General features: G+C 45.6%; 9 protein-coding genes and 1 pseudogene across 12 annotated transcripts in view; 6 read left to right on the top strand and 4 right to left on the bottom strand.

Moving 5' to 3' along the window:
- LOC146661347 (hydroperoxide isomerase ALOXE3) overlaps positions 1–4055 on the top strand; it is an 11152-nt gene extending 7097 nt beyond the window's left edge. Inside the window, exons 6-14 of the mRNA XM_085419729.1 lie at positions 158–330; positions 409–552; positions 657–860; positions 990–1076; positions 1165–1334; positions 1426–1535; positions 2236–2336; positions 2435–2605; positions 2930–4055. Coding sequence (XP_085275855.1) covers positions 158–330; positions 409–552; positions 657–860; positions 990–1076; positions 1165–1334; positions 1426–1535; positions 2236–2336; positions 2435–2605; positions 2930–3109 — 1340 coding nt within the window. The 3' untranslated portion in view covers positions 3110–4055. The remainder of the gene's footprint in view (positions 1–157; positions 331–408; positions 553–656; positions 861–989; positions 1077–1164; positions 1335–1425; positions 1536–2235; positions 2337–2434; positions 2606–2929) is intronic.
- Positions 4056–8393: 4338 nt separating this feature from the next.
- Positions 8394–17734, bottom strand: LOC146661346 (trafficking protein particle complex subunit 14-like). 2 transcript variants are annotated; one of them, XM_085421440.1, is made up of 13 exons: positions 17452–17734; positions 16037–16380; positions 15821–15916; positions 15598–15727; positions 13942–14028; positions 13387–13507; positions 12917–13064; positions 12575–12657; positions 10851–11002; positions 10424–10560; positions 10268–10346; positions 10071–10185; positions 8394–10003 (listed from the first exon to the last, which is right to left on the bottom strand). In XM_085421440.1, exons 1-13 carry the CDS (start codon positions 17642–17644, stop codon positions 9847–9849), a joined length of 1842 nt encoding a protein of 613 aa, XP_085277566.1. In that variant the 5' UTR covers positions 17645–17734; the 3' UTR covers positions 8394–9846. The 2 variants fall into 2 exon arrangements, with proteins under 2 accessions (XP_085277566.1, XP_085277567.1); XM_085421441.1 differs by having other exon boundaries at positions 8395–10003; positions 16037–16377.
- Positions 17735–20097: 2363 nt separating this feature from the next.
- On the bottom strand, positions 20098–21048 carry LOC146661345 (odorant receptor 131-2-like). The gene has a single exon (XM_085419759.1). It carries the CDS (start codon positions 21046–21048, stop codon positions 20098–20100), a length of 951 nt encoding a protein of 316 aa, XP_085275885.1.
- Positions 21049–34437: 13389 nt separating this feature from the next.
- On the bottom strand, positions 34438–43331 carry LOC146661344 (odorant receptor 131-2-like). Its single transcript, XM_085419757.1, has 3 exons — positions 42546–43331; positions 41843–41862; positions 34438–34582 (listed from the first exon to the last, which is right to left on the bottom strand). The coding sequence occupies exons 1-3, from the start codon at positions 43329–43331 to the stop codon at positions 34438–34440; spliced, it is 951 nt and encodes a 316-aa protein (XP_085275883.1).
- Positions 43332–73575: 30244 nt separating this feature from the next.
- Positions 73576–74559, bottom strand: LOC146661343 (odorant receptor 131-2-like). Its single transcript, XM_085419756.1, has one exon. The coding sequence runs from the start codon at positions 74557–74559 to the stop codon at positions 73576–73578; it is 984 nt and encodes a 327-aa protein (XP_085275882.1).
- A 16459-nt stretch (positions 74560–91018) lies between these two features.
- On the top strand, positions 91019–91969 carry LOC146661342 (odorant receptor 131-2-like). Its single transcript, XM_085419755.1, has one exon. It carries the CDS (start codon positions 91019–91021, stop codon positions 91967–91969), a length of 951 nt encoding a protein of 316 aa, XP_085275881.1.
- An 8228-nt stretch (positions 91970–100197) lies between these two features.
- LOC146661341 (odorant receptor 131-2-like) lies at positions 100198–101136 on the top strand. The gene has a single exon (XM_085419754.1). It carries the CDS (start codon positions 100198–100200, stop codon positions 101134–101136), a length of 939 nt encoding a protein of 312 aa, XP_085275880.1.
- A 2346-nt stretch (positions 101137–103482) lies between these two features.
- LOC146661340 (uncharacterized) lies at positions 103483–107640 on the top strand (annotated as a pseudogene).
- A 607-nt stretch (positions 107641–108247) lies between these two features.
- Positions 108248–109207, top strand: LOC146661339 (odorant receptor 131-2-like). Its single transcript, XM_085419728.1, has one exon. The coding sequence runs from the start codon at positions 108248–108250 to the stop codon at positions 109205–109207; it is 960 nt and encodes a 319-aa protein (XP_085275854.1).
- Positions 109208–118899: 9692 nt separating this feature from the next.
- nup98 (nucleoporin 98 and 96 precursor) lies at positions 118900–141915 on the top strand. Of its 3 annotated transcripts, none has more exons than XM_085421439.1 (35): positions 118900–119059; positions 122311–122419; positions 122812–122907; positions 123213–123398; positions 123610–123752; positions 123854–123961; positions 124049–124229; positions 124316–124482; positions 126165–126302; positions 127243–127375; positions 127461–127553; positions 127673–127810; positions 127966–128099; positions 130905–131092; positions 131177–131293; positions 131436–131628; positions 131978–132077; positions 132166–132279; positions 132394–132532; positions 133375–133552; positions 133759–133914; positions 135442–135681; positions 135993–136125; positions 136226–136473; positions 136684–136868; positions 137125–137387; positions 137461–137730; positions 137854–138011; positions 138352–138492; positions 138656–138792; positions 138867–139088; positions 139367–139608; positions 139889–140043; positions 140497–140608; positions 140813–141915. In XM_085421439.1, exons 2-35 carry the CDS (start codon positions 122341–122343, stop codon positions 141007–141009), a joined length of 5484 nt encoding a protein of 1827 aa, XP_085277565.1. In that variant the 5' UTR covers positions 118900–119059; positions 122311–122340; the 3' UTR covers positions 141010–141915. The 3 variants fall into 3 exon arrangements, with proteins under 3 accessions (XP_085277565.1, XP_085277563.1, XP_085277562.1); XM_085421437.1 differs by having other exon boundaries at positions 127240–127375; positions 127676–127810; XM_085421436.1 differs by having other exon boundaries at positions 127240–127375.
- Positions 141916–142526: the final 611 nt, after the last annotated feature.

Raw genomic sequence — 142526 nt, 5'->3', positions numbered from 1 at the left:
TACCGGTGTCCGACCTGTCTCCCCATGTGATGTCTGTGTTGTGTATATAATGTCGGGGGGGGCAACTTGCATGTGACAAATAAAGTCTTCTTGCTTCCTGACTCGGCGATCGGGCTCCGTGACAAAGAATAATGAGATGGTTGATTCTGTCTCTCAGGGTTCGTTAAGGCTCATTGGATGGAGGATTGGTATTTTGGCTACCAGTGTCTGAACGGCAGCAACCCTCTCATGCTGCGTGAGACCCGCCACCTCCCTCCAAACCTGTCTGTCACCTCTGACATGCTCCGCCCCTTCCTGCCTGAAGGCTCCTCCCTCGAAAAAGAGCTACAGGTGTGTGCTGTTGTGACTTTCAGCTGTGCGTTATTTGCAGCTGCCCTTTTTAATCAGTGTGTTTGTTCGCTGTGACAGAAAGGCAACATTTACCTGTTGGACTACGAGGTTCTAGACGGTGTTCCAGCCAACGTGATCAATGAAAAGCAGACGTATCTGTCCGCCCCGCTGTGCCTTCTCCACCTGAACCAGCAGGGGCAGCTGCTCCCCATCGCCATCCAGGTTTGCTTGTTATGTAGAAACCTGACTGTGACGATTGTCTTCAGTTGGAATCCTGTTGTCTAAGTTCAGCCCATTCACCCTGGGAATGTGGTCCCGTCCTTCAGCTGCAGCAGAAACCTGGCCCTCAGAACCCGGTCTTCCTGCCCTCTGACTCTGGCTACGATTGGCTGTTGGCTAAGATGTGGGTTCACAGTGCAGACTTCCAGTGCCACCAGCTGATCTCACATTACCTGCGGACTCACATGATGGCAGAGCTGTGCTGCGTGGCCACGCTGCGGCAGCTCCCAGATGCACACCCACTGCACCAGGTAAACCCCGCTCCCCTGCAGCTCGCTCGACTTCACCCACAGGAGATCAGAGAACAGAATTGTTGTATCCAATCATTTCTGCTTTTAAATGGCTTGAGCTGTCTTTTCTCTCATTTCTTTTATGGACAGCTGCTACTGCCACACGTCAAGACATCTTTAAAGATAAACTTCGGGGCCAGAGCGTCGCTGCTGGCCTCCAAAGGACTGTTTGATCAGGTAAAATGCAGGAAGTAACAGGAACCACAAAGAGGAGAACAAACAAGCAAAGTAAAATCTGTTGTGTTCCCTGGTCTCGTCCTTCCAGGCTGTCGGTTCTGGTCTGGCAACATTACCCCTTCTCCTCTCCAGGGGATCGGCCAGGATTTCCTATCGAACCCTGTGCGTCCCCGAAGACTTGAGCGACCGCGGTTTGGACAAACTGCCGCAGAGCTTCTACGCCCAGGACGCTCTGAGGATCTGGGACACAGTGCACAGGTAAACGAGCACACCTGAGAAACACGAACACTCGTGCAAATGTTTGATCCGATGGCAACAGGAGATCCTCTGTGATCTGTGTGTGTTGCAGGTTTGTAACCAGCTGGGTGGAACTGTATTACCATGGAGACGACGCGGTGCAGCGTGACCCCGAGCTCCATGGTTGGCTCACAGACATCAACGCTCACGGCTTCAGTAATGGTGCGTTTTAGCAGTTTCTCCAAATCACTTTGCACCGTTTCAAACGATTCTGTCAGCAAACTGTGTTTACACGTTAAGTTAGTTCACGATAATATAATAATGATAATGACTGCTAGTTGTTCTTAGAGAGAGCTGAGTCTCCTTTCATGCTGCAGTGGAACTGCAAGCGTAAAGTGGAGATGGCTGTAGGTATAGAGGTGTAGGTGGGGGGTGGAGCTCCTGATGGAGAGCTGCACGCACTGGCAGCGCTTCAGTCGGTGGATGTAAGAGTAACAGGTCAGCTCACAGCATCACGGGGCTCTGCAGGGACGAGCAGAGGGACCCGACATCAAACTGTGTCGACCTTTGGATCTGTGCGGAGGAGGATCTGAAAAGTTGCACCAATATAAAATGATACTGAGCAGATGTGTGTTTGACACTGTATGGTATTAAATATTGATAGTTTGATGTAATGATATAATATTAAAAGCAAAACTTTTGGATTTTAGTGGTTAAATAATTAGAGATAAATATGTATGTTATTATATAAAGCTGACCACAGGATAGTTTTCCATGTTCGTGTGTTTTTATGTTCATTAACATTTGTTATTTATGTGCTTGGAACACTGAGCAGCTCTTTTTGACTCCGCCCTCGCCCACAGCACACACATGTGCACGCATGCATTCACCTGAACATTGTGACTATGATGCCTCTGCACAGGTTTCCCTCAGCGCTTTCACACCAGAGCAGAAGTGGCCAAGTTTGTCACCGCGCTCATCTACTCCTGCTCTGCTCTGCACGCTGCCGTCAACTTCTCCCAGGTGAGTGGGCCACTGCGAGAGATGGGAAAAGCTCGCGGCTTCCTGCTGAGGATGTCCCGCCGCCTCACGTTTGTCTCCTCTCTCTTGCTGTCCTCCAGCTGGACTTTGCCTTCTGGGTGCCAAACTGTCCGGTCGCCATGTTGCGCCCTCCTCCGCAGGTCAAAGGCGCCGTCACAGAAGATGACATCATGTCCTTCCTGCCAGATGTGAACACGACGTGCCGCGTCCTGATGGCGCTGAATGGGCTGTCGCAGCCAGCCATCGACTTTGTGAGGCTCCGCCCACTCCTCATAAAACATTTACACTCACTTCTTCCTCAACTCCTCCTCTTCAAAATCTTTGTCATCTTCTTCTTTTTCATCATTTACATTTTTTCTTCTTCATAAGCTTTTTCTTTTGTCTTCCTCCTCCTCCTCGGACACCACAGCCAATCACTGCCTCCATCTCCTCCTATCCCACCATCCTCCTGTCACTCCGACCCTCTGCACCTCCTCTGAAGTTCTCTTTCTGATCATTTTCATTTCAAATCATTGTAATGCGTCTCGTTATTTGTCACGTTTTTGAAGATTAAATCTGTGTGTGTCCCCCTGCAGGTTCCTCTCTGTCACTACAAGGAGGCTATTTTCAGGGAGGACGCTCACCGCAGGCTGTTGGAGGAGGTGCAGGCACAGCTCCGGGACATCTCTGACGCCATCGCAGAGCGTAACAGCCAGCTGGAGCTGCCGTATCCGTACCTGAGCCCCGAGCGCATCGAGAACAGCGTGGCCATTTAGTAACTGTCATCGTCCTCACCTGCGATCATCATTTCCAACAGGAAAAAAACCTCTCCATGCACCTAATTATCGATAATCGTTCCTGTTTTTTAAATCTGATCATGTGACGGACTAATCGTTTCTGCTGGGATACTTCTCTTCAAACCGCAACATTTTTCACGTACTAACTTTTTTCTTTTCTTCGAGGTGACTGTAACGCGCCTTAAACTCAGATGTTCTCCGACTCTGGTGAAGGACTCACGATGAAATTAATGTCTTGCTTTGTGAGCTCACCAAATTACTTTGTTTGGCGTCAATGAAGTGACTTGGTGTGAGCTCACACTGTGTTACATGAGTACACGAGTTTAAATATTAGAGTAAGTCTCTATTCTAATGTCTAAGGAGCTTGGAAAGAAATCATCTTGACCTTAAGAAGACGTTTCACCTCTCATCCGAGAAGCTTCTTCAGTTCTAAGGTCAAATGGTGGAGAGTCCCAGATTTAAGCCCAGTGGGAGTTTCCCCCCACAGAGGGACAAAAGGACCCCCTGATGATCCTCTAATCGCCTAAGACAAGGTGTGAAACTGGGTGTGGGTCCCAATCAGCCAGAGTTTCAGGTGAGCTCATTGTGAAACCTGGCCCCACCTTATCATGTGATTTCCTGAGGTCAGATGGCCCAGGATGTGAGTGGGCGTTAAGGCGTCTGGGAAGGATCTCAAAACTGGATTATAGATGGCAGAGAGTTGATGTCGTAAACCCCGCCTCTGTTCAAAGATGGTCGCTCACAGTGGACATAAATGGCCTCTTTTACTCCTCTTTCAAACCATCTGTCTTCTCTGTCCACAATGTTAACATTGGTGTCCTCAAAGAGTGACCTTTGACCTTTAGATGCAGATGGACAACCAATCACTGCAGATTGCCCCGCCCCTCCCTGAGCCTGGTTCTGCTGGAGGTTTCTTCCTGTTAAAAGGGAGTTTTTCCTTCCCACTGTCGCCAAAGTGCTTGTTCATAGGGGGTCATATGATTGTTGGGTTTTTATCTCTATGCATTACTGTACGATCTACTGTACAATATAAAGCTCCTTGAGGCGACTGTTGTTGTGATTTGGCGCTGTGTAAATAAAATTGAATTGAATGGGCCCCTGAGTCTTGTCTCGTGGAGGTGGCTCTTCCATGTTGTGCCATTTGTTTATGAAGTCTCTCCAATGTAAAGGTCGGAGCATTCCTTGGTGCTCTCTGCTGCATGCACTACGTTGTTAAGTTTGTGTTTAGGACAATCTTGTCGGAGGAAACATCCAGACGCTTTTCTTTCCAAGCTCCTGAGACTACGATGACCTTCACAGGCATCTTTGTCAGCTGGAAATGAAGCTAGTCAGAAACAGAGGAGGCGCTGTCAGCTGTACTCCTTCTCATGCGCGTGGCTGAATATTCGACCAATAACGTCAGGCTTTGTGCATTGACTGCCTCGGTGCCTGTTTTTGTCACAGTTAGATTTGTGGATACTCTGAGTTTATTTCTCCTTCAAGTACCAACAGAAACTCAAAGAAAGCTTTGAGTAAAAGTCCTGCTCTCAGAATTATGTCCAGAACTACGAGCATAAGAAAGAACTGAAGGTAACAATCTTTATGTAAAATGAGCCCTTTAAGGATTTTACATGCAGCCTGTTTTATTCTCAGGGGGTTTATATGATGAAAGCCAATCCAAAATAGAAGCTAATAACACATCATATACATTAGGGCTGCCACAAACGATTATTTTGATAGTCGACTAGTCAGCGATTATTTTTGCGATTAGTCACTAATCAGATCATCATCCATACAGCTTATTGCACCAGCAGCATCTGCTCTTATATAACTATCATTAGCTTACAGCTTTAAGTGTTTCAGGTGCTAACTAAAAATAAAGACAAGATGATAGTTTATTAAATGTTAATGACATTTGCAGATTGTTTCGGTGAAGTTTAATAAACTCCTTCTATCTAAAATATAACAGGACACCGGAGTAAATTCTGGAGCATCTCACACTTCTGATAATCAGCTGTCTGCTTGACGTTTATTCAGCTGTGTAAAAACTATAACTTTAATCTCAGCCAAACCGATTTACTCAGGAACAAATAAAACACTAAAAAAAGCCAAACAATAACATTTTTAAGTTATCTAAGTGACTCATATATCATGTTTAACCTGAGTAGCGAAAGACGGCGGTGGGTTTGAAAACGATTTGCCGGGAGTCCGGTGTTCTCACGGCTCTAGTTAGCCTAGCCCCCGGCTAGCTATCAAGCTAGTGGGTAACAGACGTCTCCGAAAACGTCGGAGCGCTTTTGAAAATATGCGGTGTCTTGATAAACTGAGCAGATATTTGAGGTTTACACAGCTACATTCTCGCCTGAAAATATGTTAAACGTTTATTTTGTGACCCAGAAAGAATAATAAGAGTAATATTAACACTAACTAGCTGCCGCCATTGTTGGAAACTGAGCTGGGCTGCGCTATGAATTCTGGGACACAGCTGCTTCTTCTTCGGGGTTTAACGGCAGCTGGCATCCTTGTACATGCAGTGCTGCCATCTTCTGTTTCAGTCCGTTATTACACTCTGAAATCCTGCTACTTATTCCTGCGTCTTTTGTGATCTTACAAAGCTTCAAACGACGTGTCGACTATTAAATCAGTCGTCGACGATTTTGATAGTCGACGTAATCGTGACTAGTCGACTAATCGTGGCAGCCCTAGTATACATGCTGTTACAGGTCATGACGTCGGGCTTCACACTGCTCTAAAACTCAGGTTTCACTTTTTTCACTGTCAGCTCTGTATGATGTCACAAAGAGCGGCGCTCCACTGAGGCTCTGTACAAATAAGGATTACTTTGAACTATGAGTCATGAAACTCTACTCTCGTCCAATCAGAGAATAAAGGCGTGGACTTTAAGGATCCACGTCCTGTTTTTGTAATCGATCTTCTGAAAACCAAAACCATCCACAGACCTGATGTTTCACTCATGTATTAAACACACTGTTCAAACTTTGCTGATGCTTTTCCACTTTTGTCTATCTTTACCCTGTGTATCTTTGTGTGTGGTGGCGGTCAGTACTGAGTGTCCCTGCAGGACGTCCACTGGTCTAAAGTCTTACTGCACGTAAAGGGAAGGCTTTTGTTTTAGTTAGTCTGTCGTCCATCACTGGAAGTCACAAGCTTTGCAGATTCTGGTGAATTCGATGGAAACTATCACACAGAACATGAAGCAGCAACAAGTACTAAGAAACAGCTTTTATCTCTTTTTGTTTGCATTATTTTCCTGTTTCAAACAGGCAAACGTGTGGTGTGAAGTGACATTAGTGTAACAGCCAATCATCACAATGATGTCCTAACTGAATACAAATAGATAAAATTGTCAAACTTGGAACCAGAAGGGAAACAGAAGGAACACATGTAAAGAAACATGTGGTTATCCCAACGGGGCTTTCATCAAATCAGCAAAGACGCACAGAAAACAAGATCAAACACCAACGAAGGAGGATCAGAAACAAACTGAACAATACTGTCAACCCCTAAACCAGGGGTGTCAAACTCAAACACACAGTGGGCCAAAATTCAAAACTGGAACAAAGTCGCGGGCTAACATTAATATTTATTGAAACAAAAACTTCCTCCAGATATAAGAATGAATCTTTTCTTATGGACTCAAACACGTTTTGCTGGAAAACTGAATATGGAACAAGCAAAGCTTAATACTAAACAATATATATATTAGCTGTATAATAGCAGTAGGCCAGCTCTGATAGTAATTTGGTGTGGCTTCGCGGGCCAAATGTAATTAGGCTGCGGGCCAAATTTGGCCCGCGGGCCAGAGTTTGACACCTATGCCCTAAACCATCTGCATCTAAAGGTCAAAGGTCACTCTTTGAGGATGCCAATGTCCACATGTTGGACAGAGAAGACAGAGGAGTGAAAGAAGCATCAAAGGCTGTATCCCAATTCAGGGTCTGCAGCCTTAACGTCCACAAGCACCACGTACTCAAAGACCGCTAAGGCCGGAAGTGCGAGGCTTGTGAAATGGGCGGTCTAGCCTCTGTTGCACTGCCCAGGTTGCCTAGCAACCATGATACTAACAGCTGGAAACGTGTCATACAGCTGTGTTTGACAGAAATGAAGGAGACAATCTTTTGTTCATTTGTTTGTTTCTACATGAGCTTTGATCATTCTCTGATTAAGCTCAGCTATTGAACGGCGTGTATTTTGAAGTAAAGGCTTTAAAACCAAGTTAGTACAAACGTCACTAATGTCACATGACTTTGCCGACATGTGGCCAACAGGAATGTTTAATGTTCTTCGTTATTAAACATTTGCACACAAATAAGTGACAAAATATTCAGTACTTACTTAAAGTTTACTCTTCGGGCGCCCCTCATCCACCGTTTTTTTTCAGCAAAATTATCCACACCCACGCTATGCATTCTGGGATATGTTGGGCCACGAAGTCTACACCGCCATGTCCTTAAAATTCAGGGAAATGAAGGACGCATTTGAGGGCCGCATTTCGAGCAGCCTTTGAATTGGGACAGCCTTCGTCTGTCGCAGTTACGTAATTAAAATGCGGCCTTTCAGGCTGCAGACCCTGGGCTGTATCCTTCAGAGGACCCGGCCTTCTTAGTCTACGTGGGCCGGGTCCTGCAAAGACCAAGGAGGCCGGAAGTGCGAGGCTGTGAAATGGGACGGTCTAGCCTTCAGATTTGCGTCACCGCTGTCTCGGTGGAGTTTAATAAACTCTGCCTCTGCTCCTTGCTGTCTAACAGGACACTGGTGTAAACTCTCGACCGTCTCACACTTCTGTTTAATCAGTTTTCTGTTTCACGTTTATTCAGCTGTGAGAAAAGCCCAGAGGAACCAACCCGATGGATTAATAGAGTTGTATTTAATCTAATAACTTTGATCTCAGCAGAACCGATTTACTCCGGAACAAATAAAACAGAAAAAAAGGCTAATAATTACATTTTTAAGTTATCCGAGTGACTTATATCATATATAACCTGAGTAGCAAAAGAGCGGGGGTCTGAAAACGATGAAGCCGGGAGTCCGCTGCTCTCGCCAGCTGGAGTGACCATTGAACCCCCCGGCTCGCTATCGAGCGGGTGGGTAACAGACGTCTCCGAAAACGTCGAAGCACTTTGGCAAATATGTGGTGTCTTGATAAACCGAGCAGATATTTGAAGTTTACACAGATACACTCTCACCTTAATATATGTTAAAAGTTTATTTTGTGACCCAGAAAGATTAATAAGAGTAATTTTAAAACTTAGTAGCGGCCGCCATTGTTGGCAGCTGAAATTTGGCTGGGCCGCGCTATGAATTCTGGGATATGGTGGGCCACGAAGGACACACCCGACCCATCCTTTGAATTCGGGGAAATGAAGGACGCATTTGAAGGAGTCTACGAATTTGGACAGCCTTTGTCGTCTGGCTGTGACGTAATCGGCCTTCAAATGCGGCCTCCGGGGGATGCAGCCGACGTTTTGGGACACAGCTACAGCCTATGTCCACTGTGAACGGCCATCTTTGAACGGAGGCGGGGCTAGTGACGCCAACTGTCTGCAGTCCAGTTTTGAGATCCTTCCTGATCTGCAAAAGCTTCTTGGATGAAATGTCTTCAAGAACGTAGAAGTACACAGAGAACAGAGCAGAGCCAATCAAATGCCTGGGTGCATCATGTGACCTCTGACGTTAAAGAAACGCTCATTTCTTCTCATGTGTTGATTTTTATCAGTGACAGCAGATACACTCTGGCTACATCTGTGTCCTCGCTGGTAGCTTATTGTTTCACTAATGATAAACCAAGAACTGCGATAAATTAACGCAATGATGGTCCCTGTTATTACCTGGAGTGGGAGGAGCTACCGCTGACACAGTAGCCCCTCCCCTAAAAACATCAAGTATAGCCAAAACCAGAAAAAAACTGTTTTCCCAGGTTGAGTGCTGGAGATTCCTGCCTGCATCCCAGCTGAATTCCCGAGTTTTCATGAGTTTGTCTTGCTAATGTGCGCCAGTTAATAACCAGGATGAACCAGAACACCGTGAGCAAGGCGGCAGACTCGTGCTGCTCTTTAATAAAAGGCTGAGTGTCCTCAGAGGGACGCTGTGAGGGAGCTCCGGGTGTCTGCAGACTCACAACAACAGCCTGGACCATTACATTCATTTTATTAGCAACATTCTGCTGAAGTTACCGTTTGTGACGCGATGGAGGAAATAACACTGAAAGAAAACGTTAACTGTGACTGTCCTCAGGTTAATACGTTTTTAACCTGTAATGTCTTTTACTCTGAAAATAACACAGAAGTAAAAAGCTAACACTTTATTTTGCAGGTTTGGCACTTTCCAGCTCATTTCCTGGAAACTTTACTAAACAATGTAAAATAAATTCTCAGTTCTTCAGCTCTTTGTGGAGCTGAGCTGCGTGTTTGCAGCTTTCATCCTGTAAAACACACCTGGAGCATAAAACGATTCAGTGGCTCCATCTGGACGATGCTTTAAAGATAAATATAAGATAAAATTTTCGCTTCCAGGAAACGAGCTGGAAAACCCAACGTGTCTTTAAATACAATAAAACATGAAATATTTCAGCTGAAGGATGAACTTCTTCCTCGTTGTTCTGATTGGTCAGCTGATCAAACACAGGGGTGTTTCCTGCAGTAACATGAAGTCAGCTTCTTTGTCATCTCTTCTCGTGAGCGTTTCTCTATCAAAATAAAAGCCTCTCCTCTCGCTGCCTAGCTGACAGGATCCACCACCAGGACTTTGCACTCCCTCTTGGCGATCTTGTCCAGCGACAGCAGCGACTTGTCCTGCGGCGGCAGGTAGAGCGGCCGACCGACCGGAGAGCCAACGGGAGGCGTGATGGCCCGTCGCTCCATGGCGCTGCCCGTCCTGTCGCACACAGATAAGATTAAACGACATACTCGATGTGATATGAAGCTGAAGTTACTAAAGTTACCTCATGATGTGGGACCGAGACGGCTGCTGGTGGGAGAAGGACTGAGAGCGCCCCAGACTGGCCTGGTGTCGGTCCAGGAGGTCTCGAACCGCCGGGCTGGACGGGCTGTTTTTACCTGGATGGTTTTCGACACGACACAGAAATCAGAACAGACGCAGGTCAAAGCCTTTTGTGTTTGTTTCCTGCTCAGAGCTTACGTGACAGGGGCCGGGCGTCGGGTGGAGGGTTGGACACCGACGCTGTGAACTGGAGCTTTAACTTCATGTGCTGACTCAGCTGCAGAGACAGGAGAAAACATGACGTCCCGTGTGAGCGGGCGAGATAAGGAAGCAGGCGCTCAAAGCTCGGCGTACCTCGTACAGTCCTGGTTTGAGGATCTGGAAGGCCACGCTGAACGACAGAGTGCTTCCTTTGCGGCAGTGACCCAGGTTACTGAGAGGGGTGTGACAGACCACGGCAGACAGCGCTGCGTCTTCCCCCTGACCTCGACCTGAGCGAGCAAGCAAACAACACATTACTCGGTCTGAACCACGACTGACAGAGAGCGGCGCGATTCTCCTGAAACTGGTCCAGAGAACCGTCTCCATCCACGAGGAGAACACAACCAGAACCAGCTGGACAAAGCACCATCAGCCTGCACTCCCCCTAACGTCCACTAGAGGCTGAGTCCCCACAGACTGCCATGCGTCCCAGAAACAAACCCGCTCACAGGTTTCCTTTCAAACAGCTGCAGGGTGGATTTTTTCAAAAAATCAAACATGAATCAAAATACTCGCTGACCCTCTGGAGTCCAGACGAGCCGCACAGCCAGGAAGTCCTGCAGGTTGTTGAGAAGAACGTATTTGACCTTGAAGTGCTCCTTCACCCTGACGGTGCTCGGACAGCTGGCCATCATGACGAAGCGCGGCCGGTCCAGACGGATACTGGGCAACCTGAGTGGAGGGGAGGGAGGACGGCGGGTCATTTAGAGAAGCAGCAGGAAAAACACTAAACGCTGTGTCGTCCTGCTGCTGGACAGGAAATACACTGAACAAAAATATAAACGCAACACCTTTGTTACTGCTCCCATTCCCCATGGGATGGACGTAGAGACCTAAAATTCATTCCAGATACACAATATAACCATCCCTCCCAAACAGTGGTCACAAATCAGTCCAAATGTGTGGTAGTGGGCACATCTGCTATATTGAGATAATCCATCCCACCTCACAGGTGTGCCACATCAGGATGCTGATCTGACATCATGAGTAGTGCACAGGTGTACCTCAGACTGCCCACAACAAAAGGCCACCCTGGAATGTGCAGTTTTTTGCGCTATTGGGGGTCTGGGGACCCAGAACCGGTCAGTATCTGGTGTGACCACCATTTGCCTCATGCAGTGCAACACATCGTCGCATGGAGTCTATCAGATTGTCAAGTGTGGCCTGTGGAATGTTGGTCCACTCCACTTCAATGGCTGTGCGAGGTTGTTGGATATTCGTGGGAACTGGTACACGCTGTCGTATACGCCGGTCAAGCACATCCCGAACATGCTCAATGGGTGACATGTCCGGTGAGTATGCTGGCCATGCAAGAACTGGGACATTCTCAGCTGCCATCTGCCCTGAACAATGTGAACCATGATTCATCCGTGAAGCGCACACCTCTCCAACGTGCCAGACGCCATCGAATGTGAGCATTTGCCCACACAAGTCTGTTACGGCGACGAGCTGGAGTCAGGTCAAGACCCTGATGAGGACGACGGGCATGCAGTTGAGCGTCCCTGAGACGGTTTCTGACAGTTTGTGCAGAAATTGTTTGGTTGTGCAAACCAATTGTTCCAGCAGCTGTCTGGGTGGCTGGTCTCAGACGATCTTGGAGGTGAACCTGCTGGATGTGGAGGTCCTGGGCTGGTGTGGTTACACGAGGTCTGCGGTTGTGAGGCCAGTTGGATGTGCTGCCATATTCTCTGAAACGCCTGTGGAGACGGCTTATGGTTGAGAAATGAACATTCAATGCACGGGCGACAGATCTGGTTGACATTCCTGCTGTCAGCATGCCAATTGCACGCTCCCTCATTGCTTGTGGCATCTGTGGCATTTTGCTGTGAGACAAAACTGCACATTCCAGGGTGGCCTTTTGTTGTGGGCAGTCTGAGGTACACCTGTGCACTACTCATGATGTCAGATCAGCATCCTGATGTGGCACACCTGTGAGGTGGGATGGATTATCTCAATATAGCAGATGTGCCCACTACCACACATTTGGACTGATTTGTGACCACTGTTTGGGAGGGATGGTTATATTGTGTATCTGGAATGAATTTTAGGTCTCTACGTCCATCCCATGGGGAATGGGAGCAGTAACAAAGGTGTTGCGTTTATATTTTTGTTCAGTGTATGTCCGGATGCACGGAGATGTTTCCCGTCGCTCCTGGTGGCCACAGCAGAGGTCTGCAGCCCCGAGCCTGGATATCTCTTACCAAGACTAACACAGCACGTGTGGAGCGTTTCATCCAGCCTTACCTGTAGTGGGTGTAGATGCAGTTGGTGAAAGGCATCTTGGAAGTTGACCACTGCAGCACAGCGACCAGAGGAACCTCCAGCCCCTGAACACAAGCACACACATGCTGACAGCAGCGAAATAAGTAAAGGACGCATTAATGCAGGAACGACCGTCGCGTCACAGCTGCTCTACAGTGTGTCCGCCCTCAAAGTCCTAATAAATCCTGCGCTGACACAGCCGTTCACAGAAACACGTCGTTTACTTTTCCTTCTTCAGGAAATCGCGAGGAGAACACAAACTGTCACGTCACCAGAGCGCACTGTGCACCAAACTATAAAACACACAACGCAACACGAACGCACCTCACTGGAGTCGTCCTGCGGCATGTCGTTGAGGTGCAGCTGGAACAGGAAGTCGTGCTCCTCCAAAGCGCTGAGCATGCTGGGAAGACGGCAGGCCAGGCTGTCCACCCGGCAGAAGGACGCCATGCCGACCTCACCGGACTGATGACTGCAGAGCGAAGAACAACAAATACAGACATTCAGGAGCATCGCACAAACACACAATCTGACTGCACAACAACTCGTTTTACGAACAAAGTCCCAGAAACTCAAAGTAATCGAGTATAACACAAAGTAGCATCATTACTAAAAACTATCTGCAATGATACAAATGATAAAAATCCAACACAGTGTAACAAGGTATACACAACACTGTCATTAAATACAATGTAACAAACACAAAGTCATAACTAACACGCAGAGACAGCAGCAGCCACGGCGGCGCCTTCTGAACTCTGGGCACAAACCATTTGAACGGGTCGTATACGCACCACACGTTGTCCACCAGCAGCACGGAGCCGTCGGGCATCACGGGAAGGTAGGAGGCGTTGAGGTTCGGTAAAATGCGAACATCCCGAACACTCACCTCCTCCTGAGAAGACTCGTTCAGCACTGACAGCGGGACAGGAAACAGAATCACAGTTGGAATCAAACCACTGCAACTAAGCAACTGAATCGATTTTATTTTATTTACGGATTCGTTTCGGCCTTTAATTAACGAGGATTTAAAAAACAGCGCCCTCTGCTGGTGCTTTTAGATTAAATACCAAAATATTCCTACATCGTCCTGCTGATCAGAGTCACAACCACGGAGCAGAGACTCGACCGTTTCACGGGGCTCAGCGACGCCTCGGCGTGCCGGCGGTGCGCTGGCATGCTGGACGTCAGGTTAAAGGAGGTGATGCATCTATTGCTGATCGCCGCCCTGTTCAGCTTCATGTCGCAGCACACAGCTGGGTTTATGTCGCTTAGCTTGGAGGCTTCCCTGACATGCAAGCATCGGTCACCACAGTGACATCACAGTGATGATGAAGAGCGTTCTGTACCTTTTAAGACCGCAAGGTGTTTTCCAGAAACAGTCATCTGCTTGCAGCGGACGGTTGGAGGCGGCAGGACGGTCAGGGTGGTGCTCACTGTGGATCAGAAGCTGTGTTAAACCTCCCAGAGGACAACGTGACATCTTATAAAATCATTAAAATTCTGTTTATCAGGATAAAACAGTCCCGCCCTCAGTGTGGGAACCTCAGCGAGGCTCTCAGAGGCGAGGACGGAGCAGGAAATGGGTACCACCCCATCTCAGGCGACTCAGGAGCCGAGGAGGCCGGAAGTGAAGGAGCTGATTTAACTCCTGACTGATCAATGAAACTGATCATATGTCCATAACTGACCTCCGTCATTGATTGTTTTTTACTGTTACAGCATTTATCTTGATTTACTGAAATCTAGACGGATGCTCTGCTAACGACTCAGGTGGTGTCACCTCGAGCAGCTGTCAGGCAGAGCCTACAATAACACCCCCCCACACTCACGTGACCCCCTGCTGTGGAAGAGAGCCAGACATCAAAAATAAATAATGATTAAATGTCTCGTCATCCCGTTACTTTGATTCATAATTGTTCAGTACTTCCTGTTTTATTTTGAAGGTTACTTTCCTGTTGCATCTTGTTTGTTCTCATCGTCACCTGTGTGAGTCACTGTCAGGTGCGCGCTGTTCCCACCTGCTTCCTCTCAGCCCCGGCTGTGGCTCATGTTTAACCCTTTAAGACCTACCATAGAACCAAGTCCACCAAAGCTTATATTATATGTTTACATGCTGTGGAGCCATTTTTGGGAGTATTTCAAGTTGCTATACATCAATACAACCATTATAGCCCAGATTTTAATAATATGTCTGCATTAAGTGCATAGTAATTACATAAATTGCAAAAAAGTGCAATAACATATATTTTAACATATATTTCTAGTTAGAGAAATTTAAGAGTCTTATCCCTCAAAACTATAAATACAAAAAAGTTGCACAAAATAGTTTCCCACCACAGGAAATTTATTTTGAGTGTCTTCATAGTTTTATTTTTGAAATACACCAATTTTTATACACTGCAGGAAAAAAAAATATTATAAAGAAAATTTGCAAAAAAGCAGCATGTGCATCAAAATAAACTATTTCCAGCAGTGCAATATGAGTCCTCAGCATCCCAGAAACCACACAGAAAGTTATAAAGTCAAAGATAACTTTTAAAAAGAGCAGTATAGGCCCTGAGGCCCTGATGGTAAAAAAAAAACAACTACATTTCCGCAAAAATGACGTCACTTCCGGTTTCGGGCAGGTAATGGCGGACATGCAAAAGTTCGCGCTGACGTCTATTCCAACGTAGGAAGTGTTACGAACAGCTGATCGGATCGGCAAAGCGTGTTTCTGGAATATTATGTTTTTGTTGCTGCAAGTGCTTTTTATGCAGTTTTTGCAAAGCTTTATGTGGAAGGAAACCGTGACCGAGGACAAGCTGATGGCATCAGATGTAAGTACAACTCCTCCGGTTTCATATGCAAAAAAAATTATTGCGCTAGCTTACGTGGTTGCAGAGCTACCGGGATTTAAAAATAGTTACGCAAAACAGAGCGTGCCCGCTCCGACCGGCTCTAAAGGGTTAATGGAGCGGTCTGTCTACCCGCGGCGTTCCCATGAAGCATTCAGTGCCTACCCTGAGCCTTGAAGGTGTTCAGGTCGTGTCTGAAGGTGTGCGTCGGCTCTCTCTGCTGCAGCACGCTCAGGTAGCCGAGTTCCTGCACCTCCACTTTCTCCGCCTCCTTCTTCCACACCGTGACCATCACCTGAATGCACATGGAGCAAAATTACTGCGCGAAGCAGCTACGACTCAAAGTCTTCACACAACACCAGATATCTGCGTCCAGAAGAAGGCGGACCTTGACTTTAAGGGTGCTGACGGGCAGTTTGTCCAGAGAGACGGTGAGCGGGAAGATGACCTCATCCGTCAGGACCACCGGCTCATCTAGAGGAGACTGACAGGGAGGAGCAAACACATCATGGCGCCTGAGAGGAAAGCATCGCCTCTGAGGATCTTAATCTAACAGCTGGAGAGAGGAGCGCCGTATCAAAGACAGGTAAAGGTGCGCGTCTACCTGGACGGGCGCCCTGCGGAACTCCCTCGACGCCGTCCCAGAGGAGTTGTGGATGAGCAGAGGTTTGCAGTCCCTGAAGCTCCGGCACCGGGAGTCCACCCTGCTGCCCAGCGCAGCGATGGCGGCCTCGGCCGCTGCGATGTAGTCCTCTTCGCCGTCCTCGTTGGCCTCGTCCCCGCTGCTCTGGTAGTCGTGGTGATGCTGATGGTGGTTGCCTCGGTGACGACTGCTCTCACCCGGACTCACGCTCGCCACGGCGCACAGAGATCCGGCCAGCTCCCTCCACGCCCGGCTGCTGGCCGATTCCGTCCCAAAACCTGCCGCGGTGCCATCAGCGCCCCCTGCTGGAAGAGACAGCTCTGCTCCAGACTTAAGGAAGCTTTTTTACACCCAAAGAAACATTTTTAAGTACAAAAGTCTGAAGAGTTTGACTCTGTAACTCAGACTTCTGAGAAAATGACTAACAAAGTTAAGCGAAAACAAATTCCCCAAACGGTTCTTTGTTTCAGTGGCAGCGCTCACTCTTTGAACCTTCACATCTTTTCCTGTTTCAGTGCTGCAGCCGTGTTGGAGCTGTGGGATTTCATCCCTGCAGGTGGAGCTGCGGTCCTACAGTAGCTCGTGTTTGCGGCCCCATCTGTGCAGGTGTTTAAGGCAGGTATGGTCCTGTTTCATACAATATTTTATTCTATTTAAATGTGTTTTACTGCATCTTTTTGCTGCTTCGTTTCCCAGTAACTGAACTTGCTTTTTGCACAGTAGCATTTCAGCCCTGCGTTGATCCATCATGGCTGCTGGGATTTTACCGTCTCAGCTCCAGTTTGCTGGGTACTGAGCGATGTTCTGGTCCTGGATCAGTACGGGTCCCCCGGCCGGATCATCTCAGGAGTTTAACTCTGGTTCATTGTATGTGAGTCCCGCTCTGCACCTACATGGTTTCGTTTGAAGCTCGTATCTACTGCTGGCCAAGCGCAGGTTTAATGAATGCATTTGTCTGGATGTGTTAGTTTCTCGTGCTCTGTTACCGCAGACGTTGAGCCTGCTTTGACCTAAACTGCGCGGCCATAACAGTCAGGTGGAGGTTTCTGGGTGGTGCAGGTATGACCTCCATAAATGCAGACAAAGGGTTAACCGTGAGTGTGCGGCCGTTACTGCTGAGGCTTTGTTGTTTGTTCCTGACTAACGTGACTCATGCATATAAATACACGTGACGTATGTAAGACGGCATAACGAGGATATCCTGTGCACACCTGCGGGACACGTCACGAAAACATCCTAACGTTACAGGAGGAGCCTCAGCAGGTTTCTGTGACAGCTGCTCCCACACCAGACTCTGTCTCCGTGTTTTCATGTTCACGTCTGTCTGACTATCACAGGCTCGTACACTCATCTCTCCTCGGCCCTCCCTCACGTACCCGGGCCGTGCTCGGTCGGCGTCGCTCCGGCTTCCCTGCAGCGCAGCACCAGCAGGAAGCGGACGGTCTCGCCCAGGTACAGGTGGCTCCTGCGGGGCAGCGTGCGGTACCGGGCCGGGTCGGACAGGTCCGTGATCGGCACCGCCGGGAAATACATGAAATACTCGCACTGCGACTCCATCATCTGCACCATGGCGACGACGGGAGGAGGCTGAGCGGCAGCAGGACCACAGTCAACACGCTCTAACAATGAAACGCGCACTTCCTGTTGCGACTTTCAAAGTAAAAGGAAAATGAGACCGTTAGCGCCCCATAGTGGACGTCCATGGTACTACGACACCAAGTTTCTCGCCGTTGCCAAACTCACATGAAATTGAAAATAATAAGCACCGAGAGGAGCGTCTGGGTTTTATTTAGCTGTTATTTAAGTGCAGCTATCTGGACCTTTTACATGATTTATTGCACTTAAGTGTGGCTCTGATTAGAAACGAGATAAATTCACATCCATGTACCGATGCAGACATGTTTGCTTTGCTTTTTGACGTTTTGAGTTCACACACACGTGTTTACTTATGTGTGTGGGTGTGTGTGTGTGTCTCTGTGTGCATGTGTGTGTCTCTCTGTGTGTGTGTGAGGGTGTGTGTGCATTGAATAGTCCATTTTCTCGGTCCTCCATGTGAGTGAAGCTGCAGTCGCACCTTCCTTAAATCAAACAAAATTGATGTCAAACATTTTTGTTTGTGCTGATTTTGTTTTAGAGATTTCAATAAAAGTTTTCTATAGCAGTGATAACAAGTAGTCCCCTGCAACAATTTTGATGTATTAATATCTGATTCAAACTTTGTGCACATACCACTGATCGACATCTCCGACCGTTATTGTTCATAAAGCCTGGAGAGAAGAAGAGGGACTCGCCTTGGAGACAAAGGAATGATTAGTATTTAAGTACAGTGGTGTGAACTGGTGATTGTAGAATTGTCAGTCACTTAACGCTTACTGCAGATTTTTCTCTTTTCCCCAGCTGTGGCAGTTGTTTAGGGAAGTGAGCGCTAGCTCAGTAGGTAAAGTGGTCGCCCCATGATCGGAAGGTCGGCGGTTCGAATCCACTTAACGGCTACCCTGAGGTACCCCTGAGCAAGGTACCGTCCCTACACACTGCTCCCCGGGCGCCTGCTTAGTGGGCTGCCCACTGCTTCACTGAGTGAATGGGTCAAATGCAGAGAAAAACAAGTAATTTCCCCATGGGGATCAATAAAGTATCCATTATTATTATTATTATTATTCCCCCTGGAGGCTCGTCCACGCGGCTCTCGACTCACCCGTGCTTGATTGCTCTGCCAGCTGCTTCTAATCAGCCTTCATCCTACGCCAAACTGGTAGCGTTAGCAAACTGAGAGTGTGGGAGATTGTTGGTTAAGAAGTCAGCTAACCGTGTATTTGGTCTCAGGTTCCCCTAGGTTATTTGGACGGAAAGGAGAATCGGGACACACTAGTCGCTCACGGGATTGCACGGATGAAGCAGCACTTGGGAGTTTGAAAGGGAGCACCTTTGGACACTGTAAATAAACACACTGTTCACCAGAGCTCTGCATTTAGCTTCTTTTTTTCCCTGCATCCCAGACACTTGGATTATGCATCTTTTTAGAAATGATGAAAAATTCCTGACTTCTATTTAAAATCACTTTCTCAGATGTGTGCTGAGTTTCACTGTTACTGTTATGGAAATAAAAAACAAAAGCAAGCTGCAAACCCTTGGTGAGAGTCTTTGAAGTGGTTTAATCAAACGTTGCAACATTGAGAAATTGGTCCCTGACCATGTCTGCCGCCCTCTCATCTTAGACAAAGATATTCCACAACTCTTACATGTTGGCCCATGTCACAGGGTGTAAAGCATAAATATACATTTGTGATGCTATTCTACATGCATATAACTATTACTGAAGTGATATTGTTAAAATATGCCATCAATATGTAATAGAGTAATATCCCATCACAGAACTCACTGGCCTGATGAAAGCAGCTAACGTAAGGGGGGGAGACAGTATTGGTCAGTAACATTTTTGACCATTATTGTGTCATTTGGAATCTTTGTTTCAGAAACCCCACAACAAATATAGTTTTAAATGTTTTAAAGTAAAAAAATGCTCTGAGGACACACCAAAGAAAAAAAGAGATGCCAGACTTAAATAACCTTGAGCTGTAAGCATGCTAACTTTAAATATCTCTGAAATATTTGTTTCAGTTTTTAAGATATCACCTTAGCCATTAAATCTCCACGTTCTGTTAATAAACATAGCCAGCTGCATAAAGTATCGTGTTTTATTAATCTATGATTTTGCATGTTTTGGACAAAGCAGTCAGAGACACATCAGAGTGGTTCCTGCTACAATTCTTTGAAGTTTGCTTAACGTCCGGCTGGAGGCTACATCGTTCCCACCGTCTGACAAATTTTATGTCATGTAAACCCAAGCATGCCCCACTAAATTCATAGACACAAACCAACACGCCTAGTATGAACTCATACATCACATTTAATGTTTGTTTTTTTCTAAATTACCCGTCCCCTTGATTCTCAAGTTGAATAAATGGGTGTTTGTCAAGAAATCACACTGATTAAGTGATGAGAATGACTTCAATTGAGACTCTTCAGAGGAAAGGTTGACATTTCCACTGACATCTGAGATTGAGCATGAGGACAGGTCTGATGGTGTGGTCTCTGAGACCATAGATGAAAGAACTCAGGCATCTGGGAAGGATGATAATACAAAGATAAATAACAACCCGGATGCGCACAACTATGACACTGTCCACAGTTTTGTAAATAAAGACAAATATTGGGTTATGTATAGTTGAGGAGACACTAAGACCAAGCTGCACCAAATGCAACACCAGTGTCTTACGAGCCTTTTCAGCTGAAGCTTTGTCTGTAGAGGCCGACTGGGCTACTACAGTCACACCAATATAAGAAAAAATGAATGCCCCTGCAGCTAAAACAAACAGAAAATAACTGAAGGCTTTGGCATAGAGATCAGATATCGGATCAAGAGTCAGTTTCTCCTTGTTACAGGAATATTCCATCTGAAGGTGCAGCAGATCCTGGAATCGGACACGTAACATCAGAACAACTTCTATTAAAACATTTAGCAAACTTAGTGTCCAAACCACACAAACAGCCAGCGCTGTGTTTCTGACGGTGATGATCGTAGCATGTCTCAGTGGGTAGCACACAGCTACATATCTCTCCAGAGACATCGCCACCAGTGTGAGAGGAGAGATTAAAGTCAATAGAGTGGCAAGTGACACTAGCACACCACATATCGGATACAGCAACGTTATTCTACAAGCAGACAGTAAAAACATGAGCTGACTCTGTGCCATCTGTAGAGTATCTGCAAACAGAAGGTTGTAGAGAAGAATGTAACGAGAGGTTTGACCAAACACGGGTTTACTTCTTAGAGTAAACAACATGGTTGCATTAATAAAAAGAAATACACAGCATGTTAGTGTTGTGACAATGCAAGAAAACACTATCTCGAGAAATAGCTGATTCTGCTGCCCGACAGTGATATTTGTCAGAGTTTCGTTTGTGGAGGACATGTTAAACAAACATTAAAAACATGTTAAATTAGCACACAGCAAAATTAATGTTTTAGCTTTGAGGGATTTTGATCTTTGGAGCAGAGAAAGAAGCCAAAATACTTCCTTGCAGAACTTTAACAGATAATCTTTCCACATGACCACAGTTGATCTGCAGTTTTTGCCATCTGGTCACGTACTGTTTATGACACCTCATTGACGTCATCTCATGTGATGTCACATCATGTGATACTCATACTGACAGATTTCTACCCCTTTCTTTTTTTGTTCTCTTTTCTTCCACAAGTCACCTGTGGGATTGTTACACTACACATATATAAAAATATTGGCTAACAAGAGCAGCCGATGTTCAGTTTCTAGGGCCCCTTTTGGCAAAGCAAATGTGTTTTTTGCAACACCAGAGCTGCCAGATGGGACCGATTTGAAGCAATCAAACAAGTGAACAATCTTACTGTTAGAACACCCAGAGATTGTGCTGTGAGACTGTTGTAGAAGTTTTGGTTAGTCTGAATCCTTTCGTACTATATCCACTCTGTTCTACTTGGTCTACTACAAGTCATTGTTTTGGTAATAGAGCCCAGATGACTCCTGTATATGAGATTCTGGACTGTCTCTTCTCTGGACTTTGTCTTCATTTGAAGGACTCACCAGACACTAGTGCAAGGCTCTGGTAGGAGGATACCTGTGTCATGGTCCGGGTGAGTGCTGGGTTTTCCTGCATGCCAGTAAATCCATCACTGGGCAGAGTCACCACACCCCTCGTTTGTGGCACCTGTGTGTAATTTGCTGGGAGGCTCTTAAGACCAGCGTTCTCAAACATTGCTCGCTGTGATACAAATTGTAAACTCAATGTCTGTCCCATACTCTGGAACAGTAGGAGGCAGTAATGCTCCTTTACGTTGGTTGCTAACCGCCGTTAAACGAAGAAGAAGACATTCCTCGCTGGAATGTCAGCTAACCCACGTTAGTGAGAGTCCTAGCTCAGTAAACCCTGTCTACTTGCCTCTGCAGCTTCACAGTGGATTGGATCTTGCTGCCTGTAACCACTCAACTCCCCGTCGCTGGCCTGCTACTATTCTCGACCCTATTCACCTGCCTGCCTCCCTGCCCTGCACTTCACAGTGAGTGTACACGAACTGGTTTAGCCTCACTCGGACCACTAATCCCCTCCTAGCCTCGCCGTCAACCCAGACAAGTAAGACTATGTATTTTGTTGCCACCACTTCTTGGAGTGCTGTGTGGGGCACGCATTGACTCTACACTCCTTTCATTACAGTGACTCAAAGAAACCCTGTGACCCTGCACCTTGTATGCCTGCTCCGGAAAATCCCAAATAACGTGCCCAGCCCGATAAAGAGACTATTTCCTTCTGGCTTCGCTGCTGCACACGCGGTGCGAATCTTGTTTATTGGTTTAAAAATTATTTTGGAGATGGTCTAGCCAAGACTTGTTTACTTTCTCAGCATTCCTGGTAACAGCTTATCTGCTAGCCCTTGCTAATCAGTGTGTTTGTAGCTACAGATTCTTAGTACCATAATCAGAAACTTTATGTTAGTAGGTAGCCAATGTTCAGAGGTCTATGTTTTCCCTCTCGTCATTAGTTCCCGTATAGCATTTTTGTTTCTTTTACCTCTGTTACGTTTCGGTGTTGTCAGTGTTTTGTTTTTGCGTGACTGTCATGTGTTTCCTGTTTTACTTTGAAGGTCTGTTGTTATCTTAGTGTGTTCAGTTTACGTTTCCTTGTCTCGTCAGGTCTAATTTGCCCCAGCTGTGTTTCCCTCCTGTGGTCCATTCCCTGATTGCTCCTTCTATGTATTTAAGCCCTGTGTGTCAGTTGGTCATGGTTGCGATCTCCCCCGTGTTGTAAATAGATTTGTCGATACTTTAGTTTTGGGATTTTGGTGGAGAGCTGTAGTTTTTTTCTCGTGTGTTTTTTCCTTTATTTTAATTTTTTTCGTGTTGCACTCCGGTTGCCTAGGCCGGGGTGTAACATATGGGGGCTCGTCCGGGATTGCCTTCTGCGGGAGGGTCCGAGGGACCGCTCCAGCCTTCGTTTGTCTTTGCTGGAGGGTCCGTGGGACCGCTCCAGACTTCATCCGTCTTCGCTGGAGGGTCCGTGGGACCGCTCCACACTTCATCCGCCTTCGCTGGAGGGTCCGTGGGACCGTTCCAGCCTTCATCTGCCTTCGCTGGAGAGTCCGAGGGACCGCTCCGGCCTTCGTCTGCTGGAGGGTCAGTGGGACCGCTCCAGCCTTCGTCAGCCTTCGTTTGTCTTCGCTGGAGGGTCCGAGGGACCGCTCCAGCCTTCATCCGCCTTCGCTGGAGGGTCCGAGGCACCGCTCCAGCCTTCATCTGCCTTCGCTGGAGAGTCTGAGGGACCGCTCCGGCCTTCGTCTGCTGGAGGGTCAGTGGGACCGCTCCAGCCTTCGTCAGCCTTCGTTTGTCTTCGCTGGAGGGTCCGAGGGACCGCTCCAGCCTTCATCCGCCTTCGCTGGAGGGTCCGAGGGACCGCTCCAGCCTTCGTCGTCTGCTGGAGGGTCAGTGGGACCGCTCCAGCCTTCATCAGCCTTCGTCCGTCTTCGCTGGAGGGTCCGTTGGAGGGACCGCTTCAGCCTTCGTCCGCCTTCGCTGGAGGGTCCGAGGCACCGCTCCAGCCTTCGTCTGCCTTCGCTGGAGGGTCCGAGGCACCGCTTCAGTCTTCGTTTGTCTTCGCTGGAGGGTCCGAGGCACCGCTCCAGCCTTCGTCTGCCTTCGCTGGAGGGTCCGTGGGACCGCTCCAGACTTCATCCGTCTTCGCTGGAGGGTCCGGGGGACCGCTCCAGCCTTCGTCGTCTGCTGGAGGGTCCGTGGGACCGCTCCAGCCTCCACCAGCCTTCATCCGCTTTTGATCAAACATTTCACTTGGGGTTACATGTTTGATTTTTGGGTGGGGGGAAATGTTACGTTTCGGTGTTGTCAGTGTTTTGTTTTTGCGTGACTGTCATGTGTTTCCTGTTTTACTTTGAAGGTCTGTTGTTATCTTAGTGTGTTCAGTTTACGTTTCCTTGTCTCGTCAGGTCTAATTTGCCCCAGCTGTGTTTCCCTCCTGTGGTCCATTCCCTGATTGCTCCTTCTATGTATTTAAGCCCTGTGTGTCAGTTGGTCATGGTTGCGATCTCCCCCGTGTTGTAAATAGATTTGTCGATACTTTAGTTTTGGGATTTTGGTGGAGAGCTGTAGTTTTTTTCTTGTGTGTTTTTTCCTTTATTTTAATTTTTTTCGTGTTGCACTCCGGTTGCCTAGGCCGGGGTGTAACAACCTCCATGGTGTGCCATTTTTTGAGTGCCAAATAAATTGTTCGTTTGCACTACACCTCCGAGCCTCCATGTGGTGTCTGCATTTGAGTCCACTTACCTGTGTCTGGCCACCTGGTCGTGACAGCCTGTTGTTGCGGCTCCCTATGTTTGTCAGGTTCTTTAGATATTTTAGTGTCTCTGTCTTTCTTTTTAAACTCCATCCATCTGTTCGCTTCCGCTTCTCCTTTTCAGGGTCGCGGGGGGCGCTGGAGCCTATCCCAGCTGTCATAGGGCGAGAGGCGGGGTACACCCTGGACAGGTCGCCAGTCTGTCGCAGGGCTAACACACAGGGACAGACAACCATTCGCACTCACATTCACACCTAGTGACAATTTGGATTGTCCAATTAACCTATCCCCACAAGCTGCATGTCTTTGGACGGTGGGAGGAAGCCGGAGTACCCGGAGAGAACCCACGCAAACACGGGGAGAACATGCAAACTCCACACAGAGAGACCTGATGGTGGAATTGAACTCAGGACCTTCTTGCTGTGCGGCAACAGTGCTAACCACCGTGCTGCCCCCCTTTTTAAACTCTTAATATTTTAATCTTATTGTTTAGTTTTAATTATCAAACACGACTGACTGAGCTGGCTGGGCTGGACACATGCACGGTGTAGACAACATCAATGACACGACGGTGAACGAGTGGAAACTGAAGACTTAAATACACAGACTGATGAGGATGATAATGAGAGACCGGTGAGTACACAGCTGAGCATAATCTGGCTAATGACACATGAAACTAGCAGGCACAGGAAAAACAGGAAATGAGAGCAAGTGATAAATACACTGAACATGAATGAACTGAAAATACTGGGTAAACAACCCAGGAACCCTGTCAGAAGAGGTTTAAACAAATCCTGACCCTCCCCTGTCTGCATTGGTGGGACTGATGTTGAAATAGTCACATCCTATAAGAATGTGGGAGTCGAACTGGATCACAAGCTGGAGTGGTCTGCCAACATGAACGCTAATTGCACTACTGACCTCCTTCTAGAAGTACCTCCTCCAAGTTCCTGTTTGTGACTAAGTGTCAGTGTGGAATGCAAGTTGGGATGTGTGAGTGACTGGCTTTGTAAAGAGAGGAGCGTGGATGTGTTTTTCTTCCCCAGATTCCCTGGAGCCCCTTTCCCTTCAACGTTGTAGATAGCACCTGGTGCCTCACTGTAAATAATTGCACTATTCTGAGTCTTGCGTTTGAGTCCTGCTGTTCACCTTGACACAAGGGTCTCTTCCAGGTCTCCTGCTTCAATATCAATAACACTACTCCCTCAGTTACCACACGAAAGCCTGCGGCTCAATATATTGGCAGGAACACCAGAGGGGGAAATTTCTATATACAAATATGTCTATTTAAAAAACAACCCACAATTCTTCTCATTTTGTCCTAGACCCCATTTGCCTGTGTTAATGTAAAACCTGTGGTAAACATGCAGTTGTAAAAAGTAAACATGACACTGTGTTATTGTAAACATTGTGCATTAAGGTTATATTGGATCTGATCGTCTGTTAAGTTGCAGCATGGTGTAAAGGTGTTCTTTAATCTGTTAGGTTTTGTTTTCATGGCTCTGAAACATCTGCCTGAAGGTGGACATTCAAACACTACATGACCAGGCTAAGATGGCTCTTGAAGGATTTTATTCACGTTCTCAGCCGACTATCCCATGGGCAACCTATATAACCCTGTGGTGCTCGTTATTCTGTGCTGCTGTACAGCAGGAGAGCCATGCACAGAGACAATAGGCCAGGATACACTGTATTGTGCAGCGATAGGACACCAACAATTTCTCAGGGGTGTTTTTCTTTCTGAGAACCCTCAGAAAGTAATTGGTAAGTGGCCTGTATTTATATAGCGCTTTACTAGTCCCTAAGGACCCCAAAGCGCTTTACATATCCAGTCATCCACCCATTCACACACTGGTGATGGCAGCTACATTGTAGCCACAGCCGCCCTGGGGCGCACTGACAGAGGCGAGGCTGCCGGACACTGGCCCCACCGGGCCCTCTGACCACCACCAGTAGGCAACGGGTGAAGTGTCTTGCCCAAGGACACAACGACCGAGACTGTCGGAGCCGTGGCTCGAACCGGCAACCGTCCGATTACAAGGCGAACTCCCAACTCTTGAGCCACGATCGCCCCCAAGGTGATGCAGGGCCAGCAAGTGCGGAGACCTCTGGCTGAGGTGAAGTTAGCTGGAGCTGCATAGGACACACAGCTAGCACTGGATGCCTCTTGGGCTGCAGCAAAACAAAATCCTTTACAGGATGAGCTCACCTGATCTCTCAGTGGAAGCTGCCAGATGGCAGCGTGGAAACCGCGGATGGCTGATCAGATGTCTGAGCTAGTGACTGTGCTAGTGACAGTAGAGGTTTAATTGGTGGTTGAGCAGGTGGCTGGTACTACAAGGTCATTAAGATAAGATGGGGCCTGATTATTTAAGACCTTGTATGTGAGGAGCAGAATTTTGAATTCTGGATTTAACAGGAAGCCAAAGCAGGAGAAATCTGCTCTCTCTTTCTAGTCCCTGTCAGGACTCTTGCTGCAGCATTTTGGATCAGCTGAAGGTTTTTCAGGGAGTTTTTAGGACTTCCTGATAGTAATAACAATACATTTAGTGTCCTTATTTTCCCCTGACTTATGGGTCCTTTCACTAGTGAGCCAATGTTCTGTGCTGGCAGAAGGTGGGACTAAACATGTTCTAAATAATACTTCTAAATATTAAATCCAGCTTCACAGAGAGTGTTTCAACTGAGACAGTTTTTGAGAGTTACAAAATTGACCAATTTATAATTCTTTCCTTTAGTCCAAAATATTATCCTTTTAAGAATAAATTAAAATGCATGATGGTCATGCTTTAATTTATCTATGTAGTACATACAATGACACAAGCTGTCATTATTATCATAAATTTTGGATACCACAGGTTCCAAAGGGTATTTTATGCAGTGTTGTTAAATTATGTCAGGTTAGTGGTTTAGGTTTCATTCTAAAGTTTTGTAAACAGCAGCATTAACAAAGGAAACGAACAATTATTTGAAGTAAGAGCTGTGAGTAAACTTTCCAAATAATTATGTTTTTTCTCTTGTAAACTTTGTTTTTAGTTTGATGAAATACTCAGAGGTTTAACAGTCCCTTGATTATTTATTTCAGCACATTAATTATTCAAATGATAAATACTGAATTATCCTGTTGGCATCATTAATCTTAATGGAGTGTTATGTGTATCCCTGTAGGGACAAAATTTAACAAGCACAAACAAGTTCAATATGATTGGAGAAAACTTTAATCTCCACTGCCTTTCCTAAAAACTTCCTTAACTTGCATCTTAAAGGTTGAAACTTGTTAACAATAATAAATAAATTAGCAATGAAGCAGTGTAAATATATGCTATGCCTTCTAATAATACTGCCTAAGGGAGTAATAATAATAAAAATAATAATAATAATAAACTTTATTTACAAAGCACACTTAAAAACCAAGGTGCTTAAGAGGTAACATAGAGAATAAAAGGAAGATAACAGAAATAGGACCAAAGCAAGTACTAGGTATGCAAGCAGGTAGCTGTCACTGACACATAGGAAAGCAACAGATGCAGAACAAACAAGGAATTAAATGAGCATAAAAGTGCATCATATAAAATCATAAAAGAAATATTAACTAGAGGGAAACGCAAGATTGAATAAGTGGGTTTTTAGTCGTGATTTAAACAGTGCTACAGAATGAGATGCGCGGAGGTCGAGAGGAAGGGTGTTCCACAGTCCCGGGCAGCCGGAGCAAATGCATGGTGACCTCAGGACTTCAGCCGAGATCTGGGTCGGGTCAGAAGTAGTTGAGTGGCAGATCTGAGTGTTCTAGCAGGAGTATGTGGCTTGAGAAGTTCACTAAGATAACTTGGCGCTAATTTATTAATAGTTTTGAATGTAAGGAGTAATATTTTAAATTGAATACGGTACTTCATGGGCAGCCAATGCAGGCTAGCTAGAACAGGAGTAATAGGGCAAAATTTCCTGGTACCAGTCAAGAGGCGGGCTGCTGCATTTTGGACTGTTTGCAGTGTAAGAAGAAGAGAAGAGGGAAGACCGTCGTGCAAGGAGTTACAATAATCCAGCCTGGAGGTCATAAAAGCGTGAATAAGCTTCTCCAGGTCCTCATGTGGACCATAATGCCTAAGGCGCAGTTGGTGGAAGCTAGATCTCACTACAGCAGACACTTGCTTATCGAGTTTGAGCGAGTTATCCAGCAGTGCACCCAAGTTACTGACATAGTCACAGGAAGAGCTAGCAAAGGAACCCAGGGCAGCACAGAGTTGTGCACGAGGGATTTTACTGTTAAACACCACAGTCTCAGTCTTATCAGGAAAAAACATCTGGCAGAGCCTGACTCAGGGAGGGGCAGTCATCTGCCGAGACTGGTTCATAGTCAGATAAAGTTGGGTGTTATTCGCATAGCAGTGAAACTGTATAAGACATAAAAGATACCTCTTTACTGTCATTGCTCAGTCATACCTAGTACAATAGTACAATGAAATTGGAAACTGTCCCACATCGGCACTACGCACTACACAATGGTTGTAGCACAGGTGAGCCTGTCCAGCATCCTTCCACATCTGCTGAAGTCTCAGGAGAGCCCATCCAGTATCCTACTTTGGCAGCTGGGTGTTCAGCCTGCCCATTCTCCTTCAGCCTCCCCACCACCTGCCATTGCCTCCATGCTGCCACCTGCTATAGTTACCAAGCCAGTGGGTCCAACTCCACCTGAGCCCAAGTGGCACCAAGGACTGGAGCCAGTTGTGAACCCTTGGCAGCCCCAGCCAGAGCAACCAGAGCCTGTTGCGATCTCATCAACAGGTCAGTGCGCCATCTGGCCCACCCATGTCTCAACCAGAGGTTGTTGTACTGTGTGGCCCAGGAACACTTAGTCCTGCCACACCTGAGCCAGAGGTCTGCACGCTGTCTGGACCTGCTCTGCCCAAGCCGGAGGGTCTACACACCATCAGGGCCTGTACATCCACGTCCTGCCAATCCATGTTCTGCACTACCTGCACGTACACATGCTGCCAAGCCACCGTCTGCATGACATGCACTACCTGCATGTCATGCACCTACCAAGCCATGATTGAAGGAAAGTTTTAATTACTTTCCGGCAGGATCCCCTTCAGTTTGTTTACCAGCCCTGCCTTGGAGCTGAGGATGCCATCATCGGCGAGCACTGTGAGGGTCATGTTTTTTACCTTTTCAAGTGCATTCAACATCATCTGGCCAACCCTCCTGGGTGATAAGATAACAGCGATGCAGGTCGATGCTTCTTTGGTGTCCTGGATTGGATGACAGGAAGACCATAATATGTGTGTCTTCCACATTGTGTGTCTGACAAGGTGATCAGCAACACAGGGGACTGTCCTCTCCCCCTTCCTCTTCACCCTCTACACCACAGACTTCAGCCACTGCACAGAGACCTGCCATCTTCAGAAGTTTTCTGATGACTCTGCGGTGGTTGGATGCATCAGCAGGGATGATGAGACAGAGTACCGGGCTGTGGTCGACTCCTTTGTCACGTGGTGTGAGCAGAATCATCTGCAGCTCAACGTGGCAAAGACCAAGGAACTGATCGTGGACTTCAGGAAGACCAGGAAACACTTGACCCCTGTTTCAATCCAGGGGGTCAGTGTTGACATTGTGGAGGACTGTACATACACTTTGCAGTTATTTATTTGTAAAAAATGTTTGGAATCAAGTCTGACTTTTGTTCCACTTCTCACGTGTGCACCACTTTGTGTTGGTCTTTCACCTGGAATTCCAATAACATTGATTCATGTTTGTGGCTGTAATGAGACAAAATGTGGGAAAGTTCAAGGAGGCCGAATACTTTTGCAAACCGCTGTACCTCAGAGTACACATAGATAATAAACTGGACTGGGTTAAAAACACCACTGCACATTTCAGGAAGGGCCAGAGTCGTCTCTATTTTCTGAGGCGACTGAGGTCCTTCAACATCTGCCAGAAAATGCTGTGGATTTTCTATGAGTCTGTTGTGGTCAGTGCGATCCTCTATGCTGTTGCATGCTGGGGAAGCAGGTTGAGGATTGCCAACAGACTCAATAAACTGATCTGCAAGGCCAGTAATGTTGTGAGGATGGAGCTGGTCTCTCTTAAGGCGATGTCGGAGAGGCGGATGTTGTCCAAGATAAAGACAATGTTGGATAATTCCTCCTGGCTAGTCACAGGAGCTCGTTCAGTGAGAGATTGAGATTACCAAGAAGCACCACCGAATGACACAGGAAATCTTTCCTGCCTGTGGCCATCCCTCTGTACAACTCCTCCATCTAACACACTGTATACATTGCAATAATTACACCCTTTTGCACGCACTCTTTTCTACTTTGTAATATTCCTGTCAACATTCTTGATATTTATTTATAATCACCTATATTAATCCTTGATATTTATTATTGAGCGATTTGTATATATTAGTGCTATTTCTTAAATCTGGAACATATTATGATTTAGAAAGTATGCTGATTCTGATTGACTGCACTGTAAATACAACACATTCTCACTCCTGAGACGTAATATTTTGCGCTAGGTGACAAATCGTCAACATGTTATGCTTCCAGGCACCCAACATGTTCCTAAATGATGAGATCGGAAAAATGAGGAAACATGAGAACCGTTTGGAATCAACCCACACATGTTGTTCATTTTCCTTAAATTGCTTTGGAAAACACTATGTAATGTAATATAATAAGGTCAGGGATATGGTTAGGGCTGGAATACATGGCTTGAACGTGTTTACTGTGGCACCGTCATTTTACTGTATTTCACACATAACCCAGCGCCTACCATAAGAATGCCGAAGGTCACCTTTTGCGTTCCTCGTTAATGCCGCAGGACATGACAAATCGTAAGGGTGTTATACCTCAGGAGTGAGAACGGACTGTCTCCAGGTGGAAAACAGGAGAAGTGATACACCTCCTGTTGTGTAGACCTGCAGGGTTCAGGCCTGTGATGTCTTCCTCTGTCTTATAGGGAACAGAAACTCTTTTCTTTTTTTTTTTTGGAGTGGCACAAATAATTTGTGTGCCTTCTTATCTGATGCAGAACACGCAATTGTTCTGTAAATAATAAAGATGGCGCCGGTGAGGTCGGCTGCCGTCACGACTGCTCCGACCACTTTTTCTTTGTCTTTGTTTTTTAAGTTAGTTTTCAGCGTTTCTAAATCGGCAAAATCATCACCATTGGGTACATTAGGTATGACAGTGACACTCTTGTTTCTATTGGTTTACAATGTACTCACAATTCGAAGTTTTTAACTCCGGATCCGAGCTGGCCGAGTGAGATCTCGAGGGAGAACAAAGGGAAGCGGCGGCGGCCTAGAGGGAAGCGAGCCGGCGTCAGGAACAGGCTGAGAGCTCGTGCACACCGCACACCTCTGCCTAGCATCCTGCTCGCCAACGTCCCGTCACTGGAGAACAAGCTTGACGACCTCAGGGCCAGGATAAAGTTCCAGAGAGACATTCGGGACTGCAATCTCCTCTGCTTCACCGAGACATGGCTGAACCCAGCGGTGCCGGACCACGCCATCCAGCCGGCCGAGTTCTTCTCGGTTCACCGCATGGACAGGACACGGGACTCGGGGAAGTCAAGGGGAGGCGGCGTGTGTTTAATGGTGAACAACAACTGGTGCAACAGTGCGAACGTTGTTCCTCTCACACGCTCCTGCACACCAAATCTGGAACTACTGTCCATCATGTGTCGTCCTTTTTATCTACCTCGGGAATTTACATCGGTCATTGTAAGTGCCGTTTATATTCCACCACAAGCGGACACGGTCACCGCCTTATGCGAGCTGCATGAGGCACTCACACAGCACCAGACACAACACCGGGACGCTGCGCTTATTGTGACGGGGGACTTTAATAGCGCCAACCTCAAACGCGCAGCGCCGAACTTTTATCAACACATCACCTGCCCCACCAGGGGTGAAAGGACACTGGACCACTGCTACACTACGGTCAAGGACGGCTACAAGGCACAATCCCGCCCCCCGTTTGGCAAATCTGATCACGCCGCCATCTTCCTCATGCCAAAATACAAACAAAGGCTGAAACAGGAAGTTCCGGTTCAGAGGAAGGTCGCGCGCTGGATGGATCAATCGGTGGCCGCGTTACAGGACGCACTCGATGACGCAGACTGGGGCATGTTCAGAAACAGCTCCGACGATGACGTCAACGTGTTTACGGAAGCGGTTGTGGGATTCATCGGGAAACTAGCGGATGATACCGTGGAGACAATTTTTTTTTTTTTCCAAGCATTTCACTACATATCGTACTGTGTATGACTGTGTACGTGACAAATAAAATTTGAATTTGAAATAGTTTGAAATGGTTGTATAAAAAACCTCCTTGGCTGCATTTTTAGGTAAACAGTTTATAACTTTGTTGTTTGCAAAACTGGTGCATTTTTTAAACTTACAAATTCCATTTATGTTTCAAGTTATGTTCGTGGTTTTTACAGTAAAAAATTGAACTTTTTTCTACTCTGATTTTATGTTTTTTGTCTGAATGATACCAAACAAGGCAAGGTAAATAGTTTTTAAATGTGAGCTACATAGGTAAAATTTAAAGTAGTCAAAAATGGCCAATTATACCTTGAACCCCAGAGGGGAACATAAAAGTTGTATATTAATTTTCACACATCTGAAAATTAAATGCTGTACAAACATCAAACAGAAAACTCACTGGATGCTTGCTGATTAACCTGGTTGTGTTAGATGGTAGTAAACAAAGTTTAGGGAGCAAGATGAATGAATACCTTTTCACTGGTGCAAAAACCTCAGCCACTGTTGCTTATAGTATGCAGTTTGTAATCTGATAGGCATGAGGGAGAGTGCTTCTCTTTCTTGTAGTTCTAAGTTAATACATTTTGCTGTGGTTGCTGTTCAGGGATTAACACGATTGCCATGTTATTAGGTGAAAAGTCACATAGACATTTAGATTGCTTAAACAACAGAAAAACACATTTCATGAAGCTGATCAAATTATATAAAAACAAAAATCTCTTGACAATAGATATATATATATATACACACATATACACATTTTCAATAACCCACACAACCTACAGATATATATACCCACACCAACATACCCGTGCACCCGCACACACATGAAAATATTGGACAAGAACACCTGATCAAATCTCCATCTCCTCCCTGTATCCTGTAAAAACCATCTCCTTAAACTGCTGTTTAAACTGTGCCGTGCTCGGACGTTGCTTCATATCTTTACTTAGTCTGTTTCACAGCTTCACTCCACACACAGAGATGCAAAAATATTTTAAAGTTGTACGGATACGAGGATTTTAAGGTTTTTAATCATCAAATATCAAAAATTTTTTATATTACTGTTGTTCAAAATGTTTAAAATTGGTATGAATCATTTAAATCACCATGTTGTTAGCCAAACCCTCTGAATACTCAAACAGAAATTTTGCCATGAAACTCACAATACAGGTGGTTTGTTTTTTGGGAGGCGGGGAACTACATGGCGATATTTCCTCAAAATATTTGTCTTGAGAAAAATTGTATAATTAATATACATCAACGTAAAAAATAACAGCAAACTGGAAAATGTGACAAAACAACAAATATTTATTAATAACAGCCTAAATATTGGACCTGTGATGATAATTTTTCTATTTATGATGCCCTAATTCACAGTGTAATATGCAATAATAATCCATTCGAATAAAGCTCTTTCCTGAACGTCTCCCTAAACCTCGTGTAAAGTCTCTCCTTCCACAACTCATTTCCATAATGACATGTGCAAATAGAGAACTTAAATTACTCCAGTGTGTACACAGTTTTAGAAACAGGAGATGGCAGAGCCAGGATTTCATCAAAAAGTAAACCCTCAAATGTGGGAAATAATAGTACAGGGCAATAGCTATGTAAGCTTGGTCTCAAAATAATACATGTTGGACACCAGTTTACAGTGCCTTGAAAAACTCTCAAATATGCAGCTCAACAAAGGCCTCCATCAAAACTAAACATGTCATCCCTTGTCTTCTGCCACTGGGCATTTCAATCGACAGCACAGATGATATATGAGGACAGGTCTGATAGTCTGATCTCTTAGTCCATAAATGAGAGAAGTCAGACACCTGGGTAAGACGAAAAAGAGAAGAAAAAAAAACATTCTGAATGCGAACAAGTACTATCCTTGTGTGGCGAGACGAGGTTGGGATATAAAGTAAATACTCTTTGCAGTTTTAAAAAGACAACGCCACCCTGGGAATTTCACCCAGAGAATACTGAAAGTAACACTAAATCACCAGAAAGGCACTTAGGTTCGCTATACTCAGTCCAGAGACGAGGTTCAATGATCAACAAATTCACAATTTATTGGTAATTATTTAAAACACCGAATAAAAACATAATCATAAATATTCAAATACAAATATGCTTAAAAAGGTATTCAGAGCTGAGGCTTACCAGTGGAGGGGCAGGGATGCCACACACAAACTAAAGAAAGAAAACACACCCAAAACACAAGTGCAGCACACTATCACACACTCACACAAATAAACTAAACAAGGCAGGTGTGTACACTCAAGGGATCCCACCACCAAGGCACCCTAGTCTCCTCCACGTCGGCACTCCGCATCTGAATAAAAGAAACAAAGAAAATTTTAATATATTACAACAAACTAATGTGTAGCACCGGGGGATAACCCAACTGCAAGACCACACTGGTGATCTACAGCTAGAAAAAGGGCCTCCCACCAGTGGTGTAACAAAAATCCAAACTACAAATCAAAAGCAATAAAACAACATACAATCTGGATAAAACTCTAAAATCTGGAGCAAACGGAATCACCGTACTGCTCCAACTTGCCGTCCACACGACGATAAGTTAACAGTCAATCAATATGCACGCCAGCTGACTCCGATAACCGGCATGCATATAGCCGTTGTCCACGCCGACGTCCACTGTGAAAGCTGACAGCAGCAGGGAAAGAATTCTCACAACGGGAACAGACGGTAAAAGCACAGCAAGGCAAAACAGCAGCACTTCAGTTCGCGTAGCTTGGCGCAAAACTAAGGTCCACACTTCCTGCGAAACATAATAAATAATTACTATAAACGAACAATAGAAGGCAGAGAGCGTAACAAAAGTTGATTACGTACCAAGTAAGCCGGGTCATAGAATGTAAGCAGAATAGCTCAGAGGCTTCTATAGCTACGACCAGCCGCGATGGAGACTTTAGAGGAGTAACCCACAAACGATCTCTACCACACCGAGGAAGTCAGGTGACCAAAAAGGAGATCACAGGCAAGCAATGCAGAGACACTCAAATGGCCACTATTTATACCAGCGCCCCCTAATGGGCCAGGCTGAAAGTGGGTTGGACCGAGGGATAACATTCATCCTGCCACATTCTACCCCTCCTTCTTGCATCGTCGCCCCGACGATGAATTACAAAGACACCCAGATTAGTCCCAAGGCCTAAAAAATGCAGAGACAGCATGTACCCTAGGCTCAGAAATAGAGTTAGCAGCCCCTTGTGCCACCTCCCCTGTTGGTCTTGGGAGATGATGGATGTTTGAATGCTGGCCAGCTGTGGACCGGGTTGTTTTTCGCACCACCACATTTCTTGTATCAGAACTCGTAGAGGGAGCAGGAAGAGAGCTAGATGGAACTGGTGCTACACTCGGAGTAACCGTACAAGTGGCTGGAACATCGGAAGTTCGGTCTTCTGGTGGAAGCAACAACTCAGGGCTACTTGGAATCACTGCCACTGGGCTGTAAGATGGTGAAACATTTACTTGAGGAGCTCCTATGCTCAGGAATAACAGGTCACTGTCACGTGATGATTCATGTTCTGGGGAGGATATTTCTGGGCCATGTGAGCTACTGCTTGGAGCAGGCCCTTCTGATGGTGTAGCTGCCGTTACCACAGCCTTCAACAAGGTACGATGAATATGCTTCACACTGTGGGATCATCTGCAGGTGCAATGGTATATACTGCCCCACCTCCTTTAGGTGCCTTCAGGATTCTATATACCACGGGTTTCCATCGATCTTGGATTTTACATCTCCCTCTTCCACTCTGATCGCGCAGGAACACCAACTGGCCGTCGTTCAATGGTGCCTCTTTCACCTTTTTATCATGGTGCCTCTTTCTGCGGTCGGCAGCCAATTGCAATCGTTCCTTGGCTCCTTCATGTACAACCTGTAGCCGGGCTTGATGCTCCTGAATCCACTCGTGCACATCTCCACTGATGGGGTCCGGTACTCTGCCCAACAGAAAGTCCACTGGCAACCTGGGTTCTTGCCCAAACATCAATAAGAATGGGGTTTCCCCAGTAGCCTGATGGGGAGTGGTATTATAACAGTAGAGTAACTGGGGCAAACATACATTCCAGTCTCTTTTTCTGGATACTGGCAGGGTCCGCAACAAATTGTGCAAAGTCCTATTAAAACGTTCACACTGACCATTTCCAGCCGGATGATAAGGAGTAGTGTGGGACTTCTCGATACCATAAAACCTGCAGAGCTGCTGGATCAGGGAGCTTTCAAAGTTACGACCCTGATCGGAATGGATACGCGCTGGTACACCAAACTTTGAAAACCACTCAGTCACGAGAACCTGGGCCACTGTAGCAGCACATTGGTCACGAGTGGGGACAGCCAATGTATACTTGCTGAAAACATCAGTCATCACCAAAACGTTCTCCAGCCCATTCCGGGAAGGTTCGAGCAAGGTGTAATCAATGGCCAAGATTTCATTTGGTCGAGAAGCCAACAAATGTCCCATGAAACTTTGAGCTGCTGGTTGGGTGTCTTTTGCAACTTGGCAACGTTCGCATCTCTGACACCAACGAGCTACCTCAGCAGACATACCTGGCCAGTAGCACCGTGAGCGGAGAAGCGCTAGGGTCCTTTCCACACCTTGATGGCCGTGCTCCTGATGAACATGAGTCAACACCTGCTCAATTAGTGCACTAGGCAGCAAAAGCTGAAGTACCACCTCGGCACCGTCAGGGCGATGAACCTGACGATACAGAACTCCTTCCCTTTCAATCAGACGATCCCATTGTCGTAGCAGCACCAGAGCAAGTGGAGCAAGCTGCTGCCGCTCCTCAAAGCTGGGTCGCTGCTTCCGTCTCCAGAACACCAAGATCTCTTTTATCACTGGGTCGACCTGTTGGAGGGTATGAAGATCAGGAGTAGTGAGATGGGGCAAAACTGTAATGGCAGCTTGTGATACCTCAGCTGGTCCCAGCCGCAAGGCTTGTTGAAGAGGTCCGGGCAAGGCTGTACCAGGAACCATGGCTTTAATCTCCTGAGGATCAGGTGGATGCTGGCGAGATAAAGCGTCTGCATTCTTATTACTCCTTCCTGACCTGTACTTTAAGTCAAAGTCAAACGAAGCGAGCTGAGCTGCCCAGCGCTGTTCAGTAGCCCCAAGTTTAGCAGAAGACAAGTGACTAAGAGGATTGTTGTCGGTGTAAACAATACACTTGTGGCCCAACAAGTACTCTCTAAATTTCTCAGTCATGGCCCACTTAAGTGCCAAAAACTCCAGCTTCATTGAGCTATAATTTAGCATATTGCGCTCAGGGGGCCTCAAACCCCGACTGGCATAGGCTATTGGCCTCACTTTACCTCCCTGCTCCTGGGAAAGCACTGCCCCTAGGCCGGCATGGCTGGCATCCACTTCTAAAATAAAAGGCAAAGAGAAATCTGCATAAGCCAGCACTGGTGCTGTCGTCAGCTTAGTCTTTAATGCCTCAAAACTTTGAGCACACTCTGCAGTCCAGTTCTCCGCGACACCATGCTCTGACCTCTTCTTTGATTTTCTGCCTCCCCACTCTGCCACCAGTCTATGCAGAGGTGCCGCCAACTTGGCAAAACCCTCCACAAAACGGCGATAATAGCTGGCAAACCCAAGGAAGGAGCGTAGTTCCGAAACAGTCTTAGGAGGCTGCCAGTTAGCCACCACTTCCACCTTGCTAGGGTCCGTAGAGACACCTTGATCGGAGATGACATGGCCTAGGTAGCGAACCTCCCGCTGGAAAAAGGCACATTTGGCAAGCTTGGCTTTTAAACCTTCCTGCTGAAGCCGACCTAGCACCACATCCAGCCGCTCAAGATGTTGCTGTACTGTTGATGAAAAGATTACAATGTCATCAAGATAGAGAAGCAGAGACTGGCACTGTTGATCACCGAAAAGGCGTTGCATTAGTCTCTGGAAGGTGCTAGGGGCATTACAGAGCCCAAATGGCATTCGGTTCCACTCAAATAGGCCGACAGGAGTACAGAAGGCAGTCTTGGGCCTATCCTCTTCCGTAACTGGGACCTGATTATAGCCACTTGCTAAATCCATGGTGGAAAACCAACGGGCACCAGTCAGCGCATCTAAGGATTCTTCAATGCGCGGCAGGGGGAATGCATCTTTCCTTGTCTTGTTGTTCAGTTGCCGATAATCAACACACATGCGCGGGCTGCCATCCTTCTTCTTAACGAGCACAATGGGAGAAGCATAGGGGCTGCTACTCTCTCTAATCACCTCGGCCCCTAACAACTGGTTAATATGCTCTTTCACAACCTCGTACTCTGAAGGGGGGATGCGCCTATAACGCTGCCGCACGGGGATATCGTCTAAGACTGGAATGTCATGGGAGATCAAGTTAGTGCAACCCAAATCAGTGTCATGAGCAGAAAAGACCGAGCTGTATTTCTTAAGGAGAGACCTCACCTGTCCCTGTTCCTCTGCTGACAGTTTAGACAAATCAATCCCTTCCATCTGATCCTGCACAGTAGGAGTGGCGGTGTGAGATGCCATTGTGGCTACGTTAGGGAGTACTTCTGTCACACCAGCGGGCAAACTGACCACATGAACATCTTCCAGGGTCCCTATAATGGTCCTAGGGTAAAGCAAGACCGCCGTAGTCCCTACATTAACAACTGGTAGGTATGCAGTACCTCGAACCACTCGAACCAATGCAGGGGACGCTAAAAGTCCAGCAGGCAAGTTAACATCAGTAGGTTCAAATAACACAGTGGCACCTGAATATTGCTCAGAACAGGTGGCGGCCACTACTTTCATTACACCACCCGGAATGCAACATGCTCGCTTACCCCTCACTCTCACATGGCCAGACAAATCCAGTGGGGCTCTTATACTAACGTCATGGCACTTTTGCAGCGCCTGCACAAGGGGTTTAGGGGCCTCTGTGACAAAGCCCAAACTAAACAATGCTTCACCGTGTTGCCCAAAAAGCTCGTGGTAACACTTCCGAATGACATTCATCCCCAATACACCCGGAACCGTGGAAGGTCCTGCACCTGGAGGATCTTTAACGACCAACACGCCACACTGTGGAAGAAACTTGTCACAGAGCTCTACACTTAGCTCGATATAGCCAAGGTAAGGAATGGACAACCCATTAGCCGCTTTAAGCTGCAACCAATGACAAGCTTGGAGACGCTCTTGACCCCAGGACTCAAAATGCTGGCGGAAAAAACTTTCAGTAATGGTAGAGACCATGGACCCCGTATCAACCAAACAAGGTACTTTTATACCGCCCATGTCCACATCTATATGAGGACAGGATGAAATTAATTTCGAGACTGCCTCTGGACCATTAGAAACAACCCTTGAGCCAATAGACACCCCACCCGAACTGTGGCTCGGCAATACGGAGGGTGCTAGTTTTCCGAAGCCGTATTTAAAGGAGTGCGCCTGCGATTATGCAGAGGGGCCTGCGAAGGAGGCCGGGAACGAGGAACGCGTTCCCCATCACACTCCCGAGCAAAATGTCCAGGTTGCTGACAACGACGGCATATAATGGAGTCGCCCCGTCCTGAGCGAGGCATTCGATGGGGGCCCTGCAATCGAGCAATGCTCTGAGTGAGCTGATTAAGTTGCTCCTGCTGGCACTTTAACAATTCCTTCATCTCGCTCATCTCAGACAAATGGGTAGACTGGGCTATTCCTGAAGGACCGCTATGGACCCCATACTGAATGCCATAAACAGAAGGGACAGAACTGCTTCTATGCCTAACGCCACTAGGCAACCCTTCACGTTCCCACCTAATAGCTTCCCCTCTAATCTCCAGCAATGTCAGTGTGGGCTGCCTCCTTACTAGCTGCTTTAACTCCCGCCGCAAGGTACTATCTAAGACCTGCTCAACAAATTGATCTCTTAATAAAACGTCAGCATTGGGCATGCCATTGGGGGCACTCGATTTAACTTTCTCCATAAGACCCAAGAGAGCGAGGGAAAACTCTTGCAGTGTCTCACTTTCCTGCTGTTTTCTAGAGAAGAAAGCTTCCTGCAATGCTACATAGGAGTCTGAACAGCCATACAGTTCTTGCAATATAGTGATTATCTTAGCAGGATCAGTCCTCTCTGCACTAGAGCGATATTTGATCTCCTCACGTGCTTCCCCTTCTAGGTGGTCAAACAGGAAAAATGCTTTATCAGCCAAAGACAAATGACGTGCTCTAGCACAACCTTCTATTTCCTCCAACCATTCATTCAACCCTATACCTGATTTTCCTCTAAACATAGGGCACTTTCTGTCACGGGGCACAAAAACTAGTCTCTCTGCTACAGAGACACCAGCCGTTGGGGGGTTAACAGATGATGCAGTTGAAGTAGAAGGTGTAGCACTAGTACCTGACCCAACAGCCCTCTCCTGACGCAGCCTCTCATTGTCTGCTTTCAGCTGCGCGATCAAGTCCCTGAGTTCCTGTAACTCTTCCTCCATCTCTGTAACACAGCTGTGAAATCCCACACCAAAGTAGCTGCTGCTTTGCCTTTATTCTGTACAAAATAATATAAAAAAACAATTTACGTTACACCAAACAAAAAAAGAAGAACACACGTCTCTGTTTTAAAGAGTATATCCTGCCGACAACGACGCCAAGTTTGTGGCGAGACGAGGTTGGGATATAAAGTAAATACTCTTTGCAGTTTTAAAAAGACAACGCCACCCTGGGAATTTCACCCAGAGAATACTGAAAGTAACACTAAATCACCAGAAAGGCACTTAGGTTCGCTATACTCAGTCCAGAGACGAGGTTCAATGATCAACAAATTCACAATTTATTGGTAATTATTTAAAACACCGAATAAAAACATAATCATAAATATTCAAATACAAATATGCTTAAAAAGGTATTCAGAGCTGAGGCTTACCAGTGGAGGGGCAGGGATGCCACACACAAACTAAAGAAAGAAAACACACCCAAAACACAAGTGCAGCACACTATCACACACTCACACAAATAAACTAAACAAGGCAGGTGTGTACACTCAAGGGATCCCACCACCAAGGCACCCTAGTCTCCTCCACGTCGGCACTCCGCATCTGAATAAAAGAAACAAAGAAAATTTTAATATATTACAACAAACTAATGTGTAGCACCGGGGGATAACCCAACTGCAAGACCACACTGGTGATCTACAGCTAGAAAAAGGGCCTCCCACCAGTGGTGTAACAAAAATCCAAACTACAAATCAAAAGCAATAAAACAACATACAATCTGGATAAAACTCTAAAATCTGGAGCAAACGGAATCACCGTACTGCTCCAACTTGCCGTCCACACGACGATAAGTTAACAGTCAATCAATATGCACGCCAGCTGACTCCGATAACCGGCATGCATATAGCCGTTGTCCACGCCGACGTCCACTGTGAAAGCTGACAGCAGCAGGGAAAGAATTCTCACAACGGGAACAGACGGTAAAAGCACAGCAAGGCAAAACAGCAGCACTTCAGTTCGCGTAGCTTGGCGCAAAACTAAGGTCCACACTTCCTGCGAAACATAATAAATAATTACTATAAACGAACAATAGAAGGCAGAGAGCGTAACAAAAGTTGATTACGTACCAAGTAAGCCGGGTCATAGAATGTAAGCAGAATAGCTCAGAGGAGGCTTCTATAGCTACGACCAGCCGCGATGGAGACTTTAGAGGAGTAACCCACAAACGATCTCTACCACACCGAGGAAGTCAGGTGACCAAAAAGGAGATCACAGGCAAGCAATGCAGAGACACTCAAATGGCCACTATTTATACCAGCGCCCCCTAATGGGCCAGGCTGAAAGTGGGTTGGACCGAGGGATAACATTCATCCTGCCACACTTGTAACAATCACTGAAAGAGGCACGAGTAATGGGTAGTAAATAGTTGAGGAGAGGCTGAGGAACAGCTGCATCAGATTCAAGAGCAGTGTGTTACGAGCTTTAAAGGCCAAGGCTTTGTCTGTGGAGGCTGACCTGGCTGCTACAATCACACCAATGTAAGAGAAAATGACTGCCACACCAGCAGCCACAACCACAATACAAGTGAAAGCTTTGTCAAAACGATCAGACTTTGTCCCGAGCAGAATAGCGATGTCACCACATAAGCCTTTCACCTCTAAATCACCCAACTCTTCAAATAGTGATAAAAACAACAGAGTGCGAATAATAATGTTTAAAAAACTGATGGCCCAAATCACAGTGATAGCTGCCCCTGTGTTTCTGATGGTGATGATGGTTGCATGTCTCAGTGGGTAGCACACAGCAACATATCTCTCAAGAGGCGTCACAACCAGCGTGAGAGGAGATATCACAGATGTGAGATGAGTGAAGTTGACAAGAAAAGTACATACAGGATATGACACTGTTATTCTAAGAACTGCAAGAAGAAAATGAATCTGACTCTGTGCCAGCTGCACAGTGTCCGCAAAAAGCAGGTTATACAGAAGAATATAACGGCAGGTCTCACGAAACACAGGTTTACTCCTCAGAGTGAACAACATGATGCCATTGATGAAAAGAAACACACAGGTCGGAAGTGTTGTCAGAGTAGAAATCATGACTCGTTCTGCTAATGCCTGATATCCAACAGTGATGTTAGTGAAAGTCTGAGATATACTAGACATTGAAGAAAATTAGGCAAATATTACAGAGTAAAAAAAAGCACAATACCAAACATTTACAAGAAAAAACTAAACAGCACACAAGTACAGTTAACCTGTGAAGAGTTAGCAGCAGAGGTTAGGTTCTTGTTCTCGTGTGGGCAGAGCTGTTCTGCAGGGTTTTCTTAAGCTCACAAACAATTTATAATGTTTTTCGTAGTCATGAACATGTTTACCAGATCATTAACTGGTGATGTAATCCTTCTTTCCCTCTTGTAGGTTGAGGTATTAATATATGTGTTGTACTGTTTTCCATTACTGTTACTCTGGTTATGAAGCACTTCATGCCCATTAGTTTGAATGCTGTGTAAAATGTAAATAAAAACAGAATGCTATGATTTCCAAACATGTGCATGTGTCAACCAGCGTGTAGCCTGTTACAGTTGCTCCTGCTTTTTCTCTTTAGCTTTGCTTTTTTTCTTATTTATTCTTTTTTTCTTTACCTGGACTTTGGTCTGTTTTAATAACTTTCCTTCAGCCATGTCGGTTGAGAGAGTTGTTGTTCTCATGGACGTCAAGGAACAATACAGCTCCTTCTCCCTCCTCCCACTATGTAGGTCAGATCACAACCTGATTCACCTCACACCCCCCAATATGTGCTGACTGTGAGAAGAAGCATTAGGGCTACAAGGCCCTGACTGCCAGACACTCTGTGAGCCTCACAGTGAGGACATCAATGGGCTTACTGAGTGTACACTGACTACATAACTTTCTGCAGATGTCACACAGTGGAAAATTGTGTTTTTCTATTTTGTTTTGGATCAGACTGTGTTGGTACAGGGTGTCGATTTTATTTGCATGATTTTATTGTAATAGCGATATTGCATGTTTGTTTATTGATATTCCTATTGCATGATTTTATCTCCATATTTATAGTGTGTGTTTAGTGTTGATTGAACAATATGCTTTTTATTATTCCACTGTGGATTAAGCGGACAATTGTAGGCACCTGTGAGGTGGGGGCGTTCCCCGAGGTGGCCTATCAGCCACCAAACGGACTTAAGGGAGATAGTGAGCGCAAAGACTGAAAAAAGAGAGACACACGAAAAGTGAAGAGCTGGAAAACAAAACGTGTGCAAGCCAGCATATGAGAAGAAGGACCTCCGGCCTGACTGTGGGGCGCCACGAGACATTGGGCGATCGGCCAGCATAACCCGGCGATCCAGTCCCGACGGACAGAATAGCGACCGTGGGAGGCGACGCGTGAAATCCACAGTAGGGCAGGGGTACGCCTCTGCCTGCATCTGTGAGTATCGCTCTCCCACTGTTGGGCGCTAGGAGTAGCTTTGCCGGGGAAGGGTAACAGCGGCTGCGCTGACAACGTTGCTGGCCCGTGTCTGTTGTTTCAGGGCGGAGCTACGAGGGAGGCCATGCGCGGAGGTGGAGAGTGGCTGGACTGCACGATTGCGCACAGTCAGGTGGAGATAGGAGCCTCCTCCCTGGTCTTCTGCTGGCGAGAGTCCCCATCCCGGAAGAGGAGTTTCTCTCCTGTCTCTTTCAGCTTAGGAGAATTTGCCCGTGTGTTGCTGGACTGGGAGAATTAGGACCCTGGGGGGGAGTTTTTAGTATCGGGAAAAACATTCATTTAGCTTTGTGTTTTTAGCGTTTAATCATTCCTGCCGGCAGGGTTTTTAGCGGGTTGTAAACACTATTTTTATTGTATACTGGGATTTTAGCTTGTATTTGGGGTTCTGACTGTGTTTTATCCTGAAAATAAATGGTGTGTTTGAAGCCAGCTAAATTTCTGTGCTCTGAGCGCTGACCCACTCACTCCCCTTTCGGCTTGTATAGACGTGGTGGTGAAGATTTAGTTCCACCAGTTTAGCGGCTACACACTGACTCCATTGTTCCAGCTCAGACTGTCCATTGTTACCTAAATAACAAACTGTGGGTGACTGTACACGAGTTACTAATACTGGACATTGGTAACTTGCACAATCTTCTGGACTTTACCCTTCCACCGGAGCTTCAAGTCATTGTTCGCCCCAGTAGACACCGCCACCACCACCCCCAAAAAGGCCCCGAAGCACCGAGCCCTAGTTAGTCAGCCAACCCCAGGTGCACTTGGTGATGGCAACCTAAGCGAGGCAACAGCGGGGGCTCCATGCCAGGCTAAAAGCTCAGGCTAGCCAACCACCGCTACCCAGCCTCCTACTGGGCAATGTGAGGTCCCTGGAAAACAAACTGGACGAACTATGAGCCAGCATCACAACACAGTGGGAAATTAGAGGATGCTGCGCTCTTATTTTCACCAAGACCTGGCTCTCAGACAAAGTCCCAGAGTGCACCATTCAGCTCCAGACTCATTCCGTACACCGAGGAGACCGAACTGCTGCCTCTGGTAAGGCTATTGGGAGAGGTGTGTGTGCGTACATTAACAAGTCGTAGTGTGGAGAAGTGCAGACTGTCCAGAAGCAATGTTCGCTAGACAATGCTGCCCTTACTACTTGCAGCGAGAGTTCTCAGTTGTGTTTTTGACCATCGTTTACATCCAGCTGTGTGCTGACTCCGCGGCAGCGCTCAGCAAACTTCATGACATCATCACTGCATTAGAGACAACTCATTGAGATGCTGTTTTTATCGTTGCCGGTGACTTTAATACGTGCAACTTATGGACTCATACATCAGGGTACTTTTTGTTGATTACAGCTCTGCTTTCAATACTCTCATCCCACACAAACTCACTCACAAGCTGGCCACACTCGGCCTGCACCGCACCCTCTGTGACTGGCTACAAGACTGGCTTTTTGACTGGCAGGCCACTGTCAGGTTTGGTAACAGGACTTCAACCAGCATTATTACTAACACTGGTGTTCCACAGGGTTGTGTCCCCAGTCCCAACCTCTACACCCTGTACACCCACGACTGTGTCGCTTCCAACAAAGAGAGCCTCCAATAGGGATAACACCATACTGAAGTTCACGGACGACACTTCAGTGATCAGTCACATCACTGGGGGGGACGAATCGGCTTATAGAAGAGAGGTGGCCGGTCTGGTGTCATGGTGTGAGGACAGCAACCTCACCCTCAACACTGATAAGACTAAAGGCATGACAGTGGAAACGAGGAAGATGAGGAGGCCTCACCAGTGACTGTTTATCTCAATTTTAAATCCATGTAGACATTGAGGGTTCTTGGGAGGGGCCGTGCTAACACCTGCTGCTCTCTGGCAGCAGCACCATGCTCTCCCTTGTTTTAAATGCACTTTAGAACAACACGCAGCAACACTACACATGAGTGGGAGGAGGGAGGTATGGGGTCTTCACACACCCCCGTTCTCTGCTAGCCATTGGGGCGGGGGGGCTGGGAGGAGATGTTGGCTGTCCGATTGGCCTCCCTGCTGCTGCGGAGCCTGGGACGGTCTGCTTGCCTCCACCCCGGGGGGAAGGGTAACATCTCTTGGGTCTGGGTTCTGTTTCTCCCTCTGGGGGCGAGGCTACCTGGGTATAGAGTATGTTTGGGGAGTGTGATTGTGTGTACATGTCCATTTATGTCAATCCTTACGTTGGGTGAGTGCTGAGTGTTTGTATATGTGTGCATGAGGGTGGGAATGCACGTTTGTGTCTGTGTGTGCCTGTTTGTCTGTGTCTATATGTCAGGTCGGGTCTTAGACTCCACCTCTCTGGGAACTCCCAGGCCCTCCAAGGTCTATCTCCCCTCACCACACTCCCTGTCGGTGACTGATGCCCTCAGGGGTCGGTGCATTGGTGGTTCTTGGTGTCCGGGGCTGGGCACTCAGGTATGTACCGGCTCACTCCCGGTGGCTACCTGGCGGGGCCTGGCGCCTGTTGGGCCCCCCACACCTCCTCCGGGGTGTGGGGGGCCCTCGGGCCTCCGGCCTCTGGGCCTGCGGCTCGGTTCACTCTGGCACAGCTGGCTGCCAGCAGTGCCGGCGGGCACGCCGGTGCAGCCCCCTCTGGCTTCTGCTCGGTGGCTACTGGGTGAAGCCTCGTCTGGGGATCCTCAGCCCTTCCCATGAGGGTGGCATGGATGCCCCTCCGGTGGTCCTCCTTGGGCTCTCGCACTCTGGGGCATCTGGATGTCTGGGGCCTGGATCTCCTCCATGCCTGCTTCATACCCTGGGGGACGAGGCTATGGCTCGCTACATCCTCTTGCAGACCATTACATGTGGAAACCATTTGAATACAAGCGCGCTGATCCACACAGGTATGCACACAGATGTTCACTGCTCGTAGACTTAAATTACACCTTTCTTGGCTGCTACTTCAAAGCACATTGTGCGCTGTCTGTCCTGCTTGCTGCACAACAACATTGAATATTTAGTATTTACTGCTGTTTACACTTAGCTAGATTAATGCGATGGTGTTGTGTTTGCACTGTCACTTGGTGTTCGCTCGCTCTGCGGTAGAGTATCACTTCCTGTTCCTGCTCAAACACAGTGGTGTTTCTGAGTAGCTTATTTGCTTAGCAATTTAATTAACAACTTTTAAATACATTCTTTTTCATAGTATAATCTTCACGTGCTTCATCCGAAGCACACTTTCTGTGTACTCACTACCTAATTTATAGCCAAAGTATTCACTCACTGTCTCTGTACTGTTTCGCTAGCTTAGCTTAGCTCGTAGCCGACTCGTTAGCACCATTGCTACTTCACCTGTCCCTCCTGCACTTTCTTGCTCATTGTGTCAGATGTTTAGTTACTCTTCGGTCTCCTTTAGCAGTAATGATATCTGTAACAAATGTAGCATATTTGCAGCTCTGGAGGCCAGGATTACTGAATTGGAGACTCGGTTTTGCACCCTTCATTCACCCATAGCTAGCCAGGCCCCTGTAGCTGGTGCAGCCGAAGATAGCGTAGGCCCCGCTAGCTGTTCCCCGGCAGACCCCAAGCAGCTGGGGAAAGAGGGCGGCTGGGTCACGGTGAGGAGGAAGCATAGTCCTAAACAGAAGCCCCAGGTACACCACCAACCCGTTCATGTGTCTAACCGTTTTTCCCCACTCGGCGACACACCCGCCGGGGGTCAAACTCTGGTAATTGGTGATTCTGTTCTCAGACATGTGAAGCTAGAGACACCGGCAACCATAGTTAATTGTCTTCCAGGGGCCAGAGCAGGCGACATTGAAGGAAATTTAAAACTGCTGGCTAAGGGTAAACGTAAATTCAGTAAGATCATAATTCACGTCGGCAGTAATGACACCCGGTTACGCCAATCGGAGGTCACTAAAATCAATATTGAATCGGTGTGCAACTTTGCCAAAACAATGTCGGACTCTGTAGTTTTCTCTGGTCCCCTCCCCAATCAGACCAGGAGTGACATGTTTAGCCGCATGTTCTCCTTAAATTGCTGGCTGTCTGAGTGGTGTCCCAGAAACGATGTGGGCTTCATAGATAATTGGCAAACCTTCTGGAGGAAACCTGGTCTTGTTAGGAGAGACGGCATCCATCCCACTTTGGATGGAGCAGCTCTCATTTCTAGAAATATGGACAAATTTATTAAACCCCCAAAATATGACTATCCAGAGTTGGGACCAGGAAGCAGAGTTGCAGTCTTACACGCCTCTCTGCAGCTTCTCTCCTCCTGCTACCCCCCCAAAAACCCATCTCCATAGAGACTGTGTCAGCTCCCAAACAGACAAAAAACAAACTAAAAACCAGAAACAAGCAACTTAAACATAAACAATTACAAAGAAAGAACAATAAAGTATCCACATCTGAACCAAAGAGTAAAACAGTGAAATGTGGATTATTAAATATTAGGTCTCTCTCCTCCAAGTCTCTGTTAGTACATGACTTAATAATTGATCAAAAAATTGATTTACTCTGCCTTACAGAAACCTGGTTGCAGCCGGGTGATTATGTTAGTTTAAATGAATCAACACCCCCGAGTCATTCTAACTACCAGAAATCTCGAAGCACAGGCCGAGGGGGCGGTGTGGCAGCAATGTTTCACACCAGCCTATTAATTAATGAAAGACCAAGACAGACTTTTAATTCATTTGAAAGCCTGATGCTTAACATTGTCCACCCCAGCTGTGAAACTCAGAAACCAGTCTTATTTGTTATCATCTATCGTCCACCTGGGCCTTACACAGAGTTTCTGTCTGATTTCTCAGACTTTATATCTGATTTAGTTCTGAGCTCAGATAAAATAATTATTGTGGGTGATTTTAACATCCATGTAGATGCTAAAAATGACAGCCTCAACATGGCATTTAGTCTGTTATTAGGCTCAATTGGTTTCTCTCAAAATGTAAAAGAACCCACCCACCACTTTAATCACACTCTAGATCTTGTTTTAACATATGGCATAGAAACTGAACATTTAACAGTGTTTCCTGAAAACCCTCTCCTGTCTGATCATTTCCTGATAACATTTACATTTACAATAATTGATTACACAGCAGTGGAGAGTAGACTTTATCAAAGTAGATGTCTTTCTGAAAGCGCTGTAACTAAGTTTAAGAATATAATCCACCCACTGTTATCATCTTCAATGCCCTGTACCAACATAGAGCAGAGCAGCTATCTGAACGCTGCTCTAACAGAGGTCGATTATCTTGTTAATAATTTCACCTCCTCACTACGTACGACTCTGGATACTGTAGCTCCTGTGAAAACTAAGGTCTCTAATCAGAAGTACCTGACTCCGTGGTATAATTCTCAAACACGTAGCCTAAAGCAGATGACTCGTAATCTGGAGAGGAAATGGCGTGTCACAAATTTAGAGGATCATCATTTAGCCTGGAGAAATAGTTTGCTGCTTTATAAGACTGATTGAAGAAAATAAGAACAACCCCAGGTTTCTCTTCAGCTCTGTAGCCAGGCTGACAAAAAGTCAGAGCTCTTGTGAGCCAACCATCCCTTTAACGTTAACTAGTAATGACTTCATGAACTTCTTCACAAATAAAATTTTAATTATTAGAGAAAAAATTACCAGTAATCATCCCACAGATGTAATATTATCTACAGCTACTCTTAGTACCATTGATGTTAAGTTAGACTCTTTTTCTCCAATTGATCTTTCTGAGTTAACTTCAATAATTACTTCCTCCAAACCATCAACGTGTCTTTTAGACCCCATTCCTACAAAACTGCTCAAAGAAGTCCTGCCATTAATTAATGCTTCGATCTTAAATATGATCAACCTATCTCTAATGATCGGCTATGTACCACAGGCCTTCAAGCTGGCTGTAGTTAAACCTTTACTCAAAAAGCATCTCTAGACCCAGCAGTCTTAGCTAATTATAGGCCAATCTCCAACCTTCCTTTATATCAAACATCCTTGAAAGAGTAGTTGTCAAACAGCTAACAGATCATCTGCAGAGGTTTATTTGAAGAGTTTCAGTCAGGTTTCAGAGCTCATCACAGCACAGAAACAGCTTTAGTGAAGGTTACAAATGATCTTCTTATGGCCTCTGACAGTGGACTCATCTCTGTGCTTGTCCTGCTAGACCTTAGTGCAGCGTTCGATACTGTCGACCATAATATCCTATTAGAGCGATTAGAACATGCTGTAGGTATTACAGGTACTGCACTGCAGTGGTTTGTATCATATCAATCTAATAGACTCCAGTTTGTTCATGTAAATGGAGAGTCCTCTTCACATACTGAGGTTAATTATGGAGTTCCACAGGGTTCAGTGCTAGGACCAATTCTGTTTACATTATACATGCTTCCCTTAGGCAGCATCATTAGAAAACATAGCATACATTTACACTGCTATGCAGATGACACCCAGCTCTATCTGTCCATGAAGCCAGATAACACACACCAATTAGTTAAACTGCAGGAATGTCTTAAAGACATAAAGACCTGGATGGCCGCTAACTTTCTGCTTCTTAATTCAGATCAAACTGAGGTTATTGTACTCGGCCCTGAAAAGCCTAGAAATATGGTATCTAACCAGATTCTTACTCTGGATGGCATTACCTTGGCCTCCAGTAACACTGTGAGGAACCTTGGAGTCATTTTTGACCAGGACATGTCCTTCAATGCACATATTAAACAAATATGTAAGACTGCGTTCTTCCATTTGCGCAACATCTCTAAAATTAGAAATATCCTGTCTCAGAGTGACGCTGAAAAACTAGTTCATGCATTTATTACTTCCAGGCTGGACGACTGTAATTCATTATTATCAGGAAGTCCAAAAAACTCCCTGAAAAGCCTTCAGCTGATCCAAAATGCTGCAGCAAGAGTCCTGACAGGGACTAGAAAGAGAGAGCAGGTTTCTCCTGTTTTGGCTTCCTGTTAAATCCAGAATTCAAAATCCTGCTCCTCACATACAAGGTCTTAAATAATCAGGCCCCATCTTATCTTAATGACCTTGTAGTACCATATCACCCTATTAGAGCGCTTCGCTCTCGCTCTGCAGGCCTACTTGTTGTTCCTAGAGTATTTAAAAGTAGAATGGGAGGCAGAGCCTTCAGTTTTCAGGCCCCTCTTCTGTGGAACCAGCTTCCAGTTTGGATTCAGGAGACAGACACTATCTCTACTTTCAAGATTAGGCTTCAAACTTTCCTTTTTGCTAAAGCATATAGTTAGGGCTGGATCAGGTGACCCTGAATCCTCCCTTAGTTATGCTGCAATAGACGTAGGCTGTCGGGGATTCCCATGATGCATTGAGTTTTTCCTTTCCAGTCACCTTTCTCGCTCACTATGTGTTAACAGACCTCTCTGCATTGAATCATATCTGTTATTAACCTCTGTCTCGCTTCCACAGCATGTCTTTATCCTGTCTTCCTTCTCTCACCCCAACCGGTCGCAGCAGATGGCCCCGCCCCTCCCTGAGCCTGGTTCTGCCGGAGGTTTCTTCCTGTTAAAAGGGAGTTTTTCCTTCCCACTGTTGCCAAAGTGCTTGTTCATAGGGGGTCATATGATTGTTGGGTTTTTCTCTGTATCCATGAAGCGCCTTGAGGCGACTTATGTTGTGATTTGGCGCTATATAAATAAAATTGAATTGAATTGAATTTAGTATGTTGCTTTGGTTTTTTTTTGCTTGTTTTCTATTCTTCTTCTTCTCTCAACAGGTGATCCAGGAGATTTTTTTTGTCCCCCCCCTTTCTCACTGTCCCTCTCCCCTTCTGTTTTTCTTTTCCTTCCTCTTTCGTTCTCCCTTTCCTATCCCCCACTCATGTGTAACATCCACACCCGTCTGTAACATCTGAAAATAAAATATAATAAATAATAAAAACAAAGGTCGATCAAATGGACCAATACGGCAATGCCACGATGATCCATTTGGCAAAGTAAATCCATTGGGTATCCTTGTTGGTCTTCAGACAACAATTCTGATGGCTAAAGAACCAAATGGGACAGGCAAAAAAAAAATAAAAAAATGGGATAACACCATACTGAAGTTCATGGACGACACTTCAGTGATCAGTCACATCACTAGGGGGACGAAGCGGCTTATAGAAGAGAGGTGGCCGGTCTGGTGTGAGGAAAACAACCTCACCCTCAACACTGATAAGACTAAAGGCATGACAGTGGAAACGAGGAAGATGAGGAGGCCTCACCAGTGACTGTTTATCCAGGGGCTTGAAGTCGAGAGGGTGAGCAGCTTTAGATACTGTATTTTCCAGACTACACAGCACACCTGAATATTAGACGCAGAAGCTAAAATCAGGGAAAAATCCTGTTTTGTACATACATTAGCCGCACCTGACTAAAAGCCGCAGGTGTTTCAATGTTTACTTACCATATGCAAGAGAATATGCACAAAGGGGATTGTCAGGAAAGAGATGGCTGTTTGGGAACACATCTCTTTTATTAATATTTTGAAAAACAAGTTACCGGTACATATTTGCATAACTTTTTACGTATATGTACAAGTACCGGTAGACAGGTAGAGTTATATGGTTCTTTCAACCTTACCGTCACACTGTGTAAATGAGCTCCGTCCCCACACCCCTTGGCACATGCCAAGTAGGCAGTGGCGTGTCCAGTGGGGTGGCCTGGGGGGGCACAGGCCACCCTCCAACCAGACTGGCGACCCCAGGTGCCACCCCAAAGGCAAAACAATAAAATTCAATCAAATATCAAATGTCCGATTATGTTTTCACGGTGAAGCTCAGATATCCGAGTGTAAGTGAATGCAGCATCGGCTTCTGCGCTATGTGCATCACGTTAGCAAAGGTAGGAGAGCCAAGCGCGAAAGACGGCACTGCAAGAAACAATTTTTCGGTGAAAGAAAATGAGGACAGAATAAATGTCCCGGTAAGTAATATTAAGTTTGTTGAGTTTAGTAAACTTCGGTGAAATTAGAATACCAAGGAAAAAAATAACACTTAAAGAATTATTGCAGCCGTGGAATATTTCAGACAGTATGCTACTGAGGGCAGCTAACATAAGAGTTATGAGTTATAAGATATAATCTAAGTCGTAACATTGCTGTATGGAGCTGCAGATTTGGTTGCAGGTTAACATAGCTGGACTGGCCATCGGGCATACCGGGCATCTGCCCGGTGACTTATTTTTTATTTTTTTTGTAATGGCATGAACAATGAGAGGTGGTGGATTGGCCAGATGCAGGTCGATGTGTAGAAATAAACTCCGTTGTTTGGTGGTGGCTATGACGGGGCTTCCACAGAGGCCAGCAGGTGGATGAGGGAAGGGGGGGGCAGGAGGAGAGCCCCGAGGCAGCCGCCAGTCCGAGTGTCAGGTGAACTGAACTTCAGGTAAGAAGTTATGATCTGCAGTCTATCTGGGTCAGATATAAACTAAGTTTAGGTGGAGTTTATTTTCGTTGTGCTGACTTTTTACCGTCAGTTGCAATAACTCATACTGGGTTCTAGCCAGCTTGACGGAGTTTCTATACAGCTGGGTGGGTGCTATGATGTTACTGATAGTGAACTTTATTTTATTCATAAGGTTAGTTAGTAGAGTTGCCAACGGCTCCTTAAAAAAATGGAATGGTCCCTCATTCAGAGAAAATATTACACGTTTCGTATTGAGCTGAGAAGAGACGCAGTTTGTCCCGAACTTTAGCTATAATGAGAAAAAGACACAAAGCTGGAGTTATTCTGTCTTTATGCTGCACAGCTGCCTCTTCTTCTCTCATTCTCTCCCCTCTCTCTCCTGTTTCTACTTCAATCATGAAACTGATCAATGATCAGCTGATCGGCTTTTCTCTCTTGTTTATTTATCGCCCACTTTGCGCCAGAAAGAGGAAACCAGCAGATGTCGCGCTAAACAACAACAGCACGTTTAAGCTTGATCAGCTGTTGTTAGAATTTATTTAGTTAGAATGTTTGCTGGAGCCACAGCTGTAAAGCTGCTGGTCATGATGTCGGTTTGGATATGTGGTGAGAGGGAAACATGAAGATGAAACCAGGAGATGTCCTTACTGAATCATCAGAGCTGAACAGGTGATGGAGAAACAGGTTTACCTTTTAGGTGACATGAATGAGTTGAAGGGAAGTTATGAACTGTTTCTGAGAGACAAATAACACCAGGATCCTTTTCTAAGTAGCTGACAGCTGGTAACTGTGCAGGGGCGGGTCTAGCAAAGTGTTGCCAGGGGGCAGGTAGGGCATTAACAGGGAAAGGTGGGGCACAAAGACATACTTTTCTTTCTTATTCTCATTCAAAATATCTAGCTTTTATTAAATAATTATCTGAATCTTACAACCAAAGTTTTTATCTGACGTAAAATGTATAGAAATCATACATATACCAACAAGACTGTGTACATCACTGTCACAACAGCATTTGTTTTCATTCAAAGTCTTTATGGCTTTAATACCTGGTGGGCCGGTCTGTAGTCAAAATGCCCGATTTTCTGTCCCAGTCCAGCCCTGCAGGTTAATCCGGTTGTTCAGTGATGACGTGACGAATCCTGCTTCCGGGTCTAAAGTAGTCTGCGTTTAATATGGCTTTTGTGTTGTTAACATGTTTAATGTTATGTATTTTCTTCTATTTGATCTCAAAAAGCTCCTAAAACAGTCAGTGATCACTGTTGACCTCCCTCGGCTTTTATTACCACTAATCATTTATTTAAGCTCAGTTTTTTTTAAAACCTTAGGATGTAACTACAGCCCAGCCCATGCAGCAGTATATGAATGACTAACCTTGTATTGTGGATGGATTATCTCAGTTGTTCTCTGGCTGAAGTGTGGTCCTTTTACAGCATCCTGCCATGCGATTACATTTGTTCCTGACCACCGAGAACACTCACGTTAACTTTTATCGAGTGGAAAAAAAGTTAGCTTGTTTATATTATGCTAACATAGCTGTGTCGCTAGCGGTCACGTAGCACATCATTATATACCAGCTAGCCCAACTTCAGTAACCCTACAAACGTCACTGCTGTTTAGTTTTCTGTCTTCATTTATGCTGGAAGTGATAGCAGAGCTGTACGTTTTAATTTGTTTCCAAAACCCCGCAGTCAGGACATGCTATATTGTATTTAGATAGAAGCTAGCGAGCTAACTCCCTGCTAACTTCTAACTCCGTTAATTGTCATAAATTCCGTTTTCATGGATGCCTGGATGTTAAACTCAATTGTTACACCTGGTAGAGCAGAACGCTGATCATTTTATTAAAGATGAAAGACTTTAGACAGTTTTTCAACTCTCAGTAATGCCATAGTGATCGTTTGATATATGGACCTGCAGCGGAGTTTAGGCCCAGACACGGCTAGTGACGTCAGACTGAACAATCGGATACTGGCAGTGTCACCATGCCAGCTGACTGTATTTCATCATCAGCCAGTGTTGTTCTTTATCAATATTACCAAAGTTTACCATAAGGCAGCATAGAAAGTATTTACTTGCTTTCATGTTTCATTCAAATGTTAGTCTTTTCAGTTGTTTCCCCACTTTTTCCTGTTTCAAAATCAAACACCAGTTTGTGAGAAGATTATCTTCTTTTTTTAACAGGCAGATAAAGTTTTACATTGGAACTGGCTAATTTGTCAATTGTTTGTTACAAATGTTCATATTTTAATATTCAAAAATGTTTTTGCCCAAAACATATGTGCACTACATGTCAGTAAAAATACTATGCAAATATTGCTGTCCTTGAATGCTGAGTAAACACTGACAAAGCACTGATTGTATCTCTTGTACTTTATCAACGCAGTATCTAAGAACTTTGCACCATAGTGGTTAAAATCTCATTCTAATAAGAGTTAAAAGCGCATTCGGTTATTAGGTTTATAGGATTATTGAATTATGGTTAACGGTTGGTAGAATTTTTTTTTAAACATTATCTGCCAATTACATCTGCCACCCTTCTCCAAATCTGTGCCCCTACCTGGCCCCCCCAACAAAAATTTTCTAGACACGCCACTGCAAGCAGGCATGAGTATTCTATTTATTCCTTTATATATGAGAACAATAGGGCATACATGGAACGCCATAACCAAGTGGCCAGCATAGTGTACAGGAACATCTGTGCCGAGTATAACCTGGAAGTCCCGAGGTCAAAATGGGAGATGCCCCCAAGGGTGGTGGAGAATGACCGAGCTAAGATCCTGTGGGACTTCCAGATACAGACGGACAAAATGGTGGTGGCTAACCAACCGGACATAGCGGTGGTAGACAAACAGAAGAAGACGGCCGTAGTGATCGATGTAGCGGTTCCGAATGACAGCAACATCAGGAAGAAGGAACACGAGAAGCTCGAGAAGAGCTCGAGAAGATGTGGAGGATGAAGGTGACGGTGGTCCCCGTGGTAATCGGAGCACTAGGTGCGGTGACTCCCAAGCTAGGCGAGTGGCTCCAGCAGATCCCGGGAACAACATTGGAGATCTCTGTCCAGAAAAGCGCAGTCCTAGGAACAGCTAAGATACTGCGCAGGACCCTCAAGCTCCCAGCCCTCTGGTAGAGGACCCGAGCTTGAAGGATAAACCGCCCGCTGGGGTGAGCTGGGTGGTTTTTTTAAATATTAATTTTCAGTAACACTGGTGCAGCATAAAGAAACAAACAAACCAACAGAGACACACAAGAGGAAAAAAAAAGGCCACATATATGGGGAGAGTTCCAGAAAGGAACGGGGAAAAAGAATAGGGTAAATATGGCATATATGAGTATGTCATGGGTCCAAAAAGGACCGGATCTGGAAGTACCCAAGTGGACCCCAGATTTAGACAAATGCAACTGAGTACAGTTTTTCAGCAACGCTGAGCTGCCAGACTCTTCTGAGGATCCTTATTTGCCACTTTACTTGACTAATTATTTATTATAATAATAATATTTTTTATAATTATTCTTGTTATTATTATTATCCATTTATCCTTTGTTATTAAAATATATACTTTTACATATATAGTTAAATTAATTTGGGTCAACAGAAAAGTCAGCTGCACCAGAGCCACCGGGCCTAGATGTCCCCCCAAAATCCATGTATCACTCGTACTTCCAGAACCTTACAAAAAGTCAGATCTTATTGGTTTAACATATTCGGTCCATTTTGACCATTGCTCATAAAACTTGTCACTTTGAATCCTTAAAGTAAATCATAGTTTTTCCATAATGTAGATTTCGTTGACTATATTGATCCAGTCCTCCTGTGATGGTGGTTCAACCTTTGACCATTTCCTTGTAATGGCGTTTTTGCTAGCAATCAATAAAATTGCCCACAGTCTCATATCAGACTTCTTCCAATTTTGCGTGTTTACATCTCCCAAATATATACACTCAAATGCACAGGGGATTTTAGATCCAAAAACACAATATATATCAGTGGTTCCCAAACTTCAAACTCCATTGCGGAAAACACAGCTGTTGAACATTTCATCCACACGTAAACGGCGTTTCGAATCACTGAAAACAGAGACTTTTTAAAACTCAGTTTTTGCATTTACGTGTGGACGAGGAATACAGAGTTCGTCACGCAACGTCAAAGGTATGTGCCTTTTTTCATGTCACGCTGTGTGCCATGTTATTGTTCATATGAGATGAATTGCAGAATGGCAGATAGAGACGAAATACTATTACTGTTAATCTTGCTATCTTCAGTTTTTGCATACTTACATACACACACGCAGTTACTGTCCCTCCATTTACAAAGGCAGAGGCGTCACGGTGTGATTATTTTATGTGTAGTTATTTTTTTCCTGTGTAATAATATTCAACATTGCTGTCAGTACATTTTTCAAAAAATGCTTCTCTGTGCAAAATGGGTTCAAAAACATAAACAACTGTGGGACACTGTTTGTCAGTGATTTGAACCGAGGGAATAAATTACGGCAGGACCAGCCTCACAAAATGTGAGCAATTCTATCTTGTCCAAGATTTGCAGTTGATGCACCTATTGAGTATCAATTTGACACACGTCGTTTCTTCTTGAGTTATCACATTTACAACATTTCCAAAAAACTTGACTTAGACATTTAGATGAGGATCACAGAAATTCACACTTGTTTGAGATCTTTTGTGCCTTTGCTTTGGCTCTCTGCAGTAGAGTATCCCTTCCAGTTCCTGTTAAAATGCACAGTGGTGTTTTTGTGTAGCATATTTGTGTAGCCAATTCAATTAAAACGTTTAGATAATGTATTAGTTCATGGATATTCTTCACGTTCTTTACCCAAAGTATTCTCTGTTGATTCACTTGCTAATTATATTTACAGAAGTCACTCACTGTGTCTTTTGGGATTCACTAGCTTAGCTCACCTTGTAGCCGACTCAATAGAAGCATGGCCTCTTCACTTGTTCACTTTCCTGCTTTGTGTGTAAGATTTTAGTTACTCCTCGGCCTCCTTTAGTAATAACTGCAGTACGCTGGCAATTATGGTAAATGGCCTGTATTTGTATAGCGCTTTTATTAGCCCCTAAGGACCCCGCTTTACACATCCAGACATCCACCCATTCACACACAGCTGTGATGGCAGCTACATTGTAGCCACAGCCACCCTGGGGCGCACTGACAGAGGCAAGGCTGCCGGACACTGGCGCCACCGGGCCCTCTGACCACCACCAGTAAGCAACGGGTGAAGTGTCTTGCCCAAGGACACAACGACGGAGATTGTCCAAGCCGGGGCTCGAACCGGCAACCTTCCGATTACAAGGCGAACTCTCAACTCTTGAGCCACAATCGCCCACAATTATCACTCTAATCATTGACTCTGCACTGGATCATATCTGTTATTAATGTCCTGTCTTCCTTCTCTCACCCCAACCAATCACAGCAGATGGCCCCACCCCTCCCTGAGCCTGGTTCTGCCGGAGGTTTCTTCCTGTTAAAAGGGAGTTTTTCCTTCCCGCTGTTGCCAAAGTGCTTGCTCATAGGGGGTCATATGATTGTTGGGTTTTTCTCTGTATCTATTATTGTAGGCTGTACCTTACGATATAAAGTGTCTTGAGATGACTTTCTTTGTTGTGATTTGGCGTTGTGTAAATAAATTTAATTCAATTCAAAGAATTATCAGGAAATGATCAGACAAGAGAGGGTTTTCAGAAAACACTGTGAAATGTTCAGTTTCTATGCCATTTGTCAAAACAAGATCTAAATTGTGATTAAAGTGGTGGTTGGGCTCTTTCACATTTTGAGAGAAGCCATTCGAGTTTAATTAAAGATTAAATGCGGTGTTGAGGCTGTCATTTTTAGCATCTACATGGATGTTAAAATCACCCACAATAATTATTTTATCTGAGTGTGTCGAGACAGGCAGGTTGGACTCAAGCGCAAACTGTAAATTATAATTAAACAGTTCTTTATTTGCAACACCCCGTGCAATATATACAAGGTGGGGGGAGTGGCCAGGGGTTGTAGGGATCCACAGGTAGGGTTACGGAAAACAGGTTCTCCACCCTCATACACTGATCAACAGTCCTCTCGCTCTGCTCTCAGCTCACTTGTTCCGCTCGGAGGATCCACTCTAAACTGTCAAACACTCATGCTCAGATATCCAGGGTAACAAGGGTTACAGGACTACTCCAGGGAATCTATGTACAAGCAGATGAGATTATCACAATGAATAAACTCAGGAGATTATGAAGCCAGCGTTCTAACCTGGCTCAAAAGCCGCAACATAAATAAGGAGACGAACACCAGAATTTATTTGAGAAGAGGTTTTAATCTTAAAATGCATTGCAAGTTGGGTAAAATAGCTGGTATTACCAAAGCAAGGGCTAGCAAGCCTCCCTGAAAACCTGCCTCAGGTATCCTTTTATCCACACCTGACTAGAATCAGAATCAGAATACTTTATTAATCCCAAAGGAAATTAGGGTTACAGCAGGCAGCACGCTGCATGTGCACTTACAAAGGAACCTTCTGACCAACTTTACACAAACATCACATTGGGGAGACACGTCAGAAAGGTAGGCTGATAGGAAAAAAACAACGAAAATACACTACATGAGGTAAGAGGAGGAGAAAAAAAACTCCACTCAGACTGAGCTCCTAGTGGGAGAACAGTTTGATAACAGAAAAAACACCTCAGCACAAAAAGCACATGACTATCAATACACCATAGAAACACGAGACAAGCAACGGGGGCGGGTAAAGGGTAAGAGAGCCGGTGTAGACAGCGCATCCGGTCCTGCAGCATGTCTGCACTGGTCCAGTCGACTGCTATCTTCCCCGGTAGGGCACAAGCATCGAAGGCGTTTGGAAAGGGAGGGGGGATCAGTGTGTGCATATCAGTGTATATGTGTGTGTGTGTGTCCAGAGTTCAGCTGAGACAGTGTCCTTCGCCCTGCCAGGCTAAGTAAACAGTCTACCAGCCAACCCAGGTGGCCTTGCATGGAATGGGGGGAACAGACTCAACACAGTCGTTATCAGGGTGTGTTGTTCAGCTCCAGCCTTGCCGCTGGCGCCAAAGGGGTCTCCACATAAGTGATGGTGGTTTTTACTTAAGTGCGAACAGCTCATATGAATTTCAAAGCAGTTCTACAGTCCAACACTGGTCTCTCAATCTCCCGTTGGAGAGCCGCGAGCTTCGCCATACTTGCGTTCTGTGATGTTGTCATTTCTTGTGCTCAAGGAGCCGATTTCTGAGAACTCACGGCAGTGTGCCTCCCCGAGATGTCATCCAATTTGCGCCCAGAGATGTTATTCCAAGTGAGCCCTTCCGAGATGTATCCAGTCTGCAGTCAGAGATCTTATTCTGAGTATTCACAGCAGCCGTAGCCTCTCCAAGATCTTCTCCGTGCTGCACTCAATGAGCCCATTTTGAGAAACTCACGCCTCTCCCATCGTTCCAATCCCAGCGGGCAGCCTTGTGGGGGTTTCAACAGCCGGTTCCGCTTTCTTAATTCTTCGATAAGTCAGGGCCAAGCCAGCTCCGATCAGCAAGAACCCTGTTACCATGGTTCTGAATAGGTAGATATCTTCAGCACTCAGGCTCACCCAAGCCCAGACTTCTCGTTGAGAAAGGGGTGTCAATTGCATTTAGGGACCAGTTGATCCAATCCATAATTCCTCTTTTAGGTTTTAGAGAACAGACTGTGAGAGAGTGTTCCAGGGAAAAGTAAAAACACAAGACAAGACAAGGACATAAGAAGCTAAGGAGGGAAGATAAGGGCAGGAGTGGAGAAAAGTGTGACTGCCTTCGCTGAGAGCCAAAAGTCTTATTGGTGTGGTCTATTAGCAACAGTTGAACAAGTACAAAGAAACATTTTTACATTTAAAGACTTTGCAATTTAACAGTGATTTAAAGGCTGAAAGGATGCTGAGAGTGTGTGTTGAAATGAAAGTGTGCATGTTGTGAAATCCTTTTAATCATTGGTGATTCTGTAATCATGGGCGATCGTGGCTCAAGAGTTGGGAGTTCGCCTTGTAATCGGAAGGTTGCCGGTTCGAGCTCCGGCTTGGACAGTCTCGGTCGTTGTGTCCTTGGGCAAGACACTTCACCCGTTGCCTACTGGTGGTGGTCAGAGGGCCCGGTGGCGCCAGTGTCCGGCAGCCTCGCCTCTGTCAGTGCGCCCCAGGGTTCATCACCAGTGTGTGAATGGGTGAATGACTGGATATGTAAAGCGCTTTGGGGTCCTTAGGGACTAGTAAAGCGCTATATAAATACAGGCCATTTACCATAAATATATTGTTGTGAACATTGCTGAACCTGTGGGTTTTCAGACGGGTGAGAAAAACGACATCTCACTGATTCTGATCCGTCGGGTCCGCGCTTTGTGTTTACGTCTTTATGCAGAATCCATGGACCTGCTCTCATTTACTATTTTAGCTGTTTGGTGGTTGTTGAAATTTTTTGAGGTTTAACCTGAGATTCTGGTTTTTCGGGCAAAATAAATGTATATTTAAAAAACGATTCAGGATTGTAATGAATCAATATTACGTTATCCAAGCTAGAATCGATTTTAATTGATGAATCAATCATCAAAACCCACCCCTAGTCTCCACCACACAAACGGTCACATACAAGTGGCCTCATACCACAACAAGTTACTTTAATATACAAAATTCAGTAAAGCAAGCGTACCAGTGACCACCCACAGGTTTTTGGGGTTTTTTTGCTCACAGGTGGAGAGTGCTCTCGAGCGTTTTCCTTCCTTTTTACCGTTTCTTCCTGCAGTAAATATGAACAACGACAGTATTGTGTATTGTGTATTTTGTTGTACAGTTATTTTATTTTTAACCTTAATTTATATTTTATTCCTTCCTAGTTAAATTTACCCTTTTTAATTTTTCATATTTATTTCCTATCTTATTCATAGCCTTTTCCTTTTTTGTTTTCTTTAGGTCACGAGCAGTTGTCCAAGCATTTCACTACATATCGTACTGTGTATGACTGTGTACGTGACAAATAAAAATTTGAATTTGAATTTATTCAGGAAGAAAACCAAACATTGCAGATATTTTTATCATAATTCTGGTTTTACGCGGCCGATCAACACAATTTAAAAACTGGTATAAAGTCCACACTTTTTCCGTCAGTTGTTCCGTCTGTCCTGCTCACATCTCCAATGGTTGTACACGTTGTCATTAACGTGGCTTCACTCCACATCAGTCACGCCGCTTTGCTTGCTAAAACACCGGTGTCGGCACATAAGGAAGCTTCATAGCCTGACAACGACGTTGATTAGCTGCGTATATATGAATGTGAATCGCATCATTGGCTGGACTATGGGATAAGGTGGCATCGTTCTGATCCCATATGGGAGCAGCCAGTCACTGACTGACTAACACTGCAAAACAGAATTGTTAAAGTTTTAATTTTAATTTCAATTCAGGGTAGATTTTTTTTTTGGGCGCAACACAGATTTTCTGTGCGCAGTGACCGTGCCAGCAGTGCGCAATTGCGCACGCGCGCAGCTTAGAGGGAACATTGCTCAGCACCCCACAGTGTTATTGCCATCACCTGGCCAACAACACTCACAAGTGACCTAACCAAAGTAGCCAAATCCTCCACAGCACTAAAGGTCACAGCACAAAACATTCACCACATGAGGGCCGCATTTGGCATCCACTATCATTGATATTTTAACAGTGCACATATGGTGTACACCCTATGCCAACTGTCAAGGGATTTCTTTAAATCAACTCGTAGTTCTTCAGCTAAGACACCTGAGTTAGAAAACACAAACACTGCAGTTGCCTTTACATGCGTGGGCAGTCACTCTGAGACCTGCGTCTCATCGCTCTGCGCTCTTTATTTATACATGTCTGTATGTCTGTGTGTGTGTGTGTGTAAATAGCTTCTTATTCTAAGAACTGAGCTGAGGTTCCCCTTTTTCTAATTCTGTATGCTCTTACAAAAAGAGGAAGCTAACAGTTGTTTATCACACAAAAGTACATGTCAAAAGTCACGTAGACGTTTGCCTAGTGATTAAATAAAAGAATACATTTCATGAAGCTGATCACATTATATAAAAACAATATTCTTTTGACACCAACTTAAAAAGGCCTTCCTGCCTCAGCCATAAGACCATAATTCACAAATGGCCTCAAACCTCCTGTCAAGTGTGGTGCCACTGATTTACTGGTATGCAATTAAACTTTACCTACCTACTTTTGGGTGGCGTGCCAGGCTCGAGGCACCTTTAAACGCCAAATCAAGAGTACACAGCAGACCAGAAATACAGTCTCCTATCACACTCTGAAGTGTACCCCCACCCAGGATAACCACCAAACGCAACTAAGTTAAACAACAAAGCAAAGCAACAAACAAGTGCTTCGAAGGAAGGGCAGCACAGCCACCCAGCTGAAACACACTTACTAAAGGTGTCATGGTTCGCGGCCCGGTGTCCGAGGAGCTGATGGGATGCCCACGTCCACGGGTGTGGCTGTTAACTCCACACCTGCATCCCATCTCAGGCGATTATCAGGTGGACTATTTGATCCAGCCCAGCCAGCTGCTCCACGCCAGTCCGTTAGTCGTCTCACAGCGGTAACAGCTCGGCGTGTTTTTGAGCCACCTGCCTGTCCACCTGCCCGTCTGGAGTTTGGATTGCCTCCGGTACCAATCACCTCTACTTTCCTGGAGCTCCCCCGCGGACCCTCACCCCTCCCTCCGGCTCCCACGGCCCCGCTTTGACTCCTCCCACAGTCCCGATTACTGCATTCCTGCGTAACTCATTCCCCGGTCTCTTGGTTTTTCTAGTTTCTCGCGTGTTTTCCTTTGACCCTTCCGGGACACCTTTAGTTGAAATAAAGTTAATTTTTCGTACTCCTGTGCGTGTTGTCTCTGCTTCTGGGTCCAGCTTGTGTACTGAACTTTGGTTCATGACAGTACGGACTGGCCAGGACCCAGCAGATCCAATACGTTCCGCCATCAATAAACAGGGCGCTATTCTCGGTCGTCACGATCAGCTGCTCCAATCACTCCAGGACCAATACCAGGAGCTTAGTGACACTCAGGATCAGCTGCGGGCCAAGCAGCCCGACCCTGTGCACCACAGCGTTTCACCTCCGCCGCTGGAACCCTTCCACGGGGAGTTAGACCTGTGTGGAGGGTTCCTTTTCCAATGCTCCTTATTCTTCAGCCGCACACCTTCCCCACGGATGCTGCTAAAATTTCCCACTTTGTGGGGCTGTTACGGGGACGAGCTCTAGCATGGGCTGAGGCTTATTTAACCTCTCACCCCATTCGTGGTTGCGACTATGATGATTTTCTGGAGGAGTTCAAGGCGACGTTCTCTCCTCCAGTCTCGGAGGACGATGCCGCACAGAAATTGCTGGCGCTCCGTCAGGGGCGGCGCAGTGTTGCCGAGTATATAGTCGAGTTTCGTACCAGGGCAGTTGCCGTGGGTTGGCCCGATTCGGCCCTCCGTGGGGTCTTTTTACGCTCGCTAAACGATCAGATGAAAGACCAACTAGCGTTCCACGAGGCAACAAAATCCTTCGAAGAACTGGCTCCTCGCCCGCAGGATCGATAGACGCCTGCGGGAGAGGGATGCCGAGCGGCGGCTTAAGCCTTTAGGACCCATATTGCGCACCGAGTTTCGAGTTTCATCGTCCCCACCCACGGCTGCGTGCACGCGTTCTCCATCGCCTCCCCCGCCCAAACCCATGCAAATCGGACGCTCCCGGCTTTCACCAGAGAAAAGGGAACGCCGTTTTCGGGCTGGGGACTGCCCGTACTGTGGGAAGCCCGGTCATCGCATCGCTGCTTGCCCGGTCCGCCCAAACGAACCGGCCCACCGGTAAATCCGGGGATACGGGTGGGCAGCACTTTAAGCACAACTAGACCCCAATTGTTACTGTCTGTTACCATCGTGACTAACAACGAGACTTTCACATGCCCCGCGCTGGTGGACTCCGGGGTGGAACAGAACCTCATGGATGAGAAACTGGCTAAGAAGTTAGAGTTATCACTTACTCCGCTTGAACCTCCCATCCCCGCGTCTACGTTGAATAATCAGGTGTTTGCTTTTATCACTCACCAAACCGCGCCAGTACAGTTAGTCACATCAGAAAACCACAATGAGCTACTTTCCTTTTTCACTTTCCCCTCCCCTGACACCCCGCTTATCTTAGGCTACCCCTGGCTACAGAGACATAATCCTCACATTGATTGGGCCGGAAGAAGAATCACCAGCTGGAGTCTGTTTTGCCTGGCAAACTGCTTGAGGTCAGCCGTTCCACCCGCCTCAGTGGAACAGATTCCAGTCCCGCCACAAGCACCAGACCTCTCTTCCATTCCCCCAGAATATCATGATTTACAGCAGGTGTTTAGTAAGGATAAGGCGCTCTCACTGCCACCTCACCGACCATATGACTGCGCCATTGATTTACTCCCGGGAGCTCCGCTGCCCTCTAGCAGATTGTACAACCTGTCTCGTCCTGAAAGAGACACTATGGTGAGTTACATCCAAGAGTCGCTGACAGCAGGAATAATCAGGCTGTCGTCCTCCCCCGTCGGTGCGGGCTTTTTCTTTGTGGGGAAGAAAGGGCGGGTCGCTCCGACCGTGCATCGATTGCCGAGGTTTGAACGACATCACTGTCAAGAATAAATATCCCCTCCCACTAATCATCTCCGTTTCGAACCACTCCAGGAAGCCACAGTTTTCACCAAGCTGGTCCTGCGGAATGCCTATCATCTGGTTCGGATACAAGAGGGTGATGAATGGAAGACGGCCTTCAATACTCCATTAGGGCACTTTGAAAATTTGGTGATGCCGTTTGGTTTAACTAACGCCCCGGCGGTTTTTCAGGCCCTAGTCAATGACGTGTTACGGGACTTCCTGAACGTGTTTGTTTTTGTGTACCTGGATGATATTCTGGTTTTCTCCAGGACTCTCGAAGAGCATCACGTCCATGTGAGGAGTTTATTACAGCGGCTGCTCGAGAACAGACTGTACGTCAAGGCAGAGAAATGTGAGTTCCATGCTTCATCTGTTTCCTTCTTGGGCTACATCCTAGCAGGTGGACAGGTGAAGACCGACCCAGTGAAGGTCAAGGCGGTGCTGGAAAGGCCGGTCCCGGAGTCACGGAAGAAGTTCCAAAGCTTCCTCGGGTTCGCAAATTTTTATCGCCGCTTCGTTCGGAACTACAGCCAAGTGGCCACGCCTCTCACCCAGCTCACCTCATCTAAGGTACCTTTCACCTGGCCCCCAGAGGCCCACGCAGCCTTCGTTAAATTAAAGCAATTATTCACATCCGCACCCGTTCTAACCCATCCTGACACTTCTAAGCAGTTTATCGTAGAGATTGATGCGTCTGATGCTGGAGCTGGAGCAGTTCTCTCCCAGCGATCCGGGCCTCAAGGTAAACTCCGACCATGCGCCTACTTCTCGCGCCGACTCACCCCCACTGAGAGGAACTACGACATTGGCGACAGGGAGCTCCTGGCTATTAAGCTTGCCTTAGAAGAATGGCGCCACTGGCTGGAGGGGGCTGGAGAGCCTTTCCTCATATGGACAGACCATAAAAATCTAATGTACCTCAGAACTGCCAAAAGGTTAAATCCACGCCAAGCCCGCTGGTCTCTATTCTTCACTCGCTTTAACTTCACTCTCTCCTACCGTCCAGGGTCACGGAATATCAAGCCCAATGCGCTCTGCATCCCATCTCAGGCAATTATCAGGTGGACTATTTGATCCAGCCCAGCCAGCTGCTCCACGCCAGTCCGTTAGTCGTCTCACAGTGGTAACAGCTCGGCGTGTTTTTGAGCCACCTGCCCGTCTGGAGCTTGGATTGCCTCCGGTACCAATCACCTCTACTTTCCTGGAGCTCCCCCGCGGACCCTCACCCCTCCCTCCGGCTCCCACGGCCCCGCTTTGACTCCTCCCACAGTCCCGATTACTGCCTTCCTGCGTAACTCATCCCCCGGTCCCTTGGTTTTTCTAGTTTCTCGCGTGTTTTCCTTTGACCCTTCCGGGACACCTTTAGTTGAAATAAAGTTTATTTTTCGTACTCCTGTGAGTGTTGTCTCTGCTTCTGGGTCCAGCTTGTGTACTGAACTTCGGTTCATGACAAAAGGGAGTTTGCCCAATTACAGTGAACACCATCACTCACCCACTTAAAAGTAAAACAAAAACTGATATTCAGTCTTCACAAAAATATCCAAATGATCCTGGACGAGTCCCCACTTATATTGCCACCGGGCTCGAAAGCCTCATCATAAATAAGGAGACGAACACCAGAATTTAGGTGAGAAGAGATTTTAATCTTAAAATTCATTGCAAGTTGGTTAAAATGGCTGGTAAAGCAAGGGCTAGTGAGTCTCCCTAAAAGCCTGCCTCAGGTATCCTTTTATGCACACCCGACTAGGTGTGGTCAATTTGCAATAGCTGAACCCACTGAAGAGATTAGGGGCTGCAGAGGAACGTAACACCAGGATTTACTCTAACATGTTTTACTCAACAGTCCAGCAACGAGAAGCTCAGAGCCCCTGCCTGAAGTAGTGGGTGGGAAAACAGGATGATGAGTCACAGATACATGATTAGTTTTAGGTGCATGGGCCAAAGGCGCGAGCCTGCAGTGTGCTCCACCCAGGTGGAGCAATGCAGGAGAGAGAGAGAGAGAGAGAAAGAGGAAAAAAGTCTGTCTGGGTCTTTGGTTGCTTATTAGGCTGGTGTGAAAAATTGCCACCACACCACTGTTTGTTTGTCAAACTTAGATTCAGGAGGAACAATGCGGTTTTTGTCTTGGGTCTAGATGCTGAGACCAGAGAGTTTCTCTCTGAGTTTTTTAGATTCAGAGAAAGCATTTTACTGCATCCCTCAGGGGATCCTTTGGCGTGTCTTTTGGAAATATTGGGTATTAAAGCTGTTTTAGGTTATTAGCTCCCTAGAGAACCACAATGAGACCTTAGTTTGCATTGCTGGCAATAAGTCAGATTCATTCCTGGTGGGTATCTGCCAGTGCTGTCCCATTGTGATTGTCATTCTGTTAATTATTTCCTTGTCTAGAATCCGGCCCAGGGGTAAATGGTGTTTAGCTTTGCGACCTCAGGATTTTGTCTCTGCTTTTTGCAGGGGTTGTTGACTTTCTTAAGCATGACCTCCAGTTTTATCTAGGGCAATTTTAAGCCAATGTAAAGCAGCTGGAATAGGAATTGGCACCTCTGGGTCTGAGGCCATGGTTCTCATTTGAAAAAGAGTAGAGTGTGTACTTTGTGATGGGAATGAGTTTCTATAGGACAGGGTTGTCCAATCCCAGTCCTCAAGAGCTACCTTCCTGCAGCTTTTAGATGTATCCTTGTTCCAACTCACCTGAATCAAATGAATGGCTTGTTATCAGGCCTTTGCCAAACTTGATGGCATGCTGAAGAGATAATTTGATTCAGCTGTGTTGGAGTAGGGATGCATCTTAAAGCTGCAGAATTGTAGCTCTCGAGGCCTGGGATTGGACACCCCCACTCAGTTTTATTTAGGCAGTACCAAATGACAACAACAGTTGGCTCAAGGCAATTCATATTGTAAGGTAAAGGCCTGACAATGATACAGTGAAAACGTAAAAAGACGGGACTCTCCTCAGCTCTTTCTGGGACAGTGGCGTGGCTGCCCCTCTGTTGGTCTTCCTTGGTCTCTTGTGTTCTGGGGGCCTCTGGATGTCTGGAGTCTTGATCTCCTCCACACCTGCTTCATGCCCTGGAGGACGGGGCTGTGGCCCCCCCACACCCTCTAGCAGATCATTACATGAAGGAACCTTTTAAAAAAACAAGCGCGTCCATGCTCACAGGTGTGCACACGGGTGATCACACCCACAAACTACACCCTTTTTGGCTCCTACCTCAAAGCACACTGTGTTCTGTTGATCTTATGTGCTGCACAATAATGTTTAATATTTAGTATTTACTGTTATATTGTGATGTTGTTTATTCTATTACTCTTGTTCTCTTCTGCTTGTTTTCTTTTTTCTTTCTCAGCAGGTGATCCAGGTGATTGATATATGCATTTTTTTCTCTGCTTATTCTGTTGGTTTTTGTTTTTTGCCCTTCTCCCCCGTCCCTCTCCTCAGCTGTTTTTCTTTCCCTCTTTCTTTCTCCCCTTCTTTCCCCCAGTCAAGTCTGTCCCGTGTTCAGCAAATGAAAATAAAATAAACAATAAAAGGTGAATCAAATAGACCATTACGGCAAGGCTGGGATGGTCAGTTTGGTAAAGTGGGCATCTTTCTTTGCCTTTAGACAACAATTCTGATGGCAAAAGAGCCAAACGGGACATGCAAAAAAAAAAAAAAAAAAAAAAAGAAAACGTAAAGAGACCAACAGCTGTATGACCCCCTTTGAGCAAGTTCTTTGGTAACAGGGAGAACTTAAAAAGAAATAAGAATGACAAATGATTGTTTTAAAACTCATGTAATGAGTATCATAATTTCTATTTTCTGTCCTATTCATCACATATTTCATAATATAAGCTTATATAAGCAGAGAGAGAAGATATGGAAACTGTAGAAAACTTTAGAAAAGGACTGTGCTGTAACTCAGATGGCGGATACATTATTGAAATCTAATAGGTAACATTATTGTAATGTTGTAAATGTAATAAAGTTAGGGCTGGGCGATATATCAAAAATTTATCGTTACCGAAATTTATGACTCTCATCGACGTCATTTTGCCCATGTCGGTAAATTCGATATTTTAAAAAAAGAAAAGGCATGTGCAGGTTGGCGATGTTCATGTCCCTTTAAGACGCTGTGCTACGTTACAGACTTGACGGGGTGGAGTCACATGACTCTACTACCTGTTAAGCTGGGCAGACACTGTGCGATTTTTTTCAGTCGCGCGATTCAGCTCCTGCTCAAACTGCATGGTTGACTCGCAGGGGTTAGAAGTTCATAGGTCACGATGCAGGGTCTCACACTATACGGCCCGATGCTCTGATGCGACCTGAGTGCTCACACTGTGCGTCCATAAAATGAAGGTTATAACAGAAATTCTGTCGCTCGCTCTCTCTCTGTCTTTCACTCACACAGACACACCACCACCATCAACTTTGCTAAATTGCTAATGAAAAACATGATCAGCTGTGATTGAGCAGCAGAGTAGATCCAACTATTTTCACGGTTGTTGTGGTCGTGATCATTTTGTGAGGCCACATCGAAAAGGCTCGGATGAGCTTTCCAAAGTTCTACAAGTTGTGCCTCCGTCGCTTGTGTCCAGATCACACGCTGCACTGTCGTGCTGCTCCGTCTTTTTCGCTGACATTTGTGTTTGCGCGTGCGCAGTGTGACAAACTGCGGTGACACCCTCACGACGGTCGTGAATCCTCGCGACCAAGCGATTGATGATCGGGAGCTCGTCGTGAGGTGTCAATCGCTTCTCGTTACCCCACGTATACTATACGATGCATGACGCAGATGAAGGCCAAAATCGGGCCGATCGCCAAAACGGTCGCACGACTCAAAAATCGGCTCAAAATGGGCCAAAAATCGCACAATGTGAGCCCAGCATAACAAGACGAGACACGGGTGAACAAATGGAGGACGATTTAAATGTTGAAGCAGCAGCGACGGAGGTAGAGATGGTGGAGGAGGAAGAGGAGACGCTTGTTAACAAAAAAAATGCATCATCAATCGTTTGGCAACATTTTGGATTCAACAAGGATGATATTGATCAAAAAATTGTTAAATGTAAACTCTGCAAAAAGACTGTTGCGTCAAGTCAAGGTAACACAACCAACCTCTTCCACCACCTGCAGCACAAGTTTTTGTTTAAGAGTTTATAGTTTTCACTAGTCACATGGCAGTGCTTAGTATTTATTATAGTTTTTTCTGTGTTCAATTGACATTTGTGTTTGTGACATTATTTGTTTACAAGTTCTAGTACCTCAAGGCCTTAGCAGAGATAGGCCTTTGTCCATGATGGCATTACATTTGCACAATCATTGTTTACTTTCTGAATAGCCAATGTGAAACATATTTATTATTAAACTATTTTGTTTACAAGGGATATACATTTTTTAGAGAGCATGGTTACATATTGTATCCTACACTTTTTATTTTGTTCAGTTAATAAATCTTAACCACTAAAAGTACTTACTACTATTGTCTTCATTTATTTTCAGTGACATTTTACAGTCCTTTAAAGTGGTAATAATATAATTGCAATGAATAGGTCTAGGGGGAATAATATTATCAAAATAACTGGAGGAATTATGCTGCCTGCCACAGCCCCATCAAATGAAAAAAAAAAAAAAAAGTTTGTTTTTTTTGGCACTTGGGGGGGTTATCGTCCATTTATCGTTATCGAGGTTAACTGCTCTATTTATCGTGATATTGATTTTAGGCCATATCGCCCAGCCCTAAATAAAGTTTTTTTTATATAGCACCAAACCACAGCAACAGTCATCTCATGCATTGACAAAGCATCATTATTTAATGTGAACATATGTTAAGCAAAGTTAGCACATTATAACTTAATTTCCCACCTCATCCAATGGCAGCAACCTTTCTCTCATTGTTTTTTTGTTTTTGTTTTGTTTTTCAATTTTGAATCCATAGTTTTCAGTCACATGACTGACTCACACATGGACTGTCCAGTAGAATAAAAATCTCACCTGTCCCAAATCAAGACCACTCAGATCATCTGTTCATGGAAAAAAAAGCTACGATACAAGGAGAAACTACACATTTTGGGGACTCGTGATCCATATTCTCCCCCAGCAACTGTCCCACAGCCCCTGTTTGGTGACATCTACATGTATCTTGCAGAGAATCCTTCACCTCACACTGCTGCCTGAATAAAAGCTTTCAACTGCAGACCTGTAAGGCTGGGTTATTTAAGGTATGCTCTCATGTTGCCGCTATAATCTATGCCATTTTGGCAGCTGTAAATAAGCAAAGTACAGCTATATATATATCACAAAGTCACAAAAGTCACCTCAAGGCGATTTATGTAATGGGGTGAATACCATACTATATACAAAAAGTCTGTGATCAAACTATTTAAGACGTTTTGTTGATTGAAAATTCACCAAATTATTTAAGACTGATAGCAGAGAACAACTTTACCAACACAAAGCACCTTTAGTTTTCCAAAGTGCTGAATTTATTTGCAGAACTTGGAACTGAAAGAAAACCCTCTAGGACACCTGCAGTAATTCCAAGGCTAAACTGCAGGTTTAGAAGTAGGACAGATGTAGGCCAATTACATCTAATTAAAAATTGCTGCAATTTCTTTGCCTGAGCAGTGCTTGAGATAGAGTGGCTGTACACAGATTACGGGGTTACACAAATGTGACGCTCTTTCCTGTTTTACCAAAGCATGTAATCATTTGAGAGAATTATAAAGAATTATGTTCCTTTAGTAAACTGCAGCAAACAATTCCTCACGTGTGTCATTTGACAACTGTATGGTTTTAAATAAAAATTCAAAAGTCAAGTCAGAAACAGGAGTTATCCAGAATTGCAGTACGGTACTTTGAGGTTTGTATGCTTGTAAGCGTGGTGTATACTCTGACTAACACTCTACTTCGATCGCAGCCTTCAGTCTTGGCTGTATGACTGAGTATTTCAGTCGACAGCAAAGATAATATATGAGCACAGGTCTGATGCTTTGATCTCTGATACCATAAATCAGTGAACTCAGACATCTGGGGAAAAGGAAAATACAAACATAAAAAACATTCTGGATGCGCACAAACACTATCCTTGTTAAAACTCTTGCAAGTGCTGTGAGTAGTGGGTTACAAATGGTTGAAGAAAGACTGAGACCCAGCTGCACCAGATGTAGCAGCAGTGTGTTACAAGCCTTACGGGCTGAAGCTTTATCTGTGGAGGCCGACCTGGCTGCTACTATAACACCGATATAAGAGCATGTGATTGCCACACTTGCTGAAATAAACAGAGCACATGTGAAGGCTTTGTCATAATCATCAGACATAGACCCACCAGACATTGCTATTTCAGAGCAAAAGTCTTTCATCTGCAGACTATCAAGGGCTCCAAAAGGAAACTCTAACAGCAGAAGAACTCGAGTCAAGATATTTAGTGAACCGATGGCCCAGATCACAATGATGGCCACACCTGTGTTGGTGATAGTGATGATGCTAGCATGCCTCAGTGGGTAGCACACAGCAACATATCTCTCCAGAGACATCACCACCAGCGTGACAGGAGAGACCACAGTTGTAAGATTGGCAAGCATGGTGAGAAAACCACATACAGGATATGTTAGTGTTATCCTACAAGCGGCAATAATATACAATAACTGACTCAGTGCCATCTGTACTGTGTCTGCAAACAGAAGGTTATACAGGAGAATGTATCGCGACGTCTCACAGAACAAAGCTTTGCTCCTTAAAGTAAAAAGCATGATTCCATTAATGCAGAGAAATAAACAACATGGCAGTGTAGTCAGAGTGGAAAATAAAACTCTTTCCAAAACCCCTTGATACTGCTGGTTAGCAGTAACATTGGTCAGAGACAGATTTGCAAGTAACATTTCAATAAAGAAATTCAGTTTTTAACATCTTCAGTGGAAATAAAACACAAAAAAGTATTCCAACATTTAAAACAGAAAGATCCACAGAGCTCTTTTCAGGTCATCCTCCTCCTGCAGGAAATTAATAGGTTAGAGGGCTGTGGCTGCTTTCAGCTAAACGGCACTGGACAGCAAGATTTTCTTACCCACACATTGTGTATATACGCTCTGTAGTCACACCTTTTCATGTGACTATCACATGTCTGCATTATTTTTTTCCAGTTTCCTTACAACCCCCCTCCTCGCGCCAGGGACATGATGACGTGAAGATTATAGTATAGTAGTAATATATTAATAGCCTGTTAAGTTGATTCCATATTGTTTAAAGCATTTTCTTCACCCCCACCCGAGATTGGGTACATAGCCAAGTGCGATAGGAGAAGGATCGTTGAGTGCGAGAGGAACTGACCTGAAAAATAGGATCATGGCCAAGCTTGAAACCTGGATCCCCCGTAGCCGGTTACCAAGATTACGTGAAGTACCCTCAGAAGGTCTGCTAGATGATGTTAATGCAGCACTACGGACGATACCTACAACCACGATTACCGACACTAACAAGCTGATATACAATACGGCAGCAGTGATCAGTGAGATGCTTGGCTACAAGTTGAACAGCCACAAGGGGCAGTACCCTCCATGGAGAAGGAGGCTAGAGGGCAAGATCAAAGTAGCACGGAGGGAGGTTAGCCAACTAACGGAGTTGCAGAAAGGTGCGACAAAGAAGGTGCATAAGAAATACAGCAAGCTGTCCATACCTGAGGCCTTGGAAACTGCCAAGCAAAGGCTCACAGCCTTGGCCAGCCGCTTGAGGAGGTACACCAGAGAGATAGAAGGCAGGAGAATAAACCAGCTGTTCTCCACAGAACCAGCAAAGGTGTACTCTCAGTGGCAAGGGAACAATAAGAGAACAGCACCACCCAGGCTGGAGACGGAGCAATACTGGAAGAGCATATGGGAGAAGGACGTAACCCTGAACAGGGTCCCGTAACCATCACAGTGGCAGATATCCAAGAAAGGGTCTCCAGTATGAAGAGTTGGACAGCACCAGGGCCCGACATGGTTCACGCCTACTGGCTGAAGAAGCTGACTGCACTCCACGAGCGTCTGGCAGCACAAATGAACCAGCTGCTAGTTAACGAGAGACACCCGGAATGGCTAACCGAAGGTCGGACGGTCCTGATCCCCAAGGACCCCAAGAAGGGACCGGTCCCCTCCAACTACCGACCAATAACCTGCCTCAGTACTACATGGAAGCTCCTGTCAGGCATCATATCGGTTAAGATGAACAGGCACATGGGTCAATACATGAGTGGGGCACAGAAAGGGATTGGCAAGAATACCAGAGGCGCAAAACACCAGCTACTGGTAGACAGAACAGTCAGCCGAGACTGCAAGACCAGATTGACCAACCTGTGCACTGCCTGGATTGATTACAAGAAGGCCTATGACTCAATGCCCCACAGCTGGATACTGGAATGCCTAGAATTGTACAAGATCAATGGGACCCTAAGAGCCTTCATCAGGAACTCAATGGGGATGTGGCGTACAACACTAGAGGCCAACTCCAAGCCCATAGCACAAGTCACCATCAAGTGCGTGATCTACCAAGGAGATGCTCTGTCCCCACTGCTGTTCTGCATAGGCCTGAACCCCCTCAGTGAGATCATTAACAAGACTGGCTACGGATACCGACTACGGAACGGAGCAGTTGTCAGCCACCTCCTGTACATGGATGACATCAAGCTGTATGCCAAGAGTGAACGAGACATCGATTCACTGATCCACACTACCAGGCTATACAGCAATGACATTGGAATGTCGTTCGGACTGGAGAAGTGTAGTCGGATGGTAACAAAGAGAGGGAAGGTAGTCAGAACTGAGGGGATTGAACTACCAGAAGGCAACATTGCAGACATAGAGGACAGTTACAAGTACCTGGGGATCCCGCAGGCAAATGGGAACCATGAAGAGGCCGCTAGAAAGGCTGCAACCACCAAGTACCTGCAGAGGGTCAGGCAAGTCCAGAGGAGTCAGCTGAATGGTAAGAACAAGATCCGGGCCATCAACATGTACGCCCTGCCCGTGATCAGGTACCCTGCTGGGGTAATAGGCTGGCCAAAGGAGGAGATAGAAGCCACTGACATAAAGACAAGAAAGCTCCTTACCATGCATGGAGGGTTTCACCCCAAGTCCAGCACCCTGAGGCTGTACGCTAAGCGGAAGGAAGGGGGCCGGGGACTGGTGAGTGTCAGCACCACAGTCCAGGATGAGACAACAAACATCCAAGAATACATTGGGAAGATGGCCCCAACTGACCGAGTGCTCAGTGAATACCTCAGGCAGCAGAAACCCAAGAAAGAGGAGGGAGACGAGGAACCATCATGGAAGGACAGGCCCCTGCACGGTATGTACCACCGGCAGATAGAGGAGGTGGCTGATATCCAGAAATCCTACCAGTGGCTGGACAAAGCTGGACTGAAAGACAGCACTGAGGCACTAATCATGGCAGCACAAGAACAAGCTCTGAGCACAAGATCCATAGAGGCTGGGGTCTATCACACCAGGCATGGCAAGCTCACCCCAGCGGGCGGTTTATCCTTCAAGCTCGGGTCCTCTACCAGAGGGCTGGGAGCTTGAGGGTCCTGTGCAGTATCTTAGCTGTTCCCAGGACTGCGCTCTTCTGGACAGAGATCTCTGATGTTATTCCCGGGATCTGCTGGAGCCACTCGCCTAGCTTGGGAGTCACCGCACCTAGTGCTCCGATTACCACGGGGACCACCGTTACCTTCACCCTCCACATCCTCTCGAGCTCTTCTCTGAGCCCTTGGTATTTCTCTTCTCGTGTTCCTTCTTCCTGATGTTGCTGTCATTCGGAACCGCTACATCGATCACTACGGCCGTCTTCTTCTGTTTGTCTACCACCACTATGTCCGGTTGGTTAGCCACCACCATTTTGTCCGTCTGTATCTGGAAGTCCCACAGGATCTTAGCTCGGTCATTCTCCACCACCCTTGGGGGCATCTCCCATTTTGACCTCGGGACTTCCAGGTTATACTCGGCACAGATGTTCCCACAGGAACACAGAAGAGCCACCTCCACAGGACAAGACTCAGCAGTCCATCTGCAACTTAAGGATAAAGGACACTCTTTCGAGGATGCCAATGTTCACATTTTGGACAGAGAGGACAGATGGTTTGAAAGAGGAGTGAAAGAAGCCATCTATGTCCACTGTGAGCGACCATCTTTGAACAGAGGCGGGGCTTATGACACCAAGTCTCTGCCATCTATAATCCAGTTTTGAGATCCCTCCCCAGACGCGTTAATGCCCACTCACATCCTGGACCATCTGACCTCAGGAATTCGCATGATAAGGTGGGGCCAGGTTTCACAATGAGCTCACCTGAAACTCTGGCTGATTGGGACCCACACCCAGTTTCACACCTTGTCTTAGGCGATTAGAGGATCATCAGGGGGTCCCTCTGTCCCTCTGTGGGGGGTCACTCCCACTAGGTTTATATCTGGGACTCTCCACCATTTGACCTTAGAACTGAAGAAGCTTCTCGGATGAGAGGTGAAACGTCTTCAAGCAACTTAAAGAAGTCCAGACGCTTTTCTTTGCAAGCTCCTTAAACTTTATAAGTCTTATCCTCTCCTGTGCTAAAGTTTAGAATGGCTAGCATTAGCTACATGTGGTAGTGCAAAATGAGCATCACATCATCCAGTACAAGTGACTAGCACAAATGCTTTGCTTTGTTAGAATTGTTATTGTAAATGAAATGTTATTTACCTCGAAATGTCTTTTACAAAAGCTTGCAAGTCCACCATGCAACGCACCATATGTGAATTTGCCTGGGTTAGTGAAGTGGGAACTTGAAATCAGAAGTTACAGTGGAAATAAAATACGTTATCTATTCAATTTCTTTAAGTAATTACAACTTGAATTTTATTTTGAGCCCACTGACATTGGGATTTAATTTGAAATTACATATAAAATGAATTTAATGTAATTACCAACATTATTAATTCAACACAACCCCAAAAAAGAAAGTTTGCAACTTAGAATTTTTATGTTGTAGCCATGGATTTAATCAAGTGAAGGTAAAAGGCCTGGTGAATTACTTTTTAGAGTGTATTGAAGCATTTTTGGTTGGCACTGTTCAACAAATAATCAACACATATGCACCAAATCTCTCAGATGTTAGCTGTTACATGTTAATATACTTCAGCATGGAGCTATTTTTATATATCTAATATGAGATATAAGTAGTTGTGCAGTTTACCTGTCAAATAAATCTGAGAATAAGGGTTTTCCTCTTGTTTTTATACGGTTTCAAATTTCAATGTAACTGTTTATGAGTTTTTTCTATTGAGCATACTTAAAAGGCCCAGTAGTAGTCAACTAGTTGGATCACTCAGATTTGACGCACTAGTAAATCAACGCCCATGGGATCCATTAAGGACACTGAAGTGAACTTTTCTCGATTTGCCTTTGACTTCTTGTTAACTTTCCCATAATTTGTCTCTGCTGGGATGCACATCATCTGCTCCCCACGAAGACTGCTAATCAATACCCATGGGATTCATTAATCATGTCAATATTTACTAAAAGCATTAATTAGTTAGGTTCTGAATATTTAATGTAATTAAATGAGTTATCAGGAGACTTTGTTAGATGGGAGCTTTCTCTCTGTGGTACCTCTGAGTGGTTTCAGCCACTGAAAAACAACAATGCCACAACAACAACATTTAGACTTAGCACATTAGGAAAATGGCAGTGGTTAATTAAGAAAACAGGAGCAAAGACACAGTAAAAAAAAGAAAATGCTGATGTTGATGATGAAATCCAAGAGAGGAAAAACTAATGGATACAGACAAAAACTGATTTATATTTTTCTTCTAATATATTTTCTACAGTTAAAAAAATGTAAAGGTACAACCAACTCTTGCGTCTTTGCCATTGTCTATTTATCATTAATACCAAAAAAGTAAAGCCACCCACAGCCAAAAAAGACTAAAAACACAACACTGTCAAGCACTGTGACACACATTGTAACATATGACGTGCAGTTTTCGGTTTGGATCCATGCACATATTAAAACTTACACTTTCCTTTTCGTCACTTTTGTTTTGAATTTTTTCAAGTGACAGGATCATCTGTGGACATGATGATTGGGAGACTTCTGTGTTTTTGGTGGGGGGTGGGGGTGTCTTTGTGTTGTAAGTTAACTCAAGGGTACTATCATTAATTAACAACTTCATTCACACACTTGAGCTGATATGCAACCAGATATCATGACAAAGCATGTAATTGACACGCCTGTCCACCATGTCCATTTCATGCTTTACCTCTACAAAACATGAAAAGTAAACACATGTGGAAGCTACAGTAAGCTGCAATACCAACAGAGGGAGAAACTAATTTTCAAGCCAACATAGAAATAATCACAGGAAAGTGTTTAAACAGACATTATTAACACACACACACACACACACACACACACATACACACATACACACACACACACACACACACATATATACGCACACACATATACATATATATATAAAAGCACCCAGCACGCCCCTGCGGGCGGTTTATCCTTCAAGCTCGGGTCCTCTACCAGAGGCCTGGGAGCTTGAGGGTCCTGCAGTATCTTAGCTGTTCCCAGGACTGCGCTCTTCTGGACAGAGATCTCCGATGTTATTCCCGGGATCTGCTGGAGCCACTCGCCTAGCTTGGGAGTCACCGCACCTAGTGCTCCGATTACCACGGGGACCACCATTACCTTCACCCTCCACATCCTCTCGAGCTCTTCTCTGAGCCCTTGGTATTTCTCTTCTCGTGTTCCTTCTTCCTGATGTTGCTGTCATTCGGAACCGCTACATCGATCACTACGGCCGTCTTCTTCTGTTTGTCTACCACCACTATGTCCGGTTGGTTAGCCACCACCATTTTGTCCGTCTGTATCTGGAAGTCCCACAGGATCTTAGCTCGGTCATTCTCCACCACCCTTGGGGGCATCTCCCATTTTGACCTCGGGACTTCCAGGTTATACTTGGCACAGATGTTCCTGTACACTATGCCGGCCACTTGGTTATGGCGTTCCATGTATGCCTTGCCTGCTAGCATCTTGCACCCTGCTGTTATGTGCTGGATTGTCAATGTCATTGCTGTATAGCCTGGTAGTGTGGATCAGTGAATCGATGTCTCGTTCACTCTTGGCATACAGCTTGATGTCATCCATGTACAGGAGGTGGCTGACAACTGCTCCGTTCCATAGTCGGTATCCGTAGCCAGTCTTGTTAATGATCTCACTGAGGGTGTTCAGGCCTATGCAGAACAGCAGTGGGGACAGAGCATCTCCTTGGTAGATCCCGCACTTGATGGTGACTTGTGCTATGGGCCTCTAGTGTTGTGCGCCACATCCCCATTGAGTTCCTGATGAAGGCTCTTAGGGTCCCATTGATCTTGTACAATTCTAGGCATTCCAGTATCCAGCTGTGGGGCATTGAGTCATAGGCCTTCTTATAATCAATCTAGGCAGTGCAAAGGTTGGTCAGTCTGGTCTTGCAGTCTCGGCTGACTGTTCTGTCTACCAGTAGCTGGTGTTTTGCGCCTCTGGTATTCTTACCAATTCCTTTCTGTGTCCTGCTCATGTACTGACCCATGTGCCTGTTCATCTTAGCCGATATGATGCCTGACAGGAGCTTCCATGTGGTACTAAAGCAGGTTATTGGTCGGTAGTTGGAGGAGACCGGTCCCTTCTTGGGGTCCTTGGAGATCAGGACCGTCCGACCTTCGGTTAGCCATTCCGGGTGTCTCTCGTTAACTAGCAGCTGGTTCATTTGTGCTGCCAGACGCTCGTGGAGTGCAGTCAGCTTCTTTAGCCAGTAGGCGCGAACCATGTCTGGCCCTGGTGCTGTCCAACTCTTCATACTGGAGACCCTTTCTTGGATATCTGCCACTGTGATGGTTACTGGACCCTGTTCAGGGAGGTCGCTGTGGTCTGCCCTCAGATCCACTAGCCACTGAGCATTGCCGTTATGGGTTGCGTCCTTCTCCCATATGCTCTTCCAGTATTGCTCCATCTCCAGCCTTGGTGGTGCTGTTCTCTTATTGTTCCCTTGCCACTGAGAGTACACCTTTGCTGGTTCTGTGGAGAACAGCTGGTTTATTCTCCTGCCTTCTATCTCTCTGGTGTACCTCCTCAAGCGGCTGGCCAAGGATGTGAGTCTTTGCTTGGCAGTTTCCAAGGCCTCAGGTATGGACAGCTTGCTGTATTTCTTATGCACCTTCTTTGTCGCACCTTTCTGCAACTCCGTTAGTTGGCTAACCTCCTTCCATGCTACTTTGATCTTGCCCTCTAGCCTCCTTCTCCATGGAGGGTACTGCCCCTTGTGGCTGTTCAACTTGTAGCCAAGCATCTCACTGATCACTGCTGCCGTATTGTATATCAGCTTGTTATATATATATATGTACATACGTACATACACGTACGTACGTGTATATATATACGTATGTACGTACATACGTGTATGTACGTACATACGTATATATATACACGTACGTACGTGTATATATATACGTATGTACGTACATACACGTATGTATGTACGTACATACGTGTATGTACGTACGTACGTACGTGTATATATGTACGTATGTACGTACATACGTGTACGTACATACGTACGTACGTGTATATACGTACGTACGTACGTACATACACGTATGTACGTACATACGTATATATATACACGTACGTACATATATACACGTACGTACGTACGTGTATATATGTACGTACATATATATATAACAAGCTGATCTACAATACGGCAGCAGTGATCAGTGAGATGCTTGGCTACAAGTTGAACAGCCACAAGGGGCAGTACAGTATATACACATATATACACATATACACACATATACACACATATACACGTACGTATGTACGTACCATAAGACTCATATGTGACGCTCTAGCCAAAGTAATTGTTTGCTAAAATGCATCCACCACAATAGTTTAAGATCTGGGTTAGAGAAATTCTCCTTCAGTGCAATGTGGCTGTGGTGGCACCATCATTGAGCAAAAAAACTAAGCAGTATGACAGTAACCATGTAGTGACTGTCAGCAGTGATGCTCACGTAATCATTCTTGTCTGCTACAGAATTTACAGAAAGTCATACATCATATTATTTTTGCCTGCCTTGCCATGTTCTTTGTTCAGAGTGCTCTTAAAAGGTTTCTGACAATTAAGAATGTCCTTACCTGATTTTAAGGGACATCAAGAAAAATGAACATAATACTTCAGTACTACAGTGTTTGTCTCTTCAATTTCATGTTGATTTTAAAGTCCTATTAAAGACTAATCTGGCTTATAATGAAACATTAAATACCCTTGCTCCATTGTCCATTAAGCACTGGTCACTGAGCTCCATGAATGGGGCTTCACTAGATTCCTAATAGATAGATAGAGAGTGTAATAAGAAATGTTTATAAATAAGTACAGTGCAAGTGTCCATGAATGTTAACAGCACAGTTAACATTCAATCAGGATTTTTACCAATGGCAGCATCTTGCAGAGAAGAGGGAGTCTTGTCTTGTTTCTCTTTGTTCCTGTGTATGTGTGTGTGTGTGTGTGTGTATGTATATACACGTACGTACGTGTATACACGTGTATACATATAATATATGTATACACGTGTATACACGTACGTACGTGTATATTATACACGTACGTACGTGTATATGTACGTACACATACACACACACACTAGAGCGTCACATATGAGTCTTATGGTATCATAGTCACAATGTGTATTCATATTAATTTTAGGCACTTTAACTGCTGTGTCGCTTGAACTTGTGCAGTATTTAACTTTAAGGTGTTTTAAAGAAAACTACACTATACATCAGCGGTCTCCAACCTTTTTTGCGCCACGCACCGGTTTATGCCCGACAATATTTTCACAGACCGGCCTTTAAGGTGTCGCGGATAAATACAACAAAATAAAACTAGTACCGGTACCGAAAAAAAGAAAATTTATTCATAACACACGTGAAAAGACCCAGGAAAACCGAGTAAACGATAAAAACGATAACAAAATAACGCTGAAAACCGATAAAAACCCTGAAAACTATACATTTCACACCTGAGCCTCAACTCTCGCGCCCCGGTACCAAACGACTCGCGGACCGGTACCGGTCTGAGGCCCGAGGGTTGGGGACCGCTGCTATACATTACTTAATAATAAAATATACTGTAAGTATCCAAGCTTTTCATTTTTTTGCAAACTGTATTATAAATTAAGATCTTTAACATTTATTTATTTACTTCAAATTATTTATTATTGTTAACAAGTTCAGATCTTTAAGATGTAGGGAAAGTCTTCAGGAAAAGCAGTGAAGACTAAAGTTTTCTCCATTCGTACTTGTTTGTGCTTGTTAAGTGTGCCTATGCCAAGAGGCACACTTATTACTATTCCTCGGATTTATTATTCTTATTATTATTCTTCATCTTCCGCCTAAATTTCGGCGCTTAACTTGTATGTAACTTGCGTGTAACTTGCCCCAAAGCCGCGCTACCCAGCTAGCGCCGCATGGCAGCTAGCTGGGTAGCCTGTGTATGATCACATACACACTTGTCTGACGCCCAGGCCGGGCTGGCTGACACCCAGGCCGGCTCACGCTCTCGTTTCACCCCCTAGTCTTTCGTGATGACTCTTGGTTGGGTGCTGGATTTATTTTTCATTTATATGGGCTGGTGATTCATTTATTCATTTTAGTAACGGTAAAAACAGTGAAAGGTGGTGGATTGTCCAGATGCTGTTCGATGTGGAAAAAGTAACTCAGTTGTTAGGTGGTGGCTACGGCGGAGCTACAACAGAGGGCAGCTAGCCACCGGTGTATGACAGAAAGGAGATGGGGAAAAAGAGAGATGCGAGGCAGCCGCCAAGCGACTGGGCCTGGCTTACACCGAGAGCGGTTCTCTGTCTCGTTTCACCCCCCCTCCCTCTCTCTCACGCCGTTCTTTTTAAGTATGGTTGTGTTCTCATTGTTGTTGATTTTAACATACTCACTTGCTGTAAGGATGACCCATTTGCTAAAGACTTCCTTGCCTTAACGGACTCTTTTAACCTGGCTCAGTGGGTTAATGACCCAACCCATGTTAAAGGACATACTTTGGACTTGGTTTTCTCATGTGGTCTGGACATTTGTATCAAGGATATAAGTGCTGCTGGGATCTCGGATCATTGCCCAGTTATTTTTGATACTGGCTTATGCACTAATGAACTACATCCTGTGGCTCCCTTTCGCCCGCTACGTGTAATTAATGTTGAAGCGATGTCAAACTTCTCTATGTCTTTCTTGGATTCTGCATCTGTCACTCCCGACTGTTGTTCTTTGCGCTCGGTTGATGACTGTGCTAATACCTTGTTATCGTTATTTTCTTCTATCCTTGATACTGTTGCCCCCATTAAGATGAAGCGCCCCAGAACCTACTCTTGGTGTTGGCTTAACGACACTACGCGCGCTCTACGTCGCGTGTGTTGGCGTGCTGAGAGAAGGTGGGAAAAAGATAAGCTTCAGGTTTCTCACGACATGCTTCAGCCTTTTTTTTTTCTTTTTTTTTTTCCTTTTCTTTTTTCTTTCTTCTTTTCTTTTTAATAAGCCTAGGCTGCATGAGGCTTCCCAGGATCGTTTCTTCTTCACTCATGTATTTACACACCCCTCTGCATTTAATCATTAGTTATTATTCATCTCTGGCTCTCTTCCACTCTGTGTTTTTTGTCCGCCCTTCTTTAAACCCTTCTTTTTTTTTTCTTTTTTTTTTATAATTATGAATTTATTTTATTTTCAGTTGCAAACGGGACAGACATAACTGTGGGATAGGACAGGGGGAAAGAATGAAAGAAAACCAAAGGGGAGAAGAGACGGTGAGAAGGGGGGGAAGAGAGAAAAAACAAAAAACAAAAAAAAACTCCTGGGTCACCTGTATGGAGAAAAAAAAAACAGAGGAGACAGCAAACAACAAAGAGCAACATAATAATAGAAAAAAAAAAGCACCATCACAATAAACTAGCTAGCCATAGATATCAATAGTTACTAAATAATAAACGATATTGTGCAACACTCAAGATAGACAGTGCACAGTGTGCTTTGAGGCAGCAGCCAAGAAAGCTGTAGTCCGCGTCTGTGAATATGTGTACACCTGTGTGCATACCTGTGTGGATCAGCATGCTTGCATTCCAAAGGTTTCTCCATGTAAAGATCTGCTAGGGAGTGTGGGGAGCCACAGCCCCGTCCTTTATGGTATCAAGCAGGTATGGAGGAGATCAAAACTCCAGACATCCAGAGGCCCCCAGAACACAAGAGACCAAGGAAGACCAACAGAGGGGCAGCCGCGCCACTGTCCCAGAAAGAGCTGAGGAGAGTCCCAGATGAGGGCTCATTCAGCAGCCGCGGAGCAGAAGCCAGGGGGAGTTGCAGTGACGCGCCCGCGAGCTCCGCCGGCAGCCAGCTGTGCCTGAGTGACCGAGCCCCAGGCCGAGAGGCCGGGGGCACCCCACCTCCGAAATGGCCCGAGCGAGCCCCAATAAGCGGCTGCGAAGGAGTGAGCCGGTGTGTACCTGGACGCCCATCCCCGGACACAAAGAACCACCAACGCACCGATGTCTGAGGGGGTCCGCCACTGGCAGGGGAAGTGGTGGTAGGGGGAGATAGGCCTCCAAACCTTGGAGGGCCTGAGATGTCCCCAGAGAGGTGGCGCCTGACACCCAACCTGACATATAGACACAGACATACAGGCACACACAGATACAAACATCCATTCCCACCCTCATGCTCTCATATGCACTTACTCCACACTCAACCAACGTGGAGACAGACATAAAGAGACGTTGTACACACGATCACACTCCCCAAGCGTACTCTACAAACCGGGTCTAGGTGCCCCTGCCCCTGGAGGGGGGAACTGCACCCAGACCCAGGTGGTGTTTCCCTTTTCCCTGCGGTGGGGGGAGGCAGACCGCCCCGACTCCGCAGCAGCAGGAAGGCTCCACACTCCAGACCGCAGTCGGACGGCCAACTCCTCCTCCTAGTCCTAGCCCCCCTGCTCCAGCAGGTCGCAGAGAACGGGGGTGAGAGAAGACTCCGAACCTCCCTCCACCCGCTCATTGTAATGTTGATGCATGTGTGTTCTAAGGTGCATTTAAAACCCAGGAGGGCATGGAGCTACCTGCCAGAGAGCAGCAGGTAAGCGCATGGTCCCTCCTGCTAGCCCTCAATGTCTACGTGTATTTAAAATTGAGAGGTGGGCAACGATGCCAGGGGTGGGGTGTACACCCTGATGGTACTTTGGACTCCGTGTATCGTGCCCACCCCCAAGATCCTATATGTATGTGTAATGAGAGTGTGAGTAATGTGAATGTCTAAGTTGTGGGATAAAATTGAGGCAGAGGCAGCCAGAAGGGGACAGAGGGGGGGTAGCCTCCTCTGCACCCTGGTGACATACCCCTACTCCAAGGCGGGAAGAGGGAGGCAGCTGGAGATGGGGAGGGAAGGAAGGGATTTAAGGGGGATTTAAGAGTAAGAAAATGTGCCGCACTTGGTGGTGTTTGTAATTCAACTTGACTGAGGTTAAATTTCTTTTTTATTATGGATTTAATTTGTTGATATTCTAAAAACCTTTTCTTGTTGATCCCATATTGTGCAACTAGTATGTCAAATGGGATAAATTCTGTTCCCTCCAATATATGTTCTAAGTGTTTAATTCAGCCTCTTAAAATTCCAAAGTTTTTTTGTTTTTTTTTTCTGCTCTTGCTCTTGACGAAGGCGGTCGCACTTTTCTCCTCTCCTCCTCTCCCTTAGCGCTTAGCCTCTTATGTCCTTGTCTAGTCTCGTGTTTTTTGTATTGCTTTTCCCTGGAACACTCTCTCACAGTCTGTTTCTCTCTCTCTCCTTCTCTTTATTCACAAACAAGTGATGTATTCTCTCCACCTGTATAAGCGACACCACAGCGTACACCCCTAGTTATACACACACATCTATGGGCGCACTAAGGTTTGTTACATGGAATATAAATGGAGCTGGCTCCAGAGAAAAGAGGTTAAAAATATTTAACCAACTCAAATAACTACAGGCAGATGTTGTCCTTTTACAAGAGACCCACAGACCTCTTAGAGGTTCGAATGAACTTAAAACACCTGAGTTTCCTAATGTGTTCTCAGCTTGTTATAATTCTAGACAAAGGGGAGTAGCAATTTTAATACATAAAAATATTAATTTCACAGTACTCGATAAAGTTATAGATCCAGAGGGCAGATTCTTAATCATTAAACTATCTATACTTGATAAAAAGCTATGTATTGCAAGTGTATATGGTCCAGATGTTGATGATCCCTCATTCTTTCACGGTTTTTTCAGTGCACTCTCTGAACACTTAGATGGCACACTCATTCTTGGCGGCGACCTCAACCTTGGACTAAATGAAGACATGGATAGGCTCAATACAGCGGGAACTCAGCGCAATTGGCAGTCCACAAATATAATCAAACAGTATATGAGCGACTTTGGCCTTTGCAATGCATGGCGCTCCCTTCACCCCACCAGTAAGGAATATACTTTTTTCTCACATGTTCATCACTTCTACTCTCGTCTGAATTATTTTCTGGTCAGCAGCTCACTGCTGAACGACATTTCAGACACTGAGATTCACCCTATAGCTGTCAGCGATCATGGTCCTATATCTTTAACACTAATGCACAAGAATAATACTACGCCAAGAAAAAACTGGAGATTTCATATATCACTACTTAAAGATGAAGACTTTATTAAATATTTTAAAAAAGAGTGGACTTCATATTTGGACTATAATGACACTCCCGAAACATCAGCTTCTGTTCTATGGGAAGCAGGGAAAGCTGTGATGAGAGGTAAAATAATTTCTTTCTCATCACATAAAAAGAAAGAAGAAAACAAAAATATTCAGGAATTAGAAAAAACATCGAATCACTAGAAGAAGCCTACGCGTCCCACCAAGATCAGGAAACATTCCCAAAACATTCCCCAAACTGTACCGATACTTTGTCGACACTGTTTTGCTGTTTTGCTCCATACTGACACCTGCTGGACCTTAAATATCATTGCAGGCAACTTACTTGAGACTCACAACAGACACGGATTCAATGACCTGGTCATACTTGTACACTGTAAGGTATTGTACTTTCTATGGAATCATTTTATATCTTTTATATCTGCAAATATTGTGAATGACATTAAGTGAAATGTATTGTGAATATAATATTACCCATTTAAATGTAATTGATTTAGAGTTTATAAATTTCTATTCAGAAAAATAAGTTTATTCAATGTTTTTGCATTAGGTCTACTGCGTTTTTTTTTTTGACACCATTTCCCCAGCTTTGGAGAACTCAGAGGCACAGATGAAGCTGGGGAACACAAAAGCTGTAAAGCCAGGTGGAAAAGGTTTGGATAAGATGTCTTCCTATTCCCCCAGTACGTGAAAGGATCCTCTGGTCTTGGAATGTTTCTCTCCACAATACTAAGGGGTTGACAGTCCTTTATTATAAAATTCAGGACTGCCAGAAGCTTGATACATGCGTTGGTGTGTCAGTGTTGGACCCATCACTAGTATACACCTAGCGTTTTGCTTGAGCCAGTTAACACTGAGCCAGTTAGTATTTCCCTGCTGGCAGATACTGTGCTTTCCTCCTAAGGACAGTTTTGTTTCCATGTCAAACGGGAATATTCAGAAACATTGCATTTCCGAGCTAGACAGCGTGAGTCAGGATATTGTCGCTGAACCCAGTGTTTTCTGTGACCTAAATGTTTCTGAGCACTATACAGATGTCTATGATTTTGGTGTGTGTGAAGCTGACCAACAAGCTAGCGAAATTATCACTTCTGATTTTCGAAGTGACTTTCATGTTTTTACATCTGTGGACTATGTAGCTCCTGGGTCCAAGCCTGCTAGCATCCTGTTCCCATGAACTATTTAATTTCCCAGTCAGATCCTATTAACGTTGTTCAGCTCACACCACTGGAGAGTATTGTTGATGTTGCTGTACCTGTGGATGGTGCAGCCCCCCAGCCAGTATATGCTGAGGCTGCCTGTGTTAAGACTCCAGCTTCCATAACCATGCATGGGTTGAAGAGTACAAGCCCAGAGTCTGTCTGTTCAGAAACTGTTTCTGTTTTTCCTCGTGGACTCTTTCAAACTGTGCATTTGATGCCTGCTAAAGTTAGGAGCAACAAGGTTTTGTCTGCTATACATAAACTGGCAAAAGAATTTGGTTTGAGCACTGCAGAGCTGGTTGCACAGGTTAACTTTTCTGTCCCCCAGTCATGTCAGTTTAACTCTGTGTTCCATGCTTTTCAGCCAGTTGTCCTAGACCCTGTGTGTACTACGTCTCTGGCTGCTTCACACCCTGTATATGGGGGTTCAGGAGAACCACTCCAGCTGTTCCTCGTCTCTGCTGGAGGGTCCGAGGCGCCTCCGTCTGGTCCTGCCTCGTCTGGTCCTGCCTCGTCTGTGAGTCGCCGCCGTCTTCTGCGCAGCCACTTTTCATGTAGCTTAAGCATATTCAATAATCAAGCCTGCTCATGCTCTCCAAAGTTTACACAACACAGCTCATCAATACTAGCTCCAATAAACTTACAAACAGAATTTTATAGAAAAACATGACTGTTAAATATGACTGCCTCCACTTAATCTTCCTAAACAATGTGGCCTCCCAAACACAATACACAGCAAACATCAAATCACCACAAACAACCAAACTTATCAGCAATTAACTCCAAAATTTTAGGAACTGGGGTTTTGAAAAGTGGTAGTCAGGTAATTCAGAACCACCCTAACAAAAATTTAAAGCCGTATGCATTATTACCTTACACTACATGTGAGAAGAAGGATTACATCAGCGCTTAATGAGCTGGTAAATTTGCTGACGTGTTGCATCTTGTGAAGAGGCTTCAAGGACAAACATTATAAATTGTAAGTGAATTCAAGAAAACACTGCAGAACAGCTCTGCCCACATCACAACAAATACTAACAATAGGATGCTAACACTGCACAGATTTACTGTACTTGCATTCTGCAGTCATTTTCTCTTACATTGGTGTGATTGTAACTGCCAGGTCAGCCTCCACAGACAAAGCCTTGGCCTTTAAAGCTCGTAACACACTGCTCTTGAATCTGATGCAGCTGTTCCTCAGCCTCTCCTCAACTATTTACTACCCATTACTCGTGCCTCTTTTAATGATTGTTACAAGGATAGTACTTGTTTACTGTACTTGCATTTTGTTTTGTGTTTCTTGTAAATATTGGGCATTATACTTTTGTATTTCAGTGATTTTAACAGCTTAATATTTCAGGTCTTACATTTTCTCTTCAATGACAAGCACATCACAGACTCTCACTAACATCACAGTCCAGTCTCCAGGGTTAGCAGAACGAGTCATGATTTCTACTCTGACAACACTTCCGACCTGTGTGTTTCTTTTCATCAATGGCATCATGTTGTTCACTCTGAGGAGTAAACCTGTGTTTCGTGAGACCTGCCGTTATATTCTTCTGTATAACCTGCTTTTTGCGGACACTGTGCAGCTGGCACAGAGTCAGATTCATTTTCTTCTTGCAGTTCTTAGAATAACAGTGTCATATCCTGTATGTACTTTTCTTGTCAACTTCACTCATCTCACATCTGTGATATCTCCTCTCACGCTGGTTGTGACGCCTCTTGAGAGATATGTTGCTGTGTGCTACCCACTGAGACATGCAACCATCATCACCATCAGAAACACAGGGGCAGCTATCACTGTGATTTGGGCCATCAGTTTTTTAAACATTATTATTCGCACTCTGTTGTTTTTATCACTATTTGAAGAGTTGGGTGATTTAGAGGTGAAAGGCTTTTGTGGTGACATCGCTATTCTGCTCGGGACAAAGTCTGATCGTTTTGACAAAGCTTTCACTTGTATTGTGGTTGTGGCTGCTGGTGTGGCAGTCATTTTCTCTTACATTGGTGTGATTGTAGCAGCCAGGTCAGCCTCCACAGACAAAGCCTTGGCCTTTAAAGCTCGTAACACACTGCTCTTGAATCTGATGCAGCTGTTCCTCAGCCTCTCCTCAACTATTTACTACCCATTACTCGTGCCTCTTTTAATGATTGTTACAAGGATAGTACTTGTTCGCATTCAGAATGTTTTTTATCTTCTCTTTATTATCGTACCCAGGTGTCTGACTTCTCTCATTTATGGACTAAGAGATCAGACTATCAGACCTGTCCTCATATATCATCTGTGCTGTCGATTGAAATGCCCAGTGGCAGAAGACAAGGGATGACATGTTTAGTTTGCATGGAGGCCTTTGTTGGTCTGCATATTTTAGTCTCGTGATTTAAAGCAACAGTTTTCATTTTTTCAAACAACAAATGAACGATAGGTATTATTGTTCAACGAAGCATAGATAGCTGTAGCCATTTTTTACCACATTTTCCAAGTCTGCTTGAGGCGCTTACCGAATCAGAATACTTTATTGATCCCTAGGGGAAATTCTTTATCATTACAGTGCTCCATTATAAACAAACAGTAAAAAGACAGTAAAAAAAGACTAGAGATGGCACGATACCACTTTTTTATGTCCGATACCGATATCATAAATTTGGATATCTGCTGATACCGATATGAATCCGATATAGTGTTTTTTAATCAACAAAACTGTTTTTTTAAATATCTTGCTGCATTTTGTATAAGTTCATATTCAAGTTTAAAACAACAACTACACTAAAGCTATTCTGTTATACCTGTATACAAAAAAAATATTTCATAGTTCAGCAATACTGATCAATCTAATAAACTTAAACCTACACCATCCTCCCTATTCTGGTATTTTAAAGAGTACTTAGCATAAATATTAAGCAACCTAACTAATAGGGTTCCAACTCCCAGCAACAACAAAAATAAATAAATAAAAAATAGGGAACCACCCCTCACGCTCCACCTCATGATGCTTAATCGACGTAATCAACCTTAATTTGATGCAGTGTGAAAAAAAATGCACAGAAATCAATTATTTTTCAAGAAATATTAAATAGATTCAACATCTTTCTTCAACAAAATTGCAGACTGCACAGATGGTACCTTCCCAAAGGAAAAAGTGCTATAGCTTACTAGGGTATATATATTAGACTTAATAGTTACTATATAAGATAAGATAAGATAAGATAGAACTTTATTAATCCCTCGGGTGGGTTCCTCTGGGAAATTCGACTTCCAAAAAGCACAGCAACGACCGAAGTTACAGTTACAGAATTGTTATATATATATATATATATATATATATATATATATATATATATATATATATATATACACACACACACACACACACATATATAAATACAGAGACAATATAAATAAAATATACGAAGGGGATAAATAGAATAAATAGGAATAAAAAATAAAAATACAAGTGAATTGCACATTTCAAGTATTGAGTCTATTGCACTGTTGACTATTTACAAAAAGTATTGCACAAGGTATTGTACAGTGAGGTGAAGAGGCACTACAGCTTAGTTGTTCCCCCCTCCTTTGTCCCCCTGTCTCCCCTCCCTCTCCCCTCCAGGGAGGAGTTAAACAGTCTGATGGCGTGTGGGACAAAGGAGTTTTTAAGTCTGTTAGTTCTTGTCTTGGGGAGAAGCAACCTGTCACTGAACAGACTCTTCTGGTTGTTTATGGCCGTGTGCAGAGGATGCCCAGCATTGTTCATAATGTCCATCAGTTTCTTTAATGTCCTTTTCTCTGCCACTGTCACCAGAGTGTCCAGCTTCATGCCGACCACAGAGCCAGCCTTCCTGATCAGTTTCTCCAGCCTGGATGAGTCCCTCTTTGCTGTGCTGCTCCCCCAGCACACCACAGCATAGAAAAGTACTCCAGCAACCACCGACTGGTAAAACATCCTCAGGAGCTTCCTGCAGATGTTAAAAGACCTCAGCCTCCTGAGGAAGTACAGTCGGCTTTGGGCTTTTTTATACAGGTGCTCTGTGTTGCATGACCAGTCCAGTTTATTGTCCACCCACAGCCCGAGGTACTTGTACTTGTTGACCACCTCCACCTCCTCCCCCTCTATCTGAACCGGCAGTGGACCTTCTCTGGACCTCCCGAAGTCCACAACCAGTTCCTTAGTCTTTGAGGTGTTGAGTTGCAGGTGGTTTGTGTGACTCCATGCGACAAAGTTCCTCACCAGACTTCTGTACTCCTCTTCCTGATCATCCCAGATACACCCCATGATGGCCGTGTCATCTGCAAACTTCTGAATGTGGCATAATTCAGAGTTGTAGCAGAAGTCAGAGGTGTACAGGGTGAAGAGAAGAGGGGACAGCACAGTTCCCTGTGGTGCTCCTGTGCTGCTGACCACAGTGTCAGACGTGATGTCCTTCAGCCTGACGTACTGTGGTCTGTCGGTGAGGTAGTCGGAGATCCAAGCCACCAGGCAGGGGTCCACCTCCATCCTGTTCAGTTTTTCCTGAAGCATACAGGGCCGGATGGTATTAAAGGCACTGGAAAAGTCAAGAAACAGTATCCTGACCGTGCCTTTTCCCCCATCCAGGTGTGAGTGGGCTCTGTGTAGGAGGTACAGGATGGCATCCTCCACTCCGACACCCGCCTTGTATGCAAACTGTAGTGGGTCCTGGGCATGTTGTACCTGTGGTCGGAGGAGGTTGAGGAAGAGCTGCTCTAGAGTCTTCATAAGATGTGACGTCAGTGCCACCGGTCGGAAGTCATTCAGCTCATTGGGCCGGTTCTTTTTGGGGACCGGGACGATGCAGGATGTCTTCCATAGGGCGGGCACTCTCCCCAGTCGCAGACTGAGGTTGAAGACTCGTTGTAGCGGCTCCCCAAGTTCAGCAGCACACGCCTTTAGCATCCTAGGACACACCTTGTCTGGGCCTGCTGCCTTTCTGGGGCGAAGCTTCCTCAGTTGCCTCCTGACCTGATCCACTGTGACACTGGGAGATGTTTGGGAGGAGGGGAGGGGGGGAGATGTCTTGCTGCTGAGAGAGGGATTGGAGGAGGGGGGTGTCATGGTGTCAGGAAGGGGGGGAAGCGAGGGAGGCAGGAGAGTGGGGAGAGGACTCTGTAGTGAAGGTGAGGGTGAGGGTGGGGGGGTTGTGGGCTGGTCAAACCTGTTGAAGAAGTTGTTGAGTTCGTTTGTCTTCTCCACAGTCCCCCCCACTGTGCTTTTCTTGGTGTTGTGGCCTGTGATGGTTTTCACACCATTCCAGACCTCCCTCATATCGTTCCTCTCCAACTTCTGCTCCACCTTCCTCCTGTAGGTGTCCTTTGCTTCCCTCAGGCAGCGTTTCACCTCCCGCTGTGCTGCTTTCATCTCCTCCTTCACTTTGCTCCTGAAAGCCTTCTTCTTCATGTTGAGGACAGCTTTGACTTCCTGTGTTACCCACGGTTTGTTATTAGGATAACACCGTACCGTCTTAGCAGGGGCGACTGTGTCCACACAAAAGTTGAGGTAGTCTGTAAGACAGTGTGTATACAGTAATTGACTTCTATTCATTTTACATCAAATTAAAACTTTGGGTGTCAGATAATTATTTATTAAAAGCTCGACATTTTAAATGAGAATAAGAAAGAAAAGTATGTCTTTGTGCCCCCTTTTCCCTGTTCATGCCCTATCGGCCCCCCTGGCTAAACTTTGCTAGCTCCGCCCCTGCACAGTTACCAGCGTCAGCTACGTAGAAAAAGATCCTGGTGTAGAAAGTAATATTAAATACATTCTAACAACAGCTGATCAAGCTTAAACGTGCTGCTGTTGTTCAGCCGCTGGTTTCCTCTTTCTGGTGCAAAGTGGGCCAAAAACAAACTAGAGACACGGACTCGCGACAGAAAAGCCGATCAGCTGATCATTAAGCAGTTTCATGATTGAAGTAGCAGCCGGAGAGGAGAGGCAGTCGCTTGTTAAGCTTAACGTGGGAATGCTTTACAAACATTCAGAGATGGACTTACACACTTGCTTTACTTCTCTCGGGATAACTTTGTCGGAGATGAAATGCCAGGTTGCTAGCGAAGCTCCAAATGCTATCCAGACCACCGACAGGCCCCGCATGCCACAGCCGCTCTATCACGTGATGCACACTGCTCCGACGTGCTAACGTTCTGAAGTGAGTTACGGCGTGCTGCAAGTTTTGCGAGGTGCTTTCGTGATATTTAATGGATCGGATTACATTTTTTATTTTTCTCCGATATCCGATCCAGTAATTTAGGTCAGTATCGCACCGATACCGATACGTAATATCGGATCGGTCCATCTCTAAAAAAGACAGACAATACACAACTAAGAATAGCACCATATATACATGCATATATATCCATAAAGTCACTTATTAATAAATGGTTGAAAAGGGAAGAACATGTCCAAAAAGGGTGTAGCTGTTGCAGTATACAGTGTGTTAAGTGGATGAGTTGCACAGGCAGGAAAGATTTCCTGTGTCGTTCAGTGGTGCATCATGGGTAATCTCAGTCTCTCACTGAACGTGCTCCTGTGACTGACCAGCGTGTCATGGAGTGGGTGGGAGGTGTTATCCAACATTGTCTTTATCTTGGACAGCATCCACCTCTCCGACACCACCTTGAAGGAGTCCAGCTCCATCCCCACAACATTGCTGGCCTTACGGATCAGTTTATTGAGTCTGTTGGCATCTGCGACCCTCAGCCTGCTCCCCCAGCATGCAACAGCATAGAGGATCGCACTGGCCACAACAGACTCATAGAAAATCCCCAGCATTTTCTGGCAGATGTTGAAGGACCTCAGTCGCCTCAGAAAATAGAGACAACTCTGGCCCTTCCTGAAATGTGCAGTGGTGTTTTTAACCCAGTCCAGTTTATTATCTATGTGTACTCTGAGGTACAGCGGTTTGCAAAAGTATTCGGCCTCCTTGAACTTTCCCACATTTTGTCTCATTACAGCCACAAACATGAATCAATGTTATTGGAATTCCAGGTGAAAGACCAACACAAAGTGGTGCACACGTGAGAAGTGGAACAAAAGTCAGACTTGATTCCAAACATTTTTTACAAATAAATAACTGCAAAGTGTATGTACAGTCATCCACAATGTCAACACTGACCCCCTGGATTGAAACAGGGGTCAAGTGTTTCCTGGTCTTCCTGAAGTCCACGATCAGTTCCTTGGTCTTTGCCACGTTGAGCTGCAGATGATTCTGCTCACACCACGTGACAAAGGAGTCGACCACAGCCCGGTACTCTGTCTCATCATCCCTGCTGATGCATCCAACCACCGCAGAGTCATCAGAAAACTTCTGAAGATGGCAGGTCTCTGTGCAGTGGCTGAAGTCTGTGGTGTAGAGGGTGAAGAGGAAGGGGGAGAGGACAGTCCCCTGTGGTGCCCCTGTGTTGCTGATCACCTTGTCAGACACACACTGTGGGAGACGTACATATTGTGGTCTTCCTGTCAGGTAATCAACAATCCAGGACACCAGAGAAGCATCCACCTGCATCGCTGCTAACTTATCACCCAGGAGGGTCGGCCTGATGCTGTTGAAAGCACTGGAAAAGTCAAAAACATGACCCTCACAGTGCTCGCCGGCTGGTCCAGATGGGTGTAGACACGATTGAGCAGGTAGATGATGGCGTCCTCAGTTCCGAGACGAGGCTGATAAGCAAATTGAAGGGGATCCAGATGTGGTCTTACTATGGGTCGCAGCTGGTCCACGATGAGCCTTTCCAGGGTCTTCGTGATGTGGGACGTCAGTGCCACGGGCCTGTAATCCTGGGGGCCACTGGGACGTGGCGTCTTTGGTACAGGGACGAGGGACGATGTCTTCCACAGCACTGTGACCCTTAATATTTTTGTACTCCACCTCCTGTCTCCAGTCAAATATTTTGTATAAATTCTATTTGTTTATGCCACTGTGGAAGCCAGTTTTGAGACAATTTTACAAGAGGCTCACGAAGATACTCATCATAAATACAACCTTAATGATTACATGTAAAATATTCAGGCTGCTTATTGTCATCGTTATGATTAAAACTTTTTGTTTGGGGGCATTTTCCACTCTCCTGTTGTTTTTTCAAGTTGATGTCTATTTGTTATACCAGAAAGATTTCTCGGTGGGTCTTCTACTTGCAGATAACCTGGGCAAACGGTGAAGCTCTGTTGTTTGAAATTTCCCACACAGCAGTTTTATGTGAGAGATGTATTGTTGTATTATTAATGAATAATTAATCTGTTGTCTCTTTGTTATGCACCTTTTACTGTTACTTGCTGCTGATTGCTATTACGGCAGGTTGTTCTTGATTTGTAATAATGTCTATAATAGTTTTCACACTATATCAATTTTCAAAACACAGAGTGACAAATTGCTTTCAATAAAAACACACATTTAAAAAGTATATATTTACCAGATATAAAAACTGATAGTTGAAAGTACAGTCTTTCGGGTCTTTTCCTAATGACATGCTGACATAATGTCACTGTGGCCACGGGCCGATAGCTAGATCGGACTCGATTGCAGATAACCACAACAGAGACGGCTCAACGTTTTGCAGTGTTTATTATTTAGTCAACAAGTGAATATGAGGCAGGGTGTCGCTAATGATGTAACCGTGTGACAGTGGAGGTGAACGGGGGTCTAGCAGGTTTCGACGGGAACGGAGCGGTTGCGTTGGTGACCGGCGTGAACCTCGCTTTGAGGGAGAGGCAGCGATAGTCCAGGGGAGTAGTGGAGAGGCTGGCAGACCTAAGTTCCGCTGTGTCCAAGGTGGTCAGTGAGGCTGGAGAGCAGGCAGGTGAGGGTCCTTGTATTATTCCTGAATATGAAGATGATCCACGGAGAGCTGAGGTTGAGGGTGATAGCAAAGAAGGTCCAGGGAATCTGAAGCGCATGAAACCAAAGTTAACAAGGAAAAAGTGGCACGAGCGTAAAAAGCCGTAGAGTCAATACCAACGAGAGGTCGTTGATGAACTGTAGGTGAAGGAGAGTCTGAGGGGTCCTTAAATCCTCAACCTGTTTGCCCCGAATCAGTCTCAGGTGTGCAGGACTGCAGCAGGGATGATGACTCCGCCCTGGGGTGGAGACCAAGGAACTCAGGTGCCTGATGGAATTTTCCAGTCGAGTCTCCAGATCCTGACACATACATGCAATTGTTGTTAACTATGGTCAAAAAAATATTTGCGCAGTATTTGAAAATGACATGAAAACTGATTTTCTGCAGTTGATTTAAACAAAACCACAAATCTGATGAGATTAATGTGGCTGCTTCACACTCGGCTGCGAACCGTTCCAGTGCGAGCTGGAGGCCCTCCCCCGATGAAGCCAACAGAACCACATCATCCGCAAAAATCAGAGATGAGATTCTGAGGCCACCAAAGCGAAAGCCCTCCGCCACTTGGCTGCGCCTACAAATCCTGTCCATAAAAATTATGAACAGAACCGGAGACAAAGGGCAGCCCTGGCGGAGCCCATCACCCACCGGGAACGAGTCTGACTTATTGCCGGCAATGCGAACCAAGCTCTTGCAACGGTTGTATAGGGATCGAATGGCCCGTAGCAATGGGCCAGATACCCCATACTCCCGCAACACCTCCCACAGGACACCCTGAGGGACACGGTCGAATGCCTTCTCCAAGTCCACAAAACACATGTAGACTGGTTGGGCAAACTCCCATGCACCCTCAAGTATCCTGGAGAGGATAAAGAGCTGGTCCAGTGTTCCGCGACCAGGACGAAAACCGCGTTGTTCTTCCTGTATCCGAGGTTCGACTAGTGGACGAACTCTCCTTTCCAGCACCCTGGCATAGACTTTCCCAGGGAGGCTGAGGAGTGTGATCCCCCTGTAGTTGGAACACACCCTCCGGTCCCCCTTCTTAAATATAAATATCAATGACAAAGTGAAGTGACCAGTGCAGATTAAACAGAGTACTTGTGAAGCTGCAGGGTAGCTTCTGAGTGCTGTGTTGTGTGTGTTTAAGTGTTGTGGTTGAGGTGTCGTATGGCTTGGTGGTAAAAACTAAGAACAGTGGTAAGGTGGTAAGAACTGAAAATAAAATAAACAAATAATAATAACAAAGTACAATCAAATGGACCAAGGCTGTGATGATCCACTTGCCAAAGTAAATCTGTTGGGCATCTTCCTTGGCCTTCAGACAGAAATTCTGATGGCTAAAGAACCAAACGGGATGGGCAAAAACAAAGAAGGATGTTTACATTGCTCATTAGTGATCAGTGTCATGTGACACTGCAACTGAGTGTCACATGACACTGTAAGGTTGCGAGGACAGAACTAATAAATTGTATGCAATGTCAGGCCAACTCTGTAGAAGAGCTCTGCCAACAGTGGGCAAACACAGATCCTGACCTGATGACTGCCAGTAGAAGGAACAGTAAAATCTTTTTGTGGGACTGGGATTTTTATCAACCACCAGGCTTTTGTGAGATATTTTAATGTTTTTTTCTCCTTTATGAATACAGCAATTATTGGGATTCTGTGCTACATTGACTTCAACAGATTTGTTTTACATGTCATAAATTTTCTGCAATGTCAAATGTATCTCAGTCTTACACTAACATGTCTTTTGAAGTGCAGTATCAGGACCTACTGAGGGTAATTATTGTTTCCACTCTGTCAACAGTTCCATCTTTTACTTTTCTCTTCCTTAATGGGACCATGTTGTTCACACTGAGGAGTAAGCCAGTGTTTCGTGACACTCCCCGTTACATTCTTCTGTATAACCTCCTTTTTGCAGACACTGTGCAGCTGGCACAGAGTCAAGTTCTTTTCCTGCTCTCTATTTTTAGAGTAAAATTGCCGTATCCTGTATGTGTATGTCTCAGCTTGTTGGCCAATCTCACCACTGGGATCTCCCCTCTCACCCTTTCGGTGATGCCTCTGGAGAGATATGTAGCTGTGTGCTACCCACTGAGGTATCCTACCATCATCACCATCAGAAACACAGGGGCTGCTATCGTTGTGATTTGGATTATCAGTTCACTAAATAATCTCACTCGAGTCATCTTTTTTTTCCCATTTGAAGTGTTGAAAAACCTGCAGATCAAAGACAGTTGTTCTAAAATAGCTCTGTTACTCGGGACAAGGTCTGATCAATATGACACCGCTTTCACATGTTTAGTGTTTGTATCAGCTGGTGTGGCAGTCGTTTTTTCTTATATCGGTGTGATATTAGCTGCCAGGTTGGCCTCTGCAAACAAAGCTTTAGCACGTAAAGCTCGAAACACTCTACTGCTGAATATGATGCAGCTGTGCCTGAGTCTCTCCTCTACTATTTATAACCCTTTGCTCGCTGCCCTTTCAAGAACCATAACAATGACAATATTTTTATGGGTTCAGAATGTATTTTATTTGTGCTTTATTATCTTACCCAGATGCCTGAGTTCTCTAGTCTATGGGCTAAGAGATCAGACCATCAGACCTGTCCTCATGTACCACCTATGCTGTCATCAGAAACGAAGTCAGTAACTTGCAATATTTCACCTGGAATCTGAAATGGTTTAATAAAAGTAAGCCTCAGATTATCTGCTGGGTTTCTGCAAGATGTATACTTCTCATATTAAACTGATCCAGACTTATTTTCAAATATAAAATTTCAGCTTTTCGCCAAACTCTTCCTTGTTCTTGATCCTGCTGCTGATCGGAAAATTAAAGTCATTGCCGAAGTAAACTGTCACATACCTCGACTTTGACTCAGACCAATGACTAACCTTTTTTTTTTCAGAATTAGTGTTTCCATCATACCACCGGGCCTAATATAGACATTTGCTATATATAGACAGTTTTCACCTCCATAACACCATCATGCTTAACAAGCATGATTTAAACACTTGCCATTTTCATGAAGGACATCATCAGGTGTCACTCCCGTCATGTGTTGTGTCACTCTTTCCAACCAACGCAGAGCGATACTGAGGCTACAAATATATCTACACTCCACACTCCCAGTTCAACAGTCACTTATATTTTTCCACTCAGCTAATCATTCCCCTTGGCCAACCCGTACTCCAGAGGTGTGAGATGCACATTCTGCCTAATCACATTTTCATATATAAAGCTGGAGGAGAAATCATAGAACCGTTAGAAACCAATTTGAATTTGTGTGTACACCTTCAAATTCAAGATATGAATCATATCTATATTTTATCATCTGAGAAGAAATCTCCTTCATCAAAGAAGTGAAAACACAAGGAAGAGAGGGTGCATGACTGGCACCTGGATAAAATCTCATCCTATACTGCGTTACCTCAACCCTGATCTTCTGAAGTCATCGCATGACAAGGTTGAATTCAGAGGTCAAATCCAAGCTAACATTGTGCCAGCTAATGTTATGCACCCCCAAAAAGTTCATTTAAAAAAATCACACTTTCCCTCTGCAAACAGATGGATTACGTTCTCACATCGAATGGGAGTCCATTCACCAAGTGTCTGTAGCGCCTCTACTCAGGACCAGTACACTCTCACTTCAAATAGAGACCCTAGACATCTTACTAGGTTCAGGAGGAGGTTTTGTTTTGGAGACTCACAAAAGGAGTTGGCTTGGAAGTGAATAACTGGGACCTTTATTGCCTCAGTACCATTTATATACATATACAACACAATAGAGATTGACAGACCACGTGACTTTCGCGCACTGCATGCCGGTAACTCGTGGCAAAACAATCCAAGCGCCGCATCAAATGCACGCATTTGCAGCACCGCAAGAAGTTCATTGTCGGTTCCAATACCTTCTCGGTTTTTCTTTGTTCCACGAAATAGGAATGTACAAAATGAAGGAGAACAATGCCGGACTGTACAAAGACAGTGAAAGGGTCAGACCCGTACGAGCACACAGAGTGGACAAAGGACGTCAGCGTGCTGCCCAACTTTCACCACGCTCAGATTTATAATTACATGGTTCTTGGAGTGAGTGCATACACTCATGAAGTTTTTAGTAACTTCAGGTCACTGCAACAAGCCCAGGTACAGTTTACCGACGGATGGGTACAGGACCTTGAAATGCACCGGGTAGAACACAAGACCATCGTACGAACAAAGGTAAGTTTACCAGTCTCACAAATCGTCTTCATAAATACACATTTGTTAACCATTTATTAATATAACCTTTGAGCTCAACGGTAATTAATTAGTAGTGGAAATAATTTCTGGTTCGCATTACAGAAATATAGCAGTGACAATAATATTGTATGTTGTAATTGTACAGGGCAATTAGTGATACAAAAATCTGTCATATATCCTGTGAATAAAAGTATATGTTTTTGTCTATGTACCATGGTAATAACAGAAGAAAAATGCAATATTGTACCAGGACAATCTGAATATTTACTGTACATTCTGTCCTCACAAACACGTTTTTCTGCACTGACTGTTTCAGGTAAATCACTCAGCCTCAGCCAGAAGCCTCTTCAGCCCTGGGTTATTCTGCAATCAAATGGGGACTTTGAAAGTGCACATTGCACATGCATGGCAGGTGTGGCAGAGAAGTGTGTGCATGTGGCGGCTCTCCTTTACAAAGTTGACACAACTGTGCGCCTACGAGGGAATATCACACCAACAGATGTCCACACTTACTGGATAATGCCCTCCAACATCAACAGAGTGCAAGGAGTACCTGGACACACAATTGACTACACCACAAGTGCAGCAAGAAAAAGGGCACTTGACCAATCCTTTAGTGCTGGACAAAGTGACTATTCTCCAAACGCCAAAATCTGGACTCGCACTGGTGGCAGTTCGCTACAAGTGCATACACTGGCCAATTTAAAGCCTCTCACAGATCTAATGCATGAAAACCGGTCAGGCCTATGCACCGTTATGGAGGACTTCTGCCACCAATATGCTGACCCTGTCCAGCCTCGTGTCCTCCCCAAATCACTGCTACGCATCTATGACCCACAGATGAAGGGCTGTCAGCTATCTGTCCTTCTGTAGCACTGCGATCGTCTGAAGCACAGTGTTGTTGTCTCAAAGGCCGAGGCAGAGGCACTGGAAGAGAAAACCAGGGAGCAGCACAAATGTGATCTTTGGCACAGCACGAGCAGGAAGAATAACTGCATCAAACATACATGCAGTTGTGTCCACCTCCATTGCCACTCCTGCATTGTCAACTGTCAAGAAAGTGTGCTACCCACAAAAACTTTCACATCAGCTCTCCGACCATGAACCGCAACAATTCAAGTGGGGAAGAGACAGTGAAAACACAACACGAGAGTGGTACACCTCACAGAGAAAGGTGCGGCATAAAGAACTTAAAGTGGATAAGTGTGGTTTCATAATCAACCCCTCATTCCCAGAATTGGGTGCCACCCCTGATGCCCTCGTAAAATGTGAATGTTGTGGTAAAGGATGTGTGGAAATCAAGTGCCCGTATAAACACCGCAACAACAACCTCCTGCAGGCCTGTGAAGATGACAGGTTTTGTCTGAGGTTAACAGATGGAAGGGTGGAGTTGAAACAGACACACATCTACTACAAGCAGGTCCAAACCCAGATCTTTGTTACAAAGTCACACTTTTGTGACTTTGTTGTGTGGACAACAGAAGCTTGTGTTATTACACGTGTGATGCCAGATGTAGACTTGTGGGCTAAAATGCTGCCTGTCGCTCAGGATTTCTTCTACAAAGTTGTGATGCCTGAGCTCTTGGCCAATCACTACACTGATCCAGAACCCAGTGTTTCACAAGGGCCACATTCCATGGATGTTACCGTGACAAAAAAAAAAAAAACGAAAGAAAAAAGCTTGCATAGAAAACTAACCAGACAGTATTTCAATTACACCCGTTCAGAGACAACTCTTATATTGAAGGACTTTATTGTGATTTCATGTTTAGTGTCACTTTAAGGTGGACCCATCTTCCTGTACTCTGCACTCTATGGTTTGTGTTACCTGTTGTTCTGTCACTCACAGTGAATTATAAGATGTTTACATTGCTATAAATGTCTGTCACAACAGTCATACTTTGTTGTAAATATTTGCCGATTTGCACCACTGCACTTTACAGCTGTGCTGTAAATTATCTCTTTATGTCCAGAATGGGCCGACGCAATCTCTTTCTTTTCAGTTTGTACTGATATACAGTGTCAGAACCAATACAAATAAAGTAAGTGTTGCACAAGTCTTTCATCAGGACTGTCTTTATTTATAACTGACAACAGTGTTACATGTTACTATTGAAGCTTACAGGACAAAGGCAAAATAGTATACCGTTGTGCATTATTTGCTGATTTGTATAAAAAAAACAGCTGCACAACAAAACACATTACAAAACAAAACACACCTTAGAGAACACATTTTACAGTCCTGCAGATCTTCATCCTCGTGCTGTGGAGTTATCTGCTGTGGTTGGATCTCAGCTGTAGTTTCCGTAGTGACAGGTGCTGAAAAACACACATGCATACAGACAAAGACAAGATCATTTTATGATCAAAGGAGCATAGCGCGATGATTTCTGTTCAGCGCCATATAAGGCGTATTAACTACTACAAAACACTTACCTTTGTGGAAATGCTTGGAGCAGACTAACATGTGAGGTGGAGTGTTTTCGAACGTTATATTAGGTCTTCGGATAGCAGCAATCCAGGCCATCCGTCGCCTCTTCTTGACTTCGGAGACATGGCTTGGACAATTTCTGCTCCACGCCGGAATCCGATAAAAACCAATCGCTTTACCCGTCGGCTTCACGTGGCTGTTGCTCGCCCGGCTTGTGCAGTTAATAATACAACAGCTTCTTGCCATTTTTGGTTTCTTTTTATCGCTGTGTAACTGATTTCAATTGAAAGCCTGTGTGCGCTAGTAGCTCTTGCCACGAGTTCACACAATCCTTTGCGGTTTTCCCCTTGAATGACGTCACATTTTCAATCTCTATAACCCAAATGGCACACTAATAGTGCATTTTAAAGGTGAATACAGGTAAAACAAAACAAAATAAAGACATTTAAATGGAAGATTTATACTGAACAGTATCAGAGTTCTTTGGAATGAATGAAACAGATTAAAGTGTTCCTGTTGTGAAGTTTGAATTGTCCAGTCTGAATTGTCCTTTCAAGTCGTTGAAAACCCAAACAGGTGTACTGTAGGGGAATTGTCAGTGTGCAAACCCTATTATCCGGGTAGGAAAAGTAGTGCATAGGGCTTATCTGAAATCCAGGGTTGCTCGAATCAGTTTCTCAGGCAAATCCCACAATCCGATCGCATGGCTGGCCACACCATTTCACGATCATCCAGGATCTCATTTGGGCTGTTCTCGCTGTCAGTGGTTCTCCAGAATCCTTCTAGTATTCAAAAAAACCAATCTACACAAACAGTGCAGAACAATCAATTTCTTTTCCCATTTTGTGTTCTTAACATGAGCTCATTAACTTCTTTTCCAAATGCATTAATCACAAATGGCATTCCCTTTAGCTTTACCAAGTTACACGAGTTACAGTAACTTGGGGAGGAGGTCAGCGCCCTGACCCACTGGTGTCAAGACAACCATCTCACCCTCAACGTCGCAAAGACAAAGGAGTTGATAGTGGACTTCCGGAGGTGCAGAGAAGTACACACCCCCATCACCATCAACGGCGCTGCTGTGGAGAGAGTGAGCAGCTTCCGGTTCCTTGGCGTACATCTGGCTGAGGATCTTACGTGGTCAGTACACACAAACAAAACAGTGAAGAAGGCGCAGCAGCGCCTCTTCTTTCTCAGGAGACTGAAAAGATTCGGCATGAGCCCCCGCATCCTCAGGACCTTCTATCACTGTGCCATTGAGAGCATCCTCACTGGATGCATCACCACCTGGTATGGCAACAGCACCGCCTACAACTGCAAAGCTCTCTAGCGAGTAGTGCGGTGCTCTGAACGGATAATTGGAGGTGAGCTTCCCTCCCTCCAAGACATCTACAGGAAGCGGTGCCTGAGGAAAGCGGGGAGGATCATCAAGGACTCCAGTCACCCCAGCCATAAACTGTTCAGACTGCTTCCATCAGGAAGGAGGTTCTGCAGCATCCGGTCCTGTACCAGCAGACTGAGAGACAGCTTCTTCCACCAGGCCATCAGACTGCTGAACACGTCATAGACACCTCAGCTTCACTACTGGAACTTCAACATTATGCACTCCATACTGTACAGTAATGCCACTGTTTTGCACATATTCAACTCTGTATATTTTATATATTTTATTATTATTATTATTATTATTATTATTTATTTTATTTTTTTACTATTTAATTTGTAAAAATGTGTATACACACACACACACACACACACACACACACACACACACACACACACACACACACACACACGCGCGTAGGAAAATATTTAGTATACACATCCAGAAATGCATACACTATTATATATTGTACATATATTTATTAGTTTCAGGTTGGCCATTCTTGTATTTTGCTCGTTTGTGTTGTTGTGTTTGCACATCTCTGTTGCTTGTGGGGCTCGCACACAAGAATTTCACTCGCATGTGCTGTGCCAGTGTGCCTGCACATGTGATGTGACAATAAAAGTGATTTGATTTGATTTGATTGTTTGTACCAGTATCAACAATTTTATCAAAATTATATCACAACAAAGAACATCAGCAGCTTAAACAGTAATGTAAACAGTCATAGCAATGAAAGCGACATTCATCCTTTAGGCTTACAAGCAAATGTAACTTACTTCAGTGCAAATACTATTAAACTTGAAATATGCTCATATCTATTAAGACATAACCATTCTAATATAAACAGAGCTATTGCTTCTACTTGAATACCTCCCCGATCGGAATATGGCTTCAGTGGGGTGGGGTGGCTAACAGCTATTAGCAGCTAGCATCGCATCTAGCATCGGCATCGTTTAGCTCAAAGCATTCAACACTTATAACACACTGTAAAGAACAACAGGAGAAGTAAAAACAACACGCCAGATTCTCATAGCTCCCGATTGGTTTTTGTTCAAAGGTTTCTGAGCTGAATCAGCTAGTGAAATACATTATCTAACTTAACAGGTAGCTTACATTACATTAGGTACATTATATAATTTACTGTGTTCAGTATACGTCACTACAATGTGATTTCGGAAATATATAAATATACGGACAACAGGCTCTTCCGCGGCAATCTGTTGTCGTCAATAAGCAACGTTTAGGGAGCTCTACAGTAATCAATGAGAGGACCCTGCACGTCACTTCTCGACGCGAGGGGGGTACCCTGCGCGTCGATAAGTGACGCAGAGGGAGCCTGACGATGCGTCACACGAGATGGGAGTGAGAACGTGTTGGTGTGGCACTGAGAGGCCATGTTCACATGTGGAGAGACTGTGTGAACCAATCAGTCAGTGTGATAAATTCGATTACATCATCTGTTACTGGCCTGCTTACCATGCTGACAAATAACTGTGTCACATGACTCTGTGTTGTAAAGGAAATGATATATATGACATTCAAATGCAGGCAAAGCTGGCAGACCAGCCCTCCATAGGACCAAGCACAGACTAAAGCCTGATAATTACCTGCACAGGTAAACAACTGGAGTTTTAAACCAGAATTTATAAGAATAGAAACTTATTGCATTCTTCTTGTCTAATGATATCAATGTTTCTTTTGATATGTCTGATATATCTCAGACCAACATCTCTGTTGGACTGCATGACCTAGAAAGAGGTTTGCTCTCCTCCCTGACTACATTACCATGCTGTGTTTTCTTCTGCATTAATGTGATCATGTTGTTCACCTTGAGGAGTAAATCAGTGTTTCGTGAAACCTGCCGTTACATTCTCCTGTATAACCTCATTCTTGCAGACACGCTACAGATGGCAGTGAGCCAGATACTATACATGATGTCTATTTGTAGAATAACGTTACCTTATCCTGTCTGTGGTATTCTTGTCATGTTTGCTAATCTCACCAATGAAATCTCTCCTCTCACTCTGGTGCTGATGTCTCTGGAGCGATATGTAGCTGTGTGTTACCCACTCAGGCACGCTACTATCATCACCATCAGAAACACAGAGGTGTCCATTATTACGATTTGGATCTTTTGTTCACTGAATATTCTCATTCGAGTTCTGCTGCTGTTAGAATTTCCATTTGAAGAGCTGCAGCGTCTGCAGTTGAAAAGATATGTTTGTAATACATTTCTCATGTTTCTCACACCTGTATCTCATGAGTATGACAAAGCTTACACTTGCTTTCTGTTTGTGTCAGCTTTTGTTGGAGTCACTTGCTCCTATGTAGGTGTTATGTTGGCAGCTAGATCAGCCTCCACAGACAAAGCTTCAGCCGGGAAGGCTCGTAACACCCTGCTGCTACATCTGGTGCAGCTCGGCTTCAGCCTCTCTTCAACTGTGAACAATGCATTACTTTTACTCACCTCAAAAACAGTTTCAAATAGAGTGTCTCTGCTCATACAGAATGCTCTTTACGTCCTTCTTTTTATTCTCCCCAGATGTCTGAGTGCACTTATTTATGGTCTCAGAGACCAGACCATCAGACCCATCCTTGTTTATAATCTATGTTGTCAACTGAAACTTTTAGCTGTCACGGCGGGGGCTAAGATTTACCCTTAGAGTACATTTGGAAAGAAGCAATGAATGTTTCTGTCACACTGTCTACTAAGTGATTATCCTAAATTAACTAGAAGCTTCTCCTCCTGTTTTTTTCCTTTTAAGAATAACATGTTGTTTTTTACAGTCGTTTTTTAGAATCCAGCGATACAAGCCTGTCCTTGTTATAATTTTCATAATCCTCCATTAGTTGCAGTCAGAATGGATGGCTGGTGATCTATCTATTTCTTTCCACTTATCCAGCTCAGGGTTCAGGGGCCTGTAACCTTTCCCAGCTTTGGTGCGATATGAGGCAGAGTACACCCTCAACAGATCATCAGTCTATCGCAGGACGAACAGAAACCTAATATGTATGTCTTTGGACTGTGGGAAGTGGGATTCAAACCGGGATCTTCTTGCTCTGAGGAAGCAGTGCTAACCCTGTCAGTCACAATAATTTGAAAAGTTATATAATTTACATTCACTGAGGAGGCTGTTTGGTTACAGTGAAGGCAGGATTTGTTTTGCTTTATTTCTGTTTAATCAAATTAAATTTTTAGAACAGGTCTGTGTAAGTGTGACGTCGTGGTTTCATGGTTGTTACTAACTCTCTTATTTACAGTTCTGCAGCTCTTACTGATTAAATATGTTGCTATCAAACAATATTCTGAGGCTCACAACTGTAATAACACAACACAGCTTGTATAAAATATATTATAATACATGATAAAAAAAACTATCAAAGTAAAGTAAAAATACTAGTCTCCATCCATTAATCTTCTTCTGCATATCCTGATTAATCAACCAAAGACCCAAGAAGACTTTGCCTCCACCCCATCTGTAAAACTCAGAAACAGTCTTATTTGTTATCATCTATCATCCACCCGGGCCTCACACAGAGTTTTTGTCTTAGTTAGACCCTACAATAATACATACAGAGAAAAACCCAACAATCATATGACCCCCTATGAGCAAGCACTTTGGCGACAGTGGGAAGGAAAAACTCCCTTTTAACAGGAAGAAACCTCCAGCAGAACCAGGCTCAGGGAGGGGCGGGGCCATCTGCTGTGATTGGTTGGGGGGAGAAAAGGAAGACAGGATAAAGACATGCTGTGGAAGAGAGACAGAGGTTAATAACAGATATGATTCAATGCAGAGAGGTCTGTTAACACATAGTGAGTGAGAAAGGTGACTGGAAAAGAAAAACTCAATGCATCATGGGAATCCCCCGGCAGCCTACGTCTATTGCAGCATAACTAAGGGAGGATTCAGGGTCACCTGGTCCAGCCCTAACTATATGCTTTAGCAAAAAGGAAAGTTTGAAGCCTAATCTTGAAAGTAGAGATAGTGTCTGTCTCCTGAATCCAAACTGGAAGCTGGTTCCACAGAAGAGGGGCCCGAAAACTGAAGGCTCTGCCTCCCATTCTACTTTTAAATACTCTAGGAACAACAAGTAGGCCTGCAGAGCGAGAGCGAAGTGCTCTAATAGGGTGATATGGTACTACAAGGTCATTAAGATAAGATGGAGCCTAAGGGTACCTCTTTCACCATCTTACAATGCTGTGATTGCAGCTATTCCCCAACCCTCTGTGAATGGTACTCGTGGCCACTGATCAGTGGTTGTTGATCAATAGGCACAAGAGTTTGCATATTAATGATCAAGGATCTGACCTCCCAGCCCATTGTTCCTTCAGTGGTGCGAGTTTCAGTAATTATGTAAATGTAATGCTTATAAGACTGGGGAAACCTGCAGTCAGCTGAGACTGAAGAAGTCACTTGGATGAATGACGGAAAGTTTCTCCCACTGAAAACAACCAGATGAACAGAATCAACTTTTGTGAATGAAGCTGATACTTTAGTTTAGTACATACAAATACACATACATTAAAAAGTATAGTGAACATTTACCCAACATTTTGGGTCCTATGGGCCCATCAGTACAGGTGGGAATATGACAGGTGGTGCTATGTGAACTGGAAAATCAGCTCTGACCGCCACTCCTCTGATGGAGAGGAAGCTTGGGCAACACTTGGACTAGGGCATAATTAACTGGAATTTTAATTTAATTTATTTGAAAGAACAATTTAGTTATATTTACCAACAAATACTTAAAAGTATGTACACTAAAATAAGAGGGCAACATGTCAGGTTGCTATAGAAAACAAAGAAACAATGTAAGTAATTTTAACTACTATGCAATTTCATGATAAATTTGCAGAAAAATGAACAAGATTTCACCATATTACAGTGTAAATACAATTCGGGGTTCAGCATTCTAACGGGCCACAGCCTATGCAGTGTGTATCAGAATGTGCAGTACCGTTATTAAAGCCTCATCCCTTCAGTATCCCAGGTGTCTCTGCTAATTTCTGTCTGCCTCATGTTGGGATTTAAATATATGATCTGAATGCTTATTTGCTGATTAGATTGTTCTAGGAGAGGCCCAACTCTGAGTACAGTCTGTGCCAAAAAGTACTGACAGGAAACTACATGCTTTTGCAGAGAAAATAGGACCTGCAGCCAGAAAGTGAAACTAGATGAAAGTGACCCGGATTCTTTTGCGGCTGAGGGGTCTAATTCGGAGCTTAAGGTACGATCTGATATGAGGCGGACAACAGACCGGTCTAAAAGATTTAAAGGTAAGCACAAGCCTGTTCAAAATTTGTGCATATTGGATGAATTCTAAATTATTTGTCCGCTGAGTTGATGATCGTGACCGTCAAATTGGCTCAGAAGTGGGGGAACTAAATTATAAAATCTGTTAAGTAGATTTCAGGTGACATGTCCATGATAATTTTTGGTAATTTGGGATAAATAAAAGTAACGTTTGGGGATATTTGACAAAATTTATTGTGATTAATCCTGGGGAGTATTTTAAGTTGATGTGTTGTGCTTGTTGAAGGTGACGTCAGCGAAGAAAAGAGATATTAGGTTAGGATATTTGGTTTAGGGATTTATCCCTGTATTGATCAGCGGAGTTAGACTCAGGCACCAGATAATTCAGCTGTGGAATCCCCACAGTGGTGCTTTTAAATGATAAACGTAAGTAGGCCCTTTGACCAGGAAAAGCTAATTATATCTGTTGTTAGTAAACAGTAGTTTTTGAGGGAGTCAGTTAATTAGATTAACTAATAGAATTAGTTAAAGAGGGGGTCTATTAGGAAATAAAATATATAATCTGAATGCTGATTAGTGTGTTTTATGAGAGGCCCAGACTTCAGTGTAAAACTAGGTTGCAGGCTGACAGGAAATTACATGCTTTTGCAGCTAGAAAGTGAAACCAACTCGGCTGTTGGATCGAAACTTAAAGTGTGGTGTGACGTAGAGAGCAAGAATATAAACACCTAGGCTTCCGTTTGTGCTTCAGACCTGGGGTTGTGTGTTTTGTGTTCAGGTCTCCATATTCCGGAATATGTAAATTAAAGATCATTTTTAAAGTAAAAGACCACTCTTGAGCCGTGTCTTTCTTGGTCCTAAAGAAGCCAAAAGAACCGGAATTTAACACTACATCCAGAGGTGATGAGCCAGATGCACGAAGGGCCAGTGGGCAGACATTTTGGTGTCGAAAGGACTGTGGCCAGACAAGAACCCGATTCTATTGGTATCACATGAGGGAAGACGTCGGACTCTGGTGCCGTACTTGTACAAGCTGTCAGTCCAGAGCCCGACCCCAGAAGACACCACAAGCTCAGATGGGAACTGTCTGGGTCGAAGCCCAAAATGAGTGCATTGCACTGGACATTATGGGACCACTGAATGAGACGGAGCGCAGAAACCGATATGTGCTTGAGATACAAGACTACTTTACAAAGTAGACTTAAGCCTTTCCTATCCCAGGTGAACGGGCTGCGACTGTCGCTGAGGTCTTTGATTCTCAGTGGGTGTGCTGCTATGGGATACCTCAAGCACTGCACAGTGACCAGGGACGCAATTTCGAATTCGAGTTCCAGGGGGTGTGCAGTTTGTTTGGTATAGACAAGACTCACACAACGCCATTCCGACCCCAGTCAGATGGCCAGGTTGAATGTTTCAATGCCACTTTCCCAAAAGATCCTGGCCTCCACAGCAGAACGTTGCCATTGGGACTGGGACCTGATGATCCCGTACGCTGTTATGGCCTACAGGGCGACCAAGCACAGTGGTACAGGTTTCACCCCAAACTTCATGATGTTCGGCCAAGAACTGAATGAGCCAGTGGACCTTTTCGCAGCTTTACCTCCCGATCCAGACAACCAACCCTCAGCTCTAGAGTATGTGCAACAGATGCACAAGCGGCTAGAGCTGGGCCACCTCATCACCAGGGAAGCCTTGCTTGAGTCAGTCACGCACGCAAAGAGACAATATGACAATAAATGTTGCCACACACATTACAAGATTGGAGATCCTGTGTCGTATCTCATCAAAGGAACACGTCACCTCAAGAACAATGTCAAAAGGTTTCTTCCATCGTATGAAGGACCATTCATTGTCCTGGGGCATTTGGATGACCTAGTTTATCGGATCCTGAGGTCTAAAGAACCCAAGGTCTAAAGTGAAAGTTGTCCACCATGACGACCTAGAGCATTATCGCTGCCGTGAGCCCCTGGACAATACCTGGGTCCTGGATCAAGCTCATCATTGGTCACCTACGGCGGTCCCACCGCCAACTTTAGAGGATCACCCAGCAGACCGTGATCTGGGTCTGCACAGTCTGCTCTCCACTGCAGCTGGCAATGGCCCCAGCTTCTCTCAGCCATCCATCTCAGTTGCAGCCGATCCCGCTCCGGTTGTGCTTGTCCCATTGTCCCCTTTCCATGTAGACCATGAGAATGGTGAGGGTGCGGTGGCTGAGCCAGGCCTTCTGGGCCAGCAGTTTCAACGACCAACTTGTCGGCGCAGAGCACCAGACCGGTATGGTGTGTGGGTCACTTAGCTCGATTTATCTACTATGGACAATTCCAAGTAGGACTGAAGATTCAGTTCGAGTTTTAAATCATTTCATTCTCCTACAGTCTTAGCTACAATGGTTTAAGAGGGCTGTATCTTTTTTTAATTGTGTGAGTGTTGATATAAGAAAAAAAAAGTAACTGAAAAACCTAAGGGGCTATCTACATGCACTTGTCCATAAGTTAGTTATTCCCGGTCACCATGTAATAGTTACAATTGTGTAATTTCTTTCCTACTTTACGGCACTTGAAATGCTTTATTTTGTACATGTATGTACACCGTAGTTGAGCTAATGTTTTCTTTGTCACTGGTGCACTAGTTAAAACTATGCCCACCTTATATGCAGTAATGGCTAACACATTTATCTCCCCTTGTGTCTCCCGACCACGGTCACGAGACCAACGGTGAGGAATGGTTAACAATGGGGTGGCTGTAGTTTAGGAGGTCGAGCAGGTCATTGGTGTTACGACCCCTGTCTGCTCCAGTCTGCATGTCAGATATCCTTAAGCAAGATGCTAACGCCAAGTGTCTCTCTGATGCATCCATCAGAATGTGAATGTTAGATAGAAAGCGTGGAAAAGGTGCTTGTATGAAGAATCAGTCCATTTACCAAAGAGAAAGCCTTCTTCAGACAAAACCGGCTTCAGTTCATTGTTGGCTCTGGAGGTGTCACAGATTCATGCACCGTCTCTGTGGAACGGAGTACAACTGCTGCATGCAATCTGCTTAGCCACCAGCAGATGGCGCTACTTCTCCATCGATTCCTTAAACACAGACTTATCTTCTCTCATTGAGCAGGTTGTGCTGCTGATTTGTTTCCCGGGCTGCTTGAACCTCTGGTCACCTCGTCAGTGTCTCCCTAGCAAAACAAGAATAAAAACAAAAACTAATCAAAAACCAAGATATCTGAAGCTCTGTGGTGAGAAACCCTGTGTTTCAAGTTAGAGTTCCTTACGTGGTGTGCATCAGAGAAGAGGATGACCTAAAGACTGTGTCTAACACTCCTCTTAAGCATTTTTAGCACCTTGTTGGTGACACCTCTGCTCTGTTTCTGGCTTTTGTTAATAAAATCATCAGAAAGTTCCTGAAACCACTCCAATGTTGGATAACACCTCCCACCCACTCCATGACATGCTGGTCAGTCACAGGAGTCACAGTGAGAGACTGAGATTACGGAAAAGCACCACTGAACGACACGGGAAATCATTCCTGCCTGTGGCTCCCTGTACAATGCATCCACTTATATATATATATATATATATTGTACTATTCTTAGTTAGCGTATTGTCTGTCTTGTCTTAATGTTGGTTTATGTTGGTTTATAATGGAGCACTGTAACAAAAAATAATTTCCCCCAGGGATCAATAAAGTATTCTGATTCTGATTCATCTTTGTCCACCTCAGTCACATCCTGATTTCCCTCCAGATCCTCTCTGATCACGAGCAGCATGAGTACTCCAGCCTACATTGGCTACAGCTGCACTCACTGCTAATTTACCTCTGTTGTTCCAAAGCAGGGGGTCTCAAACAAAAATTAGCTGTGGGCTCTGCTGGCACTGTTATCTCATGCGAGGGCCACTTTAGTGTTCAAGCAGTAGGAAAAACAAACAAACAAGAAAACACCCACAAATATTTCAGAAAATTTAGTGTTTTTTATAAAATTTCAAATATTGTATAACATGAAAAAATCTGAACTCAATTTTTTTTCCTCCGTCTTAACTGAAGCCTTTCATTGAACTACCAAATAAACACACGGGCCATCTCTGTCTGTCCACACACGTGGCAGCACTTCTGCTATGGGGATCAGACTCTGCTTTCAGTCTGTGTAAGTATCAGGAGAAACGAGCGACCACAGCGTGGTGCCCTGGGAAAACAGAGCAGCTCCGACTTCCTGCTGGGATCAGGAATTCACACCAGACTTCAGAGCTGCCTGGTTCTCGATTCTGGATTTTTGAGAGTGTGGTGTTTGATTGTTATGATATCCATAAGCATTTATGGTCCAGCTTCTTAAATGCTTCTATTAAAATGTCCATCTCATTCCAAGTCGACTGTATTAACTGACTCTGACGGAGCCTTTTCCTCTCTAACTGCAGCAGCTGTTACCTCCTCCTCACTCTGCTCTCACTGAGGTCTCTGGAGTGTGTTACTGAGGCGTGCCACCACCATCGGTATGGTTTGGTTCTTCAGATGAACAAATACGTCTGTTTCTCTCATACATCCTTACATTCGGTGTGTCTGCTGGTATTGTGTTAGACAGGCCGGCCTCCACAGACACAGCTTTGGCCCTGAATCCTCGTAACACACTGCTGAGCTTCAGCCTTTCTTCAACTGTGAACCGTTTTTTACCTCAAAAACAGTTTCAAGAAGAGTGTCTGTGCTGGTGCAGAATGCTTCTACGTGTCTTATCGTTCTTTGCAGAGCTCTGAGCAGCCTTATCTATGAGCTCGGAGACCAGAACATCAGACTCATCCTGAAGGCTGAGTGAAGGCTGAGGTCTGCCCTCAGGACATCAGGCCGATAGATACTTCTTGTTGTTGCTGTTACGTTTAAGAACAGTGTGCCCAGCTGTAGTTTTTCATGTCCAAATCCACAAACTGGTAGACAGTGCAGCTGTGTTTCTCCTGTTTCCGTGTCCACCTGCAGTCAGCCTGGTTTAATATGAACTTCGCTGTAGATTTTATCGAGACATGCAAAATAAAAACAAATCATTTCAAAACATTTCTGCACTAAGATAAGATAAGATGACCTTTATTAGTCCCACAGGTGGGAAATTTGTTTTGTTACAGCAAAAGTGTCATGGTCCTGGGTCATTTTGGCCCAGCGTTTTGTGTTTCCTTGAAGTTCATTTTTGTGCCTTGTGTTTATTCTGATTTTGTATTAGTTAGGGTTGAACCTGTAGTTTGGTGTATATTCAGCCCTACCTGTGTCTGTCCTTGGTGCTCTGTTCATGTCCCCGTGTTGTGTTGCAAATCAGTCTGTGTGTTTCCCGCTTTACTTCGAAGGCTCATGTTCTGGATTTCCTGTTCTATTCTGAAGGTCTGTTGTCATTGTGTTCAGCTTGTGTCCTCCGGTCCTCATGTGTATTAGGTTCAGCTGTTCTTCCCTCCTGTGTGTGATTACCTGATTACCTTGTGTGTGTATATTTAGTGGGTGTCGGTCTGTGTTCGTTGTCGGCTCGTCTGCATTCTTCTGTGTATCTCTGCGTTCTATGGTGTTCCTGTCTCTGCGTCTCTCTGCCCCGCACCCCTTTTGTCTCAGGTTTGTCACTTAGTTTCTCCCAGTTTAGGTTTCCGTTTGTCATTACTCATGCTTCGTTGCCTGTTTTTTTGCCACTGCCACCTCTGTAAATAAACGTCACTCGAATCATCAGTTTGCTGCATTTTGGGTCCTCCTTTTCCTCCACACCACACGGCTCACTCCGCCAGCCGTGACAAAAAGTGCAAAGTTATGTAGCAGAAATTAGAAAACACTGGAATGCAATAAAATAAAATACTATATACAATAGAATAAAATAGAAATACAAATGCTATATACCACTGAGTAAGAAAATACAAAAGTACAACTTCGTCAGGAGAAGAATTGTACAAGAATTGCACATATAGCAGTCTTATTGGCTTTTAAACCCAAAACACACTCTGCCAAAAATCGGTCCACCCCAAGGATCGGGTCCCCTGACACAAACAAATCATATTAATGATCAAGGAGCTGACCTCACTGCGCATTGTTCATTCAGTGGTGCTGGTTTCACTCATTATGCAAATGTCTTGTTTATAAGGTTGGAAACCTGCAGTCAGCTGAGACTGTAGAAGTCACCTGATGATGATGAAACGTTTCTCCCACTGAAAATGTCTAGATCAGGGGTCCCCAATCCCAGTCCACGGGGGCCGGTGTCCCTGCAGGTTTTAGGTGTGTCCTTGATTCATCACAGCTGATTTAAAAGAATAAATTGCCTTCTCAACGTGTCTTGAAGTTCTCCAGAGGCCTGGTAATGAACTAATCATGTGATTCAGGTGTGTTGACCCAGGGTGAGATCTAAAACCTGCAGGACACCGGCCCTCGCGGACTGGGATTGAGGACCCCTGGTCTAGATGAACCTTTTGGGCTGTCCACGTTTAATGGAGTGACAATAAAGAAAAGTATCTATTTCAAACTTTTTCCTCATGTCTCTCATCCCCAGAGACCGATGTTGTTCTTTTTCAGGTTTCTGCAGGAGGATATTCACTAAACCTGGAGTGTTTTCAACTAAAAGCGATGCTGCTGTTAGTTTCAGAACCTCAGACTGATGGTGAGGGAAACAGAGACCTCCGAAATAAATATAAAAAGTATATATAGCATTAGAATATCGTTGCTGTTCCTTTTTTCGTACATAAACAGGCTTCGCGTTACTGTCTGTTGCTTCACCGCCGACGGCTGCCTTTGAGACCTTCAGACACAAAAGCAGAGTTATTTGTATTGATCTTCTTTAAGTGTATTGATCTTTAATCTTCTCAGCACAGCATGAAAGAGGTGGCAAAATGTTTTCTTGCACGTTTTCAGCCAATGCTGCACCACCGATTTATATGAATATCATATTTAACGCGTTATCGGTGGCTCCTTCATTGCTGAGTTCGTGATCGGACAGACTTCCTGTGTATTGTTGAATAAATATAGACAGGTTGCGATTTCATGTTTTTTTAAATACATATAGATATATTACTATTTAATTATTTTCATGTGTACCAAACGGCGACGTTTGGATTTTGTTTTAGGCGCTATTTGCAGCGTCATCGTGACGTTTGACGTATGAAAGTGCGTGCTGACGCTGCGTGGGGCCGTTTTCCCTCCTCGTTGACAAAGCTGTGCGGTGGATGTTGAGCTAAAGCGCTTCCATCGCTGAACTTTCTGACTCTGTAGCTTGGTCAGTGTGGACGGAAGGCAAACAGAGAGGCGGGTGTCACATTGGTGTTAAAGGTCAGTGTCTTTTAAAACGTTTCTTTTGTCTGTCTTAGTTTTGTTTTGCTATCGTTCACTTAGCCGCAAAGCTAGCTAGCTGCTTAGCATTAGCTTGACGCAGGTAACTCGTAACAGCGATTAAACTGCGCGCCTGTAAACGTCCAGGACAACGGTGAGTTTGTAACGGGGTAATATAAACCTTTACACCGTCCTCTTCACCGGGCGACGCGGCTGTTTGGTAGCTCGGTGTGTGTCGGCTAGATTCGCTGAGCTAACTTGTTGTTAGCGGGAGCGGAAATAATGCTACATGACTTCACCTGCGGTTTGGAGCTGGTTTGGTCTGGCTCGGACTCGCCCGGTTAGGAGCCGGAATAGTACCTACTGTAAACCCGCCCAGTTTTTCCAACATTAACGTTTGTGTTTCGGATGTTTGTGACTAACCGGCGGATCAGCTCGGTTAGCCGCACGTGGAGGCGAATCGAGGTCGGCGAGAAATAAGCGATAGCGTGATAATGTGCTCACAGAAGTCATTAAAACAAGGGTAAGGGTAAACGCGTGCAGTTTCCGTCAGCTGGGGTCATTTTGTACCCGTGAAGCATTTAAAGAATTCCACCTTAAATGCTTCCTGACTGTGGATTCGTGGAGCGAGATGAAGATCAGAGGTTTGACTCATGTGTCTGTTTCCATCCCTGACAAAGAGAATAAATGAAAAACATGATATAAAACAAAACAACAAACCACAGCTGGAATCAACACCTGGCATTTCTTGTGTGTAAGAGGGTCATGAACCACAGTAAAAACAAGGTGCGAATATTGAATGAGTAAAGGTATAAAAGTCAGTGAATGTGTGATTTTCAGTGTCTCTGTAGGAGAAATGCTGTTGCATGTTCGAACATGTAGAAAGAGCTCAGAGTTAATTATCCAACACAAAGATTTGTTTTTCATCTAAAACGCATCAGAGCCGATGTGTCGTGTGTCAAATGTACTCGGAGGAGATCGAGAGCTCCAGAACACTTAACCTGCACTAAAGATGCTTTAGAACAGGAAGTGCAGTGATTTCTAATCAGGAGTGAGAGCAGTCGTTGTCCTTGTGTTCTCATCGTAACACTGTAGTCACAGGCCTAAATCACAGGATTGTGAGTACTGTTGTAATTAAATTCCTTCCCACAAACACTTGCTGAAGGGCTGTAGAGCTTTTGGTCCAAGCCTTGCAGCGGCTGAGTGTAAGTGTTGTTGTAGAGAGTAACACTGCAAATGCTGCGTCCTGCTGTTCTTCTGCCTGTAACAGCTGCTGCCTGTGCAGTTTAACAGCTGGATGGAGCTTCTGGTCTGAACCAGTGAGAGTGTAGTGTCACGGTTGGACACGCTCCTCTGTCGTCACGTCTGGGTTAAAAACAGAGCTCCGCATTTCCTCTGGTTCCGGCTCCTCCCACCATCCAAAGACGTGACACTATGAGTCATGCTCATTGGCTCTTCTAAAGTCCTCTGTGGATGTGAGGCTGAAGCCAAAGTTGTGTTTGTAAATGCGGTTTCTCAGAGCAGAAGCTGATACCGAACATTTAATTTGAGTGACGTCAGAGAAGTTTTCCTCCTGCTGTTCAGAAGGTTTTTCCTCAGCTGGGACACTAAAGTGTCTTTAAGGCATGATCTACGCTCAGTGTGTTACCTGCAGCAGTAAACCACACCCCCAAACAGACATACAAGCTAAACCTGAAAGTAGAGCTGGGCGATAGAACGATAACGATATGTATCGCGATATAACTTTTACTCGATAGAGAAATTAAGCTATCGCGATAGACCTCGCCGCTCTTGTCCTCTTAAGAAAAAAAAAAAAAAGAAAAAAAAAAAGGTCAGCCGATCCAAATTCAGTAGCGCAGAGCTGAACCAATCACAGCCGCAGCGTCACGTCGCGTGACTTGCTAAGTACAGAACAAGTGCCAAGCTGCACGTGTGTTTGTTTGGGAAGCAGCCAGCGGGTAATGGAGGAAATGAGTGTGCCGACTAGAAAAATCAACCGAGCGTGACCGAAGAGAAAACAGATGATGGTTCCAATGCCGGAGAGATTGTCGAACGGAAGAGCCATAGAAGTTCCGTAGTGTGAAGGTATTTCGGCTATTTCAAGTCTGACAAAAACAGAGTAGCGTGCACTGTAAATTGTGCCGAAAGCAAGTCTGGAAATACAATAAACTGGTGCATGCGTCACACTGTGCGCCACGTTATTGTTTCGGTGAAATGAATTTCTACAATACTGTTAATTGTACTCTCTGCAGTGTTTAAATGCTTACATATACACACAGTTACTGTCCCTCCACACATACGACTCGGTTCTGCTTCTGTGCCCCAGCTTTGTTTACTTTTTCCCACCGAGGCTTCTAGACTTCTGATTGGCCAACATTTCTGCACGGTTAGGAATCTAGCGCCACCTGCTGCTTTGGCATGTTCATAGCAGCGTTTTCCTTCATTTCTGCCTTTACGTGTGAACGGGATTATTTTTTAAAACGGAAACGGAAAATCTCCGTTTTCAAAAATACCCGTGTACGTGTGGACGTAGCCTCAGTCTCTGACTGGAAGCGCTAATTCGTCATTCGGCTTTTGTCAGACTAAAGTAACTGTTAAAACTGTTTGAAAAGCTCAGCTATACAACAAGGAGAGATTGAGAATTTCCTTTTAGTTCTCAGTTTATTTGATATTGACAAAAGTTAGTCAGTTTTGTCTGTTCTTCTGTAAAACAAACTAAGATTTATTTTTAGAATTAATATTTTGTTTCTAAATAGAATTGACAGTTTAGTCTGTTTCGTTTGTTCTATTTTGAAACTTAAACGCTTTAGCGGCTGCCTTTTGTGTAGTTTGCAATATTTGCCTTTATTTATCTGAAAAAGTCTCGTGTTCCTTAAGTACATCTACCCTGTTGAACTTATTATGGGAAATAAATATTTAAAAACAAGCTGCTGATTATTTCACATTTTACTTGTGAGCAACGGCACATTTAAATCTTACAAATATAGTTATTTGGCTTATATCGTGATAGATATCGTTATCGCCTGAAATGAAAAAAACATATCGTGATATGAAAAAATCTCATATCGCCCAGCTCTACCTGAAAGATCCAGTGTGGGTTTAAGTGAAGCTGTTGCTCTCCATCAGACACCATCCACAAACACGGCAGCAGAAAACAGAAGCTGCACATCTGCTGCTGCCTCGATCGGTTAGTCGACGGGACTGAAGATAAACGTTTGATCTAAACTGTACGGTGGTGTTTGTGTCCACAGAGACTTATGCTGTCCTGCTAGCAGGGCAAGATGTTCAACAAATCATTTGGGACTCCCTTCGGTGGCGGGGCGGGAGGATTTGGCACCTCGTCCACCTTCGGTCAGCAAAGTAAGTGAATTTCTTTTTGTACAGGAGCGTGAGCTCGATGCCTCGGGCGAGTCAGAAATGCCAAATATCCAAACTAATGTGGAAGAAATGATGAGAGCAGCACATCATTAGGATTTACACACACACACACACACACACACACACACACACACACAGACAGTTTTATTACGCTTCAGTTTGAATTCCTGAAGCGTAATAGAGATTCAAATTGACAAAAACAAAAGTGAAACGTCAGGAGACAGTCGATGTTTTCACTATTAGCAGACTGATCATTGCAACACGAGGGCCCGCAATAACGCAGAGACTAAATATCTCACAGATAGAAAAACGTAGTTCCCTCTGATAGAGGTGGACATGAATCATCGTGTCTTCATCTGGTCTCTTTTCTCCAGACACGGGCTTTGGGGCGGCGGGAGGCTTCGGCACGTCTGCGTTCGGGGCGACGACAAACACTGGAGGACTGTTTGGATCCACGCAGAATAAACCAGGTTTGTGTTTCATTCAGCAACAATGTTTGTGGTGCTTCAGTGTGCAGAGATGAGATTTTCCAACAACATCTGAACGCAGCTCGGCGCTGTCTCCGATGGATTCATGTGGTTTTTCAGTTTTGCTTTGTTGATGCGTGATGGGCTGCAGGACTGCAGAGAAACTGTCGGTTCAAAGCTTCCTTTCTGCTCTCGGCCTGTTCTGTACAAATCCAGTAAAATGATCCTTCAGAGGCGGCTTAGTCATGAGGGGCGTGTCTAAAGAAGGAAAGCTCGTAAGTGCTGACCTGTCCGTGTTGCTCCTTCAGGTGGGCTCTTTGGGTCCAGCACGTTCAGCCAGCCGGCAACTTCCTCCACCAGCACCGGCTTCGGTTTCGGCGCAGCGAGCGGCACCTCCACCAGCCTGTTTGGCAACACTGGCACAGGCACCACCGGCGGACTCTTCTCCCAGCAGAACAATGCTTTCGGTGCCAAGCAAGCCACCTCGTTTGGAAGTGAGAACCCTCCAAACCCTCACTCTCGTTTTCATTAAAAACGATAAATCCCTGCAGCGACGACAACGAGAAAATCAGAAACCTTAAAGAACAAAAAGCATGTTTACAGTTTTATGTAAATATGAGAAAAATGACGTTGTTGTGGATTTGAAGCAGCTGCTCCGACTCTCCATCTGTTCGGCCTGTAATGACGTGAACTCTGTCTCTTCAGGCTTCGGGACGAGCACCAGCAGCAGCGGCGGCCTCTTCGGCTCCACCAACACCACCTCCAACCCGTTCGGCGGGGCTACGTCCCTGTTTGGAGGTTCGGGGTTCTCCGCCACTCAGCAGCCGGGAACGACCGTGAAGTTCAACGTGAGTGACTATTCTTCCCCTTTAATCGTCTTTCTGCTCCTCAGACACTAAACGTCTCACTGTTTTTATGCTCTGTGTTAAATTTGTTTTCCCTTCTTCAGCCTCCGACAGGAAGTGACACAATGGTGAAGGCGGGCGTGACAACGAGCATCAATACGAAGCACCAGTGCATCACTGCCATGAAGGAGTACGAGAACAAGTCTCTGGAGGTCCGTTTTCACTCGGCGGCTCTTAAACGCAGCCACTAAAAACTCAGTTTTGTTGTTTGACGATGTTGTTTCTTCCTCTCCCTGCAGGAGTTGAGGCTGGAGGACTACCAGGCGGGCAGGAAAGGCCCAACCAACCCAATGGCCCCGGGAACCGGCAGTCTTTTCGGCCAGGCCACGGCCACGCCCAGCGCCACCACCGGCCTCTTCGGATCCTCGGCTCCCAACACCAGCTTCTCCTTCGGCCAGAACAAGAGCACCTTCGGAGGGCGTAAGTAGCTGTGATGTAGAGCCCACAAACAATAAGAAGTGTTGATGACAGCAAGTGAAGTGACGTGCGTGTCTCTGTCTGTTCAGCAACTACCGGCAGTTTTGGCGCGACCACAGGCGGCCTGTTCAGTCAGCAGACCCAGCAGCAGGCCGGCAGCCTCTTCAAGCCCTTTGGTGCGACCACCACCGCCCAGAGCACCGGCTTCTCTTTTGGAAACACCAACACGATAGGACAGGCCAACACCAGCAGCATGGTGAGATTAGCTCTGCTTCACTGTTCCTGACACATCAGGTTGAGTTTGATTGCTGCTCATTTTCACACAATTTCACTCCTGCATCCACAAAAAGTAAAGACTTGCAGGTGGAAACCAGCAGACTCGGCTTCACTTTGATTCAGTTTCATTAGGGCAGGGATAGCTCAGTAGGGCAGGGATAGCTCAGTAGGTAGAGTGGTTGCCCCATGATCGGAAGGTCGGGGGTTCGATTCCCCTTAACAGCTACCCTGAGGTACCCCTGAGCAAGGTACCGTCCCTACACACTGCTCCCCGGGCGCCCAATGGCTGCCCACTGCTTCACTGAGTGAATGGGTTAAATGCAGAGAGCAATTTCCCCACGGGGCTCAATAAAGTACAATAATAATAATAATAATAATTAGCAGCCAAATCACACGCTGTCGTCCAGTGATGGGAATAACGGTGTTACAAGTAATGGTGTTACTTTTTTCAGTAACAAGTAATCTAACTACTTACTATTTCTATCGTTACAACGGCGTTACTGTTACTAACAAGAAAATGCAGCGCAGTCGCGTTACTGTTTTTCAAGAAACAGACGGTTGAAGCTGTGTTCAGCTGGTTCAGCATCTTATATCAGCTGTAGGGAAGTAGCTGTGAGTAATCTGGATGCTGCAGCTTTAAGCAGCTGCGCGCTCCTGCGATCACTTTCTGCCCGACGACCACTTTTTGGCACAACACCTGGAGCTCAGGGGGCAAAACAATCACATGCTGTTTGACTGAGGAAGAATAAAGTAGTCGTGGTAAGCCAATCACATGACCACTTCAAGATGACAAAGCAACACGGTGATATATACCACAGTCATGATAAACGTGTTTTTCCTCAATAGTTTCGTCACGTTTCTCTAAGGACAGCGCAGCGAGCACGCGCCGCCTATGAGCAAAATAAACAAAACAAAAACAGCCCGTTGGTGGAAAATGCACCATGTCGACCAATCAAAACATGATATGGCAACATGACATTTTGTGTGGCATCTTGTTGAATGCAGAACAGCTGATTGTTCTGTAAATGGTTTGAAATGGTTAAAAAAAAAAAGGTCAAAGTTAAATGGCTGCAAATAACTTTGTTTGCAAAATGTGTGGATATGATTTTAAAACTGACAATTTATATTTGCATTTTAAGTTATGAAATATGATCAATAAACATGTTTGGTTGTTACAGTAGAAAAATAACTTTTTCTACTTGGATCTTATGTTTGTCTGATGTTAGATCAATTGTGTTAGTACAGTCTGTCAAAATGAAAACATGACTGTAAATTCAGACACGTGAGGTTGTGCTGAAAAGGATGAGACCAAACAAAGTAAACAGTTTTTAAAGGTGAAATGTGGAGGAAACATCAAAACTAGTCAAAAATGGCTGATTATACCCTGGACCCCAGAGGGTTAAACATTTTTTTATTTAATTTAAAGTAACGCAATAGTTACTTTACAACTAATTAATTACTTTTAGAATCTTGTAACTCAGTTACTTTTTTGAAGAAGTAACTAGTAGCTATAATGAATTACTTTTTCAAAGTAACTTGCCCAACACTGCTGTCGTCTCAGTTTGACTTTCAGCTGCCTCTGCGTTGGTGCGGTGCAGCATGTTTTCTCTTGACTCTGAAGCTGTTTGAAGTCACAGTGAGGTTGTTTGGATGTTTCTTCAGGGTTTGTTTGGGAACACGGCGGCGTCTCAGTCGGGCGGCTTGTTCGGCTCAGCGCAGACCAGCACTGCCACTGGTTTCGGGACAGCCACGGGCCTGTTCGGCCAAACCAACACTGGATTTGGGAATGTCGGCACTCAGGTTGGGATCAGAGCAGACCCATTATTGTCCAGTTGTGAAGTGTGTGTGTGTGTGTGTGTGTGTGTGTGTGTGTGTGTGTGTGTGTGCCCCCGGCGTGCAGCAGCTCCTCCCCTCATCAGATGTTTCCTCATCAAACTCTTGTTTGTGATGGCAAACAACTCTGTGTCCATACAGTTTGAAGTGAAGCACAGTCTGATTTCAGTCTGAAGGACACGGCGCTTCGTTCGTGTCCGGCCTGTGTGCGTTTTACGATTGTATGCTCTGCTGTTTGTGAGGACAGTTTGATATAAAGAAGCAACGACTTATTCTTTATTCTATGAAAGCAGGGAAAGGGATGGATGATCAAATGCAGCAGGACGTGTGCTGCAGAGTTTCAACCACATTTACAACTAAAGATAGAAGCTCAATAACATAGATTTTAATGTCTTTACTGGCAGAAGTTAGCAAGTCTTTTAAAAACCAACACGTTTAAGCATCATCCATGAGCAGAGCTACTGTTACTGGTGTGGATTAACAATCTGTGAACTCTGACCTGTTAACGGTAAAATAAATCAGCGATTATGGTGTTTCATAGTGAAGTGACAGGAGGACAAAACTGTAAAAAAAATAACTTATCATTTACTGATCTGTTTAAAGCTGGGTTGCAGCTCAGTGTGAGAGTCTTACCCTGCACCCTCGCTGTTAGCTTCCTCCACACTGTTAGCGCCAAACATCCCAAACCACGAGGTTAAAGCAGAGTTAACGGGTGCGCCTGTTTTCAGGAGGATGCCTTTAATGACTCGAGAACAAATATCCCAGAGCACGCGGGGAAGCGCGTGTATTTCCAGGCAGATGCTTCTTTGAGCACTCGCAGCTCTTTTGTAGTCCTGAGGCTGAGTTTAAGTTTGAGTGATAAGTTTCAGGTCCTTTACGTATCCTGTGACTTTGGCTTCTGCAGCAGAGTTTATTCGGTAACAAGACAGCCGGGTTCGGCACCACCACCACCAGTGCCCCGTCCTTCGGCACCACCACCGGCCTTTTTGGGAACAAGCCCACCCTCACACTGGGAACCGGAACCAACACTTCCACCTTCGGTAAGTCAGCTGAAAATATGTGACGATGTCAAAGTTTCTGCGCCTCCGGCTCTTCAGCTCGTCCTGTTTGATTGTCTGGCTGCAGGTTTCGGTGCAAACCCTGCTGGAGGAGGACTGTTTGGGAACAAGTCCACCACTGGAGCGCTGGGGACCGGACTGGGAACCAGCTTCGGAACAGGTAACAGACCCAGCAATGGTACCCAGTAACTGCCTTGTTGCTTTAACTAGGACACTCACCTCTGCTCAGTCAGCCAGAAAAAAACTAAACAGTCAGTTTGTCCACATCCGTGTGTCCAGCAGTCGGCCCCGGGCAGACACTGTTTGGCAACACTCAGAACAAACTGGGCACCGCGCTGGGAACGATGGGAACGTTCGGAACAACTGGGTTCAACAGTGGAACGAGCACCCTGGGATTCGGAGCGACGCAGCCCGTCGGTGAGCGGCCACATGTTTTAGAGATGAGGACAGATTGATGCTGTTAAAACGTCATCATTTAGTTCGTTCATGTTTGTTTTATGCTGCTGGTAAAGATGTGACTGTTTCACGTCCCCACGGGCACACGTGAAGCGTTAACGTCTTCTCATTTCCAGCCCTCACAGATCCCAATGCAGCGGCTGCCCAGCAGGCCATGCTCCAGCAGCAGCTCAGCGTGCTGGCGTACTCACCATACGGAGACTCGCCGCTCTTCAGAAACCCGCTCTCAGACCCCAAGAAGAAGGAGGAGGTAAGGGTGGCGTAGCCGATGAGCTCCAGCTGCTCATGTACGAAGTTATTTTTAAATTGTATCGAGATCCAAAGATGAGGATTTGCTTCCAGTTTTAACTTCACGGCAAAGAAGCCGCCAAACTCGAGCTTCTGCCCCACAGTAGGCTACGTCCACACTTACCCAGACAAATTTGAAAGCTGTGTTTTCATTTGAAAACGCTCCACACTTTTCAGTCGTCTTCACAGAGTTGTGCGTCCACATCGAAATGGCCAAAAACGCTGACGTTCCAGTGTTGCGCATGCGTGAAACGTAAGAAGATTCGACCTGCCTCATTTCTGTCTGCCGCTTATTTACTTTCTGGCTCTTTGAAAGTTTTTAAATGGACTAAGAATGAGGTGGAGTTGTTGCTGCGAGTAACACAAAAGTGCAAAGTGAGTGAGAATTTAAAGGATTTGAAGAAAAGCTCTCTGAAACACGTGCAGACTGATGTTGATCTTTAACAGGGCCGTCAAAACTGAGAGCAAACAAAACAACTGCTGTGTAATGCCCTCTGCTGTCTTAGTTTGCCACATGACTGCATCATATGACTAAAATGTGTCATTATTTTCGAGAAGGCTCCGGGTTTGCTGTCCACACTGCAATGCAAACACAGCGTTTTCAAATGTATTCGCTTCAGAGAGCATCTTCAAAACGCCTCAGTGTGGACGGGAGGCAAAAACGCAGAGGAAAAAGATGTATCAAACAAAAACATTAGTGGGAGTAGGGCTGCCACCAATCGTTGACTATCAAAATCGTCGACCATTAATTTAATAGTCGACGCGTCGTTTGAAGCTTTGTAAGATCCCAAAAGACGCAGGAATAAGTAGCAGGATTTAAGAGTAATAACGGACTGAAACAGAAGATGGCAGAACAGGCGTTTCCGCCCAGCACGCCGTGTAATAATTACTCACAAAGAAAACGGCGCCGTTACAACTTCTGTCTAAAAATGTAAAGTTTCATGCATCGTTAAAACACTCGACTCCAGCTACACGACGCCCAGCTGGAAACACTTCGGGCAAGTCGAGCTGCCCGAGATTCACAGAATTTACAGAAAATGTTACATTTTTGTGAATTATATCGTTATCGGACGATAGAAGTCTTATATCGGGAAATGAGATTTTGGTCATATCGCACAGCCCTAGTTGATGCCTATTTTAATTAACTCTTCCTGTCTATTAGTGCCTCCCTTCTGTCTGTGCTAGTGTCCGATCTGTACTTAAAATGACTTGTGTTGTTTCTCTGTATTACTGTGAAGCACTTTGGTGAGCCTTCAGGTTTTTACATGTGCTATATAAATAAAACTGTATTGTATACCATATTTTTTGCACTATAAGGTAGGGCTGTGCTGTTCTAACGTTTGAGTCTAAGGTTTATTTTTTAGCACCTGACGGCCCTTTTTTGCTTCTCCTCTGTAAACTCTCTGCATCCTCTTTCACGTGATTCAGTTTATTTTGAAAAGTCTCAACAGGATCTTGAGCTTTATTGTGAAAGGTTTATGTGGAACATAAACAAGCGGACATGCGATGCTGTTACAGTTGTTGTTGCTAACGACAACGCATAAAAACAGGCGCTTGTCCGTCCGTAGTGTGGTTATATTAAATATAAGAGAAAGAGAGAACTTTAAGAAATGAATATAGCCACTACAGTGACATCAGAACCATGAAAAAATATTGCTGTGAACAGTTTATTTTGTGACACCACAAAACAAACGATAGCGTAAAATGAAACGATAGATGTTTTTATATCGTCATCCGATATACATCGTTATATGAACAGCCCTACTATAAGGCGCACTTAAAATCCTTTAATTTTCTCAGAAGTCGACAGTGTGCCTTATGTATGAATTCTGGTTGTGCTTACTGACCTTGAACCGATTTTATGTGGTACATGGTGCACAGCAATCAGTCAAACTGTTTTAGTACAACTTTGCTAAGCTACGAAGCCGCGCCACTTGATGGATTGTCGGAGCATTAGGGCTACCGTAGTCAGGAGCCTCGCTGAGGAATCTGGGTCCTAAACTCCGTTTACTTCTGGTCCCAAAGTCAAACGAACACTGCAGCATCACTAAGAGTTAAAAACTGTCTAAATTCTTTCATCTTTGACAAAATGATCAGCGTTCTGCTCCACCAGGTGTAACATCCAGGCATCCATGAAAACCGAATTTATTACATTTAACAGAGTTAGAAGTTAGCAGGAAGTTAGCTCGCTAGTTTCCACCTAAGCATGATATAGCATGTTCTGACTGAGATTTATGAAAAATTCAAATGTACAGCTCTGCTATCACTTCCAACATAAATGAAGTCAGAAAACTAAACAGCAGTGACGTTTGTAGGGTTACTGAAGTTGGGCTAGCTGGTATATAATGATGTGCTACGTGACTGCTAGCGACACAGCTATGTTAGCATAATATAAATACGCTAACTTTTTTCCACTGGATAAAAGTTAACGTGAGTGTTCTCGGTGGTCAGGGACAAATGTAATCGCATGGCAGGATGCTGTAAAAGGACCAAACTTCAGCCAGGAGAACAACTGAGATAATCCATGATGACACCATCAACTTGTTATTGTGGTATAGTAAAAATCTCTGTTTAGTTTATACCGCCCACCCCTAGTTTCTTTTGCTGCCGTCACGGCGGTTTCACTTCCTCGCTGTCGGTACCTCGTCTAAACAAACCATTGGGAGGCTCCGCCCCTCACAGGTGACGGGAACGTAGAATTTATTACATAAAGTAATACAAAGCTGTGAGGTAAATTGAAATCTGCATCTCTTCTTTGTTCTGACAGCGCCTGAAACCGACCAATCCGACGGCTCAGAAGGCTCTGACCACGCCCACTCACTACAAGCTGACTCCGCGTCCTGCGACCAGGGTGCGGCCCAAAGCGCTGACGTCTTCCGGAGCCTCCAAGTCGCAGCTTTTTGACGGCCTGGATGACGACGAGCCGTCGCTCACCAACGGAGCCTTCGTGCCGAGGTACACCTCCGCTCGCCACGCAGCGGCAAAGTTAAATATGACTGTGCGCATGCCGACAGGTAACGCTGTCCGTTTCCTCCACAGGAAGAGCATCAAGAAGCTCGTGCTGAAGAACCTGAACAACAGTCAGTACAGCAGTCCTCTGAACAAGGAGAGCGACGACCTTGCCTCGCCGTCAGAGTACCCACAGAACGGACACAGGTCTCGCCACGTTCCTATTGGCTGTCACGTCTCTGAGAGTCAAGTGTAACATGACCGTAGAAACTGCAGCGCTGATTTAGGCGTGAGCCACTTTGACGTTTCCTTTCTCTCTCCTCCCCTCGCCATGTTCTCCTATTTGCAGCCACGTGGAGGAGGAAGAGGAGCAGCTGAGGAGGGTGGCGGGCCCCGGCAGGCGGGCCGACGACGACCCGGAGGTCACCCAGTTCTACGTCAACCCCATCGCCAAGCCAATCCCACAGGGCCGCGCCCACGCCAGCCTGCAGGACACCATCAGCGACCTGAACATGCACAAAGGCTCGAGGAACGGCCTCGAGGTCAGAACCAGAACAAACATCACCGCCTCCCCAAGCGTGTCGTCGCTAGCAGAGAACGAGCGCCACAATAACGTAGTTACGATATCGGACGATGAACTAGCAGCTGTGAGATTTAACCATGAACACGAAACTAACCGCCGATTTAAGTTGAGCTGCAGAATCAGCGGCACAAATAAATCAGTGTTCGAGTCCCGAACATCAGCTGAACAAATTAGAAACATTAATCCCGTTTTGCAGCTCCTCGTTTTCTTCACTGCTTCTGAACTTTTACATTTTGCTGCCACCTAGTGGCCCGAGGCGGCACAGCACGCTAGAATCACGGCTAATTTTGAGCTTTTTGTTTTTTCAGCTGAGCAACGATGACGTGTCTGCGTCCTTCGGCGAGGAGTCTCTGCAGGAGGAGCGAGAGGAGGAGCAGCAGCTGTCCCAGCAGTCTCCGCACCCTGCAGGTAACTGAGCGTGCTCGCTGATTTCAGCTTCCGTCCGCATTTCCTTTGCTGGACGGTAAAAGACGCGCGTTTGCTTTCCTGTTTTCAGGCATCGTTCTGAATCGTGTGGGCTATTACACCATCCCCTCCATGGACGAGCTCGCCGACATGGTGGACGAAAACGGGGAGTGCATCGTGGAGAACTTCACCATCGGCAGGAAAGGTACCGCCTGCGCACGTGTGATGTCATACTTCAGTCGCACGCTAACAGGTTTGAGCTGAAGTCGGCTCTGATTGGACAGCTGTCTCACCGCTCTTCACCGATCTGCTTTTCCAGGTTACGGCTCCATCTTCTTCCCCGGCGAGGTGAACGTGTCGGGACTGAACCTCGACGAAATCGTCCACTTCAGACGCAAAGAGGTCATCGTGTACCCGGACGACAAGAGCAAGCCGCCGGAGGGGGAGGGGCTTAACAGGTGAGCGACAGGAGATGACGGGAAACCTTACAAACCAAAACGAACATCTCAAAGGAAAAAAGATTTCAGTTTAAAAACAAGCTAACTTACAGGATTCGTTCACCTCATTTTTCTAAAACTAAGGACGGCGCTCGCTGCTGGCCAGCGAGAAGAAAAATCCACCCTTCCCTATTGGTGGAAGAATTTAGCGTATCGACCAATCACAAAATGATATGGCAACATGTGACATCTGGTTGTTTAGGAAGAGGAGGAAGTTTAGGGGACAGAGTTTTGAGATGTGTTGTTCAGCGTGTGAATGTGTAGTTAGTGTTTTGTTGTGTACTTATTGTTTCGACGTGCACAACAAAGCAGTCGGCAGCACCGCACTCTGAGGCGACTGCTGAATGTCACCGTTCTGCCAAAAAGCCACCGAAGGCAGATTATGATGTAAACACTGCCTCCAGGTGGGAAACAGGAAGTGATGTGCTCTTCTGTCCTGTGACGCTTTCATGGAGTGGCACAAATCACGTGTGTGGCAGAACACGGAGTTGTTCTATAAATAGGTTTAAATGGTTAAAACACTTGAACTGCATTTTTAGATGAATGGATTTATGGAACTTGTTTGCATTTCAAGTCGAAACCATGAAAATGGTTTGTTAAACATGTTTGTGGTTGTTAGAGTAAATATTACTTTTTCCTACTTGGATTTTATGTTAATGTTAAAATGAAAAATGATACCAAAGGAAGCGAACAGTTCAACAGTAGTCGAAAACGTGCGCTCATACCCTCGACCCCACAGGGTTAATCAACCTGTGGCGTTCTGCCTCTGCTTCCTGTCCTGATGTGGATCTGTGTTTTCGCAGGCGCGCGGAAGTGACTCTGGACGGCGTTTGGCCGAACGACAAGACGGCGTGCACCCAGATCAGGAGCCCCGAGCGTCTGAGCGACATGAACTACGAGGGCCGGCTGGAGAAGGCGTCGCGCAAGCAGGGAGCTCGCTTCCTGGAGTACCGCCCTGAGACCGGGTCCTGGGTGTTCGAGGTCAGTTTCAGATTAAAGCACGCTCGCTGCCCGCTGCTGTGGAGCGACACCTGTTGATCTGATGAACGTCAGCACCGTCCTCGTTCGTTGATGTTTGAATGTTTTCAGCAGGTTCAGATCCACAACACTTAGATAAAAATGATGGAGTCACTTCTGTTTGTGTGGTTCTCAGGTGTATTTGACTCCTCCCCCTCTTTATTCCTCAGGTGGCGCACTTCTCCAAGTACGGCCTGCAGGACTCGGACGAAGACGAGGACGTCCCGCCGAAAGCCGAAGCCAAGAAGCTGAAGACGCTCCCTCCCTCCCGGCTGCAGCAGCAACAGCTTCCCCCCTCTCAGCAGCAGGTGGCGCCACAGGCTCAGGTAGAGCAGCCCGCGCCCTCCCACACTCACCCTCCTCCTCCTCACTGATGCCACTGATTAAAGGAGCGCTTCACCCAATGGTGTGCTTGCAGGTCGATTTTAACCAGACGTTTTCTGTCTTTTGTTTTTTCTTTTTAAAGTTTGAAACTTTTTGATTTTGATCATTTTCACTCGGAGCAGCTGTGCAGCGTCAGCGCTCTGCCTGATGTGGAACCAGTTCCACCAGTGGCTCTATAAAGTCACCACTGATTCGTGGATGCAGATTACACATGACCCTGATCTCGCATATTAATCATTTGGGAAATGTTGGACAAAGGCAGAACTGGCTCCACGGCGCCGCTGCGAGCTTGTGACGCTTTAAATCCTTTTACTGTCAGACGTTTATGAGTGAAGGAGTTGTGTGACATAAAGGTCAAAGGTCAGGAACAGAGCGCTCAATAAGGAGCCGACTTTGAGCTGCTGTAATGAAGTCTGAGAATAACGAGACGCATTCAGGAGTTTTACAGGATTAACGAAGGAAGTTCAGCGTTAACGATGACAGAAGGGCGAAGAATGTCGAGACAGAATCCAAAATATTTATATTCAAAGCAAAAAACTCACTTTTTTCTTTTACCAATAAACTGAGAAACAAGAACAGACACATCTCTTCATGTTCGGCGAGCGCTGCGCTAGTCCGAGCGGTTTCCAGAACTAAAGATCGCAGGCGCTCGATTCTCCGAGAGTCAGAAACAGACGACAGGCTTATCACCTGTGAGAGGGTCGCGAGGTGAAAGGTCGGGTCAGCCTTACAACCAGAAGCCGTGAAGTAGAAGAAAAAAAAGGGGCGTTTCAGGGTCAGAGTTCTTCGGAGGATTTAAAGTTGTCAGTTTTCTTTGTGGCAGCGCCCGGGCGTCCAATCGCCTCTCACTCATCTACGCAAACGTTTTGCTGTTTTGTGTTCTTGTGATGTTTAGACGCTGACAGACTGTTTGATCTTTGTAAACAAACTCAGTTTATATCATGAGGGAGATTTTTATAGAAACCTGATTTAAATTGTGACAAAATGTAACATTTCCTCGTTGAAATGAATGAAAACAAATAAAGTTAATGAAGACATTTGAACTTTGGTCTGTAAACTTTGTGTGAAGATGGTCGTTACTCCAGAGAGAAGCTCAGCTCTGATTGGCTGATAAAGAGGAGAACCCGCCTGTTTTATTCCCGCCTGGTTTGACAAAAATGTTTTTTGGGCTGTTTGTCGGTGAGCGCTCGGCTCGATTCAGAGATGGTTTTATTTTTACTCATCTGAACGTCTGAGGTTGGAACACGACCGAACACGGCACAAGAAGAGACGTTCAAACGTTTTGTCCAGGATCCGACATGAAGGTGTGTTAAAGTAACAAAACCACAGGTAACACATAGAGGCGGGGCCATCAGGTGGCACGATCTCTGAACTCCGCCCACATCGTCTATAAAGAGCACGCTCTGTAAACTCTGAATATGAAAACTCTGAGAAACAGCAAAATCACTGCCATGTCTGTTTGCCTTTAGGCCATCGCCATCATGGAGCACCAGGGCGGCGCCATCGAGCTCGACAGCGACATGGCTGACATCACCCAGAGCTTCCCGACAGAGAGCATGCTGGGAGGAGAGGAAGACTGCGACCTGCTGGCGTGCGAGACGGACACGACGATCTCCAAGCTCGGCGGTCTGGCCTCCTCAGAGCTCGACGGCGTATCTGCATCCGGCCACATAGCCTCTACACTGGGGATCAACCCACACACGCTCCAGGTACAGCTATGAGCTCCGCCCACAGGAAGTGCATCACAGGGCCTGTTGTTTTTTTTTTTATTTTAAAGACCAAATGGTGAATAATGTATTATAACATTATCATACATAATGTTATATGAATGCAGTCCATGAATGTGTGACTGGCAGGAAATGGTTTTGGAGTCACGTGGCGATCCGCTCTGACCTCCTTTAGCAAACATGTTTAAACATGTTTCAGAGACGTGAGGATGCATCAGGGGGTTACCGAGGCAACCAGAGCCTTTTACTTCACTCTGCCGTTTGTCTGTTCAGTAAAATTGTCTCGTCTTCAGATCATGAAGGCGTCTCTGTTTGCTGAGGACGACGATGACAGCGACATGTTCCACGATCACGCGGCGATGAAGGTTTCCACGGACGTCTCGTCTCCTCACCTCGTCCTGCCGGCCGCTCAGGGCCGACCCTCTGGTATGAAACGCTCGCTCCCTCACACGATGTTTCTCATCAGTCTGTTAACAGGCTTCAGTAAAAATGGCGGCGACGTAATCAAACTTCTGTCTCTCTGCAGTCGGCGGTCTCCTTCAGGCTCGATTCACCTCGGGCCTCTCTCAGCTGTCAGACTCTCCCCGCCCTCTCCTTCCTCCATCACGGCCGTCTCCAGCCAGCGTTGAAGCCCCCCGCTCTCTGCAGTGGGCGGGGCCTGGCCCGTCCCCCTTCACGCTGCCCTCCCGGACTCCGGAGCCTTCATTTAGGACAGTTGGCGTTCGGCGGCTCGGCGGCCCCGTCCCCCTCAAAGAGTCGATCACTCACGGGAAGGTTGGTGCTCAGGAGGTCGGCGTTTCCTCTGAAAACACCTCGAGTGCTCAAAGTGACGGTCACGTGTCACTGAGTCCTGTTAACGCTTAGAAATCCAGTTTAGAGGTCAGAGGTCAGAGTCTGTAAAGCATCATCTTCATGTGAACGGCAGGTTCTCCGAGAGGAGACAAGTTCTCCCCCTAAGCTCAAAGTCGGGCCGCTGTTTTTCAGGGAGGTTTACTCATGGACACCGGGCTGTTCGCCGTGCGCTCCTTCCGGGTCGGGTGGGGTCCCGGCTGGACGCTCGCACACTGCGGCAGCCGGCTGAGCTCGCCAACGTCCAAGCAGTTCGAGCACCAAGAACTGACGGCAAAGACTGACTTCAGCTTCCTGCCGAAACCTGCCAGGAGCAAACCGTAAGAGCCACGAACACGCCGCACGCCAACACATCAGCCAGGCTGCGTCTATAGTTACCATGACAACATGGCTCCATTATGTGAGGTGAACCGTACAGGCACATTTTCATCTGCCTGTACGGTTCACCTTGATGTAATGTGCCGTCGATCTTAAATGGTTTTACTTCAACGGCGCGCCCCTCCTCCTCGCCGGCGAGGAGGAGCGGCACGCCCTCCACAGATCAGCTCCATTAAACTGCTTGATTTGGTTCTGCAGACTCACAGAAAGCCCCTACAAGGTAGTGGTGGAGCAGGTGGTGGGTCTGGAGCCTCCCAGAGGGAAAACCATTGAAGAAGAGGAAGATGAAGCGAGCCAGGCGGTGCTGCAGCGCCCCCTGGAGATCTGCCTGAAGCACAGCATCGTGGAGGTCCCCGACAGCTCCGCTTGCCCTGCGGTGCGACCACAGCCCGGCGTGGCGGCGCTGCACGAGTATGCCGAGTGGATCGCCGAGCTGAAAGACAGACGAGGCGACACTGAGCGTAAGTGATGACATCACAGCCGAAAGATGACGCGTTGGTGTTGGCGCCGGTTTAAACGCTCTCTCTGCTGCAGCGCTGCTGGGGTACTGGGCCGAGGTCTGGACTCTGTGTGCGGCGCTGTGGGGCCGGCTGGGCCCCTCGGATCAGGAGGCCGAGGTGCTCAGCGAGTACGAGCAGCAGCTGGAGAGGAGGCGGAGCTTCTCGGCCTGGCTGTCCCGCGGTGCCTCCCACAGGGTGGAGGAGGAGGTGGCTTTGGCTGGGAAAGGTCACCATGTCGACGCGGTTTTCAGCTACCTGACGGGAAACCGCATCAGCGAGGCGTGCCGACTCGCCCAGAAGGAAGGTGAGGTTCACTCGCTCAAACAGGAAGTAGCAGCGATGAGTGTTGAATGTGGCGCTCAGTAGACACGGCGACACGTTTTCCCGTCTGTAATGAAACCTCCGACTGAACTGTTTGTCCGTCCAGGAGACCACCGTCTGTCCCTGCTGCTGTCTCAGGCCGTGGGCTCGCAGTACTGCAGGGACCTTCTCGCCCTTCAGCTCGCCGATTGGCACCGCATGCAGACCGACTGCTACCTGCCCGAGGAGCGACTCCGCATCTTCGCTCTGCTCGCCGGGAAACCGGTATGACGCCATGACCAGAGTCTATAAAGCTAATGTCACACATGCAGTATCTTCTTCTGTGGTGTTAGAGGTCGTCAGCTAACGACCTGAATTAGTGCCACCTTCTGCTGGTTTTGGCGCATCACGTCCTACCAGGAAAGAATCAACAGCGTGTAAAACAAGAAATATTTTCACGAGCTTCTCTCGTGGTTATTGTTCAGTGACTTCAGTCGTTGCATCAATGTTAATAATGCTTGTAAATCATAAAGCTGACGTCAGGGTGAAATCAGGGCCTGCAGAGATCTGCACAACCTCCACTCAGTCTTCAGCTGTGGTTGGATGCTGACGGTGTTCTCTGCAGGTGTGGCAGTCCACCGACTCTTTGGTGAACGTGTGCGCCGAGCTGGACTGGAAGCGCTGCGTGGCCGTCCACCTCTGGTTCATGCTGCCCCCGACTGCCTCTGTGGCCGACGCCCTCGCCAGATACGAAGCCGCCTTTCAGGTGAGCCGCCGCTGATTTTCTTTGACTTCATTTCTGACCGTCGAGCGTTCAGGTTACATTTACACTCGTAAAGCTTCGTCTTGTGTTCAGCAGAGGGCGACGGGTGTAGCTAGTGACCTGCTTGTGTTCGTGCTGATCGGTGATCGTTGTTTCTGTCCTGCAGGGCTTGTGTGAGGCGGGGAAGTACGCCTGTGCACCCCTGCCTCCATACCTGGAGGCGGAGCAGCCAGATCTGGAGGAGGCGTCCAAACGGCCTCTGTACGACCTCTGCTTCCACCTGCTCAAACTCTACAGCGACAGGTAACCAGGCTTCAGCCGCTGCTTGGGTAAAACGTGCAGAGCGCTACTTTAACGCTTCTCCTGTCGCCCTGCAGACACTACGGCCTGCAGCAGCTGCTGGAGCCTCTCGCCGTCACCTGGGAGCGCCTGGACTACCGCCTGAGCTGGCACCTGTGGGGCGTCCTGCAGGCGCTGCACTACACCCACCTGAGCGCCCCACGGCAGGGCCTCCTCCACGCCAGCTACGCCGCGCAGCTGGAGAGCGCCGGCCTGTGGCACATGGCCGTCTTCATCCTGCTGCACATCCCCGAGCACGCGTACGTTCACCGCGCCGCCAGCAGCTATGGCGTTTCTACAGCAGCTTGGCTCTGAGCCAAACAGGGCTCAGGTTGCTTTACGACTCGGAGCTTTGAATCCTCGAGTCTCATGGAAACAGCTGACGGCTCTCAGCTGTAGGCGTGTTGGCTCGGTGATCTTCAGTAACAGTCGAGTTGAACGTGATCGTTGCGCTCCGGCCCGCTTTGTTCTGAAGACCGTCCTCACTTTAGATCTCAGCTCGTTGTTTCCTGTCTGATCTTCTTCTCTGCATCTTCAGTCAGAGGGAGCGAGCTGTGAGGGAGATGCTGGCGCTGCACTGCCCCCTGCAGGAGACGGAGGACTCGGTCCGCAGGGAGCGCTTCCTGACCGAGCAGCTGCTGATCCCGGAGCAGTGGATCCACGAGGCCAAGGCCACCCGAGCCCACCGCGATGGCGACAGACACCAGCAGGCCCTGCACCTGTACCGAGCCCGATACTGGAACCAGTGCCACCGCCTGCTGATCCAGCACCTGGCCTCAGGTAGACCCGCCTGTTTGCACACGCGGTCTGAACCACGTCCTGCAGAAGAGTTAAAAACTTCAGGCTCCTCTGATCTGAATAATTAGCATCATTACATGGTTACATTAGAGAGAATTAATGTTCCTGTTGGTTAAAAAACACGATGAGCCAACAAGTGCTGCGTTTTTTTCATTCATCAAAGTCTAAAAAGCTGAGGCGCTCGAGTCCACACATCACGCTATGTTTCATGTGTGAGATCAGTTTGCTGAAACTGAGTTCAGAGTCTCTCTCCCCCTCTCAGACTGCATCATCAACGATAACCACGACTACCTCCTGGAGTTCCTGGAGGGTCTGGCGCTCCCCGAGCACTGCGCCACCATCCAGGACTGGGACACAGCAGGGGGCGTTTACCTCGACTACATCAGAGTCATAAAGACTCTGCAGCACATCCAGCAGGTACCAAACACCTCTGAGTGTTTCTGATGCTCAGCTCGATGAGGGTGACTGTTCTTTCAAAGTAAAAGTACTTCATTATGATACTTATTGAAGTAGAAGCACAAACTTACTGTAAGTGTAAAAGTAGTGATGCAGTAGTTATAGAAACACGTTTTCAGCTCAGGTTTTTCTTTTCCTCACATCTCTGGCGTCTGCGGCGTTCACACGAGGCGATGTGATCGCAGCTCGAGCTCATTTCTGGTCGTCTGCATTAGAGCGATGAACACGAGCAGCATCGAGTCTCTGCTTCACGCGCCACGCCGTGGTTTCATCCAACAGTGTTTGGAGAATAAATCTGAAAGCAGGGCTGTAAAATGCTGTGAAATGTTGTAAAGTGCTGTAAAGTCTTCACGTGTTTTTGTAACTGTTGTCCTCACGCCGAGTTTGATCTCGTGTTTCCGTCCTCGCTGTCAGATGGAAAACGCCGGCTACGAGCTGGAGCGTCTCTACACCGATGTGACGTCTCTCTGCAGCAGGATCGAGCTCCTGCCCTGCCGCACCGCTAAAGACCGCCTCGCCCAATCAGGTAAGAGAACAACTGCATCTTTGTCCTGATTGGCTGATGTCAGACGGAGGGGAGGAGTGTGTGACTGAAACTGTCCAGGCGCGCAGTAGCTGACACACGCACACCTCTCTAACAGAAACGAGCAGTTTAAAGTCTGAACAGCTTCTGCAGCTACATCAGGTGATCTAACAAAGCCCCGCCCCCTGGTCCCCTCCCTTTCTGCAGAAATGGCGAAGCGCGTGGCGAACATCCTGCGTGCGGTGCTGAGCCTGCAGCAGGGCGATACGGCCGACTCCCTCAGCATCCCGCTCGCCCAGCTGGCGCCGCACATCAGCCGCCTGCCGATGCCCGAGGACTACACGCTGGAGGAGCTGCGAGGCCTCACGCAGTCGTACCTGCGACAGCTCATCGTCAGCCAATGAGAGCGCAGAGCGGGACGAGAAGCTTCGGCTGCTCAAACGTCTTGAAACTGACCCCATAAAAGATGAGGCGAGCAGTGTGTGACCTTTAACCTCACGTCTGTCAGTCTTTTAGCTTGTGCTCAGATTTAAAACCAAACAGGAAGTGACACGAGATTTGCAGCGACAGCAGGGAAGCAGTCGGAGAAAAAAGGTTCAAATACTTCCTGAGTGATCATCAGAATTTATTCTTCCTCACTTTATTTTCAATGAAATAAAACGACCTCGAGCTCAAACGTGATGAAGGGCTGCTGCAGGTTTGACCCGCCCACCAAAGGCCGCTCCACCGCTGACGTTCCTCTGCAGGAGCCTCAGGCTGAGGCTGGAGATGATTTTTCCCATCAAACACCTTCAGTTTAATCGTTCGGGGTATTTGTTCTTTTCCATTCTTTCATTAGCTTCTCCTGAAACATCAGGATCATTTGATCCGACTCAAACCTGCTGACTTAAAGCTGACGAGTAAATATTAATAAACAGGAAACTGGGGGAAGAAACGGGACACGAGCAGTTCGGAGTAAACAAAGCTCAATCTTTAACTTCCAGAAACAGCAGTCTCCTCCTCTTTGTGTTGGACTCGACTCGTTTGACCTCTGACCTTCAGAGAGCGGGTCGACGTGGTGTTTCCCCCTCGGTGGGTTTACAAGCGGCTGTCTGTGTGTGATCACAGAGCAGGCGGCGGTGGATGTGTAAAATGTTGACGCTCTATTTTTGTAGGTGTGTTCCTGTGTGGATGTAACTCAGATCGTTAGTGTCGCAGCTTTAAAGTCAAGAGTTTCCTCCCAAAGCGAGCCGCCGGCCCAAGGTTTCACTGTAATTATATAAATATTGTATATTTTTGGAAATCAAACGGGAACATCAGGTCGTTTTTATCCCTCGATTATTATCAGATCGGATGCAAAGTCTTTGGAAGTGAAACTCTGCTTACTCATTTATTTTTCTGTTGTAGATGAACGCCAACGATGTTTTTGGGTTTTTGTTTTTCAAAGTGAAATCGGTTGGACTGTTTGAAACTGTCGTTCACTCAGCGATGCTGCTGTGTGTGTGTGTGTGTGTCTGTCTGCTTGTTTTCCTCATGTTTGATATTTTTAATAAAGTCAAGTAGAAATAAACAGGTTGTTTCACATTATTGTTTTTTGAGCTCGGGATCAACTAAAGCTAGCTGGGAATAAACGTGCTAACAAAGCTAGCTTAAAAACAAACCAGCGGACACACGGGGTGAAGCTGCTTCACCTGCACAGGTCAGAAACAGACATTAAAGCCACAGCAGAACCAGAGTTGTGAGTTTAATGCCCGTCACGAGCGTCCCCGTCACGAGCGTCCATAGCTGGACTGGCCATCGGGCATACTGGGCATTTGCCCGGTGGGCCGCTGGCGATTTTTTGTTTTTATGGGCCAATGGATTTTAGGAAGGGTATATATAATGAAAGGTGTTGGATTGGCCAATTGGTCATGATCGACTCTGGGCTGGACCAATTACAGCC

Source organism: Rhamphochromis longiceps, linkage group LG10 (genome assembly GCF_057381845.1).
Source record: "Rhamphochromis longiceps isolate RC_006_pf linkage group LG10, R_longiceps_female_GT1.1, whole genome shotgun sequence".
NCBI classification, from domain to species: Eukaryota; Metazoa; Chordata; class Actinopteri; order Cichliformes; family Cichlidae; genus Rhamphochromis; species Rhamphochromis longiceps.
Note: the sequence above shows the minus strand (reverse complement) of the source record. Positions and strands in the feature narration are given on the sequence as shown.

What these genes read in the sequence shown, in the direction of transcription:
- nup98 (XM_085421436.1), top strand. Translation starts at nt 122,341, where the DNA reads ATGTTCAACAAATCATTTGGGACTCCCTTCGGTGGCGGGGCGGGAGGA. An exon ending in GCAGTCTCCGCACCCTGCAG is followed by an intron (nt 132,078 to 132,165) that starts GTAACTGAGCGT and finishes TCCTGTTTTCAG; the next exon opens with GCATCGTTCTGAATCGTGTG. An exon ending in CTTCACCATCGGCAGGAAAG is followed by an intron (nt 132,280 to 132,393) that starts GTACCGCCTGCG and finishes CTGCTTTTCCAG; the next exon opens with GTTACGGCTCCATCTTCTTC.
- LOC146661344 (XM_085419757.1), bottom strand. Translation starts at nt 43,331, where the DNA reads ATGTCTAGTATATCTCAGACTTTCACTAACATCACTGTTGGATATCAG. An exon ending in TTTCAGTGATTGTTACAAGT is followed by an intron (nt 41,863 to 42,545) that starts GTGGCAGGATGA and finishes TTCTAGCTGTAG; the next exon opens with ATCACCAGTGTGGTCTTGCA. An exon ending in ATCACCAGTGTGGTCTTGCA is followed by an intron (nt 34,583 to 41,842) that starts GTTGGGTTATCC and finishes GTTCGCATTCAG; the next exon opens with AATGTTTTTTTTTCTTCTCT.
- LOC146661345 (XM_085419759.1), bottom strand. Translation starts at nt 21,048, where the DNA reads ATGTCCTCCACAAACGAAACTCTGACAAATATCACTGTCGGGCAGCAG.
- LOC146661339 (XM_085419728.1), top strand. Translation starts at nt 108,248, where the DNA reads ATGTCTGATATATCTCAGACCAACATCTCTGTTGGACTGCATGACCTA.
- LOC146661342 (XM_085419755.1), top strand. Translation starts at nt 91,019, where the DNA reads ATGACAAGCACATCACAGACTCTCACTAACATCACAGTCCAGTCTCCA.
- LOC146661341 (XM_085419754.1), top strand. Translation starts at nt 100,198, where the DNA reads ATGTCAAATGTATCTCAGTCTTACACTAACATGTCTTTTGAAGTGCAG.
- LOC146661343 (XM_085419756.1), bottom strand. Translation starts at nt 74,559, where the DNA reads ATGTTACTTGCAAATCTGTCTCTGACCAATGTTACTGCTAACCAGCAG.
- LOC146661346 (XM_085421440.1), bottom strand. Translation starts at nt 17,644, where the DNA reads ATGGTGCAGATGATGGAGTCGCAGTGCGAGTATTTCATGTATTTCCCG. An exon ending in GCCGACCGAGCACGGCCCGG is followed by an intron (nt 16,381 to 17,451) that starts GTACGTGAGGGA and finishes TGTCTCTTCCAG; the next exon opens with CAGGGGGCGCTGATGGCACC. An exon ending in GAACACCTTCAAGGCTCAGG is followed by an intron (nt 14,029 to 15,597) that starts GTAGGCACTGAA and finishes TCTGATCCACAG; the next exon opens with TGAGCACCACCCTGACCGTC.